General features: G+C 37.2%; 3 protein-coding genes and 1 long non-coding RNA gene across 11 annotated transcripts; 2 read left to right on the forward strand and 2 right to left on the reverse strand.

Moving 5' to 3' along the window:
* Positions 1–15,166: 15,166 nt before the first annotated feature.
* On the reverse strand, positions 15,167–33,157 carry CPSF2 (cleavage and polyadenylation specific factor 2). The gene is made up of 15 exons (XM_081938133.1): positions 33,018–33,157; positions 31,370–31,554; positions 30,089–30,248; positions 29,880–29,985; positions 28,949–29,078; positions 27,169–27,284; positions 26,180–26,367; positions 25,647–25,937; positions 24,876–24,976; positions 23,802–24,002; positions 23,132–23,284; positions 20,922–21,147; positions 19,077–19,379; positions 18,353–18,487; positions 15,167–18,256 (listed from the first exon to the last, which is right to left on the reverse strand). Exons 2-15 carry the CDS (start codon positions 31,516–31,518, stop codon positions 18,164–18,166), a joined length of 2,352 nt encoding a protein of 783 aa, XP_081794259.1. The 5' UTR covers positions 31,519–31,554; positions 33,018–33,157; the 3' UTR covers positions 15,167–18,163.
* Positions 33,158–38,650: 5,493 nt separating this feature from the next.
* ATXN3 (ataxin 3) lies at positions 38,651–58,563 on the forward strand. 7 transcript variants are annotated; one of them, XR_014174198.1, is made up of 12 exons: positions 38,651–38,803; positions 40,903–41,067; positions 42,017–42,061; positions 45,532–45,617; positions 46,704–46,770; positions 48,701–48,788; positions 49,013–49,145; positions 50,306–50,481; positions 52,556–52,679; positions 54,178–54,263; positions 56,147–56,308; positions 56,986–58,563. XR_014174198.1 is itself a non-coding variant. In XM_081939579.1 (11 exons), the coding sequence occupies exons 1-11, from the start codon at positions 38,780–38,782 to the stop codon at positions 56,239–56,241; spliced, it is 1,089 nt and encodes a 362-aa protein (XP_081795705.1). In that variant the 5' UTR covers positions 38,651–38,779; the 3' UTR covers positions 56,242–58,563. The 7 variants fall into 7 exon arrangements, 3 of the variants coding, with proteins under 3 accessions (XP_081795705.1, XP_081795707.1, XP_081795706.1); XR_014174199.1 differs by having other exon boundaries at positions 57,346–58,563; XR_014174200.1 differs by lacking the exon at positions 56,986–58,563 and adding an exon at positions 52,965–53,048 and having other exon boundaries at positions 56,147–56,199.
* LOC309385293 lies at positions 53,055–61,373 on the reverse strand. 2 transcript variants are annotated; one of them, XR_014174201.1, is made up of 4 exons: positions 61,321–61,373; positions 59,195–59,314; positions 59,029–59,058; positions 53,055–53,842 (listed from the first exon to the last, which is right to left on the reverse strand). It is a non-coding gene; the product is annotated as an uncharacterized lncRNA (long non-coding RNA). The 2 variants fall into 2 exon arrangements; XR_014174202.1 differs by lacking the exon at positions 61,321–61,373 and having other exon boundaries at positions 59,195–59,417.
* Positions 61,374–61,428: 55 nt separating this feature from the next.
* TRIP11 (thyroid hormone receptor interactor 11) lies at positions 61,429–106,532 on the forward strand. The gene is made up of 20 exons (XM_081939577.1): positions 61,429–61,857; positions 71,351–71,427; positions 71,577–71,687; positions 73,693–73,959; positions 76,024–76,092; positions 76,536–76,701; positions 78,583–78,903; positions 80,637–80,677; positions 83,337–83,525; positions 84,140–87,169; positions 88,143–88,283; positions 88,373–88,566; positions 88,784–88,947; positions 90,937–91,040; positions 92,358–92,457; positions 98,783–98,864; positions 100,656–100,770; positions 101,136–101,261; positions 103,000–103,132; positions 104,999–106,532. The coding sequence occupies exons 1-20, from the start codon at positions 61,716–61,718 to the stop codon at positions 105,205–105,207; spliced, it is 5,781 nt and encodes a 1,926-aa protein (XP_081795703.1). The 5' UTR covers positions 61,429–61,715; the 3' UTR covers positions 105,208–106,532.
* Positions 106,533–118,311: the final 11,779 nt, after the last annotated feature.

Raw genomic sequence — 118,311 nt, forward strand, 5'->3', positions numbered from 1 at the left:
ATCCCTCTGTTCATGCAGCCTAGAACTGTGTTGGCTTTTTTGGCAGCTGCTGCACACTGCTGGCTCATATTTAAATACCAGATTGGAAAATCCATCTTCTGGGGTAGGCCAGAATCCATGGCTTAGAAACTGAATATTAATTAATAAAAAATATTTCAGATTTTACACTCTTTGAAGTTAAAATTTCGGAATTGATCTATCAGGCACAGCTGCTATACAACACCCTTTGATTCAAACTCAGTGACATATATGATTCATGTATGTAAAAGAGAGTGTATCTCTGTGCACACGGAAAACATTTTTGCCATATTATGGGGTAACTCCACAAACCTTGCTGTGGCAAAATTAGATGTTCCAGCTGGGAAGTATTTATTGGGCAATGTTGTGCCTCAGCCCTCTTAATTCACATATTTATTTAATCAATTTTATATGGCTGCCCATATCATCAGGAGTGACTCTGAGTGTTGAACAACAATCAAATAAAATAACACAGTATTAAAAAAAACCATGATTTAAAAAAAATACAAAACAAAGTTTAAAAATGCTATTAAAATTAAAATCTATAAACCACAAGGCATGGAGAGAGGTATTTTATCGAATTAATCAACAAGCAACCCCTTTGGAAATAAATGGAAGTTTCCCAGCAACAGGGTTTAGACAGAAATTCTTGTGCTACATGGTGCCATACTGGTGCATTATAATTAAAAACCAAGCTGGCATTTTCTTCCAAACTTTAGCAAGATTAAAAAAATCTAGCTTTATCACTTAAGTAAGGCATTCGTCCACTCATTAAGGCATCTATGAGAAAGAGAATCAATCAACACAGAATCCCATTTTAATGTGCCAACTAATAAATTAAGAATAGGATATACTTCCCTACATTCTAAAATACAGTAACCTCAACATTGTTTTCTTCCAGACAGGAAACCTAATTAATGAAACTTTGTGATTCTACGTTCCTTGGCCATGCTTACAAATTGCCATTTACATACAGTTGCCATCCTCTAGCCATATTCCCAATAGTGATTTATAACATCTCCAGAGCATCACCCAGTATTAGGGAAGTGATATCAAATCTGTCTGGTTATTTTTATTTTGTGAAAACAACAGTTGGATAACTCTAGAAGACACTATAAATTACTAATGGGAAAATTACTTCTGATCATGAACATTTATTCCCAAATAAATCTTCCTCAAATTCAAACCTTGCTATGGAATGTTTTTTCCCAATAATTCTTCTGAATCATTCCAATCCCTTTGCCCATGAGGATAAAGAGTTTTCAGAAACTTCTTGCACACAGTTTTAGACCAAGCGTATCCCAAGCCAAGGTGGGCAATACGTCATCTTCCACTGTTGTTGTACTGTAACTTCCTTTATTTTTCGCCACTAACTAGGCATGCCAGGGTTTTCATTAGTGTTCAAAAACATCTAAAAAATCATCAATTGCTCATCTCTCATTTGGCCATATTTGGACATTTGTCCAGCTAATATATTCAGATGGTTTCTGAATGACATATCAGATGATCCTTGTTTAAATTTTTAATAGAATGTTTTGCCTCTCAAATTAAAAATTGGAATTGGCCACAGATTTATGTCATCTGCGGTCTGCATTGCAGTTAGAAATGTAGTGATTAAAAGATTTAGATCCTTAGTCCATTTTCTACTTCCTTCTTTCCATTATGTGAAGATCAACTCTATGGAGAATGCTGAAAAAGGTAGCAGAAAAGAGAAGAGGATGACCAACAGCCAGGAGAATGGATTTATTCCAGTGGCAATGTCTGGAACCATTGGAAGAGAAGACCTGAAAAAAAAACAGTTTAAGGATACATTGTCATGGAGAAAATCTATATAACTGCTAGGAGTTGAAAATGATTTGATGGTATATAATCAATATATAATCAATCAATCAATCCTTCAATGAGATTTTTCTCTGTGTGTGAAAACCTCCTGATTCTTTTTCCAGACTTACCACCCAAAACTACAGTTTATATATCTGGGAGATCATGTGACAGAATGCCAGGTGGTAGGATTTTAATAATCCTGACTTAGCATTATAAATAAACAGAACCAATAACAGTGGTCTCAGCTGCTGTTTTGAATTTATGCTTGATTAATAATTCTCATGCTGAAGTTCATCTGGCAGGCACAGTACTGGAGTATGCTGATTTAAAGGAACAGATGGATGTAAACGTCCAGTAGCATTTACAAGAATAGTAAGGATTGAAATGAAAACATCATACATATAATCTTGTGCAGAATGCACCCAAGAATGTGTACATGGGACTGTAGTTCATAAAAACCCAAAGGAAATTCCTTTGATATCTACTGAGCTCCTTGCCCCACCTGGATTTATGCTTCTGAGATTAATTTATGAAAAATTAGATGTGAAGCTAGCATGCCAGAAAGCAAAACATTCTTGATAAACCAGTGCTGACACCTGTCAGATACTGCATTCTTTTCTAAATATTGAAACCCCATGCCTAAGCTTCAATACTGCACCTGGATAGATTTATATAAAATTAGATTCACTTATCTGAGAAAATGGCACATGTTCAGGATGCGCATAGAGGCAGAAACTATTGAATACGGGGCATTGCCTTGATAAATTAATCTGGTATCTAGGTAGGGTGTAGTTGTAAATTTTGAATAGGTATGATGATAAGCCTCCAATGACTACATTCCAAAGGAAACCAAACTGCATAAATACCTTGGATACTCAGGACGTTTTGCTTAACAAAAGGCGTGTCTGGACCCATCTTCAAAATATGTGAATGTATATTCATATGCTTAGCAAATACTTTGAAACAGCCCAATTGAAATATAGTTCTGTCGCAAAGTCTGAAAATAGATTTGAATTGTGAGTTATTGCTCTGTGTTCAAAAAGCTTCTAACGTGACCCTATTTTTAGCTGTCAATTTATCAGTTATCGGATCTGATTAGAGAAGGAGAGGAAGACCAAGAAAATCATGGTTGGATGGAGCTGATGAGAGCTTCAAAAAGAGAGGGATGAGAAATTTAAAAAACAAATGGATTTGATGGAAGCCAAGATAGAGTAGAAAGATACAGTGGATTATATTGGAGAAAACTAGACATATTTCTTTTCTTTTTTCGTATCACCTTTTGATTATTTTGTTTACTATTTCTGTCACTTGGTCTGTGTTTTGGATAATATTGCTTAATGAAATGTGTCTCCTGAGATCTTAGATGCACAGTATTTTTCTTTAAATAATTCTCTGAAGCAAAATGCCTTTCTTTTATTTAAAAAAAATTGCAAATCTATTTTAGGTTAAAACAGGCTAAAATAGCGCCCGAACATCACCAAAACAGATTAGCGTAGAATACCATTCACATAACCCAATCACTAATTAATTTCTACATCACAGCATATAAAAATAGCTGCTTAGCACATCAAGACATAAACAAGAGGAAATGAGCTTTCTTTTTCAGATGGTTGAAATGGCTCATGCATTAATTCCTTGTTACACTTGTTAATTTAATTCCTTATTTCATATTAACAGCTCATGATTGACAGATAGTGTTTTTTAGTTAGCTGTCCATGCATCTCTTTCTCCAAATGCTAAAATATTCCTAAAATAGTCAAACATTTAACAATGCATGTTTTATTGCGATAGCATAATTCATTATACTTGATATCTATACATTATTTTCTGTCACCTTCTTTTACAATTCTGTCACTTCTGGAAGTCTGATAAGAACTGCATATTCAATTAAAGATGTTGACATTTTACATTTTCAGAGATCTTATAATCTTTAGATTTTTAAGTGACATGGCATCACTAGATGTTAGCTAAAGGAACATAAGTTGTGGTTTATCATATTCATAGTTATTCTTTCACTATTTCTTTGGAGACACACATGCATACATATAGGACCCTAGGTGCAGACAAGGCAGAGAGGCCTCAGAGAAAGCAAAATATGCGTGAAATGAACCAGTACCAACCGGTACAGGAACCCACCCCTGGTCACCACCCTCAAACTCCCAGACCAAAGTTGAGGAAGACGTATACTACCCATGGGGGTGATAAGAGAATTTTAAAATCTGTGTGTATGTGTATTTGATTCACTACACTCATTACAAAACCAGATGGTGTTTTTCCCCCAAATTAATTCAATATTTTTATCCTCCTACTATCTGTGTATCTCAGCGACTGTCCCCTTGGTTACTGAAAAATTGGGGGAAATGATTCCTTACCCCAATGTAACAGTGTCATGACTTTTGGAATCTCTCAAGGTATGTATGTCCTGGAGAATACACTAGCAATGCATATTCACATATTTTAAGATCCAAAATGTATCCATTTGGACCTTATAAATTGTTGTGAAAAGTGTCTATGGCAGGGGAGGGGACATAGGTGTGTACGTGGCCTTTGAATGCCATTCTTCGGAGCTTAGAGCTCTCTATTAAAGCTGGTAAGATCAGCAGCTCATTTTCTCACCAGTTTAAGTAGAAATCACACAGAAACGGAAGAATAAGTAATCAAACCTATCGTGGTTTCATAAACAAATGAATCCTCTCGCAACCTGATTAAAAAAAAAAAGGGGGGGGGAACCCATCCTTCTCCCCATCCTTTTATATATGACATGACTGCACATGTTTTATATCATTGCTCTGCCCATCACAGCCATCACTTCCCCAAAAATGTTAGGTGCAGCCCCATTCACAAAAAGTTGGCATACCTCCTACTATAAGGTACTTTTCCTATTATATTTGCAGTTCCAAGCATATATCCCATCTAAAAGGGCTGAATAATGCTTTTCTGTATAGTTCTTCCCCTTTCCTTTTAGGACTGATAGTTCAACTAGATCAAAACTTAAAATAATCTGCCAACCCTACTGCCATTGTGACAGCCAAGTGTGTAAGCCGAAATGAATTTTAGTGGCCAGAGAAGAAATGTACTTGCATTTCTTAAGACTCCACCTAGCTCTGAAGGTTGATTCTAGTTGGGAGTAGCTTGATGGAGGGGGAAATCATTTAATGATCCATTGCATCAAGTCCCCATATATATTTCACATATAGCTTTTTTTCCAAATCACATTTTGCTGTTTTTGACTTAAAGAAAAGTTACCTCTACCTTCACAGGTTTTGTGTGCTTTTAATAATACACAATCATTTCAAGGGTGCTATAAATGTGAGCTCCCATTCTCTTCTCAATATAGCCAAACAGTTTCTTGAAATTGAAGTCATGTGGAAGGTAACACAGTAGGATTCCTGTATATTATTATACTGGAGAGTGTAAGATTATATTTCTTAGATTTCTCTCTCTCTTTTTAAAGGTCTTTTAAAGCTTTTGAAGATGAAGGACCTTTGCATTTTGAAACATTACACAAAAAGCTTCCTAAAAAATAGAGTATGTGATCATTCATTAAGTTTTTCCTGTGATTTGGAAAGAAGCTGTAGATATTCATTCTTCTTGCTAGTATAGTAAATTAGGCCTATAGTGTTGAAAAAAGGGGGAAAGTTCTAAGTGCTGAACTCAGCTTTCAAGGTAAAATGTGAATCTTTGTTGTTTTGAGCATTTGATGAGGGGCAGAACATTCAGTTCCTCACAAACCTCCTTATAATTCAGATCTTCCCACAGTCAATTTGAAACAAAGAATAATTACCAGCTGGCTTTATCATGTTTAGTGCTTGGTGGAGAGTAAATTATGTAACTGTTCTTTTATTAATGTTTTATAGCAGCATAATATCAAGTACCATGCAACTTTTATTTCAAAAGTGTCTGAATTCTTTAATAGCAACCATGGAGTTTTCTAGTAATTAATATTCCGTCATTATGAGATGTTTTTAGGATCAATTATTTAATAATATCAACCACTGAACATTGATCACAGTTAAAAAAATGAATCAGAAATACAAGATGGCTGAAAGAGACATGATACAATTTCGAGAGTTCTAATTCAATTGTTTTGTTTCTCCCTCCTCCACAAAGTTATAGTCTGCCTCTGGCTTACTTGCAGAGCTAGCATAGGTATGCTATCAACCAAGACCATCACACCTCACCAAACACACAGCAACATGTCAGGAAACACTAAGGCCTCCTCAAATCTGGGAGCTAGCCATGGTCATTGTGAATTAATACATTTGCAAAAAGAAAAGTTAACCACACTTGGTCTAATTAGACTCGACTAGCACATTTGACTAATTTTAACTTAACTGCCATAAGAGCTATAAGGAATCTCTAGGAGGAATTAAGTTCAGGTAATTTTTTCCACTATCAATTTACAGAGGCTTCTAAAATATCCAACTGTTGTTGCATCAAAATAACATCAATAAGTACAGAAGCCTCCAGAGGAAGAAAAATAGCCCTACGGGCAACCCAGAAGTCAGAAAACAGGCTGTTTCCAGCTTCCAGAGGGCCTACAGGGGGGTAGGAGAGGCCGTTTTTGCCCTCCATGGGCTCCTAGAAAGCCTCTAGAGCCTGGGGAGGGTGAAAAACAGGTCCACCATGCCATTGCATGCCAAAAGCAGGCAGGAGGGTGGGGGGGTTGCACAAGCATGCACGGGGGACGGCACATGCATGCATGACACCCTCCCTCACCTTGTTTTTGGTACACAATGGCAAAAAGGTTAGCCATCATTGCTCTAAGTCAATAGTGAAGAAATGGTCACAACTGCCTGATATACGGCAATAAATGACAAAAAAAATAGTTTATGTATGTACATACATGTATTAACTGAGGATAATGATATGACTATTAAGTGTTGTACCCTACGATTCTTGATGAATGTATCTTGTCTTTTTGTGTACACTGAGAGCATATGCACCGAAGATGAATTCCTGGTGTGCCCAATCACTTGGCCAATAAAGAATTCTGTTCTGTTCTGTTCTGTTCTGTTCTGTTCTGTTCTGTTCTGTTCTATTCTATTCTATTCTATATGTATTAACTGAGTTATGAGTTATGTGTTAATTGTTCAGTGTATCCTGTGATAAAATGAAAATTGCTTACTTGAAGTAAGTATTTACATATAACACAGCACAGGATGCCCCGAAACATAATTACTATATATTTTGGTTTGGTAAACTATCTCATTATAGGTACCAAGAGATTCAACTGTAAGGTACCAATTCCTTAGGTGGTCTCATAAAAGCATTTATTTCTTATCTGAAAAGATCCTGAAAAGTCCATGTTTAATAGAAATATCTAGTAATTGCCAATTTGTTCAGTGATTCTAGTACACTTACTTCAAATAAGGGGTGCTCCAATATTGCAAAGAACTCAAGAGAAAGATCCAGAAATGAGACTAATTGGCGCCAGAGTGTCTTTATGATGCCTCCTGCTGCAACAAGTTAGACTTTCCTCTTAGGAAACTTTAGTTTTAATATTTCATTGTATATTTCTAGGGATACAAATAATATATTTACATTTCATTTGTACATATGCATGTCAAACAGCCCTATGATACCACGAAGGCCCTACTCATACTTAACTGAAATTCCCTTTCTTAGTTAGGAGTCACACATATTTATGATGCCCTTCTGGCCTCCAAATGGATATGGCAGACAAAGGTGGAAAGATCTACTACATTAACCATCCCTTGGGGTGGTAGTGGAAGTACAAGACCCAAACAGAATGGCAGAAAGCATGGGAGTCACTGTATGAAGCTGTGAAATGCTACTCTAATTACATCCAAGATTAAATTTACCTGACAAAATATTTTATTCATTTATCATATTTAAGAACACACTAACAGTCTTAAGCAGCCAAACAACTACTCTGTATGAACACTGTAGTCTCCTGGCTAATGTACCATCGTCATATGCTTAATAGTTATTAACTTTGACTTATTGTAATGTATTATATAGAGGGACGCAGTGACTCAGTGGCTAAGATGCTGAGCTTGTCGATCAGAAAGGTCGGCAGTTCAGTGGTTCGAATCCCTAGTGCCACGTAACGGAGTGAGCCCCCGTTACTTGTGGCAGCTTCTGCCAACCTAGCAGTTCGAAAGCATGTCAAAATGCAAGTAGAAAAATAGGGACCATTTATCATATTTAAGAACCACCAATCTCCCCCACAGAGGGAGTCTGGACAGTGTACATTAAAATATTAAAAGCATAAAGACAATATGTGGCACAGTGATGGTGCAGTGATTAGAATGCAGTATTGCAGTATTTCAGGCTAATTTTGCCACCTGCCAGTAGTTCGATTCTCACTGGCTCAAGGTTGACTCAACTTTCCATTCTTCTGAGATCGGTAAAATAAGGACCCAGATTGTTGGCGGCAATATGCTGACTCTGTAAACCTCTTAGAAAGGGCTGTAAAGCACTGCGAAATGGTATATAAGTCCAAGTGCTATTGCTATATAAAATTTTAAAAGAAAAAAATCAAAAGGCAAAGAATTAATTAAAACACGAGGAAGGGTTTTTAGGGCACTAACCCAGAGGAGCTGTCTACTCTTCTGTGAGCCCCAAGCAAAGCCACAGTCATGTTTTGATGCCCTTTTAATGCTATTTTGAATGGAAAACTGTTGTATGGATGAAAAGAGGTAAATAATAACTCTAGCGGACACGTGACCACACCAGTTCTATCCTCGGTGGCGCCATCTTGATTTTCTGTTCTGCACATGCACAGAACAATCTTCATTGAAAAAATGTAATTCTTATTCCTTTTTAAATGTTGTCCGCATGCACAGACCGTTTTAAGTGCAAATGTGCATGCATGCAGCCCACAAAATTTTTCAGGCACCGAACCATTAGTAATGGCAGCAGGAACCCACTCCTGTAAATACTGAATAGCAGTCTCATCTGTTTGCTCTTTGTATTTCCTTTCTAGAAAGCTATACCTGTCTCTGTAATCATGCTGCCTCATTTCAGCTTCATCTCTTTTCTACTTCTTAACTGCACAAAACAGAGAAGGCAGAATCAACTCCTAGCACTATTACAGCGCTACTAGATATTCAACAAGCAACATATCCAAAAAGCAAGCAGTGCCATAGATAAAAACAAACACATACAAAACATCCATTCCATTCTTGTGCTTATTTACTTGTGCTTCTCCCAAGTGATATATCTTCTAGTTCTATATATAGAAATATGTACCGTATTCATGCCATTTAAATGATATCAAGAGTGGAAGAATAAATGAATTAAGATAATAATTTGTTTACATTAACAGTGTTTATTTCTGTTCTTGTTATTAATTTATATTACAATTGTAATCATATTATAATTATAATTAATTCTTATTTTTTGTTGGGAAAATAATGACACTTTGTTTGGAAGTACAAATTCAACCAATTCTGGACCTGCCTGAATATGAGGCATCAGTGAACGGAAACACCCTGGATTGTGCTGTAGAATGCTGGTAGATATTTGGAATGCAGAGTTATGTGCACTTCTGGATAGCGTGCATAAACCAAACACACTAACAGTCTTAAGCAGCCAAACAACTACTCTGTATGAACACTGTAGTCTCCTGGCTAATGTACCATTGTCATATGCTTAATAGTTATTAACTTTGACTTATTGTAATGTATTATATAGAAGGACGCAGTGACTCAGTGGCTAAGATGCTGAGCTTGTTGATCAGAAAGGTCGGCAGTTCAGTGGTTCGAATCCCTAGTGCCACATAACGGAGTGAGCTCCTGTTACTTGTCCCATCTTCTGCCAACCGAGCAGTTCGAAAGCATGTCAAAATGCAAGTAGAAAAATAGGGACCACCTTTGGTGGGAAGGTAACAGTGTTCCATGCGCCTTCAGCGTTGAGCCATGCCAGCCATATGACCACGGAGATGTCTTCGGACAGCACTGGCTCTTCAGCTTTGAAACAGAGATGAGCACTGCCTCCTAGAGTCAGGAACAACTAGCTCATATATGCAAGGGGAACCTTTACCTTAATGTAATATATGTCTTTTACGTTATGTTGCAAACCACTTTTGACTGAAGCAGCAGAGGGACATTTACAAGAAATAAGGCAAAATGGCAGTGGTAAAATGAAGGAAACTGTTGTCCATGAGAAATATGGTATCATAATAATGTTGTTTTGCACTGAGCCCAGAGCAGGCAAGAGAACTTTATTCTTGGCTGGTCAGAAAGGCTAATCAGGATTGGACCAGGTTAGTACACAAGGAGGGCACAAGGAAACTGAAGATTATGGGCTAGCTTGGGAAGCAAAATGGAAGAAGCCAGAATGAACTGATTCCACACTGTTTTCTTAAAAACAATTCAAGGTAGTCAATAAAAGTCAAGATTAGCTTGCATGAGTGTTGCAAAATATTTTGCAATGTTGTAAGGTTACAGCTGGAAATTCCAGTAGATTCTGGTAGTCCAAGAAAAGCGCTAGGAAAAGACTGTGCATGTGTTGCCCAATGAAAAACAGCTGATGGGGTCTTTGACGCAATGTGATGTATCCCTGCTTCAGTGCTAGAAGTGTTTGTAGGATGGGGTGGGTTGGGGGATGTTTTGCAAATCAGCTTTAATTTGCCAAATCTTAAAGTTGTCAAGGTTGGATGGACACCCCTGATCTACACAAGTGAAGCATTGCAGAGTCTAGTCCTATTAGATATTTGGACTGCTGTTGATTGCTGTGATTCCTTAGTTCCAAAGAAAACTCAGACAAAGGTGCTCCACGAACACAGTTTGAGATGTAACAGGAAGCAATTAAGTCCTGAAGCTTCTCTATGAGGAGCATTAATGCTGCAACTTTATCTAGAGTAATTATGACATTAATTTTAAAAATGCTCTTTCTATGTGTCCGTCTGTCTGTCTGTCCATCCATCTATCCATCTAATCTGCCTCAACACAGTACAGAATCTACAATCAATGAAACATATAACATAAAAACAGGAAAGTTGATACTAGTGTGCATGTTAGACTGCAGTCTGACCCTATTTCTTCTGTATCATCACAAGTTGTTTTGTTTTTTAAACAGCTGATAGGGAGAAGAAATTGCTAACCAAGGTGAAGCTAATTATAAGCTGTTCTGGATGATGACTGTTTCATGCTTGCTTAATCATGCATTAGTATGATTAAAACAAAGATGAACATATGCCAAGAAATTTCACACTCCATATAAATTACCAGTCCAGTGGAGAAAATCACATTCTTTAACTTTTCCAACCAACTTTACATAATCATTATCGACTGTGACAAGGATACTAGCTAATCAGTTAAATAATTCACTAATTGCTGATTACACATTCTGAGGTTGCAGTCTGAGATAGGAAGAACCATTTTCAAACACAGATGTATTTTCTAGAGCTTCTTTACTTAGCTCATATCCTACTAAAAATTTCTGTAATTTCATAGCCTCATGTATTCATTGCCTTTTTGATCTGTGCCCCAGTACATCCTGAGATTCATTTAAAGCTGGTTACTCTACAAGAAAATCAGTGGCAAATGAACTCCAAAATGAAGTTTGATAACAGATGTTACAGTGCCTTCAGAAACCTAAATTAAACCTAGCCCTGTTCCCCCAAGTTGTTGGTAAGCAGGTAATTGCTGCCTAATGCTGCCCCTTTTTGTTGTATCCTTATCAGATATGTTTTGCCCAAAATTAACCAATCTTTAATTTTACCTCCTTGTAGTATGTTGTTAAATTGCTTGGCAATGCAGTGTAGATCAGTCAGATGTTTCAACCAAAACCATGCAGTTCATCTTCAACTGGTGATCAATTCTGGGTCTTCCTTGTCATTTTTTCCACATTTCTGCTGTTATTGCCAGTTCTCTTTTTTTCTTCGCCACCTTTTGTATTGTTATATTTCTATGCCCAGAACTGCAGTTTCTTCTTTGCAGATGTTAGCTGCTTCATTGACAAATTGTAGTAACATGTTTGACTGAACAGAAATTGCTTGTAGTGTGCAATTCACCTTTGTATTTGCTGATTTTCTTGGCTATAGCTGCCATTTGCTGCTTCATTATTTCCAGTACTTCCTTGATCTTCCTTGACTCTAGGACTAGGTGATTTTTTTAATCAAGTATTTTTGGTCTTGTTATTCAGCTTCTTTTCCTTCATCTGTTCTAGGTTTCTTGCTCTGAACTTAGCCTGCTGATCTTATTTTCCAACTTCTCTTCCATTCTGGGAATGCACTGTTTGGGTCGTCGTCCCCCCTCCCCAATTTGTTGATCTCGCATCCAAGATCTTCAGATGTAACTACAGCTGTGCTGCACATCAGTTGGTTGGTTTCTTGCAGCGAGCTAGTTATTTTTGCCATTACATTATTATCATGTTTTAAAATTTGTGCTTTTTTTTGTAACTAAGTTCAATGTTGATCATCTTATTCTATCATTTGTGTGCTGTTCTAAATGCTCGGTTATTCTTTGTTTCAAGTCCTCTTGTTTTTCAGCTAGAGGACTTGTTCTTTCTGAGAAGGTAAGAGAGGGTGCCTGGTTTGGGAATGAGAATGGTTCAATAGCTGTGCTGGCTTCCTCCAATGCGATTTCTCCTGGTTTGCCACTAGTCTGAGCTACTTCTGGGAAGGCTTTGAATTCTTTGCCTTGGGCAGCATGAAACAACGAACATTGAAACAATGTTCATTACCAACATTGCTGGGATTATAAAGGAAGAACCATCCCTTGAGGTGAATAAATTTCTGTTTTAAAAATATAAAATACCTGTAACTCTATACAAGCTGGTCAAAATAATTTTCATATTCAGGACTCTGCAATTTACCTCTAAAGTTGCAAAACAAGAGAATCTGACTCCACAAGATGGAACTCATTGGAAAATGTTTGCTTGATGCAGGAAGATTTGGTGAACTGGGAATCAAGATTGTAGAACTTACTTATGCATTGTTAATTTACCTGACCCACCATACTGACCTTGGCAGTTCTCATCCTTTCTATCAAACATCCTCTAAAACACAGCTGTTGGTTGCAAAGGGTGATGTACAAGAAATTATTAATTAGACAAGTTGAGAGAAGAGTGCATTGCCATTCCTTTTTTACAAAACTGTCTGAATGAATAAATGAAAGCTGCAAACCTACAAAATATTTGATGTGAGAACAAGCTCCAAGGATATTCAATGTGTTCAGTTCTCATAAATGATATTTCATAGTAGCTTGCAAAGCCAGATTATTTATTAGAGACTGTTGTCTCGTCACATGATATTGTTTCTAGTTTCAAGCTGCTAAGATTGTTTTAAATAAAGATAAAATACACAGGGGGAAAATGTGTCATGCATCTAAATACCAGGAGCAACATACCAAAAATTTAATTCTAAAGACTGGTTGGTACTGGCTACATTTGTCTTACTGAACTGTTTTTACTTTTAAACTGAAAAAGGAACTTATACAAATACCCTTAAAATCTTAGAAAAATCAATCTCCTAGGCCAGAGGTGTAAAACACATGTCATCAGAGCAGCGTCACATGATGTATCAGACTTTCCCCCCTTCCCTAAATCGGGCATGGGCGTGGCAAGTGCATGACACATCTGGCCTGCGGGCGGGGAGTTTAACAGTCCGATCCTAGGCCATTAACCCTGTTAAAACTACGTTTAATTTAAATTTGCATTCTCAGCCATCTCATTAAAGAAATATGGGATATCATGCGGAAGGGCTCCAATGGTGGTGAATTCTTCTTTTAGTGAAAGAGTTTTTCCTTTATCTCTTAAGGAGGCCTTAGTTTGTTTCCTCCTAAAGAAGTTGTGGATGGATCCCAAAGTATTGAACAATTTTCATCCAGTATCAAATCTCCCCTTTTTGAAGGAGGTTATTGAGAAAGGTGGTTGCACATCAGCTTTGGAAGACCTTGGGTGAAGCAGATTACCTGGACACTTTTCAGTCTCCTACATATATTTCTAACATGAAAATAAATTATAAAGGCAATAACACAAAGAAGCCTTTAATATGATATTGCTTCACAATAGAAATACAATTATTCAGATGTTCTTCTTTTAGAAGCCAGGCACTTAGGAAATAAAGAGGATTAAGAGACAGACAGGAGTGCTTTAAGAAAAATATCTCTTCAAGTATTCAGTAAGGATTAGTGTAGTCTTGTATTGTTATCCTTAAAAAGTGGGCATCATTATAATATATGGCCTCTATTGGGAATGTTATCTGGACAAGAGAACATAAGTATTTCAATGTATTATATCTGAAATCTGAATTGCCAGTACAGGGCAGTTGCTAAAGAGGTTAATGCTACATTAGGCTATATTAATATTAGTGTTTCAATTATAAGAAGCAATACTTCCACTTTCTTCTGTTAGTCAAACCATATCCCAGGATACATATTTTAAAGTCACTGAGAAATGAGAATTCATAATTATAAGGGTAAGAATGTAAAGGATCTGAACTAAATGGCAAAAAGCTAAATAAAAATTTGATGTTATAAAATTATAAATGGACTAAGCAGCCAGATAAATTTGAAATACTGAAACTTCTGGAATACGATTTTGGAAATAGTTATAAAAAACTTCTCATGGGAAATACATTTTTTTTGTGAGGGTTTTTTTTTTTAAACACAAAACAAAGATATGCAAATTTCAAGATTTGAAAAACTGGACACTAGAGGGGGCCAAAGATTTTAGATAGAGGAAAAATTTACAAGCTTGTAAAGTATTGCAAAACATAACAATGAGAAAATAGTACCCACAACAACAGTGCCAGGCATTTGAATCTTTATTATCAAAATCATCTGCAAAATTGAATGCTTTTCACATTCTGACATTAATTCTAAACTAGTCTTCTCAATAATAGCAGTGCTAAATGCAAAAGAAAGGTAACTGCAGGGATAACTTTATTTATTAAATTTATATGCCGCACATTTTACTTTGCAAAGCAACTCTGGTTAGGAAGAAGATAGGAAGAAGAAATCTTTGTACTCAAAATTTTGTGAGAAGCTGGAATAAAATATTTTGGTGGATTTTCAAGAATTAAGCTTAAACGATCTCTGATTTTCTGGAATTCAACTTTTCATCTCTTGCAAGTATAAGAGCTCTGTGCTATTTAAAATCTTCACAGTTCACAAAAAGCTGCAGTTAAACTTAGTTATATGAATTTAATCTTCTACACATTGCCCCAAGAAAAACTAGTTGATTATGTCAACAGAATATAAAAAAATCCTTTCTCCATAAAGTATCAGATTGATATGAACTAGAAAAATAGCTGTCATAGAACATCTTCCTACACTATACCTACTTAAGCTGATGGAACATCTCTATCCAAGTTTTTTTGTTCAAGCCAAACTAGGACAGTCTGCAATAATTTTTCTTTTTCTATAAGACAGATGGCACCCTGTACTTCCAGTATTCGGTATATTTTCTATTTAAATTAAGAGTTCTGATAAGTTCTAAATTTGAATATTATAAATCTAATCTGAAATAAGATAATTATATTCATTGCTTCTCTAGTTTCTCATCGCACAAATTTGTAGCATTATGAGGAAAGACCAGCATAATCAACCACAGGCCTAAAATAAAATGCCTTACACCAGACTTCCCCAAACCCGTGTCCATGAACCGGCACTGGCCAGCAGCATGCTAGAAACTGGGCCACGCATACAAGCAAAACCCCATCAGTGGGATGCAGGCAGTGTGCCAAACCATGCCCCTAATGGTCTGCAGAAAAATCTTTTTCCATGGAACCGGTCCCTGGTGCTCAAAAGGTTGGGGCCACTGCCTTACACTACATAGCCATTGTACAAGTGCCTATGAAGTAAAATGTACTGGTAGAGGTGAGGAGAATTTTACTAATTCTTTGGCTCTTTATAACTGTATGAGCAATAGCTTGAGTTTATAGAGATTGGTAACTTTTTCCAGACTGAGGAGACTTTCAGCTATTGAGCGGATTCCAAGGACAGTAGTCCAAAAAGTGATTGAAATTAAAAAGTAAATTGATTTACATTTTGATTTAATTAAAATTAAAATTTTGCTGGTAAGATGACTCTCATCTCACATATTTAACTTTCCACTTCTGTTGTTTAAAAAATTATAATTTGTGTAAATTTTGGAAAGAATCATTCTAAAACTTTTAGAGGTAAATATCGTACTGGAGTCTCAGGCTTATACTCTTTGTATAAGGGATATAGAAAGTATTTCATGTGCTCATATTCTCTCTATTATATGCATTAAGCTACTTCTAACATCAATGTTAAAATTACATGAAAAATCTGTGTACTGGAAATTGATTGCAGGATAACTTCCTTTCAGTCAAAATATTTCCTCCTTCTGCAACTGCAAAAGCAGCTGAAGCTAATAATATTTCTTAACCTGCAATAAGTAGCTGATTAAAACTAGGATCAGGAAATCTACTTAGTACTCGCAGAGATTAAAGCAGGAAACAAGCAACTTCACTCTAGCAAGCAGCACAGAATTCTGTTTTGAACTGGGAGAGATCAAGCACACCTTTACCAATACCAGAAGAGATGGTTTTAAGAACTATATTTTGTTTTACAATTATTCAAAGGAGCAACATTGTATCAGCTTATTCTTTGCTTTTATTCAAGTAACTGAAGGTGGGATTGCAGCATTATTACATGTTTTGCTGTCTTGAGTCACTTTTCAATTGTCAGAAAATCCTTGAAGTAAACTTCCAAAACTAATTGAAATTCAGTACTAAATGTAAAACCTGTTTGTCCTACCATGCATCATTTCCCAATCTAAATTTAACAACTTAACATATATTTAAAAACTTTTTTTACAACTGAAAATAAAGAAACATGTAGTATCTTTGGAGAACATATTTTATCAGTGAGTGCCTGTGAATGTATGTATGCTTCAATTTAGCTATCAGAAACTACGTTCCTATAATGTTCAGGATATATTAATTCAGCATTTAGTTTTATTCAGGATTTAATTCTAATTTTAAAGAACAAAGTATTTTAAGGGGTGCAATGGAAACAGTGAGAAAGACTGCAGGGGTTTCCAATACTACAATATACCGTAACTGAACTTGAATTATTTTCAGATGGATCCTGATAAAGATACTATACCAGATTTGATAGCAGAGTTAAATACTACCAAAAAGAGGGGAAATAAATTTAAAAGCCAAGCATATGCTATAAAGGTATATCTATTATGTTAATATAATGAAGCTATTATACTCTTGAAGCATTGTGAAATGCTATCTGATCAGAAACAAGAAATTTGACAAGCCTAATGTACAATGCTTGATAACATTATAAAAAGACTTTTCCATGAAATGTTTAAACACTCAGCATTTTTAAATATGGCATGAAATGTTTAAACACTCAGCATTTTTAAATATGGCAAGCTTATGTGAAAAATGGCTAAAATGATACAAATACCTTTGAAACATTGAATTCTATGACATGGGTTTCAAGAACTACAAGAAGACAAAACTACATTAGTTGTTCAGCTAAGTCCCATTCTAACATTAGCAAAGGGTTTCTCACAGACTTCCAAGCAAATATAAAAACCTTGCTGGATTTGTGATTATTCCCACATATTGGAATATGTTCTTCTGCTAATGGAAGCAGCTATCTATTAACATAGGTACCTTCTAAAATATGTCAGCAAGTACAGGTATATATTTTGAAAATATTTAATAGTTGTATTTTAAAGTCATTGTACTAGCTTTTTACTGTGGTAATAAGACCATTTTAGAAACCATTCATTATATAGGAATTTTGCTCTGTTGTCTTTTTTTCTGCTTCATTTATATTGTTCTAAATAGACAAATTATTAAGAAAAATTAGTTAAGGAGTAAAGCTTTAGAGGATGGTGAGAGAAGAATTATTCTGAAGAAACAGATTCATTCTCAATGAATATTCACTTTGCTTTTATCAAAACAAAAATGCACAATTTTCTACAAAAATCAAAGGGTGGACATAAACATTTAGTTGCAAATCAGAGACATTTTAAACATATAATTATTTTATATTTTTTAAACATAACCTTAACTTCCCACTGAAAATAATGGAAATCTTAATCATGCCAAATCCCATTGCTTTCAACAGACTAAATGCAAATTTGTCAAGATCAGATCTCAAAAAATTATGTAAAATGATCTATCTGCAAGTTGAAAAGCTACAACATGAAAAGTTGTATTATTATGAAAAATATAACCAGCAAAATATATGGGCTATTTATATAGAGTAAACTTTCTCGGACTGTATCAATACTGGTTCATCAACTAGAGAGGTTTAGTAATGGCTACTAATTATTCTTATGCATTCTGTAAAAGAATCTGATAAAAATAAAACAAGTCCATATATATATACACATGTATTTACATTTCTCCTTATACAATAGCATACTGTTCATATAAAAGGTCTCTAATTTTATAGAAATCTTCACAGAGACAACCTTCCAATCCAATACGTCCAGTTTCAGTCTGTAACAAAAATATATATAGTTATTTATTTTTTTGAAAGATTTCCTACAATTGATACATTAAATGTACACACATGTATGTTCCCTATATACTTACTCTGCGAACAGCGACCAAGTTATTACACACTAGAACTCCTCCCACAAATTCAGCTTGGACTCCTTCTCGTAATAGAACTTGCTTAAAATCAGACAATCTTGGCTCATTCATGAAGACCGACTGATGTCCAGGAACCTTTTGTCAAGAGGATACAAGCCAAAATAAAATTTCAATATATTTCAAATACCTAAAGCATACAGTAAAGTTATTCTATTTTTATATAACAAAATTCATACACATTTGTACATGGCCATGTTTCATAGGAAAAAAATGGCCTGCATGTTGTACATCATGTCAGAATTTATTTTATTAAAAGCCTCAATTCTGGTCAGGGATATATAGCATAAGCAATTTCAAAATCTTTAACAAACATACTCTTAGAAGTGGCATGGTATTTGCTGCCCTTCTTGTATTGAAATAACTCATTTCATTTGATTCAGACACATTTGAGGCTTAGTGATTTCTTTTTTTAAAAAAAAGCTCAGCTTTCATTTAGAAAAGAAAAAAAATCCTGGGAGAAAAATGCTACTTTTTAATATTTAATATGTACATGAAAGACAGTAGCTCTTCATTTTTATTACATGGAACTGCTTTTATTTTAACAGTAACAGATCTACAATTTTAAAGTAAAAACCTGGGTTCCTGTCATGAAATGTATTTCAATAATGTCTTTATATAGAAGACCATGTTCCTAATGCAGTAAAAGTTCACTTTTAAATCTTACCTCATTGGGTGGTAAGGGCTCCAAAGTAGGAATAATTTCACTCTCCTCACAGATTTCTTTGTCATCATCACCAAAGAGGCTTTTAATGGCCTTTTGCTGTGCCACAGCACTGGAATCTGAAGAGGGTGCATCTACTTGCATTTCAGTGTCCTCACCATCATCTCTCAATTCCCCTTCTTCCAAAATTACCCCTGTGTCTACTTTTGATACTCGCATATCCAGAACTCCGTCTATCCATGCAAGTTCTGCATCTTTAGCTTTACAAAACTGAAGGGAACTGACTAGGGAGTCTTTTAACCTAACCTAAAACAGAATTAAAAAAAACTGAAATAAACAAACAAGAAAGAATTTACATTCTAAGTAGCACTGCTTGCAATACATCAATAGCCAAAGAAGACAGTGTGAAAGACAATAAAATCACACCATCAAGACATTGTTTTTATTTTTAGTATTTATTGTTAAGGAGTGCATTGGTTTAGCAAATAACCATTCAGTTACTGGAGCCAGAGAGCCATTTATGTCCCGTAGTGGACCAAGCTTACTACTTACTGCACTAAGCAATGATTTGGCACATTATGTAATTTATTGAAAGTACACAATTGCCTGAGTCTTTATATTTCAGTAAGCCAGAAATCACTCTAGCAATCACAATTAATTCCTATAATACTCCAAGTTAAAATCTAAGGAATGATGCAATGACTCAGTGCAAGGTTAAACAATAGGAAGGCCTTGTAGGGAATTATCTTGTTGGATTTTCGAACAGGAAAGTACCAGCCTTGGGGAAAGAGCACACTTAACAAAAGCAATCAAAAAGGAAATATTGGCTAATTGTAAAATTAACCTTGCTAGGAGTGGACAAATGTTTATCATCTTATAAATCAACTTAAAAGTATTTATAAACCTTTCTTTTATAATAAAAATACATCCAAAATATATTCTGTAAATTATATTAGACCACTGAAGTACAAGATATAAATAACAGTTGCTAATAAGTACAGTAAAAATTCTATAATAGTAATATAGCTAACACAGTAATACAGTTCAATAACATAAATATATGCAGCAAAAATCATACCTTATTATCGGAATATAAAAGCTCTACCAACCCATCACAATCATTTTTAAGGAAACACCTAAAAAAACCAAGCCTTTCAAGGATCTTTTTAAAAGGAGCCAGTGAGGAGGTCTGACATTTCCTATCAGGTCAAAATATAGATATGGTACTATTGCCCACTCTGCCCCCCCCCCCCCCAAATATCTTCCTGTGCTTTGTCACACATTGCGGATGGCCATGTAACGAGGCTTCAAATGCAAATCTCAAAGTAGGGCGGACTGATAGAATGATTGGAGTCCCTCAAGAAATGAGCCCAAAGATCATTCAAAACTTAATACCAGAACTTTAAAATGCCCTAGAAATGCATTGTGAGGCAGCTCAACAGCATACAAATCCTTTGAAGTAGGTTCTTTGTAACATGTAGGAGGAGCATGTCCAAATCATTTTTTAATCATTAAAACAGTGGCATCTTGTTCCATGCTTATACATAGTATATAGTAGTTCTGGAAGGTGTTGCCAGGTGCCTCCACATGCATATCCACCAGGGCCACCTGGATACAGATGGGAGCAACTATGTGCCTCCATGCACATGGTAATAGTCAGGAGCAAGCTCCAAAGTAGACCTACAAGCCTGGAAAAAGATGTGGCTCCTTTAACAATTCCAAAAAGTGGTTTGTATATACTGTTGCATGTGCTAAAGTACATCTTGCAAGTGTTAGTCCTTTTATAAATACTTGGATATGGCTGAATTGTGCTAAGTATCCCTTGTCATACAAACATGCAAGTCTTACTTGATATATGTGAGTCTCACTGGTTGCATCTACGGTTTCGTGCAGTTTGGGCATGTAAACTTTAATGTCTTTCCCCCCAAAAGCTCTACAAGATTCAGTCAGATCTTGACTGGCCTCAGGAGGTCCATGGACGATAATCAATTGCCGTGGCTTCATCTGATTAATAATTTTTTTAATGGAGTCTCCATCAGAGCGGCCTTCATAATCTATGTATGTAACTCGAGCTCTAAAAATAAGGTAAAGGAGAAAAAAATAAGAGATGAAGAAAAACAAAATCTAATCTTTACAGGCTGAGCTGAATATAAACATGTCACGACTTAGCTATCATTTAAGCATACTAAACTGTAATCTTGCATTTTGTAACTATAATGTTTGCAAATGTTTTAATAATAATGCAACCTTTAACTATTAAACCAGATGGTGTTATTTAAGAACTTTGCAAAATGCTGAACTTTTACATTTAATAACAAAAGGCAGCAGTTCCATTTTTTAAAATGTGCATAATTCTGCATTGTTAATAATGTTTTTTGTGAAGTGAAAACTTGTATCATTAACTAATTAGAAATTTGAGGGTTGCAATCAAGATAAAGTGATGGAAGTGATCTACATATTTTAAAAAAATATGCTTAGGCCTGTGAAAATTAGTCATCAAGAAATAAAAGGTCAACTATTTTTATAGATCAACACTATCTTAAAAACAGTGTGGGAACAGAAAATAGGAGTTTTTTACTGCATAAAAAATTGAATTCTCCTGTATTCAATATTTTTATCAATTATTTAGTTATGAAGATCAGCAATTTAAGTACTGTGTATACTCATTAACTCTCACACAGAAGAGTTCAAGGTGAATGTGTCATAAAAGGGAATGGGATTCCTGATAGCTGCATACACAGATGCATCCATTAAGTTTCCTTGGCAACAGCACAGAAGCAACTTATCATTGCCACCTTCTGGAATTTTTGTTTTGTTTTTACCCAACCTATAGCCATAGAATTCCCTGTTACTTGCACTCCTTATGTGAACATGTGTCTGCAATGTTCTCATGTTAATATTGGTTAGTATTAAAGCAGACACATATTCTCTTGTACATTTTTATACACACTATAGGAGAAAATTATCAGCCAAACAAAATAGTAATTCTGTAGAAAGATTATTCTCAGTTGTTTGTCTCCCAACTGATGTCAATAGATTTAAAGTGTCTCATTACTATAATTTCTTCTTTGAAAGTTTTGCAATAGACTTTTATTAAACATCATCTGTACATCATTCTCCTTGGTTATAGAGACAAAAATATTGTTTTGGTGTGTTCTTACTATAAACCAGCATACTTTTTAGAACATTGACAAATTTATTCATTTGCATTTGGGGGCACAGATATTTTTAACATATTGTAAACTCTTTTTCTCTGCATACAATTTGGCCCATTCTCATATACTCTTTTAAAAGTTTAATATCATGTTCCACTGTATCTTTATCTTAGCTGAAGGGGGAAACAGGGTTGCAAAAGTTTAAAACCCTGTTTTTAACTCTGAATTTAACAATGCAGATCACCTTTTACAACCCTCATTTTGGCAGTTACTTTTATCCACTGAGATTGTTCCTGTGATATTTTAAATTTACTGTACTCAGCATTAATTTACTTGCAATTAAACAAACTTATAAATCAAATGAAATAAATGAATTTCTCCCCTACTATTTAATCACTCTAATGTAATACTCATTACAATTTATTTGATCAATGTACGTTAGTGTGTTTATTTTCCACTATTCTCCCCCAAGAAGCTTACTTCTAATGTTTTGTGTCCTGCTTTGTATCCTATACATTGTCAGCTAGAATTTTATTTTATATAATATCATACAGTTCATCTCACAGTATTTAGTTAGAAGAAAAAACTATTTTTAATCTGCTGAACAACTTTTTTTCTTCACAAATTGTGATTATGTAATGTCTCATTTAACAACTGCATCACTTAATAATTAATTTTCCAGTCTCTATTGTGATCATAACCTCAGGATAAGCTAGTTATTTTATAGAAAAATGAACAGTAAATGCAGAGTGAACATTTTCACAATATTAAAAACTCAGGATCATTTTGATATACCTACAAGAGATATGAGGCAGGCTCAAATAGGGTAAAAGAGATTGCAAGAGATTAATACACATCACACTTTTTGCTAATATCACCTACAACAAATCTACATGCACTCACTTTATTTCCATTGATTCCATCGCTGAAATGCATTTGGTAGGAACATCTGATAAATCTTGATCCATAGGTTCGTCTCCATTTGTAAGGCCAGATTCTAATTTGTTTTTTTCTTCTTCTGTTGCCTGAAGTTCTGGAACGAGGAAATCCTCAGGTCTAAATACAGGAGCATTATTAATTTTATATTCAGGAACATTGTCAAGAAAACCTGTGGCACTTTTGGAAATTAAAGTATTATATATACTCTTCATTTGCAACATGTAACAAGGATTAATAATATGTTGCTAGCATAAATCACTGAAAAGCTATTGATCCAAATGTGGGCATCGCAATACATCCAGAATTCTACCTGCGAAATGGCATTTCCCCTCAAAGCTGCTTGTTTCCTTTCCTCCAAATTTGCTTTAGATAGGTTTCCTGTCCTCTGGCAGCATAAAGAATTGTAAAAGAGCCAAATAACGTGTTCTATAAAAGGTGTTCATTATTTGGTGAATTATCAAGGTTCGATACATACATTTAAATATAGCATGTTTTTTTTTTCCAGAGAACTATTCATTTTATTTGAGATAAAAATGTATTTGGAAAATGTGCATTTTAAATGAAGACAGCAAGTCAGTATATACTAAAATGTAAGAATATTAGAATAATAGGAATTCCCTCATCTCTCGCTTACTTGATAATCTCTCCATATTCATCCCATTTAATTCTCTCTTCTGGAGCAGGAAACATAGGATAAGATTTTTTGGCTTGTTTGAAGAAGCTTCCTTTGCGATTTCCTTCACCTTTCATCATGAGATCATGTTTGGTCTTATGAACAGATGGTTGATCAATATCCTCTTCAGCATCACTCTCATCACTGGAATCTATATCTGCTCTAAAGCAGGAATCCAGAATAAGTATACATATGAAGCAAATCAACAAAATATGTATATTCTGATTAATTCATTGGCACCTCAATTCTTTGTTATAAAGGTAAAATGAACTTGCAAAATATATTCTACATAGCTATTGTAGCTAATGAAGCTAACAAACCACAAATTACTATGTTTCTGCTAAGGAGGTATTTACTTTTAAATTGCAGATCATAAACCATATTTAAAGGTAAATTTCATTAAAATCCAAAGTAAAGCCTCCTCTAAGCTGAGATCAGTTCCTGATGACTTTTCAAGTATCTGTCCAGTTTCCTTGGCAATGTTATAGAAATTACCTTCTTGCAGAATCCTTTTTTCAGGTTCCCAATCAAGATCACAAATATGGAATTCCTAAGTGGTTCCCTGTGAATTCTAACCAAGGCCAGTCTGGTTCAGCTGTCTAAACCATCCAAGACTGTCCATATGCTGCTCCCTTCTGGGGCAGTCAATAAAGCCATTTCAAATATGTTTCCAACTGGGCTATTTGCATTGTAATTCAAATTGCTTTACTAGTGTAATGAAACTGGAATACTGGGAGTTCTAGTCCCACCTTAGGCAAAAGGCCAGCTGTAAGATATCAGGACAATCATTCTATCTCAGCTCTAGGAAGGCAATTGCAAACTGCTTCTGAAAATCTTCCAAGAAAGTTGCAATGACTAATCAAGGCAGTTGCCAGGAGTTCACATTGACTTGAAATCAGAATCAAGAAAAATCAAGAAAATCTTAAATAATCCTGAAACTAAACTGGATGTGTTGGAGGATCCACTAAGAATGTACATTAATGAACAAGGGTCTATATTAATGTATAAGAGTCTTGAAGGAAGGTAGGTACTCACTCTTTTGATTGCTCTAACTTTTTTGCTGCCTCTTTTTTAATTTTTTCTTTTTCCAGGTATTCTTCAAGTTCTTTTCCTTCAAGTTTTACACGTTTCCTGAGCTAAAGAAAAAGTATACATTAGTAACTCTTATATTCACCTACCTTACATGTTCAGATTTTACAATGAATCCTTAAGTAATGATGGTGGTATGCAACGGCAATATTCAATAGTACATATTGGATAAGAGTTCAATCTGCAATAAAATATGCAATGACTTCTAAAATTATTTTGGTATTATTTTGCCTTGCGCAAAACAGACCACTTAACAACAATGGAAAATTCTTCAAGAAACTCAGGAATTTTTATAAGTATGTGTGACTATGTTTCTACATTTTAAATCTCAAGCAAATACACATGCGTTATATAGCCACAGTTAGCATGGAATGCTTATGCCTCTTCACAGCTAACTAATCAGCAATTCTATCATTTTTGTTTTCTTCAAAGCATGAGCATAATTTATATAATTCACAAAAAAACCCTGCACAAAAGTTTGCATTGCATATGCACTGCCCCAATGTGCATATTTTTGAAATTAATTTTCCACTAACAAAATTCAAAATACTGTAATGCATGCATGAATTTATGGGTGGCTATCTAGCAGTACTTTTATTGCTTTGCTCTGCTCTGCTTTGAGTCGAGGCAAACCATTGCACAAGATCATTGTGTTGCTATTCTTACACTAAGTTAAATATGCAATATTTTTTATTAAAAAGTACTGCATTTACTTACCTCTATGTCTATAACTTTTTCAGAAGCATTATCTATTAAAAACCGTGCTAGTGTTCCAGGAGTTGTTCTGTATGTCAAAATAATAGAGTTTTTGGGATCCTGACACCATTGTATAAAGAGATCTCTTGAAAATCCACAGTCTAGATCTGGCTGGCTAGCAAGAACAACTTTGGGACTAGGAACACGAGCCAAATCTGCAAGTCCATGACAAAGAGACAGATGACGAAACTGGAAAGGATTGTTTCTCTTATCTTCAAAGCACCTCATTAGCTTGTCACTCATCCATTCCACCTGTATATTGAGAGAGAAGTACAGGTCAGTTGCCTTTTTTAATACTAAGTGACAACAAATTTACACCAACATTTTAGACAGTGATTTGGAAGGACAATTGGGTTGTTTTGCAAAGCATGCTTTGTATGGCCCATACCTTATAATATCCATTATCTTATTAGATGTTATGTTACTTGATATATAAGTCTAAAATACCTGCTTTTCAACATGAGTTTTATTATAAATAACCTGCGAAAACAAACCTGAGATTTTGAGAACTCCACAACGTTGTAGCTGACATTGTTTAAAAGTGCCAAGGAATAAACTCCTAAACCAGCGTCTTTTGTCCTCCATATCTGATCAAGCAGTTGGGCAAGTTCCAAAACTCTCCCTGCAGTGTCCACAGCTATTAGGACATTTCCATCACCTCTCAATGTTTCCAAAATATTTGCTAAAGATAAAAAGACAACGAGTTACAATATTGAAACCCTTATATATACAGAACTTTCTTGTTAATAATCAGAGGAAAAACCAAACGGAATCCACACAGAAGTAGCAATTTGATGCCTTAACATAAATGACCCAGCTACAAAACCTTTTAAAATATTTTTTTTTAAAAATCATGCAGCAAGACAGTATCTAATTAAAAATCACTAACCATACAACACGTCAACTAAATGATAACTGAGGTTATCATTTAGTACTTTACATCAAGCTAAATTACTAAAAAGAACCTAACTCTTTTTATGGTTCTGGAGAAAGAATCTTAAGACTATTTCTTTTATAGATTTCCAAAGCTTTAAGACAGAAGGCTACATGATTCCATACTTAATATGAAGATTGTCAAAGAAAAGTCCTTAGCATATTTAAAATTTTATTTTAACGAATGCCAAGAATGGATTTTCATAGCTAAAGTAATATTCATGTCAGGAGAGGCACCTTTTCAAATAACAACATCCAAAAAAAACCCAAAATATATTCTGAGTATCCCTCAGAAACATAGTATTTCCATTAAATCAATTTATGAACTAAAATCTGTCATGTATCACTTAAAATATGCTGTACACAGCCCCCTTTCAAATTAAAACTGAAATCATTCCAATTTTCTAGGTCATTACCAATCTTATCCAAAAATCATCCTGTACATTTATAAACATTACATAAATGAGAGGATGAAATCCTTGTTAAGAACAAAAACCCATCCTGAATTCCATACTAAATTGTTATTTCATTTGTGTCACAAAATACATACTTAGCAGTTGCTCATCTCTTTGTTTCCGCCTTGGCTGTACATAAGTAGCATTGAATGAATCAGTGATGAGCAAAGAAGGTCTACTTAACATTTCCAAGGAACATCCATTTAAATGACTGAAAAAGAAGTTATATCAATTTCAGTGTATAATTACACAAATATGACAATTAAAACTTGCTGAAAATAAATGATTCTCTAATTTTCAAAAATGTCAGTTTTTACCAGAACACAATATAATTGCAATCATGAATTTAAATGTATTTATAAATGTAAATACATTTATATACAAATGTACATGGTGCTATAAAAATTACGGATATAAAAAAGTCAAAATTCTCTGCTGCAATTTAAAAATAAATAGTGGAAGGAAATGGAAATAAACAGGTAAGATGGATTGGTGCAAGGAAATACACTTACTAAAAAGTCACTAGAAGGCTATGCTTCTTGTCACATTAGTTTGGTTGGTGTATTATTTACCATATCCCGTGCTGCAAGTAAAAACTCATGCTATTCTATATGCTGCAAATATCTGAGCTCATGGGTAGTTCCTTAACAATAAGAATATAGTGTAAAAAACAAAGCAAAGAAGGAAAAGCCTATAGAAAAACCAATTTATTTGAAAACAATGTTTTAAAGTTCATTCTTTAAAAATAAACAAATGTTATAAAGAGATTTCAAAACATATCATAATTAAGAATAATTTAAATTTAGCTTTTTCCTCCATGTCAGATTTCAAATTAGTTACACTTTTGTAACATTTGTGAATTCTCAAAATAAAGGCATAATGACATCCTAAAGAAATGAATATAAAACAATGCAATAGTCTATAAATAAAATCTGATCTACCACTGTTGACATTATAGACAGTTCCAAAGATAAAATATAGAATCTACTTCTAATTAAAGCAGAGATAACACTTCTATAATTAGAACATGGATGACACTGTAACACATTTCTAAATTTATTGCCTTTTTTAAAAATTAAAATTAAACACTAGGAAACTTATTTTCCCTCTCCCAATTAGATAGCATATTTTAAAAGGAGAGTTAAAGAAACCATCTTTAATTACTTAGTAGAGCTGTGCGGTACTTGTTTCAGAAGGAAAAACCACATATAAGAAACTCGATAAACCACGTTTTTCATGGAATCATACTGCACGTAAGGGTTCGTCACACAGTGCTAGGAAAAGACTTAGGTGACTTATGAATTTGTTGACAGGAGAATCCTCATGTGAAGCATCTTTTCTCCTTTAGGTCAGAATTTATTTTGAAACTGACAACTGAACAATGGCATTGCAGAATGTAGGATATCTTTGATTGAGGAACATTATGCATTTCTTAATGCATTTTAAACATCGTCTAGTAATTTAAAAAAAAGGAATTTCTCCAGATTTCCTTACCCTCAAATTTAATTTCTGCATGTGCAAATCCTGGCACATATACAGGATTCTTAAGATTATGAAGTATGGAAGAATAAGTAAACAAGGTTCCTCTGTAGTACTGATTTCAACTAATTGATTTTTCCACTTGCAACTAAGACAAACCAGGTGTGCAAGTTCCAAAAGTATCAGAGGTGCAAACTAACATGGGAAGTTCTCCCCAAGCAATGCCAACTACTTTCACACTACTGCCAAGACAATTTTATTTGCATGTTCACTAAATCAGCAGAAATGATTTTAAAAGACTACTTTCACTCACAAAACCATCCAGTACCGAGTGTCTTTAGACATCAGAAATGTTAAGAAGCTGTAGTAGGAAAGTAGCAACATCTGTGTACATACATCTCCCTCTTGTGGTTGAAATCAACTGCATAAACAATTTCCTCTTCTCCATCTTTAACTATTTTCCATATCGTACCTCCTATCATGTGGCCTGCTGGTAATGGAGTGATAGACAAACCATGCCCTTTACCTAAAGAAAACAAATTTTTATTCACCCCGATTACATAATAGATAATTCAACACCCACCACATAACGTGGCTTCAATTCTTCCTACTAATACAATGTATTGAAGTATTTTTTCTATTTTTGCTAATGCAATGCATAATAACAGAGCCTACTTCTAAAGAAAAATGGGAAGGAAAACCTTTCATATTATGAAATATTATCAAAATAATGAACAGGCTCATGGAACAATCTGTCTCTGGATATTAAGACAAAAAAATAAAGTTCTCCAATAAAATGTTGCCATATGGGGTACTTCTGATCAGGATTCTAGCAATTCTTTATTCCTTACTCCCGTATGTTTTCTCTTACCCATTACTGATTCATCCCACTGACCAATGATTCTAAGACCTCACACAGCCTTATATCAAGAGTTGTTATAGCTACTCCCTCTCCCATCTTGTTATTACTTGATCTTCCATGCATTCATGCAACATTATGCTTTTGGACTCCACCCCTTGTGGCCTTTTCCCTTGATATTTTTTTTATATATAGATAAACATTTCAGGATTTTAGCATTTTTAGAATAAAGTAGTGATTAGGGCTATGTAGCCACAAATCAATATCACAACGTCTGGGATCAGAGACACAGAACTGATAAATTAAAATAATAATAATTAGAATGTTATGTACTTCAGTTAGCTTGACATCATGCAATTGTATAACCATTTGCTAAGTTTAAAACTGGAAGATTTAGATTTTATAAAAAAGAAACAGAAATCCCAAAACAACAGGACATAACAATGACTTTAAGAGTGTTTTTTTCACCTTTCAAATTGACAATCTGAGAAAATTTTAGTTGTTGTATTTTGTCAAAAGCTGCATCCACATCATCCAAAGTAAACAAGGTGAAGTCTTCAGTATTATGGCGTGACTAGTCAAAAGAAAAGGAAAGGAAAATATTCTCAGTTAAAATTAGCCACATTGGGGAAAAGTTTAAAATCATACCTCTCCAAAAACTGAGACATGAGCTTTACCTGATAGAGATCATACATGAACATCTGACCCATTTTGTATACAGGAATAGTTGCATAAATAGCACAGTTCAACCCCATCTTTCCTACTGCATACGGGAGAGCACCCAAGTGCAGAGGATCAGGATGTGAAAGAAGTACTGCATCAACCTGGTGAACATGTCTATAAAACAAGAACAAGGGGATAAAACGCTCCATTCCACTATTTAAAAAAACACATATTTCAATGGCAGTATAGTGTACATTATTTGAGAACTGATACTTTTAACCTAAAATAAAATTTGGGTCTAGATTTCTATTTTTAAGGAGAAATTTCCAATGAAAAAAGTTCTTCTCAGAAAATGCTCCCTTCAATAGATAGGAAAATGCTCATTTCAATAGAAAGATCTTGATAGTCTCTAATATCTTGCTCTCCCAATATGCTTTACAGAACAGTATATCAAAACAAAAGGGATTTTTTTAAAAAATGCAGTTGCTATAACAGGACATTCAACTGGACTAAAAGCATTCATAAATTGAAGAAATCGGCCATAATAGAAAAACACTTAGAGATCAAGCTTTTGCTTCCATGTTTCACTTAAAAGGCCTACTGCAAAAAAAAAAAAAAAAAAAAAACAAAACCAACCAACAACCAACAATCTTCTAGTAGTAGTTCTAGTGATGAAATTGAATTTGGAGAACAATGTTCAAACACTATCTTTTAATAAATTTTATTGATTCTGTCATCCAAGACTAAATATGATGCAAAGAAATGCAAAATCTACATGTATTACATTATTACAGTGTACATTCAAGAAACCAAAGTTAATGAAAATCTTACTCTGCAGATCTACTCTTATCAAATACAATTGTGCATGCAAAATCTCCACATTGGGAACTCTGATCAAATGGCATTGTTTCTGCATTTGAGAAGTACAATAAACTGTTCCATCATCACCACACTTTTCTTGCATTTGTAAGAAAATAAATGTAATTCCAACCTAAAAAGTAGCACAGACTATTCTTTGTAGTTTGATTCTGCAATTGTTGTCCCTGTCTTCATGAACATTTAAAATATGTTATTAAGTAAAGCAATTCAAAGGTCAATATAAAGTAGAACTCTTCTACCTATGCCTAGCAAGCAAATTTCATATATAGTAAGAAAAAAATTTATACAAATAATTTTGTACCAGAACTTTAATAATCTAAACAAAAGTGCTTTATGTTATATAAATATGCTATAACAAAAAAAGCATTGCAGTACATTTTTCAAGGGTTCAGCACTTTGAGTCAGATTCTACTTACTTCCTCAGAGAATCAATGATGTCCATAGAAAAATTTTCATCCCAGCCACAGTCCAACAAAAAGCGAAACTCATCTACCTGAAGTAAGTAGCAGAGAGCAGATTCTTCCTGAACCCCTGAGAGGGTTGTTAGCTTGATAATTGATGTCATTTTTCATTCCACAAATGTTCTCACCAAAAATAGTTACTATAAGGAATAAATTTTGTTTTAAAATCCTTTTTGTTACAGTTTTCATATACAGCCATGAAAATGTACATATACTTAATATTATATTATTTTAGCATGTTTCATAGATATGGTCAACACAAGCAAACTGAAAATTTCCCCAAATCAATGAATCAATCCATGATAATCAAGACTTCAATGTGATTGGTTTAAATTGTGAGGTTAGAGATAAAATCAAATGCTTTCTTTCTTAGAACAACTGTATCACTTTTCCTCAACATGACAAACAGGGTTACCAGAAGGGCAGGGTGCAAGGCGCACTCACCTCAGAAAAAAAAAAATTCAGCACTTACTGACAGGTATTACAATAACCTGGTTGTCACTTTAAAGTATGATTCAACATATGAACAAGGCTCAGATTTATCATGGTCTGCTCTGCTCTATTTTGATACAGCCTGAGAACTAGAAATTTTCAGTGTTTCAACATAACCCTACCTCGGGGGTATCAAACTTGCATTATGTGACGCCATCGTGCTGTATTGTGACTTTCCCCTTTGCTAAACTGGGTGTGGGCATGGCCAGCGCTTGACACATGCAGGCTGCAAGTTTGACAACCCTGCCCTACTTATGTGTGTTCCTCTACTCATATCATTTTGTTAAACATTTTTACTTAATTCTGACATTTATGGTAGCTATCTACATTTTTATTTCTTAATGGCTGCTAACCTTATTATATTTTTTTATTTCACCTTTATTTTTTTTAAGTATAATAACTCAAGGCAGCGAATATTCACAGTACTCCTTCCTCCTATTGCAACAACCTCCCAACAACCATCCTGCAAGGGAGTTGGGTTGAGTGTATGTGACTGGCCCCAAATCATCCATTATATTTTTGTACCAGAAGATAAAGTTCATCCAAAGCATGTAGCTGATACTTCGGAGCTATCTCTAATTTTACAAAATGACGTTGGCTTTTATCCATAGCAGTGGCATTAGAGAAGTCAGCCAAAGATATGCAAAATAACCAACCAAAAGTTAAAGATGAAATTATATTGAAGCCATTCCATCTCAAAGAGTAAAAAAGAAACTAACAAAGTCATTCATTGAAACCCGGGTGGCTCGAACAAAATTACATCAAACCGAGGTTGTACACAAAGCAGAAACTACTCCATTTACTTAGGACAGGTCCTCGTTTGACAGGTGCAGCCTTTTATTACACTCTTGTTCGTCTTTGGAGCCGAGGCCTAAATCTAAAGAGGGCTTCATGGAATCCTGCCTATCAGCCCGAAATTCTCGGTGTCTTAAGTTGCAGGGAAGTCTTCCTTTCACAAGCTCGAGTCCAGCTGTTGTATCCATCTCCTTAATTCTTCGTCGGAAGGAAAGCGGGGAGTCATGAGTCGCGTTCATTGAGGACTGAGCCGCACTAGGGGAAAGCCAAGTATCCCTTAAGCGGCTGCCCTCCGACACACTTACTTCGTTCTTACCTGTTTAGCACCCCCTAGTTACCTCCGGGCACCCGCATTTATTCGGGAAAGGGAAAGGAGAAAAGAAAAACCCGCACGTGCCCACACTCAACCACCCTGAGCCCTGCCTCCTGCCGCCGCCGCCACCATTTTGGAGTAAGAAACCGGCAAGCTCGTTGGAAGAGGAGGAGCCGCCGGGAGGAAACGGAAATCTGGATTGTATTATCTATGCAGTTAAGAGGGGGGGGGAAAACACCGTCTATGGTGTCGGGGTTTTTTCCCCCCCGTCAGTGGTATCGTGATACATACATATATCATTGGATTTCTAAATATGCTTTAAGGAAACACAACACAAAAGATATTGACTCCCAAGGGGATGCGTGAAATAAAATAGCGTTATCCGCCCTTCCTTTCCCGCTCGTCTTAATGGTTCCTCCCGGAGGTATCCGAAGCGGTAAACTGAGAGGTCGTCTAGGATTCAGTTGACCCTGGATGAGGCCTAGGTCGCCTGGACTGGTAAGATTAGGGTTGTGGTGAACGGAGAGGGAGCGTCAGAGAGGGATTGATGAGGGTGCGTCTGATGTCTTCAGGAGCCTGGAGGCGACACATCCAATAGTGGATGTGTCGTGTATCAAGCCATACACGTTGGAAGACCTGGGGCTTCTATCACATTAATTTTTCAACCACTAATTGAGACTGGTTGCACATGTAGCTTAGTATCACCTGAAAGGGTGGCCACCTATGCCCAAATAAGGGGTATTCCTGGGTTAATTGCTCAGGGTGTACAATCATATTCTGGGCAAAATACGTTGGGGAAGGGGACTTCTTTCTAGTACTGTATAACTTTCTCCCATGCGAAAGGATTTAGACATTTTTTTGGCATCTGGAGCAGGCTGGGAATTAAATATCCATTTCAGAAAGCTACAGCTCTGCAATAGAAAAGGAATTCCCATAATAAATCAGAAATATTGGCCTGTCCTGGCCAGTGTCACTTTCAAGCAAAGCATTGGGCTGCAGCCATCCTTTTTTTCTTTAACTTTAGAAGAATACACGTGGAACCTTTATTTCTTAGAAATAAAGCTGATTGATTCTATGTATATAGACACCCCCCCTCATATAACTACAGTTCTTCTGGATGATTTGCAGTTAAAACATAAACAATACCAACACACTGGGCAAAACTGACGGACAGTGGCCTTTTGGTTTTGTAGTTCCCAGATTTTTTAAAGTTTTTTTTTAATTGGATGAAGCAAGTTGTTAAGGGAAATGTTTGCAGTTCTGTTTGAAGGGCAGGTTGGTGATTCTTTTTAATGACACTTCAAAGTGTTGGTATTATTAGCAGTTGTTTTGGCCTTTTCATTAACCTATATTATACTATAGTAAATGACCCATTTACAAAATGGAATATAGTAAATAACATCAAAATACATATGTATTTTGTAATCCTATTTGGGATTACAAAGTTTTGGGATTTGTGCACAGGATTTGCACATTTCAATTACATTCATTTTTTTTACCAAGTGCAATTCCTTTGATTTGTTTCACTATTATAAGAAAGTCTTTAATGGGCAAGCCTGGCAAATGATGGATACATTTGATACAAACTTGGCTCCTTGTGTATTTGCATCATATGTAAGCGGAAAGATTCCATTGTGACATCCCCATTCATGTTTCATCATTTTACAAATGCCAGCATACTTCCATACAAAATTTAAGTTGCAATAAAAGATTTTCCACATAAAATGTTATGTTTCCTCTATAATTCCACATCAATCCAATAGGACTTGTTTCACAATAACAGTGAACTAACTTGCAGCCAAATAGGTCTCATCTTTCATTATAAGCGATGATAGTCATGTGGAAATATGCCGTTACTTGTAATCCTTTCTTTGTCCTTTTTCTTAGTAACTACCATGACTATTATCCACTTGGTGCGAGATCACTGGCCTCTTACATTGTGTCCCATAGGATTCTTGGTTGGATGGTACTTTGACAAGAAGCATGATGAGAAACTCGCACTATTTAGAAACAAGAGCAAATTATATCAAAGGTTAATTATTTTAATTGATTTCTTACAAGCACTTTATTCTTTCTGGATGATGAAATTGCTTCTGTATAGTTGAGGAAAGTATTGGTAAATATAGCTGTTACTGCATTTTCATTGATGTGTAAAAATTCACAATCATTAAATTATTCCTTTAAATAATTTATATTGTAATATGTTATAGGTAGTATTGCTACAAATATGATTTGAAGCTATACATAATGCCGAATATGGTTACTGTGTTCCTAGATATACTTGACAGATGTTTATCCTTACTGATTTATACCAAGGCAGATGAAAAAGTTCACAATGGAAGCAGCAGTTATATAATATTATCTGTGTGTGTGTATACGAACATATATAATAATATATAATTAAATTCCATAACTTCCTTTGCTTGTATTATCCTATTGATTTTAAGTTTATCTGTAAAGAAAGATTTGCCTGTGTTATTTTTCCAACTCTAGAATTTAAAATAAAGTATCATTGCCTCTTGCCCTATCTGCAAATGCTGCAGATTTCCTGAACTGTTTCAACTTTTATATCAGATTGTTTAGTGTTTTAAACAATCAGTTAGTAAACTGTTCCTCAGTTAGTAAAAATAATAGATGATTTAACTTGTACTCTCGGTTACACAGTTAAGAGAATCAGTTGCCCCAATTATATCAGGAATAGCATCTTAGACAACATTGAAGTTCATCTTTTGGTGGTTATCTGAATGCTATTCCTATTGCTTTACAATTTGGGGGAAATGTGAGCCAGCTGAAATCAAAGCACTGTACATTGAATGGAGGAAAACTTACTTTTCCTGTCCTCATTTTGTTCTGCGTATGTGCAGGTGTGGGTGGAAGGGGTGAAATAAGTTTTGCAGCTGGAAAATTCAAAACAATCATTTTTTCTGGATGTATACAACATGGGGAACTCAGACTAGAAACTGGGAGTTCTAATCCTGTTTTAGGCATGAAAGCTGGCTGGGTGAATTTGGGCCAATCTCTTTCTCTCAGCTCAACCCACCTCAAAGGGTGGTGGTTGTGTGGAAAATAGGAGGAAGAGGGTGTGTTAAGTATGTTTGCTACCTTACAAAAAATAATAAAAGTGGGATTAAAAAAATAAATACCAAACAGGGGAAACTCTTCACAAATATTTGCAAGAACAAGCTAATTATGCATATAATTGTTATATAGGGATTACCTATAAACTCTATCTTTGCTTTCCACTTTTAAAGCTAATTATTTAAACCTATTTTCAAATGTATAATGTACTAATCTGTCATAATTTATTTTTAAACTTGTAATATTTTTTTCTTTTTATAGGGAATTGAAACCTGGTGAAGATGCTACATGGAAATAATGTGTCAAATGAGAGTTGATCCCCCTACAGTTTAAATAAGTGATTGCTGCATAAAGAAAATAGAATCTAGTATTACCTTTGTTCATCGTATGAATACTAAAAAAGTATGTAGCCCCAACTATATAATGTAATTCAAACAATTTGATGATATAGTATAAAGAAAGTTGGTACAGTTTGTTCCTGAGAAACTGTTTGTCTTTCTGAACCTGAACCTTTCAGTCAACTTCAGAGGATATAGTTACATCCTATAAACTATAGGATTGTAGTTGGAGGGATCAAATACAATTATGTATATTTTTTGCATAAATTATTCTGGAATTTATTCCCTGACAATTGATCTTTTTGTGCATTTAAATAAAAGTACCTTGAAATAGATTTAAAACATGTATTATTATTTTTACAAAATATTGATACCACCTTTGAGGGGTTATATTTTATGGTGACTGTAATATTTAGTTCCTTAAAATATTTAGTTTCTGTTTCTTATATACCATATTAAATATGTGTTTATAGAAAACTGTAATGTGCTAAGCTTTGGCACGTTATAAATCCAACCAATTGTAATTACTGAAAAAGCCTCAGCTAAGTGTGTTTTGGATGTCAGGCAAACTAACATCTATTACTCCATTCATTATCACAGTTGATTTGGCTGGCTAGCAGTGGTGGGTTTCAAAATTTTTTAGAACCTCTTCTGTAGGTGTGGCCTGCTTTGTGGGAGTAGCTTGCCAGCCATGTGACCGGGTGGGAGTGGCCAACTTGTAAAATGTGGTGAAACTCACTTAACAACACTCTTGCTTAGCAACCAGAAACTCTGGCATTTGAAGCATGCAAGTCTTAAAGCTGTCAAGTTACAAGACCCTTGCACCCCTAACCCTTTAGAAAAAAACCCCCAGGGGTGTTCAAACTTGACAGCTTTAAGACTTGTGAATTTCAACTCCCAGAATTCATCCTCCAGTCATGTTGGCTCAGCAACTCTGGCATTGAAGTGTACAAGTCTTAAAGCTGTCAAGTTACAAGACCCTTGCACCCCTAACCCTTTAGAAAAAACCCCCAGGGGTGTTCAAACTTGACAGCTTTAAGACTTGTGGACTTCAACTCCCAGAATTCCTCCTCTCGCTCTTCATCTTGATGATGTGCAGACGGGCGGGGGGAGGGAGCTGGAACCGGTTCTAAATGGCACTGTAGATTTGTGGAACCTCTTCTGTAGAAGAGGTTAGAACTGGCAGGAACCCACCCCTGCTGGCTAGGCAGATGTCCTTTTCTTCCAAAAGTAGTCTGTTCGTTTTCCTCTAAGTTATAGGAGGGGTGTCAAACTGGCAGCCCGCGGATTAGATACGTCACACGCAGGCCACGCCCATCCCAGCTCTGCAAATGGGAAGATGCCTCAAAATGTCACATGATGGCAATGTGATGCAATGAGTTTTGACACCCATGCTCTAACCTGTTCTTTTAAAGTCTTCCAGAGGTGCACTCATCGTACTATAACTGAGCATCATCCCACAGAAAGATTATTTTGATTTTTAAATCTAAGGCTATGACATCTTAGTTGCCAAAGTTCTGGTGATCATTAAACAGAAAGAGAATAATATGAAACTACATTTGGCAGCCCATATTTGGTAGCCCTGCACATCAAAACGAAAAACCGACAATATAAAATCGCAGTGATAGCAAAGCATTGCCATCGATTGTTGATCATTCCAACAATCAACCAATGGAACAGCTTGCCTTCAAAAGTTATGGGTGTTTCATCACTGGATGAATCAAAAAGAGACCTGACAGCCACTTGCCAAAAATGACATTAGGGCAAGAGGGCTTCAAACTTAGCAACTTTAAGACTTGTGGACTTCAACTCCCAGAATTCTCTAGCCAGCTATGCTGGCTGGAGAATTCTGGGAGTTGAAGTCCACAAGTCTTAAAGTTGCCAAGTTTGGGGACCCCTGGTATAGAGTCTCCTGCTTGAGCAGCGGGTTGGACTAAGTGGCCTCCAAGGTCCCTTCTAACTCTGTTACATTCTGTTATTATTCCGACCCAAATGCAGTAGGCAAGTAAAGAGTTGCGTTCTTTTCCTATCGTTGCGCTTCCTATCCTCGTTTACTCTTGAAAATGCCCCGCTGGCGGTACGACGCCAGCCTGCCCGAGCGGGGTCCCTTCCTGCGCTGTCCGCCGTCAGGAAACGCCGGAGCAGGGCAGCAAGAGGCGCGCAGAGCGTTGCGACGGACTACTACGGGGCGTTTGTTGCGCTGATCGAGGCGGGTCAAGGGGAGCACGGCGGAAGGCAGAAGTAGCCTCGCGATTGGCTGCAGCGGGTCACGGAACAGAGCGTAGCTTGATTGGCTGGGTGGGATCATGTGGTGTGGAAGCCGATGGTGGCGGTGGGAGACACATAAACATGGAGGCCATCTTTCACGAGAGGGTGAGTGAGCCTCTTGCCTTCCCTTACGGAAGGTGGGTGTGAGGTTAAAAAGAGGGCGAAGCGAGGGGAAAGGAGAACTTTGCCGTTTCGGTTCCTTGGTCGTTCAAAAGCTACGAAAATCCCTTTTTAGTCTTTTATACTTTTATATTCAAACCGCCGAGGGGAAGAATAAGAATAAAGCCCAATTTCTTGAGATTCGGAGGTACTTAGAAAAGGCAAGGCGGGCGAAGAGTTTCCAATAGGGAAGAGAGGATTGTGGCTATTATACGATAAAGGTGTGAGCTTTGAAACATTGTTGCCTTTCCCGTCGCCTGCCTCGGGAGGCGAAGCAGTCACGTTTGTTGAAAACGGACGCCTTACTCTTTAAGATGATGCTTTTAAAGTATATTCCCGTAGCTGGGTGGTGCAAGGAAGCGTTTCCTCTCCCAGGCTTACTAGTGAACCGAGCATCATCGGCCCCTAACCATGCTGGCAGGATCAATGATCAAGAAAACAAGGAAGTGGGAGCTGAACATGGAGGACAAGAACACATGAATTGGTGTTACTAAACCCTAACATTTTATATGAGGTGCTGCATGTATATACCCTCCTTGTTTCCTTTCAGCTATTGGTGTGTATACATGCAGAATGATACAGTACATGATTTTGTTTCCTGCCTTACTTGATGGAACTGGTTGTTTTGAAACTCTTTGCGCCTCATGTCTGCCATTAATATGATCCCTTTTTCCTTGACATCAACATTATGTATAACCTGAATAATTGCTGCCAGGGGAAGAGAATACTTTGGGTTTCTTCTTAATCTTTCTTTTGTGCAGTATTGAAATCTCTAGATATACATTTTTTGGGGGAAGATAAGATGTTACATTTGATTGATTCTGAAGGCAATGATATATTGTCATTTTCTTATCAAACAGGTTTTCTTTGAGGTTTTGGAAAGAGGGCAGAGATTTAATAGCATTAAGTATCCAACTAATATAGCTATTAAGGAAGAACATTTTAAAGCACAAGACAAATTTGCTAATTGCTTCCCCCTCCCAAGAGTTACACGTCCCTAAAAACATCCCAGAGGGTTGGTGATTCTGGTGTGAAAAATTTTTTTAAGCTACCCTGGAATATATAGAAATGCTTTTATTAGGCATGTTTTGGTCAGAGAATAGAGAAAGAGCTGTATTAAGAAGGTAGTCCCATTTCTTCAATGGGCTACCAAATACCTTCAAGCAGGATGTGAATGTAATAGCACTTTGCCATCTATGTTGTTTAGCAACTGACACTGAGAGGTATTTAATGCTGGAGAAGTTTGGTCTAAGACTAACTCATATTGATTTAAACCAGTCAGGAAGACTATAATAATTTAAACATTGTCAATAATATTCTGTTGTTGATCATTATTTCTACTAAAGTTCTTCTGCTTTGTTACAACCTTAATCCCTATACTTAAGTCCTCATAGATGCAACTTTTATGTTTAGAAACAGATATGTTATAATTATAAATTCATACTTCTGATTTTCTTATGATTAAGTTTACATTAAAATTGTTATTTAGCACTAAACCAGATATATCACACAGCTGACTGGTGTGCATTATTTCTTTTGATAATAGGTAATAAAAATAGATTATAGTCAGTATTATGTAAGGCTTAATGTGATGGAACAATAAAAACGCTATATTGGAAAACTAAGGACTGTGATTTAGGAAACTTAAATGATAACCATTATGAATGTGTTTGTGCAATTGCATGCAGAACTAGTTGGACTTGTTTGGGTACATACTTATATATAAATACTGTATGTTCAAGTACATATGCATGCATAGGCATAATTTTAGCTGAATAGTTTAATGGAAACAATGAGCTTTATTTAAAACACTTCCATGTACAGTGTATTCATTTAATAGTTCAAATTGATATAAACATTAAAATATAGTGCAAAATATGTTAAAAATATAATCATGAGGGAGACTATCGCAATGTATCTGTTTTACTATCTCTGGTTAACACATAAGCAGGGTAACTTCAAGGATTATATTTACTCTAGTTTTTGAACAATAAACATGAAAAGATCATACAATATTGTATTTTTTTAAATTCTTCATACTTTAGCAAGAAGGTTCTCTGTGTGCCCAGCATTGTTTGAATAACTTACTGCAAGGGGAGTATTTCAGTCCTGTGGAACTGTCTTCTATTGCACAGCAGTTAGATGAAGAAGAGAGAATAAGAATGGCGGAGGGTGGAGTTTCTAGTGAAGAATATAGAACATTTTTACAGGTAACAGCTCTTCAGGTGGTTTTACATTTATTTGCCAGTTTTTGTTCTGCATATTTTCTTACTGAAAGGGCTTATATTGAAGCTGAATTTCAGAATGATGAAATGTAAAGTTATTTATTCTCCTTCCTAGAGTAGCATCTCCAGATATACAGGTAGTCCTTGACTTATGACCACAATGAAGCCAAAATTTCTGTTGCTAAGTGAAACATTTGTTAAGTAAGTTTTGTCCCATTTTATGACCTTTCTTGTCATAATTGTTAAGTGAATCATTGCAATTGTTAAGTTAGTAACACGGTTGTTGACTGAATCTGGCTTCCCCATTCACTTGGCTTGTCAGGTCGCAAAAATGGATCAAATGACTCCTGGCTATTGTAACCATCATAACATGTCAGTTGCCAAGTGTCTGAATTTTGGTCACATGACTATTGAGATGGTGCAATGGTCATAAGTATGAAAAACAATCATAAATCACTTTTTTCAGTGCCATTATCACTTTGAACAGTCACTAAATGAACTGGTGTAAATTGAGAACTACCTGTATTAGAATTACAGTCAATTTCTCAGTGACGCTTCTGTTTAACATTTCTAAAGCTTTTCTTTTTTTTAAAAAAAAAGAAAGAAACTGGAGAACTTCAGGTACAGAATTTATTTTGTCCCAAGCTACTTTTAAATTGATGGCCACAAATGAGTGTACAAAGATCAACATGAAAAAGGCTACTATACTAACCCCTAGGTTTTTGTATTTGTCTGGTGTTGTTTATCTGCTGTTTTTCATTGACATATCCCAGAACGTTACCTTTGTTCTCATGCCTTCAGAATGGTTCAATAAAAATATTTTTAGAGTGAATAAAGTTTAAGATTAACTGAATTTATTCTCTACATATAATTTTCCAAAAGCTCCTGTAGCACATAATGTAATCTTCTTTCCTTTGCATTCTTTGTTGAACAGCAACCTTCAGGAAACATGGATGATAGTGGTTTCTTCTCAATTCAAGTAAGCAGTTTCTAAGCAGTTGCTCTATAATTTGTGCAAACTTTTTTAGAATACAACATTTGAAAATGCTTATTGAAATTCCCTGGGCTCCTATTTAAGAGCTGTTTAGGAAACAGCTGTGCTCAGTGACTATATTTCTTAAAGTAAATGTTTGCCTCCCAAAATGTACAAGGAGCAAATCCATGGTTACTATGTTTCAAACCTACATTGTGATTGCAATTCTGTAAATAGCTTCTATGCTTTTACATCCCACTGATTTTCAGTAGAATATTAGCATTCTAATAATTTATATAATTTTTCTACATAGGTTAGGATGGGATGGAAACATTGGCAAAATTGATAATGTAATACATTATTTCACCCCCCCCCCCCCCTTAAGCTGACCTTTGGGATTTAAAAAAAGTTTGCATTAAGTTTTTTTCTGGACAAACAGATGAGCTTATTTATTTATAATGATGTAATTAATAAAACTCTTCCTTTGTATTGTACATCAAGGATGGTGGAAATGTACTTTTTATAAGGTATATGTGTAAAGTTTTCCAAATAAATCATTACAAAGTGAAAAGTTGGCATACATACACATATGGGAATGGGATATGGGAATCCACATGGGGATGACTTCAGGAGATGGAGAGAAAAGATGCAGCCTAGAGGATGATCAAATAAGAGAAGGCATAGCTTGCAACTGCATAATAGGCAGAGAGAGACTCAGAAAGGAACCTCACCAACTTCTCAAGCTGTAAAAGAGACAGCGGGAGATTGATATTGATTTTTTTATCCTACCTTTATGACTTTATAAATAAACTCAAAGCAACAAACATGCTTAATTCTCCTCCCTTCTCCTAGTTTCCTCATAACAACAACCTTATAAAGTGAGTTGAGCTGAGAGAGAATGATTGGCCTAAAATCACTCGGCCGGCTTTCAAGCCTATGGTGGCATCAGAACACAATCTTCTGGTTTCTAACATGGTGCCTTAATCACTACATCAAACTTGCTTCCTAGCTAAAACTCCCTCTGTGTGCAAATATGTGCTCACACATGCATGCAGAGTTTCTATTCAAAATTGATGTCAGCATTTCCAGATAAGACAGGAAACATGACCAGATGAGCTAATTCTACTTGATTGTGAGGTTACATTAACAGAATCTTGTAAGTTTAATAGTTCAAACCTTCCACTTTCTCTTTGGCAGTATCTCTTCCACTCCCATATCCAAGCTTATCTCCACATACTGTTACAACATCCCCCTGTAATTAATTACAGACTATCCTTAACATACAGTCACAATTGGGACAGTTGCTAAGCAAGGCAGTTATTAAGTGAGTCATGCCCAATTTTACCTTGTTAAAGAAATCACTGCAGTAGTTAAGTGACTCATTAAGCAAATCTGGCTTCCCCCATTGAGTTTGCTTGTCAGAAATTGACTGGGAAGGTTACATATGATGATCACACTGCAGCCATATATATATATATATATATGTATATGTATATGTATATGTATATATATATATGCCAGTTGCCAAGTGCCCAAATTTTGATCATGTGACATGAGGATACTACATCAGTTGTAAGTGTCAGCACTAGTTGTAAGACACTTTTTTCACTGCCATTATAACTTTGAATGGTCACTAAAGAAATAGTTATAATTTGAGGAATATCTGTATTTATCTTGTTATAGTAGGCTGCTTTGGGATAAATTGTTGTATGTAATAACTAGGCTAAGTAAATAATAACTAGGAACAAATACTTCAGAGCCATGTAAGTTATATAGTATATACGCTCTGCAAAGTACAGTAGTTTGTAACAACAAAGTAAACTTTATCCAAAGTTGACTATATTTGTATCAAGTTTGAAATCACTGAAGCTGGCAGACTTAATCTGCAATTTTTCATTATACTTGTCTATAGATTGCTTTTATTTTTTCCTCTTCTACAAAATGGGAAGCAGGGTGAATTTCTCTCTTTAATTTCCCAATAGTTGACAAACAAGTTTTATACTAATAATATATTTCAATCAAGAAATTTAAGAACAAATATATTCCTTTGTCCAAAATATGCAGAATATACTGAGTTTTTATAAGACTCGGTGATGTCCAAAAATATACTTCTCATGCAAATATTCACTCAACATGTCTATGGAGATTCTCAGTCATCTAGGTAATGGTTGTCCTAAAGGTGCTTTTTCAAAAGGCTGCTGGACTTTTTTTGTCTTTCCTTGAAAGCATTTCACTTCTCATCCAAGAAGCTTCTTCAGTTCTGAGTGAATGGTAGAGAATGGAAGGATTTATATTCTTTGCAGTTAGCACTTTCTTTAGGAGTTGTTGAGGCTACTTGGAGGTTTATCTGAGTCCTCATTATCACCTTAATAGTGCAAATGGATGTGGAACCTTCTTGGAATTGCTGATAGGACTATGTTGTAAACAGTAGATCATTGGTATCATGTGAGAATATTTATAGAAATAGAAATCCTTCCATTCTCCACCATTCAATCAAAACTTGAAGAAGCTTCTTGGATGAAAAGTGAAACATCTTCAAGAAAGAACAAAGAAAGTCTGGTTTCCTTTTGAAGAAACACCTTTGGGATAGTTACTCAACATTTAAATTATTTTACTGGCATTTTAAAGTGGTTGTGAACATCTTGCCCTTGAAAAAATGAATGTCTTTTATAATATAAAATAAAACTGTAGATTATAAATCTCATTACAGCAGTCTCATTCACAAAGAACTAAATTTCTGTAGTGATTTACAGCATTTGCATCACGTAATTTGGGTAAAGTCATAAATCATGCATTCTCACAAATGACACTTATCAGTATAATAATGTATTATGTGTTTAACAGATATTCCTGAATTAGGGACACTTCCTTCCTAAAATAGTCAGTTGAAATGGAATTTCACTATATAAAGAATTAGACCAGTAGGTTTTAAATATCTTACCAGCTACACATAATGACCTGACAGTCAGAATAAAATTGATGCTTCCAGAGCAAATACAACTCAGGTGTATAATGTGACTTTGGGGGGGGGGGGAATCAAATTGTTTTTTTTTTCTTCCTATCATTTCCCCTCCAAATGCAATTAGTTTTTTTGAAAGACCAAATTCGTTTTCAAATTGTATATTTGTTATCCTCCCTTAAATGTATTTTATATGTGGCCTGCTTAATGTAGATTCATGATGGTTAATTCTTAATTAACTTAGCCCAGTGTTTTTCTTTTAATGAAATATGGTTGTTCCCCCACTCTCACTTTAGTTGAAACAATAGAATGGGTCCAGATTTAATCAGAGCAAACAAATTAAACTCAATGTGACTTTAGTCCTGACTACTGAAGTTCCATTGATTTCAGTGGTCAGTTCTGAGTATGACTTTGTGAATTTAGTTAATATATTTGTCTTTATAGTTCTAAAATGGTTGCATTGCTTACATTTTATAACTGACTGATTTATCTCATGAAAAGTGCTGTTTTTTGACAGGTTATAAGCAATGCCTTGAAAGTTTGGGGTTTAGAACTAATCCTCTTCAACAGTCCAGAGTATCAGAGGCTCGGGATCGAACCTATGTAAGACTTTATTTTTTAGCTCCCTGCTTCCATTTAAAGAATAATAATAGTTATGCAAAGAAAAAAAAACACTTATCCTTTCCTTCAGAACTTCTTTTGAAAATTACTATTTCAAGTTCTGGTTTTATCCACTCAGCATTTTCTGTTTCATATTATTGAGGCCTTACATCAGTGATGGCGAACCTATGGCACGCGTGCCACAAGTGGCACGCAGAGCCATTTGTCAGGGCACGCAAGGCACTGCCCTGTCAGCTGGCCAGCGCGCATGCGCGTGCTGGCCAGCTGAGATCCCCTTTTTAAAAGCCATTTTTCGCCCTCCCCAGGCTCCAGAGGCTTTATAGGAGCCTGGGGAGGGCGAAAAGAGCCTCCCCTGCCCCCCGGAGGCCCTCCGGAGGCTTCAGGGACCGTCCGGAGGCTTTCCTGAAGCCTTCGGAGCGCTTAAAACGACCCTCAGAGCAACCCGGAAGTCCAGTTTACTCGGAGGGTGGTTTTAAGCGCTCCGAAGGCTTCAGGGAAGCCTCCGGACGGTCCCTGAAGCCTCCGGAGGGCCTCCGGGGGGGCGGGGGAGGCTCTTTTTGCCATCCCCAGGTTCCTATAAAGCCTCTGGAGCCTGGGGAGGGCGAAAAAAGCATGTAAAATGGGGGGTCCATGCGTTGTGCACGCATGCGCACTGGGGCGTGCGTGTTGCATTATGGGTGTGGCACGCCCACACACGTTCCCCCTGCGCTCCCACTTGTGGCACGCGAGCCAAAAAAGGTTCGCCATCGCTGCCTTACATGTTCATTTGTCCCCTGAGCCTTCATGACATCTCAGTATCTGTAGCATAATAGAATGCTGCTTTTGAATGGTATCTGCTTAATAACATCAACAGTATGTCTGTATTTATCAAGCATATATAATGATAAATATATCTCTAAAACAATATTATTAAATATTCTGAACAATCTGTGGATGAAAAGTTCACATAATCCAAATCGTAGCTTTAATACTACAGTATGATGTTTCTAAATGCAAAAATGATAACATTGATTAATATTTCTGTGCTCAAATATTTAATTCTCTGAATACTTTGTGTTTTATTTTCAGAAATGAAAGGTCTTTTATTTGTAACTATAAAGAGCACTGGTTTACAGTACGAAAATTAGGGAAACAGGTAAAGTTCTTTATTTTCCTTCTTTAAAATCAATGTCAAGTTTGCCATTGTAATTGGCTATAAGTTCAGTCAAAATTTAGTGCGTGTTTAATGACAAACACTGCATTCATATATAGATAGGTAGATGATAAAAAGACAGACGGATCTGACAGACAGACAGATAGATAAATAAATAGATACAATTGATGAAACATTTTGGTTCTATTCTATTCTATCCCAGAGCGGGTTTGTTCCTACTGTTCAGTATTTCCATTCTGAAGCTGGAACAGATTTAAAACGTTGTAGTTTAGTGATGGCTAACCTTTTTGTCGTTGCATGCCAAAAGCGTGCGTATGCACTTTTGCTATACAATGCGCATGCCCCTCCCGGTGAGCCTTGCGCATGTGTGCGTGACCCCACCCTGTGTGCGCCCCATGCATGCAATTCCCCATGCTGTGCATGTGCACATGACCCCCGTGTGCATCCCACCCCCTGAACATGCATGTGTGACCCCCCCCTGGCATGCACCCCCACACGCGCGTCTCCCGCATGCATGGCAAAGACCCGAAAACCAGCTGGCTGCTGGGAGGCGCACATGCATAGTGGAGCTGAGCTGGGGCGACGGCTCACGTGCGTAAAGAGGGCTCTGTGTGCCACCTGGGGCACGTGGGTCATAGGTTCGCCATCACGGTTGTGTATTAAACAACCTACAACCTTTTGGATCATCCTTTATCAATATTTTCTTATCTAAATATAAAACAACCATGGGTGGGCAGCAGTGGGAACAACAGTGGGAACGAGAGTGATTTCCAATTTCCTGCCAGCTTCCTCACTGACTTTGTGAGAAACTGGCAGGGAGCACTGGAAATCACAATCACATGGTTGCAGCTGACTGTGCTGCTGCTGCTGCTACAGCTGCATCTTAAGATATTTGAAATTTCGATTCCCTGGGAGTAATGGGTCCTGGGTTTTGTACACATTTTTTTCACTTAACATATTTCAGGAATCTTGATTCACAAATTGTTGCCCTATGATGCATCATTTTGCTAATTGAAAGTTACAAGAGACAAACAGGAAAGGTTTAGCAATATGTAGACTAGAGAGTAGCAGCCAGATTTTTTCCCCTTGATGTTTCTGATTCATCAGTTTTTCTAATTTAAAACCAGGCGTTTGCACTGCAATAGATGCTTTCACAGCAGAAATAGCAATATGTTAAGTTTCCTGCTAAGTATTGAAGGCATTCCTTTGATTACAGCCTTGTTTTTTCCCATATAACTAAATGCATCCATTAACTTGCATATACTATCTGAGAATGACTAGAAGAGACTAGGAGTTTTGTATCTGAGAAGCTGTTTGCAGGCCATCATATTTATACAAATAATATTATCCCATGGTATATCCATGTTATCCCGAAAATAAGACCAGGACTTATTTTCTTTTGGGCCCCAAAATAAACATTACGGCTTATTTTCGGAGGGTGTCTTATTTGCCCCCCCCCCTCCCATGAGGTACTGGTGCCATAGCAAGGCAGGTGTCGGGGATGGGTAGCCTGGCTGTGGGGGTCCTGAGGTAAGCCAGTCCGGAGTGTGTGAGGCAGCTCCACCCCCCTGCCTCACTTTGTGGCTGCGGCACAGCAAGCAACCAGCTAGAATGGTCAACTGGCCAGCTGTGCAGGGTCTCAAGTAGGGCTTAATTTGGGGTAGGGCTTATATTAGGTGCACATGCAAAAAACATGCTAGGGCTTATTTTAGGTATAGATCTTATTTTCAGGAAAACAGGGTAGTAAGTAATACAAAATAGTTCTTTTATTTATCTTTGGTTGCATATTCCGTATACTTACTTAATTTTTTTAAGTAAAACAATTTTTACTGGTAGTAAGTAGATGGTTTGCTATGTATTAAAATATATTATTAATAATCACACTGCATGTTAATTTTCTTTCTTTGAACAGTGGTTCAACTTGAACTCTCTCTTGACCGGTCCAGAACTAATATCTGATACTTACCTTGCACTTTTTCTGGCCCAGCTACAACAGGAAGGTAATCTTACTTTTCAGATGCTGACTGCTGTAATAGTGCTGTAATATTCATCTAAGGAAACACTGATCCTATGTTGTTTGACTGAATTATGCAGAATACATAACCAAATTGCCCCCTATTGATAAAGAACATTTTTCTATCCTTTAGAGCCTTGCCCACTAACTGTATTTTATATTAATTTTTAGATTATCTTCCTAATCTGTTCATATCCTTTTATCTTTCAGGTTATTCAATATTTGTTGTAAAAGGTGACTTACCTGATTGTGAAGCTGATCAATTACTGCAAATGATTCGGGTGCAGCAAATGCAAAGGCCAGAATTAATTGGCGAAGACACACTGCAATCAAGAGATCAAAGGTAAGGTAAATAAATGCTTGTATTTTAATGGATTCAGTGTAAGTATTTTTGAGGCCTGATTATGAACAAAGAAAATGGGAGCTAAAAAGTAGAAGGTAATATTATGTTTACACATGGAATAAACCAAAATATGTGTTTGCCTATAATAAAAATATTATCTATGTCTAATAGGAGATATACCAAATACAAAATAAGTTTTGCATAATTTCTGTATATTTTCTTAAGAATTGGGAATTTTTAAAAAGTAAGTCTTTAAAAAAAGGCTTGGACTACCTTCGTAGCTATCTGTGCAAATGCAGCTATTAGAAGAATTATTAAATATAGATAGTGTTAGTGGTGCTATATATAATTTCACTGACCTCATTAACAAACTGTGCATGGGTATAACAAGATCCAGAGACTTCTGGCTTCTATTTTTTGTGATTGTGGTAACATGGAGACGGCAACACATACAGTATGTATACCTGCCCTTTGTGTCTCGATCAGTGTACACTAGACTTCATGGCAGCAGCACGACAGAACACAATGTTGCTAGTTTCTGGGCAAGATCTGTTTAATTTGGAGATATATTAATCTTGTATTTAATATTTTAAATTTTATGTCATATGGTATGCTTTATTTTGTGATGCTTCTGACATGAACAAATTGCAGGAACTGGGTATGTTTAGTTTAAGAGAAAGAAGGACTAGGGGAGACATGATAGCAGTGTTCCAATATCTCAGGGGTTGCCACAAAGAAGAGGGAGTCAAACTATTCTCCAAGGCACCTGAGGGTAGAACAAGAAGCAATGGGTGGAAACTAATCAAGGAGAGAAGCAACTTAGAACTGAGGAGAAATTTCCTGACAGTTAGAACAATTAATCAGTGGAACAGCTTGCCTCCAGAAGTTGTGAATGCCCCAACACTGGAAGTCTTTAAGAAGATGTTGGATAGCCATTTGTCTGAAACGGTATAGGGTTTCCTGCCTAGGCAGGGGGTTGGACTAGAAGACCTCCAAGGTCCCTTCCAACTCTACTATTGTATTGTAAATTGATAGCCATCTTTTTTATGCTCACTGTATCTTTTAAAAACAAAATCCTTCTCTCTACCACTCATCTAGATATAGCGTAGCATTTGGCTTTGTAACAAGAATGGGTTTTTTTTCTGTTTTAACTTTTCCAGGGTGCAAAAACCAGACTTAGAACAAGCACTAGATATTAACCAATCCTTGGATAATACCAATATGTTAGATGAAGATGAAGAAAATTTCCAAAAAGCACTTGCACTCAGCAGACAGGAAATTGATATGGAGGATGAAGAAGCAGATCTCCGGAGGGCTATTCAACTTAGTATGCAAGGTAACAGATTATATTTTGATTTAAAAAATGAATTGATAGTTTGTATGCTTAATCTTATTCAAACATAATACAAGCAACAAAAACTACACTAAAGCTTTTTGTGTGTGTGCCTTTGAGTCAGTGTTGACTCCTGGTGACCTAGTACCAGCAGTTTTGTCTGCCAGACATTGGACATGTTTGCCATGACTTTCTTCCTATTCCTGAGAGACAGCGATTGGCCCAAAGTGAGCCAGTCACCCTTACACCAAATTTTCTGCTCACAGAAGCATTATATACCTTTAAAATGTCTTTAGAGATAAGATTTGCACACTTTAAAAATGAGAATTTATTTAGACTTAGCATAATCTCTAAATCAAAAGTATTTATTCCAAATCATTTTCAAACACTTGCACAACCGTAGTAAATAACAGTGTTTCATCTAGTGTGCTTTGGAGTACCGTATTTTTCAGAGTATAAGATTCACCGGAGTATAAGACACACCAAGGTTTTGAAGAGGCAAATTTTAAAAAAAAGTTTTTGCACTGTTTTTCGCAAAAAACGGGCCTATTTTTCTTCAAAACAAAAGGGTATGAATAGCCTTTAGGAGGCTTATAGAGTGCTCCTGGGGGGTGCCCCTCCAAAAAACGAGCATAAAAAGGTCTGTTTTTCATGAAAATGGGCCTGTTTTTTTCTTTTAAAAAAAGGGCATGGGTAGGCTTTAGGAGGCTTATAGAGTGCTCCTGGATGGCTGCGGGGGAGGGGGGGCAAAATTAAGCAAATAATGGCCCATTTTTCACTCATTTCTGCCCTCCCCCAGCCCCCAGGAGCACTCTGCAAGGCTCCTAAAGGCTCTACATGGCCATTTTGGTGAAGGGGCAGGGTTTCGGGAGGCAAAAAATGCTGTATTCAGTGTAAGATTTTCAGCCTCTTTTTTTGAGGGAAAAAGGTGTGTCATACTCTGAAAAATACGGTAATTTCAGTTTTTCAGACAAATTTATTCTCTGGAGCAGAATGGGATTCTTTCTGAAGGTATCAAATGCTAGGATTTATTCTCAAGTTTGAATGATTTAATACTAAGTTTGGTGAAGAAAGAAAATAGAGTATTTGCAAGAAATTATTTCTTTTATACTTTCAAACATATGGAAGTGTGAGGAAAGTTGAATGATAAGGAACAATTTACTGAGTTCTGCAGTTTGATGGCAGAAGGGTGGTTAAGTGTCAAAATTAGTTTCTTGCTTTTCCCATTCCATCAGAGTAAAAACAAAAAGAGTAATCTTACTTTTTCTCTTAATTCAGTAACCAAATTCTGAGGTCTAAGGTAGGAATAATAATTTCAAAATACTGTGTCTCACATTGATATTATTACAAGGTGACAGCATTTCAAGACTGTTTTAGGCAGTTATTAAAAGATTTAACTATCTCTTTCTTTCTATCTGCTTCATGGCAGGCTCAAATTCCTAGCCCTAACAAAGGTCTTCCTAAGGGCCTAAATGGAACTAGCAGCTAGATACAATACATTTAGAAGAGAGAACATATATGAACACATTGAGACTAGATCTGTAAGAGTTGGCTTTGTTGCTCACTCAAAGAAAATTGGTCTTATCTTTTGAATTAAAAAATGTGTTCCTGCAAATAAAGATTACTAAGGCAGGACTAGACCTCTTGGTCTCCTGGTTTTGAAAAGCAGTTCTATTAAAAGAACTGAGGTCACAGGTGAAAGTGTTCATTTTGAGCTTCCATTTATTCTACAGTCAGGATAAAAGCCAGGATCTTGTCCTGGTTTGTGGAATGTCCTCCCTGAGCAGGTCTAACTGGCACCAGCCTTTTTATTGCCAGCTGTGGAGGAAACCAATCTGGGGGTGTTTTTGGTTTGATTTGGTTTGTTCTATACTTTTAAAGTATAATTGGTGACAGTTGCTTTTGTTCCTTTTTTAAAACAAAAGATTGTTCCTTATTATTACTGTTTAATTTTTCTATTATATGATTACTATTATACAAATGTGTATTGTAGATTGCTTTTGTTATTTTATGCGGCACGTAGTAAATATCCTGGTTAACTTAACCTTCCCAATAAGTGGGTGTGTGTGACTTTTAGGAGAACATCGAAGTGGCTTCTCAGATTGTTGCACACAGAACATTCCACACTCATCTGCAACAGGCCAAACTGAATCTCTCCCATCAGAAGAATTGCGGCGTCGAAGACAGGCCTATTTTGAAAAGTAATGTAAACTGTGTAAAGCATAATTTGTGAGTGGCAAGCCCCAGAAGCCTTTGTTAAATTTATTACTTGATGTTTTTCAGGTATTTTGGATTACAATTCCTATCTTTTCTAATACCAACTATGCTGGGTAGAACATAGAATTGTAGTCCAAAGTACTAGGAGAGTGCTGAGGTGTCGTCCCCCCTCCCGAATTAACTCACACCAGTGTTTAACTGGTTCTTAAACTCCTGAACCACTCACTCAGTTTTGCAAATATCTTGATTCTTTTGGCTTGATATTATAGTACAAGACTGAGGCACCATGCTGGCTGCAGATAGCAGGATTCCGTTCTTGGGCAAATCACGCTACCTACGTAACTAATTCATTGGTCAGTTATATAGATGATTGTTCCAGTTTGAAATGCAAATGAATGTATGATGCTTTATCATGATGACTTAAGTATTTTTTTTTAATTTAGGGCAGTATAGATTATAATCTAGTAGCAAATTGATAATTGATCTCTAGTGCCATATTTATGTGTTCATTGATTAATTCTTGGCAAACTTCATGTAACAGCAGTGTTACTATTTTTAATTGAAAATACTATACTGCCTGCATCTTGATATCATTCTTTTTAGTGCTTCTTTTTAATAAGACCTTATTTCACAATTATATTACTGAATCCATCTCTTTTGGCTTGTTCTAGACTATAAATTAATTTGGATATAGTACCAAAATACATCTCCTTATTATGTAATAGTAAAATACATTCATTAGCAATTGGTACTCCTATAATTCTTATCTACTTTATGTACATGTATAATTATCATCTGTGATTATCATTTTTATTTTGAAGAAAGTTTCTATGTTGCATTAATTCAAAGAAAGGTAATAACTGAAAGTGCATCAACAGGCAGACTTACTTTCCTCTAATAATCATCACTATAATTATTGACCAGAAGCACATTCAACCATAGTAATGTGCCAAACTCCATATCCTGATCAGAAAACTTTCAGGTGCTCCTGGGAATATTTTTTTTTTGTTTCTTTTTTTCTCTGAGAATGCACTGGTTTAGCCTTTTCAAGGATGGCTTCTCATCTCCTGGCTTTGGAATTAGATGTAATTCCCAATAGTCTGATCCGAAAATATTTTTGTGTTGTATATTCGGAGAAAAATGGAATCTAGGAGAAAAGACCAAAATGTGGTGTTTTGTCAACAATTGTTAATAAGCTTATTGGCTAATTCTCTGGGATCAATATACTTTAAATATTACACCTACCTGATCAGTTTTTAGAATTGGATATTTTTAACATTCATACATACACATACATGTGTGTGTTAATGTGTGTAGTGCAAAAATTGAAATATATCGGTCCAGCTTCCTGCACTGTGAACTTTTCAAATATTACTTCATTATTTAATAGGAAAAATTAAATTGGATGAAGAAAGGCAAGGAATCATAAAGTTATAGGCTTTCCTACATATAATAATAATGCTGCATATTTCTTTGTTTTAGACAGCAGCAGCTGCAAAAGCAAGTTCAGATTCAACAATTCCATGGTGAAGCAGCTACAAATTCACATGCACTAGTTAATGACATAGGTATCGCTTTTATTTGCCAGATTTCAACACACTTTTCCAGTTATTCTTTCAAATGATTAGCCAAGGATATCTTTTACTTTGTTTAATACATTTTACCAAATATCTTATTAGCTTTCTGTATCATTGGTCAGCATATCCTTCTGGGAAATGCCATCTGACATTTAGACAACTTGTTTCAGAAAGCACTGATGCTCTGCCCTGTGGCAGTTCCATTGGGGGGTGGGGGATGTCTTCCAAAATACCATTTTGTGTTTTGTGATTATCTCGAGCCATCTACTTTTTAGAGGTTATGTAGAGAATAGCAATGAAGTACCATTGTGTGAATGATGCCCAGTTCTGTCCTTTTTCATCAAGTACAAGCATGGTAGTACTTGTTTGGAATTGATGCTTGAGTCTGGTAATAGATGAGGACTAATAAACTGGGAAAAGAATCTGTTCAGTTTACTCTAAATTGGATCACTCCTCGATTAGATTTGTAACTTGGGACTGCTCGTAGAATCAGTTCTAATTCTAATGGTCTCAATGGCACAGGGTAAAATTCACCCTTGATCGCGAACCTATTTGGATGCCATAGATACTTCTCTGCCATTAGCCATATGTTGAAAATCTGTGGCTAGGGTTCACAATGCTTTATATATGAGACTAACTTTAGAAAACTCCACTTTGTGCAGAATGCACATTGGAATTAGCCATCTTGAATATCATCATTGCAATGTTGTGTTAATTGCAGAGGTGGCTAGCATTTTTTCAGCATCACTTCTTATTCAACCTTAAAAGTGTAAAAGGCTTGGGGACAGATTACCAGAAGCAGCAAATACATTTTGTGTGAAGGATGTTTTCTGGTATTTATTCAAAGAATGACTAATGAAATAGAATAACTAACTAACTAGGCCAAGGGTGTCCAAACTTGGGAACTTTAAGACTTGTGGACTTCAACTCCCAGAATTCCCCAGCCAGCAGAGCAGAGCTGGCTGTGGAATTCTGGGAGTTGAAGTCCACAAGTCTTAAAGTTCCCAAGTTTGGACACCCCTGAACTAGGCCAATGAGCCATTGTGGTGTAGTGCTTAAAATGAACAAGGCAGGCTAGAAAGACTCACATTCAATTCCTCACTGATTGTAATATAGTTGGTTTCTTTTAGCCCAACAGGAAATGTAGACTGTAAATGTAATAGAATAAATATTTGCTGTTTTTTTTTCTTTTAGAATTTATGTCAGCTTTATTATTTTTTGTTTGGTTTAGTTTTGAACTTTTCTGAAAACCTGTGGTAGTTCTGCAGTAAATGTATAAGCTAAATGTTCAGACACATCTCAAAATATCTGAAAAAAAAAGATGGGCATCTGCTAACTTTGGTTCGAGGCTTCCTAATTTATTTATTTTTATTTTTAATATTAAGCCAAGGGCTTTCCTGTTCAGAGGAATCTGTAGTTGAATGCAATCTAGTCTTCTCTATCAATGTACCAAGGGAAGGATAAATAGAGGGGGGGGGGAGAAATGACCCCAGTCCTCTTTACCAAATTCCTAAACCTAGAGTGGAGAACTAGATTTACTTCCAAGTTAATCCAAGTTCCTACCTGACTTGAAAACCACATGGCATTGCAGAGGTTTAACTTACATCAGTCAGTCAGATCATCATCTGACTCATTAAAAACAAAAGACAAAGGTAAAGTGGATCTGACTGCCCATACTGCACAATTGGTAGCAGAAAGCAGGAAAGGGTTAATAGGTCTTTTGGTAATTCCTGGATAGGCCTGTCTGACAGCAAGAAGTTTCCCACTCCTGTCTTCAACTAGTAAGCTACGAGCATCAGAACTAGATCTTTTTCTGTCTTTTTAAATTTTTATTTTCTAGAACTAATATATCTTATTTTCTTGTTTCTTCTCAGGAGGTGATATCAGTGAAAATGATATGCTTCAAGCCGCTATGAATATGTCTTTGGAAACAGTTACAAACAGCTTGAATACAGAGGAAAAGAAATGACAAATACTTATATTTATTCTAATCTGAACGCTACATTCTGTATTAATTCTGTGTGGGTGGCATAAAGGTAGGGTTCATTTCATTGATGTACCAAAGCAAGATACAGTTGTGAGATTTCAGACTGAGGATCAGAATTAAAAAAAAACAATTTGGTTACTATACAATAAAATCTCATTAGTTTATGGTTATACTGTTGGCCTTCTGGGTAATTTCTATTCAGTCAGAACAGTGAGAAAAGGAGTATTAATATTCAATAAAATCTCATTCAATATTTTTCTGATCCATAGATGTTCAGGTTGAGTTTATGGTATCTGCAGATCTTTGTATGGGGAGCAGCTCTCTCAGTTGTGATAGCTTTTTCTTGCAGGATGTATTCTTAACAGGAAGATCGAGCATCACCTGATTATAAGAGTAAGGCTTGGATTTTTGCTAAATAAGATGATGTGAAATCTAAAAATTTGTAGTTTCACATGTATGCTCAAAGGCGTTCTAAGTATCATGTTTACAGTGCACTTCAAAGATTCCAGATTAAGAGACTGAATATAACACAAATCACCTTCACTTTTGTGAGATATTTGAATTACATGCATCAGCTTAATTCCAGAATTTAATCAGTTAACAACATTTGACTAAGAATAGCAAGAGATTTGCAGACCATCAAACTTATTTTGGAAGACTGTGCTAGAGTATTAAAATCATCATCATAAAATGGAACATCCTGCTTTTATTCTCCTGCTCCTCCAGATCTGCCTCCATGCATTCCAATCTTCCAAAGCTGATTTGATGGGCACACAGGAGGAACCCGCTCCAATAGCAGACTCAAGACTTCTTCCTTGTTTTGCTCTAAAAATGCCTTTAGTATTTTTTTTACTAAATGTTGGGCCAATACTGGCTATGATGCACTGATCTAGTATATATATTCAGCAAAGACCTAGAATCCAATTAACTGAAGTCAAGTGTTGGATATAGTTGATAAATGTTGTTATAATTCTTATTTCAGTTGGTATTAATATGTTATCTTCTGTTAGATATTTCTGTAAGTATTAATACTATCAAGATGGACATAAGTTACCTTGTACTGAATCAGCTTATTGGTCCACTTAGGTTAGAATTACCTACTCTGGCAGTGATTCTCCAGTCTCAAGCAAGAATCTGCTACCTGAATTGCTTTTAAAGGAGGATAATTAGAATTAAACCGGGACTTCCTACATGTGTATCACATGCTCTGCCATTGAGCTATATAGCCTTTCCAAGATTCCATATTAATTTTGAAGTGAGGAAGTTAAAAAAGATTTTGATGCCATGATTTCAGTGCCACGTTATTAATATGCATTAGTAACATCTGAAATGAACCCTGCACAGTTACTTAAGTGTTAAAAATGGATATACATAAATGAATGTGTATGAGTATGTATTTTATCAGATATTAATGAATGTCTTCTTGTAACAGATTTGCAGCTTTTCATGAATGGTCTTCATTCATGCACCTTACTGTTTATTCTGTTTCTGTTACCAAGGGAAACTGGGAAGCAAATTCTGTAAGCTAGTTTTATTCTGATAGTCAAATGTTACATAACAAATATTGCAGGATGACTGAATTTGGCATTTTGTATTAAAAATAGTTCTTTTTTGAAAAAATGCTTTAAGCACACATTCTGTTTACATATACATATTAAGGCTATAGTTTTGGATACAAATGATATTAAACCTATGGATACTTGCCAGATATACAAAAAATCTTGTGAAATTGATTAGGTTTTGCAAATTATTTTGAAATTATTATATTGCACCATGTTGATGTGTCATTCTTTGCTACTGAATGATTAGTAAATGTACACAGATTATGGTACTATAAAAATAATACAATATTAAAATTGATTTTGATAATATCTGTTTACAAAAATTATTTGAGAGAGTTAAATATGAAAGCCAAATGCCTCTTATTTTCATGTTTCATATGTTGTTGATTTCTGTGAAACTATTACAGAAGTACAAGCACTGCGATTTGGTCCAGGGATAAATACTATAAGAGTGTATCTAGCTTTGCCAATTCAGTAAACTGAAGGTAGCTATTTTAGATCTGCCTAATTTATTTATTAACAAAAAATTACCATATTAACTGCACGTTGTTTTGGGGAAAAAACAGCATTTATTACATAAAGCCACATGCATTCATTTTAATTGTGTTTAAGCTACTACTTGAAAAGAAATATATGAAAAGATGTATAGAAGTTATGAAATGAAATCATACTAGTCTGTAAAAACCATAGTTTTATTTTTTCTTATTTTTCCAATAAATTGTGTCCTTGTGGACAAGTTGAATCTGGATGAATTTAGATCCACTTCTTTCAAATGTGTATCTTCCTCAAAGCAAGTTATCTTTTCAATACATATACAATATAAATTATGAAGCAAAGTTTTAAAAAATATTTTTCCATTTAACATGTACACTTTAAAAAGGTGGTACCCTTCTTTAAGTGTCAATTTGTGGTAAAATGTTTCGTGGTTTACATAAAGTTAATGCAGTAGATTTTGGGAGAGATTTTTAGTAGTTTAAAATTTTCTCTACTTAGGCATTACATTAATGCACAGCCTTGAAAATTGTCCATTTGTAATGGTGAACATTCCTAAAACTGAAAACTTATAGAATCCACTTTTGGTGGAAGACCTGAAAAAAATCTGGATTTCCTTCATAGCCAAGGCCTTTTTAAATTAATATCCTCTAAGAGTTTTTTATTCCATTGGCATAACCAGATCAATGCTCTAGAATTTATTTATCATACTTACCGTATATGCCCCCATCTCGCAAACATGATCCTGAGCAATGTACAATAAAAAAAACAAAGTCACAATATTGAAAATTATTATTAAAACTAAAATATATATTTAATTTCATAATTAAAACATTTAATTGCTAGAAAAGATTCTTAGATGTTACAAGCAATGTAGCTACCTTATTAAATCACCACTTCCTTGAGATCCCAAGCCTATCGACAGCCAGGTTTTGGGGGACTTCTGCAAGGACATCAGAGATGGAGCCAATCTCACTCCCCGGGAGGGATGGCATAATATTCTATAGGGCAAAAATTGCTTGGTTCATTGTCCTCAGTCAGTAGGTGCTTGGGAAAATACATGCTGCAGATATAGTCCCAATCCTGTAATCTGTAGCTGTCCAGAGTTGCCTTATAAGATGGGCAGCATAAAAATTTAATAATAAAATTGTAAATATGTTGTGATACAACAATTACCTTTGTATAAATAAGAACAAGCTGTAATTTGAGGGCAAAGCAAAGCCCAGCTTATCTTCAGCTCTGTGATAACTAATGGCTCCTTTATGAACTTTTTGAAAATAATAGTGCATCACACAGGACAAAATAGATTCTCAATGTAAAATAAACAAGCAAACAAAGGAGTATGGCCACTGGGCCCAGGAATATGATGTACTATATTATGGCCTAAATTAGCTTATATACCGTAAATTAACCCTGTTGGCTTCAGAATGGGTTTTGAAATCTGGTTATCCCACTGGGCATTGGCCCAGGAAGAGCACAGCTCCATGGGGAGTGAAGTATAAATATGAGCCAGGGCACATATGATTACCAATTGCTTGGGTTTTTTTTTTTAAATTGGGACTGCTTTTTTTGTAAGCCACCTAGAGTTGAGAGAAGAATCATCTTCATCAGTTTTCTTACCATATTCCCTTGCATTATTATGCGTGTTCAGGTGCAAACATGAACTTTTAAAACCTTGGCTACATTATGCATTTTCATAATGGGAAAAAAAACACTGCAAATGGGGACTTTTAAGGAAGAAATGGCAAACTGAAGATAGAGCTGGCAACCATGGTAAAAGAACTAAAAAGTAGACTGTCTCTTCATAATTCCTCTTTGGACAGAGAAGACACCAGAAGTGCTCCGTACAGTACTACTTGTGAGGAGAACGTCAGACAGTAGTCTCTGATAGGTTTGGAGCTCTGGCAACGAGAGAATAGCCATCTCTCAAACCAAGTTAGGGCTTTCCAAATGACTCTGGGTTTACACGCTTACTTTTCTAATCACTTTTAGAAATTGGTTGTTAACTAAGCTATTAGGAACCTTTGGAGCAACCAGTTTTACAGCATCAGTCTTACCAAAAGATGTTTTAAATCCAAGTTTAAGGACTTAATTTTTTAAAAAGAAAGTGCTTTTGAAATTAACAGCAAAAGGCGATTAGCACTATGATTTTGGATTTGAAATAATATTTTTCAATTAATTATAAGACTCCTTCCTGTGGGAAAATTCTTTGGTTTTGAAGTACATCTTGAAAAGAAACGTGATATGATTTGAATATTGAAAAAAGATTACAATTAAAAAAACATTTAAATTTGACTTCCTAATAAAGAATGGAGCAAACTATTTTAACATTGGACATACTGAAGGATATTTTTGAACAATGGAGCCGGAAGTTAATATTAACAATGTCTGCCTCTATAAATAGACTGTTAATGTGATGGAAGAGGAACATATTTTATTGGACAAGACTGACACTACAAAGTTCAAGGCTACAAAAACGATACAGAAAAAGATACTATATTGGATATACAAATGAAATTGGCTGATGTCTTAATAATGATCAGGGATATACAAATAACAAACCAGTGGCCTGGATAACTTTCCAATACTTTAGCAACCATTCAAAATTACAGCCGCGCTGAAAAAAAGTGACTTACAACCGGTCTTTGCACGTATGATCGTCTAAAGATTTGGGAAACGGACTAAAAAGGAAGACGGCATCTATTGCGAAAGTATTTTTTTTTAATCGTACTGGAACTGAATAAAAAGTGGTCTTACTGTTCATAAACACTGATGAAATCACAAAGGAGGGGCAGCCACAAGTATTTCTGGATACCTTATAATCCTGTTAAATATTTCACATTTGTCTACGCGGGGAAAAGGTCTAAGATCAAAGAATAGGAATACAGTTGCATGTCGAGCTGGGGATTAGCCAAGGTAAAATGGATTTCCAAAAAGCGTCGTGCCTGCGCCGCTCAAAATTTTGGAAGGACTGGGGGGGTGTAAAGCCAGGTGAAACTAAAGCTACCTTTCCGGTCCTCCTTAGGCTGAGAGAGCGCAACCTTTCCGCCCTCCAGCGTCCCGTCGACCTTTGTTTCTTGAGACGCCAACAGGGCGCTCTACCCTGTGGTGCTCTATGATGAGCTGGAGGTGTCATGGCGGCCGTTGAGGTGGCAGCTCGATCTGGAGGCCTTACAGCTGATTGAACAACCTCGGTCGTGACGGCTGGCCGGTAGAAATCCTACGATAAGAGCTTTTTTACACCCCAAAAAGTCACCCGGCAGCTTGTTGCTCTGCTTGAAGCGGCTAAACCGAAGGGACGCACCCGACTTGGGTGGGGGAAAGCGGCGTCGGAGACCCCAGCTGATTGTTACTGCCGTGCTTTCTCTCTTTCCCCGAGGACTGTGTTGAGCCTGGACTGGGATGTCGTCGTGGCTGGGGGGACTCGGTGCGGGTTTCGGCCAGTCCCTGGTGGGACAGGTCGGAGGCAGTTTGTCGACACTGACCGGGCAAATCTCCAGCTTCACCAAGGATATGCTGTTAGAAGGGACAGAAGAGGTGGGAGGTAAGAAAAGGCGGCGATGGGGATGGGGTGGGTGGGTGGGTTAGGGTTAGGATCAAGTGGCAAAGACCCAGAAGGTTAGGATATGACAGGTTAGAGGTTTTCGGATTTGGCAATGGGGATTCTTGTCCTGCAGGTGGAGAATGGTGGCATATGTTTCCCTTATGTGGGAAAAACAAGGAAGAGATCTTGGACCAGGTACTTCTGAAAGACAGGAAGGCAGTTGTTTTGAATGTAGGATGTTTTCTTTTTTAATTCAGCCTCTGTCCCTTAAACAATAACAACTCTGAATGTTGCAAACAAGCAAGCAAAAGAATATTTCTCACCTGGTATACTACAAAGAACTTGGAACTGCAACTTTCATTATATACTTATTTTTCGGAGTATAAGACACACCAAGGTTTTGAAGAGGCATTTTTTAAAAAAAAGTAGGTAGGTAGGTAGAGAGGGAGAGAAAGAGAGAGAAATACAGTAGGTAGGTGAGAGAGAGAGAGAGAGAGAGAGAGAGAGAGAGAGAAATACAGTAGGTAGGGAGAGAGAGAGTGTAGGTAGAGGGATAGAGAGAGAAATAGAAAGAGAGAGAAATACAGTAGATAGGGAGAGAAAGAGTAGGTAGGTAGGTAGGTAGGTAGGTAGAGGGATAGAGAGAGAGAGAAAGAGAGAGAGAGAAATATAGTAGGTAGGTAGGGAGAGAGAGAGGGTAGGTAGGTAGGTAGATTTTTCCAGGTGTATTTATCCATGTGCTGGAGAAGGAAATCGCTGACAATCTGCAGCACTTAAGACTTTGTTTCTGCTGGCACAGCACTTGATCAATGTAATTCTCATCAATCAGTTAAAGAGCTTTCCAAAAGGAAAAAAAAAGTTTTTGCACTCTGCAAACCTCCCCAAAACGGGCCTGCTTATTTTCCCAAAAAATAAGGCATGAATAGCCTTGCTGGGACTTGCAGAGTGCTCGGGGGTGTGTGAAAACGAGCAAAACAATTGCATGCATAGCCTTATGGAGGCTTAGAAAGTGCTGCCAGGGGCTGGGGAGACAAAAAAGGCACATTGTTTGCTCATTTCTGCCCTCCCCAGCCCCCAGGAGCTCTCTGAAAGCCTCCATAAAGATATGCACTGCCATTTTGGTGAAGGAGGCGGGGCTTTGGTAGACAAAAAATGCTGTATTTGATGTATAAGACGCATTCAGACTTTCAGCCTCTTTTTGAGGAAAAAAGGTTCATCTTATACACTGAAAAATACGTATTTAAAATATTTATATACTGTAGCCACTTGACTTATATCAAACTTTGGGTGTCTCTCGGTCAACAATGAAAGCAACCTAATATATATATAAATTAAAACTATCCCAGAACTTTAAGGAAGGCTGGGAGGGTAAAGACTGCCACGGAAAATATTTACTTCCTAGAGCCATAAGATGGCAATATTTAAGGGAAGGGACTAGGAACAGGACTTCCCTAGTCCCTAGACCCTATCTAGTCTAGTAGGGAGTGGCAGTCTTGCAGATTACCTGACCTCGTGCCATATAAGCTTTTAAAGGTAATAAGCAGCATCTTGACTTGCATCCAGAAGGAAACTGGGAGTCATTGCAGCTCACACAACAGAGGTCTCATATGGGTAAACCTAGGGGCACTGATAACTTCATGCACCACCATTTTCTGGACCAGATGTAGCTTCTGGGAAGTCTTCAAGTGCAGCCACATATACAGCATGTTGAAGTAATCCATATGGAAAGTGGTCAAGGTTTTACAGTCCACCTTACACACCAGATGAATCTGAACATAGACAACCTCCCCCCCCCCCATAGCAAGCTATATAACAACTGATGGGATAAAAGAGAGAGAAAGTGCCAAAGTCCAAAACCTGTATTATAAGTATTATTATGGTATTACATTCATATAAGACAATAATTCCTGTACAGATTAGTGTTTTCTTCCATATGGATTACTTTCTTTTAAGAAAAGCTGCTAATTAATATACACAGTATACAGGTTATAGAATAGATTCTATTCTCCATTTTAGGATCCAAAGAAAAGGCCATAGGTATACAAGGTAGTAAACTGTCGCAAAGTAATTTCTTGAAACTAAAAAAATAATAGGTTCTTTCTGTACCTCATTATTTGTATAGTACTCATTCTTTTCTTGCATGGAAGTGGCCTTCCCAACAATTATGTATTAATAAAGTCACCTCTAAGATATCATAATTTGATGTAGAAGTTCTTTATTTTATTCTGAAGAAATAAAGTTGGTTGGGAGGGCTTATATAGCCTTCTGTCTTATCTGCTTTGGGCTTGTTTTGATAGTTGTCCCTGTAGGGAAATGTTGTTTTTTCTATAGTCTGAGTGTTACAAATATGATGCCAAACAAGAAAAACAGTCTGGATGAATCTGTACGCCAAAGAGGCAGACCAGATGATTGGCATTATAGTTCCAGATTTGAAATTAATCTGGCAGATTGGTTAGAAAGGACCTCAGTAGCTAAATTGAAGATTAATTGATGGATTATGTGGTCTTAAGTTTGTTTCCTCTCTTTGCAAACATATAGATAGACTTTCTTCAGGATGCTCTTGTCTTTAGTCTGGCCTTTTAAAGTTTCTCAGTGATGTATTCAATAATACAATACAATAGCTATTTTACAATTGCTATTGTAATCAGCTCCATCCTTCTTATTGCTAGTTATTGCTAGTTACTCTCTTAGCCTCTTTCTTTCTTCTTTTCCCAATGTTATGGATTTATCTGGGGATGTGGGTCTTTGCATAATGCATCCAAATTCTTACAGCTTGAACCTGGTCATTTACACCTTGACTAAGAATTCTGATTTATTCCCTGATCCATTTGTTTGTTTTCATTGCTATTTATTGTTTTTCCAACCCCAAAATTTAGTGTTCTTTCTATTCTGCTTCTTCAAAGGTCAATCTTTCACATCTATGGAATGTCACAAGGAAAGCCAATGTTTATATGATTCTAATCTTTATAGATAATGACATGTTATAGCATCTGATTATCTTTTACAAAGTTTATTTGGAAAATATAATCAGATGCTGTATATTTCATTTATACCTGCTAAGTTCTAGCTTGTAGTGTTTTGTTTTTACTGATGGTTCCTTTACTGTAGAGAGCTGATCCTAAAACAGAAAATATCCACTATTTCTGTGTCTTCATTGTCAGTTCTAAGGCTGTTTACTGAACCTATTGACATGGTCTTTTTAATTAACTACAGTCCTAGTTTTTCACTATTTTATTACTAGATCTTGCAAATAATTTGAATGATGATGATGATGATGATGATGATGATGATGATGATGATGATAATAATAATAATAATAATAATAATAATAATAATAATAATAATAATAATAATAATAATGGAGAACTGAGAACTGAAACAATGGAGAACTGAGTTGGCAGTAGGGAATGAGAACTATGGAATGGTTAATATCAAGCGAGGAATTTTCCAGGGTGATTCACTTTCACCTCTTCTCTTCATCATCGCGATGATCCCACTATCAGTAATCTTAAAAAAAATGAAATTAGGCTACCAAACAGCCAAAGAAGCTGAAAAAAATTCACATTGATTATATATGGATGATTTGAAACTCTATGGAAAGTCAGAAATAGAAATCCAATCACTGACAAACACAGTCCGAGTATTCAGCACCGATATTTCAATGCAGTTTGGCATGGAAAAATGTGCCACTGTATCCATAAAAAGGGGCAAAATCACTACATGTGAGGGAATTGAAATGCCCAATGGCCAACTAATTAAATGCAACGAAAATGAAGCCTACAAATACTTAGGCATTTTGCAGTTGGATAACATCAAACATGGACAAGTAAAAAATATTGTCAGGAGAGAGTACACCAACAGAGTTAGGAAAATTTTGAAATCTAAATTAAATGGTGGAAATACAATCAAGGCCATAAATACCTGGGCAATACCTGTTATAAGATACACAGCTGGTATAGTTAACTGGACACAAGCTGATTTGGACATTTTGGACCGAAAAACCAGGAAACTAATGACAATGCACTACAGTTTACATCCACGTGGTGACACTGATAGACTATACCTGCCCCAAAATCAGGTGGCAGAGGATTATTACAAGTGAAGCAAATAGTTGAAGAAGAAAAACATGCACTAGCTGATTATTTAAAAGAAAGTCAAGAACATCTATTAATCACAGTAAAGAACAAAAATCTACTGAAGGCCCAACAGACGAAACAAGAATACAGAAAAGATGTGATAAAATCAAGAATGGAGAGTTGGCAGAACAAAGCCTTACATGGTCAATTTCTGGAAAAAATAAAAGATAAAGTGGACAGTAAAAAAACTTGGTTATGGTTAACAACAGGTACATTAAAGAAAGAAACAGAGTCACTAATCCTGGCTGCGCAAGAACAAGCTATCCGAACAAATGCCATTAAGGCCAAAATTGAAAAATCCTCTGATGATGCCAAATGCAGACTCTGCAAAGAAGTTGTTGAAACTGTTGACCACATACTCAGCTGCTGTAAAAAAAATCGCGCAGACTGACTATAAAATGCGGCACAATTCAGTAGCACAAATGATCCACTGGAATTTGTGCAAAAATTATAATATTAAAACAACAACAAACTGGTGGGAACATAAGCCTGAAAAAGTCACCGAAAATCAGATGGTCAAGATCCTGTGGGATTTTCGTATACAAACAGACAAAATACTAGTGCATAACACACCAGACATCACACTGGTTGAGAAAAAGAAGGTTACAATCATAGACATCGCAATACCAGGTGATGGCAGGGTTGAGGAGAAGGAACATGAAAAAGTCGTGAAATACCAGGACTTAAAAATTGAAATCCAACGATTATGGCACAAACCAGCAGTGGTAATTCCAGTGGTAATCGGCACACTGGGTGCTATTCCAAAAGCACTGGAATTACATTTAAAACAGTTAAAACTTGACAAAATCACCATCAGTCAAATGCAAAAAGCTGCACTGCTTGGATCTGTACGTATATTACGAAAATACGTTACGACGTCCTAGGCCCCTGGGTGGGGCCCGACTAGTAATCAATGCCAAATCCGGCGAATCAACTGGCCGCTGTGATACAATCGTATAATAATAATGGAGAGTTGGCAGAACAAAGCATTACATGGTCAATTTCTGGAAAAAATAAAAGATAAAGTGGACAGTGAAAAAACTTGGTTATGGTTAACAACAGGTACATTAAAGAAAGAAACAGAGTCACTAATCGTGGCTGCGCAAGAACAAGCTATCCGAACAAATGCCATTGAGGCCAAAATCGAAAAATCCTCTGATGATGCCAAATGCAGACTCTGCAAAGAAGTTGATGAAACTGTTGACCACATACTCAGCTGCTGTAAACAAATCGCGCAGACTGATTATAAATTGCGGCACAATTCAGTAGCACAAATGATCCACTGGAATTTGTGCAAAAATTATAATATTAAAACAACAACAAACTGGTGGGAACATAAGCCTGAAAAAGTCACCGAAAATCAGATGGTCAAGATCCTATGGGATTTTCGTATACAAACAGACAAAATACTAGCGCATAACATACCAGACATCACACTGATTGAGAAAAATAAGGTTACAATCATAGACATCGCAATACCAGGTGATAGCAGGGTCGAGGAGAAGGAACATGAAAAAGTCGTGAAATACCAGGACTTAAAAATTGAAATTCAACGATTATGGCACAAACCAGCAGTGGTAATTCTAGTGGTAATCGGCACATTGGGTGCTATTCCAAAAGCACTGGAATTACATTTAAAACAGTTAAAACTTGACAAAATCACCATCAGTCAAATGCAAAAGGCCGCACTGCTTGGATCTGCACGTATATTACGAAAATACGTTACAACGTCCTAGGCCCCTGGGTGGGGCCCGACTAGTAATCAATACCAAATCCGGCGAAACAACTGGCCGCTGTGATACAATCGTATAATAATAATAATTATTATTATTACAACACCTAATAAAACACCTGGGCAATACCAGTTATAAGATACACAGCTGGTGTAGTTTACTGGACACAAGCTGATTTGGACATTTTGGACCGAAAAACCAGGAAACTAATGACAATGCACTACAGTTTACATCCACTTGGTGATATTGATAGACTATACCTACCCCGAAAATTAGGTGGCAGAGGATTATTACAAGTGAAGCAAATAGTTGAAGAAGAAAAACATGCACTGGCTGATTATTTAAAAGAAAGTCAAGAACATCTATTAATCGAAGTAAAGAACAAAAATCTATTGAAGGCCCAACAGACGAAACAAGAATACAGAAAAGATGTGATAAAATTAAGAATGGAGAGTTGGCAGAACAAAGCATTGCATGGCCAATTTCTGGAAAACATAAAAGATAAAGTGGACAGTGAAAAAACTTGGTTATGGTTAACAGCGTACATTAAAGAAAGAAACAGAGTCACTAATCCTGGCTGCGCAAGAACAAGCTATCCGAACAAATGCCATTAAGGCCAAAATCGAAAAATCCTCTGATGATGCCAAATGTAGACTTTGCAAAGAGGCTGATGAAACTGTTGACCACATACTCAGCTGCTGTAAAAAAATGGCGCAGACTGACTATAAAATGCGGCACAATTCAGTGGCACAAATGATCCACTGGAATTTGTGCAAAAATTATAATATTAAAACAGCAACAAACTGGTGGGAACATAAGCCTGGAAAAGTTGTCGAGGGTCAGATGGTCAAGATCTTGTGGGATTTTCGCATACAAACGGATAAAATACTGGTGCATAATACACCAGACATCACACTGGTTGAGAAAAATAAGGTTACAACAATACCAGGTGATAGGAGGGTCGCCGAGAAGGAATATGAAAAAATCTCGAAATACCAGGACTTAAAAATCGAAATTCAACAATTATGGCACAAACCAGCAGTGGTCATTCTAGTGGTAATCGGCACACTGGGTGCTATTCCAAAAGCACTGGAATTACATTTGAAACAGTTAAAACTTGACAAAATCACCATCAGTCAAATGCAAAAGGCCGCACTGCTTGGATCCGCACACATATTACGAAAATACGTTACAACGTCCTAGGCCCCTTGGTGGGGCCCGACTAGTAATTAATGCCAAATCCGGCGAAACAACTGGCCGCTGTGATACAATTCTGTTGATGCAATAATAATAATAATAATATCATCATCATCATCAACAACAACAACAAAAAAATTGTATGCCACCCAACTCTCAATGACTGGGTGGCTGTGCAATTATCTAAATTACGTTAACCCCATGGGGAAGATTATTCATGTTTCTTTCTTCAGTTTTAAAACTATGCTCATCGTTTCCAATTCATCTCCCTTCAATATACAGTATACAAGTATTCCTTGCCATATGACCAATATTGGGGCCAGAACATTTGTTGTTAAGGAAGGCGGTCATTAAATCAGGTTCCACACGAGTACCAGCTTCCCTATGATGTAGCTGTCAAAATTTTTCTCCACATTTATGTACCCTTTTCCCCAAAATACTTGAAAAAACCAATAAAACTTTTTTTTAATAAAAAATCAGGTTCCACACGATTACATCTGATTTTATAAACATTTGTGCCATGGTCACTAAGCAAGAGATCACATGACTGTGTCTTACAACCTCCTGGCAGTTTCCCTGTTGACTTTTCTTGTCCAAAACCAGCTGGGAAGGTTGCAAATGATGATCATGTGACCCTGGGACACTGCAAACATCATAAATACCTGCTGGTTGTTAAGCATCCAAATGATGTTCAGGTGACCACAGCAATGTTGTGATGGTCCTAAGTACAAGGATTGGTCATAAATTGCTTTTTTTAATGCTGTTGTAACTTTGAATAATCACTAAATGAATGGTCGTAAGACAAGGACTACCTGTATTTAGAATATAGCTTGAATAAATAAGGAGAGAGTATGCAGTCTTTCTTATTACTTGACCACACTAGAGCCAGTCTGTTTTGCCATGTTCTGTTTGGCTTGTGGCTATCTGTCCTGCACATAGATTTGGCATGAGGACAGTATAATATTCTGGGATTTCCTTTTTCTTAAGGACATTCTGAGAGCTGACGCAACTCAAAGGTTTTGTGTAGTAAGTAAAGCATATTTTGACTACTTTTGAGGATTTTTGGCTTTCTCATTTATACAGCATGCCTCTGCAATAATGTATCTTCTTTCTCAGTTTTTTCTAAAGACAGTTTGAATGTCTAATATTTCCCTTTACCTAGAGGACTCAAATCTACATTGGACGAACCTAAGTATTATATTTCTCTAGCATGAGAAATTAGGATATTATGCAATTGTTTGTACAGTTTGTTAGATTTCAGTTCTTTGCTATTGTATGCAACCTGGTCTCTTCCAATTTTTGGCCACTGTGGCTTTGCCAACTGAAAGTCCAATTGAAATTAGCCTTATAAACAGTATCCAGAAGCACCTGGAATTGTGAAGCTGCTAAATTCTCAGTTGCTTTTGTGAAATGGGATGCTTGAAATTGACTTATAATTGCTCAATCTTCTGATGCAAGGAGATGTTTCTCCAAGAGTAGACTTATAACTGCTTTTTTAAAGCAGGATGGAATATACCTCACCTCATCTAAAGGAGATATATACAGTAGATAATCTTCCTTAATTTTGGGTTGAGTCTTGCCTAACTGATTTAGTCATTCAATCATACAGTTAGAAGGGGTCATTTAGGCTATTGCGTCTAACATCTGTTCAATGCAGGAATACCAGATGGATTGCAGTCTAGCCTTCTGTTGAACAAAAAGAGCAAAATGAAGAGGAATTTATGAAAGAGGAGCCTGGCACTTTGTTGGGTATTTGGTTCCACTGTCACACTGTTCTTACTGTTGGGCAGTTTTTTTGTTTTTTTGTTTTCTTTTTTGTTTTGGTGATATCTAGTAAAGCTTCTGTGTTGGAACTTTGGAATGAGAAAGAGCAATTCTTGACCTTATGTATGACATCATTGGGATTTGAACAGTGCTATTGTATCCCCCCCATTTGGATATATTTTTCTAGATTAAACTTGCTCATCTCTTTTAATGTCTTTTCATAGGACTTAGTTTCTAGTCCCCTAATCATTCTTATTGATTGGTCTGAACCTATCATAAATTTTTCTGTTCAAAAAGTGCAGGACTCAAGGGTGGAAATCTATTTAAAGAAAGATACAGTTGAATAACTATTTATTGTGAGTTCCACAATTCTATTTGTTTTGGTGCATTTGCATTTTTGGAGCCACATCTCACTGTTGGCTTAATGTTGAAATGTAAAGGCAGATCTGTTCAATGTTATCTGCAAAAGATATTAAAAGTCATTTAAAGTGAGGCACTTTCATCTCCCTAGAATTAAACAGAAATCCCATGTTTGGTACTTGTGGTGATGTAATGAGTGTGTGTACGTGTGTGTGTGTGTGTGTGTGTGTAGGTGAGAGGGGGGGGGGGAGAGAGAATGAATATATAATATCTTCCTCTTCTGTCCCTTCCTGCTCTTTTCAGGTGCTGCAGTTGATTTTCCTGTATCTGACAATAGTCTGAGAGATGTAGAAAGCCTTCATTCCACACTGCGATCAGAGGTAAGATGCTATTTCTGAAAAACAAATAAAAGCAAATAGAAAAAAAATACATATTTGTTCTTGTGTTTGGGAGTCAGACCTAGTATGTACTCTGGGTTAAATTAGTTTTAGGCTCTTGTTTATTAATGTTTCAATGCATTTTTCTCTAGAACGACAGGTTGAAAAAGTTTTGTAATGACCTTGAAGAAAAGAACGAAGTAGCAGAGCTTCAGATAAAGCAAAAATCTATAGATTACCGCAATCAGCTACAGCAGAAAGAGGTAAATGATGGCTCAAACTAGTTGAACAACATTTAATTTTGTGACTTTATATACAATAGGATGGCAACCTATTTTGTAAAGACAGGCGTGCAACATGGCTGTTTCTTGTAAAGGTGTGTTATGTGGCATCAAACCTTTCTACAAGTCATACTTTACCTTGAATTGTTAAGAATCGGCATAACAAGATATTCTTTATATTGTCTTTATATTGTTCTACTCAGTGACGTACGGTGAGGTTTATGGCTGGTGAGGCTGGTGACGTCATTAGGAAGGCGGGGAATTCTTAACAAGGTGCCGGCCACAACACGGTTTCCAGGGTCCTTTCGCGAGCGAGCTGGCAGGGAAACGGTAGCCGACGGTCTGAAAAGTCTGTCGCACTTTCTGCTTTCGCGAGCAACTTCCCGTAAACCTGCCATTGCTCAGTGCGAGGAAGGGAGCCGCTCGCTCATGCGCATTCGCCCTGGAACATGAGCTCTGGCGTCAGAACCCGACAGAAGGCGTGGAGTGGGACCACATGTGCAGGAGGGAGGCTGAGGCTAGAGGAGCCTCCTGCACCTCCCTCTGTCCTGCACACGTGGTCCCATTCTCTGCCTTCCTGAGTCAACATGAAGGGGACCGCGGCTCGCACAGTCCCATTCCCCGAGGCTCCTCAGCGCCTTTTCCCTTTCCCCCCCTTTTTTTTTTCATGATGAGAGCGGTGAGGCTCTTCCTTCCCTGACCGCACGTCCCTGGTTCTACTTATGTTTAAGGAAGCTTATGGTTCATTGGTAATAGAATTTTTTTTGAAACAGGAATTTTCATACTGTTCTTTATGAAGTCCTGAATTAGTTCAGGGAGATTGTTAAAATTTCTCTAGAGTATTGAACCCTAGTAATATGGTATATAGATATGTAAAAACCAGTACAGCATAGACTATGTTTCAACAACTGATATGCGGTATTCCGGGAGGCAGATCCAACCGTGAATCAATTGCTTGTGCTAAATCAGGCTGTGCAGAAACTGACGAGGCTGTTTGCTGTTTGATACAAGGAGGCAAATTACTGGGAGGCAGAGGCAGATTTTTTTCCTCCTTGTTTCCTCCCCAAAACTAGGTGCATCTTATAGTACGAAAAATATGGTAATTGATTTCATGGAGGCATTATTGTAGGATTCTGATGAAAAAATAATCACATAAGTGGTACTATTCAGCAGCCTTGATGATATTATTCATATAAGATTGCTGTATGGTTGTTGGAACTGCGTATGTCTAGTCTGATGAAAAAGGACTAGGGATGACATGATAACCAATTCCGTTGTATACATGAAGTACAATGACAATAAAGACTTTGAACTATGATAGCAGTCTTCCAATATCTCAGGGGCTGCTGCAAAGAAGAGGGAGTCTATTCTTCAAAGCACCTGAGAGTAGGACAAGAAGTAGTGGCTGGAAACTAATCAAGGAGAGAAGCAACTTAGAACTAAGGAGAAATTTCCTGACAGTTAGAACAATTAATCAGTGGAATAACTTGCCTCCAGAAGTTGTGAATGCTCCAATACTGGAAGTTTTTAAGATGTTGGATAACCATTTGTCTGAAGTGGTTTCCTGCGTAAGCAGGGGGTTGGACTAGAAAACCTCCAAGGTCCCTTCCAACTCTATTATTCTAGTCTATTATGAACAAGATAAGTAAAAGTGGCTTGATTAGTTTTCAGATGGGAGATAACCAAATCCGATCCTGGGAAGCCAGAAATAAAAGTCTCAAGAGTGTAGTGTATAACCACTACGTTGTTGACAAAAACTGACAAGGACATGCTCATGTAATTGAAAGAAGTTGGTCTTAATTTAAGGGATTCCTACAATGAAACAAGAGAAAATGGTACAATTAATGAAATATTTTAATGCAATAAGGATAATTTTAGTATCTGTTAGCTAAATTAAACAATATTTAAAAGAGAAATTAAAATTAAAAGTCACAGTTAATGTTGGATTGAACATTTTCTTTACTGAAATGTACATGTCTTGATCTAGGTGGAAATCAGCCATCTTAAAGCCAGGCAGAATGCTTTACAGGAGCAACTACAGAAAATGCAGTCAGCTGCTCAGTCATCACAGTTAAAACCAGTTGTTTCTCCATCAGCTTCTTTTGTTCCTGTTGTTAGACATCATTCTTCTGATTTTCATAGAGATGATATGGATTTTGGAGATGTGATCTGGTCTCAACAAGAAATAAACAGACTGTCCAGTGAAATTTCTAGGCTCGAATCTGAAGTTGAGCATTGGAAGCAGATTGCACAGGTGTGTCTCTTCTCAGATTAACATAATATAGATTACATATATCAGGGGTGTCAAACTCAAGGCCTGGGGGCCGGATCCAGCCCACAATGAAGCCGGATTCAGCCTGCATGCCATCATGGAAACTATAAGGTCTGACCCGTGTCTCTTCGGCCCGGCCCACTCAATCCCTGCATGCGCGCACAGGGTCAGTTCTCCATCGCCAGTAGTCTATGGGACTATGGTAAAAAAAAATAGTTCAGACCTTCCAACATCACGAGATCATTTTTTTTCTGTGAGAAGTTGGAAGATCTGAACTATTTTTTTTACTGTAGTCCCACAGGCTACTTTAGTTGCCGGAGCTGGAAAGCAGGTTAGTGAAGAGGTGTGGAATGGTGGTTGAGGGTTTGATATGGGTGGCCTGGCTGCAGGGCCCTCAGGTAAGCCAGGATGGGGCAGCTCCACACCCCCTGCCTTGCTTCATCCTCCCCCCCCCCCCCACTGCCTTTCTTCATTCTTCGTCACTTCTCCTTGCTTGCCGCCATAACCTAGCAGGAGACTAAGCAATGCACTGGTGCAGTGGCCACAAAGCGAGGTGATGGGGAGTTGAGGACTAAGTTAGGCAGGGGGCGTGGAGCTAACCTGCACTAGCTTACTTGAGTGCCCCGCCAGACAGGCACTGAAGCGCTGCAACTACCGTTGCAGGGAGACAGAGGGAGGAGGGGGGCTCTTCAAACTGTGTGGGTGAGAGAGAGAGAGACTGCGATCCCTGATTCAGCTGGGGCACTCATGCTGCTAGCAGTGGCAGGGGCAGCAGGAGTCACCTGAGCAGCCATGATCCCCCCCTCCCCAACCAGCCAGCCCCGCCTGACCTGCTCCCTGGGTCTTGCCATTCTTCTCCTCTTCCTCCCCACTCAAGTAGTGGCAGGCTCTGCGGGACAGCAGGGCCTCTCATTTCTCTCCCGGAGTGATGAACTCCGGCTTCAGTTGGGGCATTCAAGCTGCTGGTGGCGGTGGCAGCCACTTAAGCAGTCATGATTCTCCACTCCCCAACCAGGCAGCTCCACCTGACCTGCTCCGTGCCTTTTTCCTTTAAATGGCAGTATGACTTAGTAAGAGAGGTATTATTAATTATCTCATTTCTAAATTCAATATTAATGGAACTTGCCTGAGTTCCACAGGCAATTTCCTGTGACAGTGTTCTTTTTAACATTTGATTCAGAGTCCACGATTCTGCAGGTTTGTATTGTAATTGTATATCATTACAATTTGTGGCAATGAATAAAAAATATACAGGTAGTCCTCAACTTGCAACAGTTAATTTAATGACCGTTCAAAGTTACAACAGTACTGAAAAAAATGGCATGACCATTTTTCACTTATGATTATTGCAGCATCCCAGTGGTCATATGATTTACATTCATATGCTTGACAACCAACTCACATTTACTTAACAACTGTATTACTAATTTAAGAACTGCAGTGATTCATTTAACAAATGTGGTGAAAAAAGTCGTAACACGGGGCAAAACTCACTGAACAAATTTCTTACTTAGCAGCATAAATTTTGGGCTCAATTGTGGTCGTAAGCTGAGGATTACCTGTACCAACATTGATAACTATGTTGCAGCTCCCCCCCCCCCAGCATCAGGATTTCTGAATAATTAGCTGTGTATATTTCTGTAAAAGTTTCATCTTTCAGCATAAACATGAATCATAAGTTTATATTGGGAATGCATTGCTTCAGTATGTTTAATGGGGCAGTGTGGGAAGAAAAGGCAAATTGTAAACTGCTGCACATAGAGTTGAGCTTTAGCTTATGAAGCTCCTAAATTATTGACTGATTTGAAGCTAACAGATGTAATTTGTATAACATAAGACACATGTTTAATCCTTGCGGTGGGTTCTGGTGTTCACTTCACTAGGCCACACTCATCATATAGCTTGAAACTTTTGATTTATTATACACCGTTCAAGAATAATTTTCTTAAGATCCTGCCTTGTTGCTGCTGCACACCATTTTTTAAATTTGTTAAGCCTAAACTACTTTCAGCATTTTAAATCTTTTTTCTCCATCATCGCATTTAGTTTTCTAAGCCTCAAGGAGAAAACAGTACAGATCAAAATGAAATCTGCAAGCTGCAAAATATTATCAAGGTAAAAAACAACAACACCCACCTCTTTTCCTAAGTGAGATCACTCATAATTGCTATGGATAATCCTCTAATGCAGGGACATTTATGAATGCTTTTTGAAGTTATTTTGAATAAAATATTTGAATATGACTATGAATATAAATATACATCTTGAAATATTTAGAAATAATGCTTTCTTATGAAGGAAAGCAACGATTTGCATTGTATCTCTTGAGTGTTCCTTAATAAAACAACAAGGTACAACATCAGAATCACTCATGGACATTTTTTTTCTGAAAGTTTAATTTTTTCCTTTATAAGTGAGTCAGTCTTCAGATATTTTGCATTGTTAATGAATTAAGTATCCCAGAATGAACTTTAAACTTTAAATTTAAAATTTAAAACCATAATGAACTTTAAACTTTCAAGTCATGACATTTATTTTTCATTAATTACACATTTTAGGAACTGAAACACAAGTTGAGCCAAGAAATAGACGAGCACCAGCATGAGCTTTCAGTATTGCAAGATGCACACCATCAGAAATTAACCGACATAAGCCGACGTCATAGAGAAGAACTAAGTGAATATGAGGAACGAATAGAAGAATTGGAGGATCAATTACAGAAAGGTTTTGTTTGTTCTTAAGAATTCCAAAAGGATTTTTAAAAAGTTATTATCATATTAAGCATGTAAAAAGAGTACCTGATTTCAAGTATAATTTTATTCCAAGCAGTAGTTTGTATAATTTGAAAATTCTAGACTGCTGAGCACCCAAAATGAATAATATCTTCATAGGTATAACCCTTCTAACTAACCAGTACAGTTCTCGTAAGAAAAACTGGAACTATAACATTTGTGAAACAGGAAACATTCGTTATAATCAGTGAAATGATATGGCCAGTTAAAATCCTTGGAAATATAAATATGCCTAGTCCTGAAGCTGGAAATGCTGTACTTCCAATGCTAGAAATATTTTTGTAGTTGGGATTATTTCAGAGATTTGATGCTACCATACAAACATCTTACAGAAAACAAAGATTTTGTCAGGATGATGAAATATCTATTATAATGTTATGATACATGCTTTGCCTGTTAAGTACCAAAGTGCAACATTGTGACACAAATACTAAAAAAATTAGTAAAAGAGAGCTTTATAAATGTGGGAATGAATGGACACCATGGCCACATTGATGGTTGAGGTTCTCAGGCTTATGGTCTTGTATAAATATGATAAATATATGAATGAATAAACAAACCAACAAACAAATCTATCTTTCTTGAGCATGAAGTTGGAAATAGTTTAGGAATTCATGGCTACTATTGCAATTAAGGGTCTGACTTGAGCCATTGAGTGTGTGAAGTACATTGAGGTGGTGGAAGTAGAGCAGGATCTCAGAGTAATAGTGGCATATGTGGATGTAGGAAACATTGATTCTCCTGTTAGCCTTGGAATTTCATCCACTGGGATTCAGATAATCCCAAAACTGTTGGCCTTTTGTAGAGTTGTGAAAGCATGCTTTTTCTCTTATATATTGGACAGGATGGGTGGTAATTGAGCCTGTTTTCCTGTAGAGTGATTACCTCTCTCATCCATCCTTAACTATTTTTATGATCGTTGTTGATATTTTGCTTTTCTATTACTTTTCATTTTTTGTTTCATTTTGTCTATTTTTTGTGTATATAGCTCACCTAGAGTCATAACTATGAGTTGGGCAACCTTACAAATTTCATTCATAAATAAGATTTTTACATAAAGTGAAACATTGATAAAATTAATGGATGATCCTTCAGTTAACTTCTTTAAAACTTAGGGTATAGTTGTTTGGCATTAATGGCATTAATGATGTTGGTACTTCCTAGTTCTTCATATTCATGTGTTCTCCGTTTTATACTATTAAAGATATCCAAAATATCTATGGTTTTCTGTGTAGTTTCTCTACAGTGCAAAAGAGGAAAAGTAATGAAGATATGCATGCGGGACATATTATGTCTGTTTCAAGTATTTAGCAATATTTGCAAATCCAAAAGAAAGGCCTTGCAATGCATCTCTCTTCATGTTATAAACACAGAATGCCTGCTGTGTTTGTAATGACTACTATCCATTGTAACTACTAATGGAAAAGTATCCATTAAATCAGTAGGTCATGAGAAATAAAGCTTAATTTAAAACTATGAGAATATAGACAATCCAGACATTTTTGTAGTGCAATAAGCAAGCAAGTACATTGCTTCCTTATCATTGGCAGTGAAAATTCTAATTTAACCAAACCCTGGCTGTGAGTTTCTATAAATAAACTTTGACAGTACCAGTAGAAATGCTGCAAAAAAGCTTTGCAAAATACTTGTTTTTAATTTTCATGCAGAAGAAATTAAGAAATATTTAATTTTACAAAATATTTTAATTAATGTTTTAACTTTGTTATTTTTATTTATGTACCCAATATAATAATTATAGCATTATTATGCAGTGCTTCTGGGTTCTAATATAAATTTATGTTTCCTTGCTTAGTTGGTGGAAATACTGAAGCGTCTTCTGAAATAGATCTACAAAATGGATCAAAACCACCAAACCTGAGTGACTTACAAAATAAAGTGGAATGTTTAAGTCAACAATTGTCTTCAGCAGAAGAGGAGAAAGATATTCTCTTGAAAGAACTTGAATTTGTAAAAAAAGAGAAAAATCAAGTAAGAGAAGAATACGAAAGTCTAAAATCTGAATGCCAAATATCTATTCCTGAAAAACAAGCCAGTGTAAAAGTAGAGGAAGTCCCTAGTTTTGTAGAAGAACCGTTGAAGGCTGAAGTGGAACGATTGCAACAAGCACTACTTGGTATGAAACCACTGCAAATTCACCATATGATATATTGTATGTTAGCATCTGAACACAGTTCCATGAAACAAAGATTGGAGATTTATGCACAAAGTGCTTCTTCATTTAGCAGTGTTCTATTCTGGTACTTTCCTTTCGTGGTTTCCTCTGCATCTTTCAGCATTAGAAGCTGCTGCTCAAAGAAGAAAGCTGAACAGTGGTCGATTCCTATACTGCTCTTTGATTCCTAGCCCAAGTATTGTATGTGAGGAAAATATTCATACCTAAAAAGAGATGATCAAGCCTTTCTAGAAAAAGAAGTTTAAGGGGGAACAAACCCCAAACCCATTGGCCTATTTGTATTACTGTACTTTATTATATTGAAAAACAGTTCTTTTGGCTGTCTTTCTTCCTACCCCAAATTGTTTTGAAATGATACAAAAGATGATAATAAATTGACTTGTCATATTTAATTGTTGCTGTACTTTTATCAGTATATTTCAAGAAACCATCACTTGACTCCACCTATCTGGACAATTTTTCATCTAGTTTCTCACCTCCCCTTTTTAGGGAAGGTGGTAGAAAGGTGGTCACATTGCAGCTCCAGAGGATCCTGGATGAAATGGATTATCTAGAACCCTTCCAGTTGGGTTTCGGGCCTGTTTGATTAGTTTGGGACAGAAATAATATTGGTTGCATTATACATGATTTCTAGCAAGAGTGGGATATGGGTAGTGCCTCCATCTGGATCTCTTTGATCTTTGGGCGGCTTTTAGTATCATTGACCATAGTATCCTTTTGGGTCAGCTGCAGCATTTGGGGTTGAGGGATGCAGTTTTCTGCTGATTCAGCTCCTTCTTCCAAGCTGGTCCCAGTCAGGGTTGATAGGGAGTAAGAGGTCTAGCCCATGGATTGTCCTTTGTGGGGTGCTGCAGGATTGCACTTGCTCCGCTTCTTTTTAGTATCTACATGAAACCACTGGGTGAGATAATCGGACACCGTGGGACAAGATATCTTCAAATGATGCTGAAGTTGCCCTCATGGTGCTGGAATTTGTAGGGGTCTAGATGGGGACAATGGGCTTCAGCTGAATCCTGGTAAGAGAGAGTGACTGCAGAGTTTCTTGGGATCTGGGAGTTCATCATCTATAGTTCTAGATAAAGTTGCACAACTTGGAGTCGTCCTGGAATTACAACTCTTGCTTGCACCCTTTCTTGGATCGTGAGAACATGCACTCAGTCATTCATGCCTTAATCACCTTCCCTTTTGGACAATTGCAAGGAGCTATCCATGAAGAGTGTTTGGAAGGTATAGTTTGTGTAGAATCTGCCACTGGCCATTTTTAGCTGCTCCTAGAGTGGTACACATAACCTCCACGTTATGAAGTATGTCTATATTTGAGGTCTACCTGGGTTGAAGTCTGCTCCCATATTTTTGGCTTTCTGGAAAAGAGATAAAACCTAGCTCTGCCTGTTATCCAGGGACCTTAATGGGAGTGCTCCAAGTTGGAAGTTGTTAGTGGATTAACTGAGAAGATGCTACTGCCTTATTGATCTTCCTTTTTTTCCCTGCTTCTCTTTGTAGTTAATCTTTATAATATCTGTTATATTTATAATTTTAATTGTAACCTGCCCAGAGTCACTTTTCAGAGTGAGATGAGCGGCATATAAACTTAATAAATAAAATCTGAAGAAATATTTTATTAACAACTTGAATTCTCTGTTTCAATGAACTTTCTGCTTACATTTTTACAGATGCAGAAAGTGAAATAACAAAACTGAAAACATTAAATCAGGTAACTATGTAAAAGGTAATATAAAAATAATAAAAAATAATGTTCCTGAAATTGTATTATTATTGTATAGGAGTAAATATTTGCTATATGAGATTAAGCTTTTGAAATCAAGAAACCTGGTTCTATTTTGATTATAGTAAAGACAGTTGTTCTCAGAAAATAAGACCGAGTCTTATTTTCTTTTAGACTTGAAGCTTATTTTCGAGGCGGTCTTACTTTTTTTGAGGTGCAGCAGGCTGGACTTGGTGAGCTATAAGCGGCCCAACAAGCAGAAGCACTGCGCCCAGAAAGAGAAGGGCAAAAGTGGTATTTGCGCTGCCACAAGGAACCAGCGGGCTGCAGCCAGACAGTTTCCCCCCTGCGCCGCCACTCATGCTGGCCACACCTATCCCCCCAAACTTATTTTCGGGGTAGAGGTAATATTAGGCCCACCCCCCAAAAATTAGGGTTGGGCTTATTATTGGGGTTGGTTGTGTTTTTGGAGAAACACGGTACTACGTATTTTTTAAATTGGCACTACTATTGTTCTTATGAATAATTATTTGTATTCATATAAATGCAAGCTTTAGTTATCTATATTTTTGGTCTGTAGTTCTTGCTTTACCCCTTTTATCACACTATAAGTTCTACTTCCATGCAAACATGTTGCTAATTATGTTTAATTAATTTAATTGTTTTAATGGGTTTTATGTTCCAATTGTTAGTTTTATTGTACACTGCCTAATGTCACCTTATGTGAGATGAGTGGCCATATACATTTGATAAATGAAAATAAGCACTATATGTTTATTTTGTTGTTTGCCAATAATTATAACATTTCTGCATCAAATGGACTATAGTGCAATATAGCATGCAAAAACTATGCTGTAAGTATAATTAGATTTTTGTTACATTTTAAGATGTTAGGAAAGCTAGTGTTCTTATATAAATAAAAAATTGTTAGAGCAACAGTTGTGAACCAGTAACCTTCCAAAACTGATAACTAATATAACTATATAACTAATCACTTCAGTCTGAATTAAACAAAATCATATTGATAGACTAAAATAAGATAAAAAGAATATTATTAATGTAAAATTACAGAATACAGGAATTAAAAAACATCAGACCCTATCAAATTACAAATACTTTTACAATGAATTATGTAAATGCTATGAGATGTTAGATCACTATAAAAGGACATAAATAATACTAAAATTTATAAAGCACTACAAGAACAAAGCTTTTTTAGGATTTCTTAAGTTAAGACAATTATAGTTCAACCAATTATGACAAAAATCAAAAGTAAATATTAAATGTAGCTCAGTTCTATATCAGAGCTACAGTATGAGTAAACATAAACAACTCCAAGTAATGTGCCTTACTTTGGTTTCTGTAACTCAATATGTTTCCTCTTCCCTCCCCCTTTTCCCCCTTAAGTATACACATATCATTTAAGAAGTCATTGGCTTACATTTTCCACAAAGGTATACTCTTTTATTTTCAATCTAGCATCAGGCAAATATTTGAACTTAAGTCATTTTGGAATAAGGCAAGTAATTCAGAGGATCAGTTATTGAACACACAAAAGTCCTTTTTTAATAGTAATTTTATTAAAAATTGCAACTAACAAAACAAAAAAGAAAAAATGAAGGTGCAAAAGAAAAAAAGAAAAAAGAAAAATAGAAAAGAAAGAAAAATAATATAATAAAATGGAAGAGAAAACAAATATAAAGAGAACAAATATAAAGAATTTTAGCAAGTTACCACCTTTTCTTAAAATTCAACAAATGATATTTTCTTCCCATATTCCATCATTCCATAAATTACCATTCCATTAAAAAATACTTAAAAACCTCATCATTTCAGTCTCGATCAACAAAAGTCATTAAGGGTTACAAAAACAACAATATAGCTATTTTAACCAAATAAACCAACTTTATATTCCTTCCATTTACTTTTAGCAATCTGAATCTTTAGTCTTTTCATATAATGGTCTAAAATTTGAAATCTTTTCATTTTTCTCTTTGTCTTTTCTAACACAATTCTTCAAACTTTAACATCCCTCTTTTGTAAATCCAGTATAGGAAAATTAATCTGATCACTCTCTTGGTTTGTTATTTGAATATCCTTTTTAATTATTAAGGCATCAACCAGTTTCTTTTTTGTGTCCAGTGTAGCATCTTTTTTCATATCATTCTTGTATCTTTAAACCTTCTTTCAGATCAGTCTCAGGCTTTTTCAATAGAACTTTTTCCTCTTCTGTAACATCTTTTAAACTCATCATATCTCTACACCCTTAGAATTCATTTCTGGATCTATTGTTCAAAAATAACTTTAAATATGTCCAACATTAAAGGTCTATTGTTCAAAAATATCCTTCAGGATATCGAATGTTCTTCTCCTTTAATTATAATATTTTGTTCCTTTTACTTCCCTCTAGTATCTAACCTTCAAAGTCCCTTCCTACCATGTTTTTCCAACAGAAAGGATTCTTATAATTAAGAATCCAAAAGCTTCTTTCATATTTACCTGTCCCTGAGTCCATTTGAAACTTTCTAAAATTAAAAATGTAATCACTCCTTTGCTGTTTATTTCAGAAAAAAAAAGTCTTTAAACAATTATGTTCAAATTGACTTTATCCTATTAAATTTAAGATCTTTTTTGTGTCTAAATTAAGGGAGAAGTTAACCAAGAAATGGGAAGTTTACAACCTGTTAGTACTATGAAAGGACAGAACTTGGAAAATCAGCTACAACACATGCTAAAGAAACAACAACAAAGTGAATTGAATGAAAGCAGTGCTGAAAAAGAAACTCTAATAGCGGAATTGGAAGAACTGGACAAGCAGAACCAAGAAGCTACCCAGGTGAGAAATGTAAGGGAGGGGCAAGAATACTGTGTAATTTACAAAAGATGTGCTTTTGTGTTTAAATATTTGTGCAACAAAACTATAAGAGTTTCTAGGCTTTCCTGGTCAACTTTTTTTTTAATATTTCAAAACCCCTCTTCAGACCTCTTAAGTAGTATAATTTACTTTTTCCTGGAAAGAGAGGAATTAGCATTTTTGAAAAAAAAAGAAAAGATGAAAAGATACATTGGAAAGGGGGAAAGCAAAAAGATAACTCCAGTAATTTTTGACTGTGACTTTGTCTCCTCCCCCATATAACCCCTAACAGATTTTCTTGAAATAATACTCCCTCCCCTTGCTCTGATTGAACAAGTTGAACAAATGCCAGTATCATGAATTGGGAATTAATGAAACCCTGAATGTCAGTCTTCTGTAAAAGAGGAGGCAATTTTTCCTAGTTAAAGAAAATGGTAAAATGAAGTGTTGCTAGAGAGTTTATTTCTTTGTGGAATGATATTGGTACTTTACAGTAACATAAATACAATGCTTTGAAAACATTGTGAAATAAGAGTATTTTGACTTAAAGCTTTACTTGTATGTCATAAATAAAAAATATTTTTATTTTATTTTAGCACATGATTATGTTAAAGGAACAACTAGCCAAACAAAATGCAGAAGCCACTGAAGTTATCAGGCAGCTAAAACGGGATGTAAAATCTGGGGAAAAAACAATTTCTATGTTGGAGGCACAGAAAATGGAAATGAGCAAAGAGGTGCAAAACCAGAAAGAAGCATTGAATCAATGCTCACTTGACCTTAATGATTTGCACATGGCTAACCAACACCAGGAAAATAAAATAAAAGAGTTAACAGAGCAACTTAAAATATCCCAACATTATAGCTCCAAAAATGAACAGGAAATTATAGAATTAAAGAAAAATCTAACTGAAAGAGAAGAAGAATGTTCTCTTCTCAAAAGTGAATTAACCAAGATATGTCAAAAATGTGATAGTTATCAAGATCATTCAGTCACTGAAAGAGGAGAAGAAATATCAGACCTGAAGCAGCAAATTTCTAAAAATAAACTAATAAATACAGATTTGGAGAAATCCATCATGAATCTTCAAACAGAAAAGGGAAGACTTCATTTAGCATGTGAGGAACTTAAACAGCAGTTGCAAATAGCTAATAGTGAGAAGAGTAAAATTGATTTTGAAAAAGGTACTCTGCTGGAAGCTTTGAAACTTGAGAAGGGACAGTTAGAAAGAGAATTAAACCAGACTGAAAAACGATTGTTGGAGCAGGCTCATAAATATGAACAGACCATTGAAGAGTTATCAAATGCACGTAACATGGATACCACTGCATTACAATATGAACATGAACGGTTAGTAAAACTTTCTCAAGACAAAGACTTTGAGATAGCAAATCTCAAAAGGAACATTGAACAGATGGAAATAGATCATGAAGAAACTAAAGAGATGTTAACCACTAGCTTAGATGGGCAAAAACAACTGACAGAGCTCATAAAAGAGAAAGAAGTATTTGTTGAAAAATTTAAAGTCAGAGTTTTTGAGTTAGAGCAGCAACATGAAGATTATATTGAGAACATGAAAAGAATTGAAGGACTGAAGCAGAATTTAGAGGAAAGGGAGAAAAGTCTTTCAGCTATGAAAGAAGAGACCAGTCATTTGAAAGAAGAGAATGAGCGATTAAAAGAACAACAAAGTAGGTCCCCTCCTTTGGCTGAGCGCAAAACCTTGGATATCATCACAGAACTTGAAGCAGAAATAACACAAGTAACTATACTTAAAAATAATCTGGAAGAAGAGGTGAAATTAAACAAAAAGACATTTGAGGATCAGAACTTGAAAATGGCTCAACTGCAGCAATCCCTACAAGAATACAAAAAGGAAACAGAGGAATCCAAATTTCAGCATGAACAAATGAACATAGTACATAGGCAGGTATGCATGGAGAAGGATGAAGAAATCCAAAGCCTGCAGAGAACAGTAGAACAAATGAAGACACAACTAAACAACCAAAGAAAGGGAATTCAGCAAGACCCTCCTGATCTTTTTCAGGAATCTAAAGTTCAGGCACTCAATGGTGAAAATGGGAATGAGAAGCATGACCTATCTAAGGTTGAAATTGAAAGGCTGATAAAAGGCATTAAGGAGAGAGAAAGGGAAATCAAGCTTCTGAATGAAAAGAACGTTTCGCTAAGTAGACAGATTGACCAGTTATCTAACGATGAAGTTGGCAAACTTACCCAGATCATTCAAGAGAAAAACTTAGAAATACAAGCACTGCATGCAACGGTTTCCTCCCCAGCTTACAAGCAAGATGTTCTTTTCCTTCAACAGCAATTACAGGCCTATGCCATGGAAAGGGAACAAGTGCTAGCAGTTCTTAGTGAAAAAACTAGAGAAAACAGTCAGTTAAAAACAGACTATCATAAATTAGTGGATATTGTTGCAGCTAAGGAATCAGCCATCAAAAAGTTACTAGAAGAAAACCAAAAACTATCCAGCGAATTTGAAAGTAGCAGTCATGATATGTCTCGAGAAACTATAAAGAACTTATCCCGTATCATCCGAGAGAAAGATATTGAGATTGATGCTTTAAGTCAGAAATGCCAAACTTTATTAACTGTCCTGCAGTCTTCCAATATAAACTCAGGCAGTGAGTTACAAGGAATTAATAGTAATCAGTTTGAGGAACTTTTGCACGAACGTGACACACTAAAACAGCAAGTAAAGAAAATGGAAGAGTGGAAGAAACAAGTAATGACTACTGTTCAAAATATGCAGCATGAGTCTGGTCATCTCCAAGAAGAACTACAAAAACTTCAGGTACAAATTTCAGTTGATAGTGAAAACAATTCCCACCTACAGCTAGAGTACAATGGCTTAATACAGGGCTATGAACAAAATGAGAAAAAGTTAAAAACCTTTACTCAAGAATTAGCCCAAGTTCAGCAGAGCATAGGAAACCTTAATAATACCCGGGATATAATTCTTGGAAAGCTTGACATGGTAACACCACCACCTTTGGTAACTTCTACTGTTGAGGGGAAATCATTCGAAGTTCCCAGTAATACTTCTTCTCAGATGTTTGACAGTGAGTGTAAATCAGTAAACGAGGGGCTAGAATTCATGAAGAAAACATTGCAGGAAAAGGATTCGCTTATCCAGACTTTACAAGAAAATAATCAGAGACTGTCTGATTCTATGGCTGTATCATCAGAGGTCGAAAGAAAGTGTCAACAGGAATTTGGCTTGGAAATAAAGCAGTTAAAGGAAAAATCTGACATTTTACAGATGTCCCTCAAAGAAAAAGATCTGCTGATAAAATCAAAAGGTGACCAGTTGCTTTCTCTGAGAGAAAATCTTGGTAATAAGGAGAGTGAAAATGAGCTGCTGAAGCAAAGCGTCACTAACCTGAAAGAGAGAACGCTGATTTTAGAAATGGATGTTTGTAAACTGAAGGAAGAAAATGACAGAATAGCAGCAAAAAGCCAGGAAAAAGACACAGAATTCCGAGCACTACAAGAGACCAACATGCAGTTTTCAATCATGTTAAGGGAGAAGGAATTTGAACATAATTCCATGAAGGAGAAAGCGCTTACGTTTGAAAAGATGTTGAAAGAAAGAGAACAGGTATGCGATGAGTTTGAATTCTTCTGCATCAAAGTTATATGATAGGAAATGTGACTGCCATTATGTCACGTTACTTCAACTCTGATGTAGGATTCCCATTTCCTATGCTGAATTCGGAAAGTGAATTCAGAGCATAGGTAAGGGAAATGGGGCCTGGGAATGGCCACCTGACTTGAATTATTTTCTGGTTGGCCATAGGAGAAACAAAATGGCAAATTTAGATGGGCCTTAATTGGATGTGATGGACATGCAACATATAAATTTAATAGTCAACTTATGACCACAATTAAGCCCAACATTTATATTGTTAAGTGAGAAATTTGTTAAGTGAATTTTGCCCCATTTTATGACTTTTCTTGCCACATTTGTTAAGTGAATCATTGAAGTTGTTACATTAGTAACATGGTTGTTAAGTGAATTTGGCTTCCCCATTGTCTTTTCTTGTCATAAAGTTGCAAAAAGTGACCACGTGACCCAGGGGCACTGCAGCCTTCTCATGAATAATATGAACTAGCTTTTAAGCCTCCAATTGCAAATCATGTGACCATGGGGGTGTTGTAACGGTCAGAAGTGTGAAAAATGGTCATAAGTAACTTTTTTCAGTGCCGTTGTAACTTCAAATGGTCACTAAACAAACTCTTGTAAATCAAGGACTATCTCTATATTATTTATTATTATCATCATGATCATCAACTCCTCACAGGGCTGTGCTTATATTCTTAAGGTCTTTTAATTAATTTACATGTATGGGAAGTTGGCATAATGCAAAACTTCAGTCTGTCAAATCAATTTTACTTAAAAGAATGTTTTGGGAATCCACGTGAGCTGCATAGGCAACAGCAGAAAATAAAATTGGTGGGTGGCCACATTTTTTTTGAACTCTTGTCTTCTGCCTGTTCAAACAAACAAAATCTGCTTATCTTGACGTGATATCCCAGAGCTTTAATCCGCTTGTTATTTTTATTTGTGAAAGGGAAAGACAGGAGAACTAAACCAGCTGCTAAATGAAGCCAAGTCAATGCATGAAAAAGCTGTTGCCTTTCAACAAGAGCGAGACCAAGTCATGTTGGCTCTCAAACAGAAACAAATGGAGACTAGCGCGCTACAGAATGAGGTAAATAAAGGGTGCAAGAAAGTAGGGAGTGATTCATAGATGACAGTAACATAAGGAACTGAAAGAATATTGCTTCAATCCACATGCAGGTGCAGTATTTACGTGAGAAGGAGCAGCGACTAAATCAAGAGCTAGACAGGTTACGCAATCATCTTTTGGAAAGGGAAGATACCTCCACACGTGAAGCTTTAGCCTCTGAGGATCGGGAATCAAAGCTAAAAAAGAAAGTCTGCGATTTGGAGGAAAAGCTTCAGTCTTCATCAACCGTAGTGGAAAATGTCAGGTAATAGTTTGTCTCCTCAGTAACTGCTGTTTGCATGGATACATATTCAAAAAACGGATGCAGGACATGTTACTTGGCCCAGTCATAATGGACTCTGGGCAGAGTATAATAAAGGCTCCTCCCCAAACATTTTAACTACGCATGCGTGTAATAAAAGATAATACCAATTGGAAATAAAACATTAGTATTTCTAATACTATTTATATTTTATTTGAAGCCATCAGGCAAGCATGCAGGTGGAATCTCTGCAAGAACAATTGAACCTTGTTACCGCACAAAGAGATGAGACTATGCTTCAGCTAACACTTTCCCAAGACCAAGTTAAACAGTATGCCATATCCCTCACAAACCTGCAGATGGTGCTAGAGCAATTTCAACGGGGTAAGTTGAAGTATACATGGCCATGATTGTCTTTCCTTGTAATCTAAAAATGTAACACTATTTTATTACTGGTTTTTTTTTTCTGTAGTGGGGCATTTTAAAATGGAAGTTCCATCCCATTCACTCTAGGGGCAGGGCTAGAAAAGTTTCCTTCCTGTAGCAGCAGATGTCTATGTTCTCTAATTCCAACACTTCCTTTTTTGTGGCGATTAGACACATTGTGAACTCTGCCGAACCTCCACCTGGAAAGTTCACCTTCGTTACACATTTTGCTTGTTTGTTTTTTCCATTTGCTGTATTCTGGGCTTCCTTTAGAATAACCTCAGGTCAATGACTAACAAAGTAAAGGCAGAAATACACTGTCCAGGAATTCCTTAAAAGTTTTACGGCATCATGTTCCCTTATCTCCCTCTTCTTATTCCTTCAGAACAATGCAATCAAACCAAAACTCCCAAGTCAAACATTGCAGATTACTTTGACTCTTTCTGATTTGGCAACCATTTAAGTCAAATAAATTAAAAATCACGTGCCTCTTATCAGTACTGGAATGTTTTATGGCTTGGGCACCAGAGGAAATGAAAACCAAAGGCACCAGTTTTTCACCACCACCTCCTGGATCTTTGCCATCAAAATGGCAATACAATTAATCTTCAGCTTATTACCATAATTGAGCCCAGAATTATGGACTTAAGTCATGCCAGTTGTTAAGCAAGGCATTGTGTGTACCACGATGACCAATTTTGCTATCTTCTTTGCAGCAGGCATTAAATGAACTGCTGTGGTTATTAAGTGGTTAAATGGTTGTTAAGTGAATCCATTGTCTGCATGGACTTTTTTTGCCAGAAAAAGGAAGTAAATGCTGGCAAAAATGTGGCCAGGTTTTCCTGTAAATGAGGACTAGTTGCCCAAAAGGCGATCACATGACCTCAGGGAACTTCAGAACTGGATTGTAAGTAGCCATGGGGAGGTCCATCATAACTTTGAATGGTCACTAAGCTACCAGTTGTAAGTCTAGGACTACCTGTAGTCCCTTGTGAAGCATCAATGACTTTCTCTTCTCCAAAGAAGTGAAAGCAATAGGTTCCTAATATCAGAGGAGGTCCAACCCTGTGTCCACACACTCTTGGCAGAAACTGGAAAAGCAGAATGTCCAGTCTTGGGACCTGTAGCCAGAGGAGCAAGTAAAGAGGAAGTAAGGGGAAAAATATCATACCAATCCCTCCTGTGTGTCCTTTACCTTTTTGGATCTTTCTCATGACTCCTGCTGTAGAGGGTGAAGATTGTAGGAAAGAAAAAAGTCACTTGGTAGGGGCAAGGACACCTAATCACCACCCACACACACACACATACACTTCATTCCATTCAGAGAAGTCTGTGAGAACTTAGGCCTGAAAACACCAATCTTATTTTTCCACAAGGTCCCTCTTGGACATGCTAGCTGCAAAGTTCTTCCTTGGTTTAGGAAGGCTAAAATCAGTTCATACATGCCGACAGTGAAAACATTTAAGGATGCTAGGATTATCTGTTTGATTTAATCATATCCCTGACTGGCAAGATGGTTGCATTGCTGACAAGATGGCACAGCTAGCTTGGCTCTCCTTGACATTTTTGACACTCTGGTAACATTTGTAGGATTGTTATCTGGTATTTGTGCCATTCCTTATATAGCTCTATGTTTAACTCTTGGCCAAAAGATCTTTTGCTAGGAATGTACTTCAGAAAATACTCCAGCAGAAAAGCCAGCTGCCTCCTCAGAGACTGATATCACACACACACACACACACACACACACACACACACACACACACACACAGCTATGATATGCCCCATTTCAGAATTCCCTGGCTTCACTCTGAAAAAAGGACCTTCATGGTAAGCCCTGTGTACCGTTTTGGTGACACTAAATCTGTTGAACAAGCTATTCTCTCAATATCTGATTTTAATAATGAATGTGTTTTAAAGAGCTAAATAAGCATATTTTAACTTTAGAAGAGAAAGCCATGTATTCAGCTGAGCTACAAAAAGCCCAAAAGCAGACTGCAGAATGGAAGAAGAAAGCAGAGCAGTTACAAGACAAAGTGGTTTTGTTGCAAGTAAGTTGAGATGATTCTCTAGCTCAGCTTGTTTATTCAAACTGACTCAGCAAAGAAAAAGAATCATAAATTTTTTAAGGAACAGTAACAGTTGTTGTACAATGCTGTTTAAAATGAGTGAACTCTTTTTAATTTTGAATATTTCTGCACAAATACAACATAAAACATGATCTGTTCTCTACACGTCCTAACACTATGTAAAGACAACCCAGTTAAACAAACAAAACAAAAGTGTTATACTTGTTCATTTATTTATGGAGGAAAATGATCTAAGTTTACATATTTATGTGTGGCAAAAGTATGATTTTTCTTTCAGTAACTGGTGTGGCCCACTTGGGCAGCAATAACTGCAACTAAATGTTTCCAACAGCTGTTGATCAGTCTAGCACAAGGGTGTCAAACTTGCGGCATCACGTTGGCATCACATGACATATCATGACTTTTCCCCTTCGCTAAACTGGGGGTGCGCATGGCCAGCGCGTGACACATCCGACCCATGGGCCGCGAGTTTGACACCCCTGATCTAGCACATCAGTTTGAAGGAATTTGAATCCCTTTCTCCTTAAAGAGCAATTTAACTCGGGGATGTTGGTGGAGTTCCTTGCATAAACTGTCTGCCTTGAGTCCTTCCCTAACATTTCTATAGGATTAAAGTTAGGACTTTAACTTGGCCATTCTAAAATATTAACTTTTTTTCTGCTTTAGCCAATCTTGAATCATACAGCTTGCTTGTTTTGAGTTGTTGCCTTGCTGCATGAGCCACTTTCTCTTGAGCTTCAGTTTTCAGACAGATACTCTTGACATTTTTCCTGTAGAATTTGCTGGTACAATTCAGAATTCATAGTTTTATTAATAGTGGCAAGGTGTCCTGGTCCTGAGGCAGCAAATTAGGCCCAAAATATTATATGCTAACCACCATGCTTCACAGATGAACATAATAACTTTATTATGCTGGAAAGTGGTGTTGCCTTTTGTTAACATAATAGTTTCCGTTCAAGCCAAAAAGTTCTATTTTAATCCATGTATTTATTCAGAAATATTGAAAATTCAGAAGGGCTCATAAACTTTTAAGCGCCACTGTAGGAAGCAAGATGCTAGATGACAGATTTAGAAAGAAAGAGTAAACAGTGTATGAAATAATTTGTGAGAAGGATGGAAATGTCTCACTGCTTTCTTGCACTCACTGCCTATAACAAGTTATTTTAATAAAATTAATACATGTGTTTATGTGTGATCCATAAGAGTGAAATATAAGATATTTTTTGTTTGCTCTGATGACCATGTAAACTTACTTTAACAATCCATCTCATCATACAGGAAAGGTTGGATGAAGCAAATGAAGCTCTAGGTTCTGCATCAAGATTAACAGAGCAACTAGATCTGAAAGAAGAACAAATTGAAGAATTTAAAAGACAAGGTAACAAGATTATTTTTTAAAAAATTGTAAACAAAGTGCTAGTATGTAAACTATCTTCTATTTTACTAAGGTTAAATGTCAGTATAAAGCTGTGACTGAATCTTCCTCTTTAAAAGTCATTTTACTTTCTACAATTAATGAAAAAGAAAATAAGTAGCTCCTTTGTATTTGTACAAATATTTCTTCCTTCATTAGTATTGTAGTGGATTCACTGATCACAACCACAGTATGCCCCATGTTGTTCTTACTCCAGTGAGGCAATTCTAGAACCAGAATAAGACATACTGTAACAGTTTAATTTAACAGATCAACAGAGTTGGAAAGAACCTTGGAGGTCTTCTAATAGAAACCCCTGCTCAAGCAGGAATGAGCTAAGTGTTTCCGTGTTACGCTGCCTTTGAGAATGTATAAGAATGCGTGCTTCAATGATGAAGGTTGTTCAGAACATGCAATACTAGCCTTTGACTAGTTTTCTGAACATGGCTGCCAATAAACTTCTCCTTGAATCCCGAGATGTCTAAGTCCTGTCATTTTCTGCTACATTGGAGAATAGGTTGACCTCCTCTTTTCTGTAGCAGCCCCTTAGATATTGGAATACTGTTATTATATCACCCCTGGTCTTTCTTTTCATTATACTAGACATACCCAATTTCTGCAACAATTCTTCATATGTTTTAGTCTCCATTTCCCAAATCATCTTTGTTGCTCTTTTCTGTACTCTTTCTAGAGTCTCAACATCTTTTTTTATATCGTGGCGATTAACTGGATGCAATATTCCACGTGTAGTCTTACCAGGGCATTATAAAGTGGTATTAACACTTCTCATGATCTTGATTCTATCCTTATGTTAATGTAGACTGAGGCTATGTTAGCCTTTTTGATAGTTGCAGCACACTGCTGGCTCATATTTAAGTGGTTACTATTATTATTGATATAATAATAGTAATAATAGATAATAATACTATTTTTGAGCCAAGTACGACCTATTCTACGCATTTGGTTTTTCTTGTCTAAATGTAAAATCTTACTTTTCTCACCACTGAATTTCACTTAGTTAGATAGGGTCCAGTGTTCAAGTCTGTCAAGAATCTTTCTGTATCTTGAGGACGTACAATTGAATTATTTCCGTATACTTTGATGAATACATTAATAGAAAATAAAAAGATCCTTTTTGATTGCTAACTTTTCCCTGAACACCATTAGAAAATTACACATATTTTCTGGACATTGTTTATTTTTATTAGAAAACTTCCAAAACAACAAGTAAGGTAAAATAGTTTCCTTAATTATGTACTGCACATAAATTCTATTGATCATTAAAATTAAGAATTTTGTCTTTGTAAGAAAATGGGAATTGGAAACTTGCTTTGTGAGGAATATAATCTGATCAAACTCCAACAATTTCTCATAAATAATATTTCATCAAAAAGTAAATCCTCTGTTTTCAACTTTTTTTATCTTCTCCAAATACAAATATTTAATTTCTTCATTGGGCAGATGAGAGCCAAGAATATTGCTACAGGTAAGGTGTGTGTTAATTTGGTTTGAGATTCATTGTACTTGTGCCATAGTGCCGTTTAATCCCTGCTCCCATTACATTCCTCTGTCAGGAAATACATTCCAGATACGTAAAAAGTATACATACCTTTTTCAGAAGTTGAAAAGACCCTATTAATATTGTTCCTGCTACATGAAGTGCTTTCATTAATTTAAAGTTGGGTCAGCAGCCTGTTACCTTCCATGTGTTTCTGAATTCTATTTTCCAGCATCTGTCATAATTGGCCATGTTGGTTAAACAACTGGATTTGAAGCTGAGAGAAATGTGGTAGGGCCAAAGGTAGTACACAGCTGCTAAAATGTAATGACAATTACAAGTATCATATTGATACAATGAAATATGTATCAATATCTCCTTTCACAAGAAGAAACGTGTACTAGGTAGCTTTTCTATTCAGAAAATACAAACTTCTAGACTAAAAAACAACCATTTCAAGCACGCACTTGGCTGTACAAATATAGTGAATCCACTTGTGCATATTTGCCTTCAACTTTGCCTCCTTATTTTTGGACTAAATATACTGAAGTGTTGATAAATGCTGTCATAATATATTTTATTTACATCTTGGCCAGACGGTAGAAAGATTTGCCAAGAGAAACATTTCCTCCCCCAAAAAATGAAGCTAATTCTGCTTATCTTAGTATTGCAAATATATATGTAAGAATAGCAGTGCAGACAAACTTATTTTGCATAACTCAGATGGAGATTGTTTCTTAATAGTGCAATTTACATGTACTCATATGGACTTGTATTTTAATAAAATGTAGCTGAAATTCTCTTTATGGCAATATTTTTTATAAAATAAATATGCCTTTAAAGCTCTCCTCTCATGGCAATCATTTGTTATTCTGCTGATTTCCTGAATGACGATTCTGGCAATCCAAAATGAGAATATTTACAGGAGAAAGAACAGCATGCAAAAAGCCAGATTGTATTTTCATCATTACTTAATAATGCTCTCAAAAACATTAACTGTTTTGTTTATTGTCCTTTAAAGAAAGCAGTTACCTCTACTAAGAAAAGTGAATAAAATCAAAGTGCTTTACAATAATCAGAATCAGTTCAAAGCGTATAAACCGTATCTGGGTTATACTGAGCAAGATACTATTTCACCTTACTCTCATGTAATGGACAGCTGCTTTGATCATTAGATGTGAGAATAGTATTTGTGGTCTGTAAAGCAGTTGGGGATGTGGAGCAATTTGGGATTTGGCCACATGAGATCAGCAGCCACTGCACAAGAAACTGTGATGTTTATTGCTTAATTGCATAAACATTGCCCTAAATTCCAGCTGTGTGCTTTCAGTTTGTACTTTAATGGGATATTAGCACGTAAAGCACATAGTACATCCTGCAGCCAAGTTTCACTGTGCTTCATACCCATTGTTTTACCTTTGAATTGCCCTCTTGTAATTGGCATGCACAGCATATTTTAAGTTATGGGATATTCTTTGCCATATCAAATCTTATTCTGAGATTTGTAGATCAGCATGTCAATATTTTCAGCAAATAAAGTGGCTGAAATTTCGTTCTCAAAAGCAAGATCACAGAACAGATATATGGCCCGGCAAGTTGGACAGGAGGGAACGTTCTGTAGTAGAACGAATCAAGCCAGTTGGAGATGAACAGCTCACTGATATGGATGTGATGAGGTCCCCCTTTCATACACCTTATATTGCCTTTTGTTGGCATAAGAAGGAACGTTTAAAGCACTTTTGGCCTGTCTCAACAGTAGTATTACATTGAAATGGACATTATGATGTTACGTTTCCTGCAAATGGTCAGTGAAGCAACTTCGTGCAGCAGCAAGCAGAACCTGTGCCTGAACTCAGAGTTTGGCAGCTGTCAATGCAGTTGAGCTATTCTATTCTGTAAGGAAGTTATTGGCTTTAAGTCCAAGGAAAAGGGCAAGTGCTCCTTTTGAATAAACAAATATTCAGGGCACAGGACAAAGTTTATCCCACAGAGATATGCCATAACTTTGCACTCTATAGGAAGAGGAAATTTGCAAAAATACTTCAGTAAATTACTGTGTAATAGACAAAGGAAGAACAATACTCCATCTAGCCTGTTTGTTGATAGTTTCAGAGCTATTAAAATGTACCAGAGAACCCATGCCCTAATGGGCATTGTTTCAGAGATATTACCTTATCTCAACAGCTTCAATCAGCAATGACAGGCAAAAACCAGTGGGAACAGAAACTGGTAGTTCCTGCCAACTTCTCCATTGAGTTTCCTTGTGGGAATCTGGAAGGGATGATCAGAAATCTTCCCTGTTCCTTTCCCTAAGCCTAACACTAACAGTTGTCAGCAGGCAGGTAAGTGGCTGCTCCTGGACGGCCACATGAGATCAGCAGCCACTGCACAAGAAACTGTGCAGTGAGGGAGCAAGGGATTGGGTGATTGGCTGGGAAACTCTCAAGGAACGTTGAAATGAAAGTTCCAATCTCAGTTGGTCACCAGGACCAAAGTTTTATTCTTCCAAGTTTTTGGGTTCATGCTGGAACCCATCCTCAGGAAACTTTTCTCTCTCTCCAGAATATGTGCACAGGACAGTTCTATTTGCACATATTCTGGAGAGAGAGAATTTCCCTGATGATCAGCTCAAGCACGAGCTCAGAGCTTAGAAGAATAAATATTTGGTCCCGCTGACCAAATCATATTGGATCCTGGAACATTATCCCGGGACACGTATATGTACCGTCATTCACTGAAAATGAAGATCACATGATCGCAGCAACAGCCAATAGCACTGAAGCATTTACAATTTCCCCAAATTTCATTCCTTTGGGAATTGTGGGTCCCAGATTTTGGACATATTCTGTAACCCCTTTAAGGTAACTTGGTTCAGAAATTATTACCCTATGACACACCGTTTCTCCCTGTTAAAGGTCATGACAATGATTGGAGGTTAATATCTATCAAATCTTACCTTTAACTAGTCTACTTTTTTTATTTTCTCAAGTAATGGAGACTTTATTCAAAGACTATTATTTGCACAAGAAAACATATAATGTCGTGTTGAATAGTGGCCAAAAACATTCCTAGACAAGGTTTTCTTGGCGTGAACTGCTGAAGGATTTTTAAATTGATTATTTTGGCACCAGATATTACAATTGTGGAAAAACAAAAGACATACTAGATTTAGGTTTTTGAATTTCCATAAATGGTTAACAAATTGAAAGACAATATTTTAAGCGTCTGGGTCAACAGAAGTTTTGAAATTTAGTCCTGTCTAAATCAATTTTGTCATTGATAAAGTATTATATCAATTTCTGAATTTCGTCCTGTGTTAGAATAAATTGAGGTAGGCAGATACTTATTGATTAGATTAATTCACCTTGTAAGCACAGGGCACATATAGAATTGTATTATCTAAAATTTACAGGAGTCAACTACAAATCTAAGTATTTTATTACTCTTTGTTGTTGTTAGTCGTGAAGTCATGCCCGATCCATCGCGACCCTATGGACAATGTTCCTCTAGGCCTTTCTGTCCTTTACCATTCCCCGGAGTCCATTTAAGGTCACACAAACTTCTTCAGTGATTCCATCCAGGCACCTCATTCTCTATTGTCTCCTTCTTTTGCCCTCAATCTTTCCAAGCATTAGGCTCTTCTCCAGTGAGTCCTTCCTTCTCATTAGGTGGCCAAAGTATTTGAGTTTCATCTTCAGGATCTGGCCTTCTAAAGAGCAGTCAGAGTTGATCTCCTCTAGGACCGACCGGTTTGACTGCCTTGCAGTCCAAGGGACTTGCAGGAGCCTCCTCCAACACTATAGTTCAAAGGCCTCAGTTCTTTGGCGCTCAGTCTTCCTTATGGTCCAACTTTCACAGCCATACATTGCAACTGGGAAAACCATAGCCTTGACTATACGCACTTTTGTTGGCAGGTTGATTACTATTCTAGAGATGCATTGTTTATACTGCTGCACTAGAGGTATTGTCAACTAGACTTGTTTGGAACTCAGTTGGGACTCGACAGCTCCTTCATCTCTTTGATCATGTGTCACTTGACTTTTAGCAATAGCATGGATAGATTTTTCCCCATGACAGCCTGTCCTTAACCTGGTGTTCCAATGACACACTCTTGCCACTATTTTAATACATTGTTTATGAAATGCAGTATGTCACCCTTGACCACATTAGCTTTATAGTTATGGGTTTTAGGGTGGTCTTTTTTTAATGACTTTGTTAGAACTGTGAACTTTTTATTCTATGATTTATGAGATTTTTAAAAAATCTCGCTCTTGCTTCATGCAGTTTTATTTAATGCTGCCAACATTTGAGAATCTATCTTCTCAAATAACAATTCTCCACTAGATAGGGAATGGGTTATATCTAGTTGTGACATTGGGTAACATCTGGAAGAGATTGGACGTGCACATGAAATGGGAAAAAGACAATTTCAACATCACTAATGTATTTAATCAGAATCACATTTTTTATGGAGGGAACTTAATTTTCTCAATTTTAATTCATTTAACCAAAGCTGAATGGTTTTCATAATTTCACACCTTTAATGTATACCCTGCTGTTTGACAGAATCTGACAGATTCTAGACAGTGAAAAAACACAGCACAAAAACAAATCTAAGATAATAAAATGATTAATAGAAATTGTAAAATGTGCTTGTATATGGTAGCTTTTACTTATTCCTATTAGTGCATATCTCATTGTTAGAAATCTTTTTCCTGCTGAAGACTCAACTAATGCATCTCTTTTTCTTTATGTCTTCCTTAATACAATAAACGTAACTTTTTTCTCTAGGTGCACTCAAACAAGAAATGTTGGATGATGCGCAAAATAAATTAATGAACCTCATAAATAGCACTGAAGGAAAAGTAGATAAGTGAGTATTTGCTTTTCCACATTGTATTTTACTTGTAGATGCAAATTCTTTAGTTTGAGAGCCAGTACGAGTTCATAAAAATAAAACCGAACTAATTTTTAAATGGTCTTTATTTATTTTTATTTATTTATTTATTTTATTAAATTTGTTAGCCGCTCCCTCTCCACAAAGGGACTCGGGGTGGCGTACAATAAATAAAAACACATAAAATTACACATTGTACGGAGGAGGTATAAAACACAATACAATCATTATAATAACATATAAATATTAAAATAAGTTAAATTAAAACCCCAATGGAAATTACAAGTTTAAAAATTGCCAGGAGGAATAAAATGGAGCTATGGTTGAGCCAGGCCTGCTAGTTGAAAAAGGTGGGTCTTGAGTTTTGAACGGAAGGAGCGGAGGTCGGTGGTAATCCTAATATCCGGGGGGGAGGTCATTCCAGAGGGCTGGGGCCATCACAGAGAAGGCCCTACTCCTGGGCGCCGCCCTCTAGCACTGCTTAGTGGACGGCACCCGGAGGAGTCCCTCTCTGTGAGAGCGAATTGGTCGTAGGGATGTATGGGGCAGGATGCTTTAAATATTATACACTATTAAATACATTATTCAATATGTCCAATTAATTAAAGTGCTCTTAATGGGAGTGATGACAATAATTTAAACAGGAAGAGAGAGGACATTTTTCTTCAATGTAATATTTTATTAACAGGGAATAATTTAAGAAAACTAATTTAAATAGTTTAATTAGTTGAAGAAATAAAGCACTGCAACTTTAATCAATACAGAAGATTTAAAAATTAGCTGTATTTTATTTCTGCAGTCTTGTGCTGGTGCTCAGAATAGAACTTTTGTGATTTCCGGCTTATCAATGGCATATGCTAATCCTGTCATGATCTTTTAAGGATCATTCTTTTGGAAAGTTATTTAGCATTAAAAATATTAGTTTAATTTTTTGTAATCTGGACCAGATTATTTGGACATACTGTATGTTACTTTCTTCCGTAATGACTACTTTTACATAAACTTGATTAATTGACAAAAATCAATCAGCAAAATAATTAGGTGTCATTACTGGTACTCATGATTACATGTTATTTTGCCAATACCATAGTGCTGATGTCTGTATTAAGATGGTTGAGAAGGCACAGGGCACACATAATCACTTCTAGGGTATTGTGTTCCTACCTAATTTTCATATCAAATGTGATGTTTGTTACAAGTAAATATATGCAAAGCTCTGCATGGAAGTTCTTCATATTTTTCATGATAGCCGTTAATTTTAGTGCAAGTGGGATAAACTTGCATTTTTCTTCAAATATTTTCCCTCAGGCTAATACATTATCAGTGGCACAGAAAAGATGAATTAGGGTTAGTGTATAATCTTATGACATGAAACAGGCTTTTCTATCACAAAGTCAATTGTGATAGAGCAATTTCCTCTTGAAATAACGTGCATCAAATAGGCGACAGTATACAAGAATAGTATATGCACTGCTTCCGTTCTGTGCTTGACACAGAATAGGAGAACACATAATCTTCATCCTTCATTCCCTATCAGGGTCAAAATTGCTTTCAAATATATCCATGTTCTAATCTCTTATTTAGAAATCCTTTCCATTCCTCTTCTCTCGCCTCCTCTTAAAACTGCCTCCACATTATAACTGATATTCCTTTTTATTTAAAAATAGCATTAGGAGAGATACACAATCATGGCAAAATACATATTGTATGCGTTCCCCATCTTCTTTTCTCAGATTTAAACCATTTGTTTTATTTTCATTTTAATAGAGTCTTGATGAGAAATCTTTTTATTGGGCATTTCCATACTCCAAAGAATAAGCGTCATGAGGTACTAAAGCTAATGGGAAGTATCCTAGGAATAAAAAAGGATGAACTGGAGCAGGTAATTTTTTTTATCTCTCTTGTGTTTTGTGTATTTAAATATCAACAATGAATTGTTATTCGTATTTAAATGCTGGGCTAAACCTGATGAATCTAGTGCCACACATTGAATTAATTATTAGTGAGAAGAAAAAAAGTCCTTTGAGACAAATGTTCTTCCACTTTCTAGCTATAGATCCTGATAAACATGGGAGAACAATAGTATTCCATATGGAAGAGTAGATTTTGCAATCTGAAGCAATGTAGTATTTCCATTCTTTAAGCATAAATTGTTTTTTCTTGTCAATAATGAAAAAGAAAAGTCTAATACTCTACTTGAAAAATAGCCAATTTGTATTTTTCCTTTTGATTTAAATTGCTTTTTAGTTACTGACTGAAGATCACAAAGGTGTTACACAATGGGTGACTGGTTGGTTTGGCGGAAGAGCTGCTGAATCTAAAAGTGTCCCCAACACACCTCTCAGACCAAGCCAACAATCGATTTTCAACAGGGTAAGTATGTTAAGTAATTCCTCTATAGAAAATGTAGAACATTTTATGCTGTAAAAGCTGATGTTTGAGCCATTGCTCTTAGACTTTAAGGGTTGAAGCTCTACTTTTATATTTTTATTTTACATTTACATTGTTGATAAATTTTTGTTATATACAATTCATCCAGGATTTTGCTCCAGAACTTTCTTCTTAATGTCTGTTGATTTTTATTTTTTTAAAAACACAAGGTGACAAAGATATTGTAATTAATGAGAATCCCAGCTGGTTCTGATTTTCTGTTCATAGGCTCTATAATCATGGTGACCTAAATTGAAATATTATTTCCATAATAATATCCTTTTAGAGGGGGTAACATTTATAGGTTAACTGAAAATCTGGCAACAGAATCAAGTATTGAATAGAGAGGGAATATCATAAACTCAGGTTACTTTCCTTTCAAGTAAATATACTGGTAGACAATTTGATAAATTAAGAATATTCTTTTGGGCATTGGCCTTCATATGATCCAGGAACTTGATTGATTCCTAGGAATCAGCTACTAAGTTGTCAAAATTTTAATGAAGGTGTCAAATTCTTAAGCAACTCATCTTGAATTGATAAGTATCAATTCAATCAATATGCTGATGATACCCAAGTTTTCATCTTTACCCCAAACCACCCAAACAATGCCCTCGACGTGATGTCCCGATGCCTGGAGGCTGTGTGGATCTGGATGGGGAGGAACAGGCTCAAGCTCAATCCCTCCAAGACTGAGTGGCTGTGGTTTCCATCATCCTGATTTGTGCATCTTGTTCCATCTTTGATGATAGGGGGAGAAATTTTAGCCCCCTCAGAGAGGGCCCGCAATCTGGGAGTCCTCCTGGATACGCGGCTTAGTTTAGAACAACACCTGACAGCCGTGACCAGGGGGGCCTTTTACCAGGTTCGTCTGGTACGTCAGTTGCGCCCCTTCCTGGATCGGGATGCTCTGTGCACAGTCACTCATGCCCTCATCCTTTCTCGCCTGGACTACTGCAACGCTCTCTACATGGGGCTACCCTTGAAGAGCACCCGGAGGCTTCAGCTGGTCCAGAATGTGGCTGCGCGGGTTATCATGGGGGTACCTAGGTGCTCCCATGTTACCCCCCTTTTAGGCGGCCGTAATTGGTTGCCGGTTGTTTTCCGGGTGTGATTCAAGGTAGTAATTATAACCTTTAAAGTGCTCTATGGCTTAGGTCCATGGTACCTGCGAGACCACCTACTGCCACCAGTAGCCTCCCACCGTCCAGTGCGATCCCACAGAGTTGGCCTCCTCAGGGTGCCGTCGGCCAGACAGTGTCGGCTAGTGACCCCCAGGGGGAGACCCTTCTCTGTGGGAGCGCCTTCCCTCTGGAATAAGCTGCCCCCAGAGCTTCGCATAATCCCCGACCTCCGGTCCTTCCGACGCGCCCTAAAAAGTTGGCTTTTCCAGCAAGCCAGCCTAACCTGAACAGAATAAAATAAATGATTAATTTAATTGTTAATTTTAATCTAATTTTTAAAATGTTATTGTTAATATTAATTCGGTTTGGTTTTGGATACTTTATTTAATTTCCTTTTTAACTTTTGTAATATGTGGTTTTTTTATGTTGTAAAAAGTCCTGAGTCCTTTGGGAGAAGGGCAGCATATAAATCCAATAAACAAACAAACAAACAAGTGAAACGCATCATGTCTTGTACTGAACTGTTTGCAGTACTTTAATTGGGATCATCTTTTCAGTCTTTCTCAGAACTGTTTGTGAAGTTCCTTGAAACAGAATCATGCCCAACTCTCCCCCCACCAAAACTTTCTCTTGATAACATGAAGCCTTTAGGAATGACAGGAAGTACTAGTCCGTCCAGCAATGTGGCAGGTAATGTCTCCCATTTTCATAAATGTTATATTACATTGAATTTTATAATATTATATTGGATTTTTAAGGCTGTATTTGTTTAAATGGTTGCAGAGCATAAGGTGAAAGGTGAGTAGATTTAGACATGCTAATATGACAATTTTTAATACTCTATTACCTGCACTTAGTGTGATATGAGCTCATAGAAATTATAAATAAATTCATTATAAATGAATTTTCTGATTTTTATTATTATTACAGGGTCATGAAATGATCTGCATTTCAAAGGCAGCAAAATAATACACAGGGTATTGAATATAGTTTTTAATGTGACATTAAAAGCTTGGCCCTGTAAAAAGAACATTGCTTGTTGCAGAGTTGCTAAAGTTTAGCACTTGTGAATGTTGGCTTTAAATTACTGTAGTAAACTTGAAAGATTTCCAGTCTGAAACCTTATCTTGAAAGTTTGTATTTTCAGTCATTTATGTTTTATATTCCTTTTGTTCTCTTGTTGCTGTTAGTATAATAGTGAAAGAGCCCTATTTTGCTTGGCGATCACCCAGTTTTCTTGTCTGGCTAAATCTTTGGAAAGACAAGTTCTATTCCAGGAATTGGATTGTTGCCTTATAGAACCAGACATATACCCTCTCTATCCCTTAATTGTTTGGAAATTGGATTGCTTTTTATATTAACAGTAGATTGTCAGCCACAAATACATTTCTCATATCAATTTCTATGAATGAAAGATTTGTGACTGGTATTTGTGAATTCTGTTTGTTTTAAAGAAAACAAAGTTTATGTTCGGATTCTTTAGAGAAAGCAAAGCTAAAGGCCTCAGTGGCAAACCTTCATACAAATGTACGAAGCTCTGAAGAAGCTTCTTGAGTGAGAAGCAAAATGACTTCAAAGAAAAGCCAAAAAGTCTAGTTGCCTCTTCAAAAAGCACAGCTGGGACAATAAATAAGTTGTTTCACATTTTAGACTTGAAAGCTGACTTGGTTTTATTGGTAGGGCATTTGGACCAGAAAATGGACAGGGAGAATGCAATACAAAAAACCCACCTCCGATTGTCTTGGATCTCTTAATGGCATTGTGTAATAAATAACTTCGACATGAAAATATTCCGATTCCAGAAACATAAATGACTAGTTTCAAAAAGACTAGACAAACGAGGATTCAGACAGAAGTCCAAAATTAAATTGTTGGCCAATGTAAGTCTTGTATTAACTATCAGTATCATTATACAATCAATTTTTTTATCAATTTCATAGTAATAGAATCACCAGAAGCATTTAACATTAACTTTACATTTTTCATCAGGTTTCAGCATTACAAAATTACAATTCAATTTCATAGTTAAATTTTATATGATTATATTTTTTAAATGATACTTTTTTTGTTAATTCACTTTTCATTATTCATTATTTTCTGTACATTTAGTTATATACTTCAAATAGCTGTAAAATAAAAGGTTTTTTTTACTTTATTATGATTTGCCTGTATATGTATATGAAATGTATATTGGTTTTGTCCCTCATATTTTTGGTGCTAGGAAAATCTTTAAAGGTGTTTCTTCTTTCTCCCAGGCTTTAAATTAATTTACTGTAAAATTTATAATTTACGTGTTGTCATTGTGGAGGTATTTCTTTATTTTTTGCATACCATTCTCAATATTCAAATGGAAATGTGAGATATAAACTAAATAAATAATAATAATGTGTTATTAATGTCCGCCTATTAAATCTTTAGAAAGGATTAAATTGGTCTTGTGGTGGATAAAAGAACAGAATATGGAGTTGTAAATTGAAAACAAAGCAGTTGTGAAGAATGTCTTGTGTGTTGTTGAATAATTAATTGTATTACTGTGTTTTGTATTAAATGCAACAGGCTCAACCAGTCGAAGACAAGATATAAATCCATTCCTTGCGCCTCGATCAGCAGCAGTCCCATTCATCTCTCCAGCTAATCTTGGAACTAGCGGATCTGGGCATCTGCTTATGAAACCTATTTCAGATGCCTTGCCCACCTTCACCCCAATGCCAGTAGCACCTGATGCTAGTGCAGGTGCAGTTTTAAAAGACCTATTAAAGCAATAGACTTGGATGGATTGAAGAGGAAAGCACTTTAAATATACTATACTGTATTGATCACAAAGAGGCCTTTTGTAAAAGTTGTTAATTTTCAATAACTTTAAAAGTAAACCATTGTACAGGTAAAAACAAAAAAGTATTGGCTATCTAAATCTTTTATTCATAATTCTTCAACTATGCAACACCAGTTTCTACATACTGCTGTCAGTCTAATCACAATTTTTCCCCCTTTCCCTTTCCTCAATAGGCATCTGCTGTTTGTGTTATTTTAATGTGTCTTTATGTACGTATAAATCCAGTTCGATGGTGATAGAAATAGATGGTTTGGAAGACTCATCTGGTTTAGTAAAATACCACTGTAGCTATTCCCTCTCACACCTTAGAGGGCGTGGAATGTTCAGGCAGGAACTATCTTCTGCTCCATGTGACATCCCAATTCAGTCAGATTCTGATCTAATCTGGAGCAGAATTCTGTTAAATGAGGAATTGCACATTATCCGATTACAGAATCAATCTGGAATATTTTTGTGATCGGAATTGGATTAAAAGAAATTATAAAGGAATATGAATCAACTGATCAAGTGTATTTGGGGAGCATAAAATATTAAAAACAAGATAGTGTCATCTCTGGATGGCTAAGTAATATGAGATAGAACATATACATTAGGAGGTGTTAGTTTTGTCTTCATTCTCTCTCTGTCTCTCTCTTTCCGTCTTTGTCTCTGTTTCTCTGCCCCCCCTCAAACTCACACACACACACACACACACACACACACACACCATTCTTGAACTCTGATATAATTGGTTGTAAAAACAAATGCTTTCTTAAAGTTCTGCAAGAACTATAAATGCCATTATTTTTTTGTGCAAAATGCTTTTGAATTCTTATTTATGAGTTGCCCTTTCCAAATGAACATTAAGAGCATTAAGGAGATTGTGGACATTTTTCCGTTTTCTGCTGACCATATTTAGTTGTTGACCACTATTTAGAAACCTGATATGTAAATTCCTGGTGTAAGAATGTTTAACATAAAGTACTGTAATGACTTACAATGTATATTTAAGAGATAATCATTTATATTCATAAGTTTCAGTGAGAATTTAAGTATGAATATATGTATAAAGCTGCAATGAGGGATGATGCTTAATCCAAATATGTAAATAAGCCCAAATAAGAACAAATAGATTTCTGCAAAACTATCTGTACAGATTTGTTCTTTTCCTTTTGGAGAAATTATTTGAGACCCACCACATTTTTACAAAATGTCTTTTTCCCATAAAACTATGACATTATTCTTATGATTAGGATTAAATGAAAAATTTGCATCAAATCCAGTTAGTTATTCTTGTTGTCAAATGGCTTATACCAGCTGAAGAGGGGTATCCCTCCCCTTCCCCAAAACCCCTTATGTTTCAAAATATATAATGGTGGAGTAAATGGGATTGGTGGGTGGTAGAACAAGGGGAAGGAAGTAGAAAACAATGTTATGTTGAATGAACAAAAGTTCTTTAATAAAACCTTGGATTTGGGGTAGGTGGTTTTTTTTAATTTAGAGCCTTGTTTTCTGCCATGCTTATTTTCTTCTCTGTTGTTTGAATTGATATTTAAATATAAAGTGAATCATGAAATGTAGTTAGATGCATCTAAATGCTTTAGTTTAGATGCTCCCAAATGCACGGGAAAGCCTTTTGCTTCTATTTAGAATTCCACATCCTTACAAATTTGCCAGTCTTGCAAAAGTGACCATTAATAATTTTCGTTTTTTTAAACTTTCATTTTCAGAATTTTTCATTGGTTCTAGTTTTTTATACATTGGAAGGGGATGTTTTATTTCAAACAGAAAGTCAAGAATGGATTGTGGCTTAGGAACTTTATACCAATTTCTGAAAAGTTAATTCTCAATATTAATTCATAAGCAATTTTTACTATCGCTACCTTTTTCCAATATATTTCCAATATATTTTATATATCTATATTCTTTTGCATACATTTTATATCAAAGTTTTTAGCATAATGCCCAGATTGTTTATTGCTTATGAATGTAACAGATGGTACCTAAGAACAAGTAGAAGCTGCATTTATATACTAGTTCTTTTATTAAGAATTCTATACATTTCATATTTACGTATTCCAAATACATAAATATGGCTACGTTCAAGTTGTTGGCATTCCTATTTAATATTTAAATAAAACTCATATGCCTTAGCATTGTCAAGAGGGAGATGAAACCTTCTCTACAATAGTCCAAAAATTAATTTGCAGAATTTCTAAGATAACAAATGATTTATGAGATTGAAATATTTATTTTTTTGCATACAATTTAGTGCATGCAGTCCTTTATTACACATAGTCCAACCTGTTGTCCAATAGCTTATAAAAAATTATTTAGAAGCATTAAATGAAAATACTAAAATAATATCATGGTTATATTAAAGATAAATTTTCATGTCCTTTCCTGAAATAATGCTTTTTATCATAACACAGGACTTGGTATCATTAGATCAGATCTTTGCAATCCTAGTTCTAGTATTTTCATTTTCCTTTGAAGACCTTCTATATATGCAAACTTATGTCTGATTGTGGCTTAACACTGCTACAAAATAATGTTCATTCTAATTGAAAATGAAACAGATGGATGACTTCTGGATTCATATCTGTGAGTATTAAAATACCTATACATACATAAATATTGGGATTTAAATTTAGGTGCACCTCCATAGGGAATGTATGGGTGGTAATACATAAATATATCTCATGAGTGGCACTTTATAATTATTGTAATACATGCAGATATACACATGATTACATAAAGGATGTGCTTTCAAGTGGTTTCAGTGAATTTTGTTTTTTGTTAACAATAACATTAAAAACAGTTTAGGAACTTAATCTAAAGGGCAGACAGATGATTTTAGGAAAGGCTATAGTGTACTGTTGTGGCCCAGCAGGAGCCGTTGGAGTTGCCACCAGACTCCGACAGCGAGGTGTCCTCTGAGTCGGCTCAAGAGGAGGTGGGGGACCCTGGACAGGGTTCCGACGCTGAGCAGGGCGCAGAGAGGCTGGTTGGCCACAGGGGGCGCTTGAGGCATGGAGCAGTGGTGAAAGCCAAAGGAAGGGGGCTCCTGATGTCATGCCTTGGAGCAGTGGGGAGGAGTCACAGGACAGTGAATCAGACATCAGCAGTGAGCTATTAGATGCTCGTTACCGACGTGCTACCCGTAAGGAGCAATTGAGCAATTACAGGAGGTAATGGCTCTCAGCTGCTGATCATTAGACTCCTCTCCAGACTATAAAAGGACTGCTTGTGGACACACCCTTTGCGGGAATCAACTGATCATTGGAGTTGGAGAAGCTCAGATCTGTGTCGTACTTTGGCAGGCTGGATTGCTGCTAAAGGGTTTACCTGGATTGCTGTCAATCTGTTCCCTGGACCTTGGCAGGCAGGAGTGCTGCTAAGGTGATTATCTGGAGCTTGGTAGCTGGATTGCTGCCAAGGGGTGTCGCTGTAGCTGGATTGCTGCCCAGAGTGCTATCTTGACCTTGGCAGGCTGGATTGCTGCCAAGGTGGAACCTGTATGTCAATAAACATCTTTGAAGAGACTTTGTGTCGGAGTGTCTTGGTATACAAGAGGAGGGGGTCAGAACAGTGTACTATAGTATATTTGAAATTTGACAATGATAAATTGTTTTTAATTAATGATTAATTTACAGACATTTGTTTATAAAGTCACTTCTTGCAGTTACCGTAAATTACAAATGTTTTAAATAAAACTGTTTAAAAATAATAATGTTTTAAATTTAAAAAATAGGGCAAATTTTCCTTTTCATTATGCCTAACTATCTTAACTATAAGTTTTACTTACTTTATATTAGTTGGATAGTTTGTCACTCGATCGGTTTTCCTTATACTCTATCCTTCATACAGAACAAATATCCTTGTTTGAAAGTGTCCTGAGTGATGCAACTGGAAGGGCTGGGATGGGTCCAAAATGCTAAACTTATAAAAATATGAAATTGCTTGAAAGCAAAATAACTAAGATTCACATTGGAGGAGGTTTGAGGTTAATATGTCTGAATAACAGAATAAAATAATGATTTGCTCACGTGCTTTCAACGTTCTTATACAGTACCATCAAAAATATCTTGTTGAGTTCTCTATTATTTAGTGTTAATTTGTTATTGTTGTTTGGCTGCTACATATTAAATTAATTGCACTTATCTACATTTAAAGAAAGATGCCATGTTTTGGCTAGGTAAATGTCATTTTATAACTTTTCAAAATCAATGTTATGAATACAGCATAAAACATTGGTATTAAATGGTACTCAGTCCAGTGGTGGGTTGCCAATTTTCTTGCTACCAGCTCAGACATGCTCCCGCGCTCACTTGTGCTCAACGCTCCCGCCACCTCTACTACTAGTTTGCCTGATCTGGGCTGAACTGGCAACAACCCACCTCTGACTCAGTCCCTTGGAGTATTCCTAGTTATTTCTATTCATACATAACAAAGAGACAATATTGGGAATAAAGATGTGACAACTGAAGAATAGCCTCTTGGCAATGTCCCTATTATTGTAATCCACATGCTTAAATAACCATGAATCTTCAAATAATTGGTACATTCATTCAATATGCTATCCATGATTTACAAATTATTCTGGCTGGATTAATGCCTTACACTAAGCCACAAACAAAGCAGTTTGGTTTTGTATATTGTGTGAACCTAGTCAAACTCAAAAGTGGGGCGATGAAGAAGAAATTAGTTATCCACCAAGGATAGAAAATCTCCACATTTCCTTCCAATGTTATGATTCTATAGTAATGATCAGAAAATCAGGAGAGCTTGGAATTATAGTCACTTTTCCTTCAGGTAATAAACACTGGTCTGCACTTATTCCAAGAATCAAGACAAACTTACTGTGATTTATTTATTTATTTATTTATTGAATTGTTGAATTATATTGCTGCCTATTCACCCATGGCAATTTAAGGCGGCTTACAGAATATATTGCAATAATATATTATAGAATTTATACTTACAGAAATTAAAATGTGCATGTGGCTTATAAGCGTGCTTTAAAAGGTGAGATCATTTGAATGTGTTACAAAACAGTTGCACTAAGCAGCTGAGATCCAACTAGTGTCATTTAATTGTTTACTTTATTGTTTGGAATTATTTGTATGACAATGTTAATATTACCTAACATTGCCTATTTATATTTGGCATCTTCCTTGTTTTTGTTACTTTACTGAAAGATTATCAATATAAAAAGAAACTGAAGATGACCTCTGTGGCAATTAGAACTCTAGCAGTAAAAGAACAAAGGATAAAAATATATCTATAAATATAATCCATATAGAGTAGAGAAGAGTATAGAAATGGGGTAAGCATTTGACTGCTTTTTCAGGTAAAATGAACATTTAAAAAATTCAAAACAAAGAATTTCTCAAAATTCATTTTAAGATAGAATTATAGTAAAATTCAATTAATGAATCAATTTATGTCTTTAATTATAGTACCTTAATACTGACTTGATTTTCTCCATCAATAGTTAGTGGTTGTTAATCCACAATTTATTGGCATCGGTCAGAAGAAAATATTAATTTAAGTTTGATGCCAGCGGTAAGATGTTCTTTGCTATAGAAATAACAACCAAAGTATTCATTTCATCATATTTCTCATAGAATTTAGTTGAAGTGTGTAATTATTTAAAATTTCTCCTATTGATTATTGTTAATAGTCCATAAATGCTTTTAAATGGTTGTTTCAGAATTTTCATGAACATTAAACATGTGTTTTGTAAGTAATTTCAGATTTACCTCTCATAAAAAGCGAGTAGCCCACAAATGTTAACAAAATGAAATTAAAACCACAAAACCTGGCTTCAAACTTCAAATATTTTGACTCGAGGTGGATGTAATTCTTCATTTCAAAGTTCTTTCAAAATGTTTCTTTTAGATAGACATCACAACTCCCAGTGTAAAAATAAATCATCATGGCATCATAATACTTTGCCCAAAGCAGTACATATTATGGAATGTAAAAGATGAGATTTTATATAATTCATAAAATGTCAGTTGGTCTTACCTGAACTGCATGTCTCGAAGATGGCGTGGGAGTAGTCACACATGGGTATTAACACAGCCCTTTTGCCCTGGAGACTGAGGTAAATATTGAGGCCACACCTCCGTTCCTCCTCTGACCTCCCCAGATTAACCGATGGTTCGTAGCAGAGCACCTGGAAGGAAGGAACAGAAAAAAACACACACACATCCTGCCTGGCCCTGCCTGACCACTGAACTACTCAGGCCCCTGGCGCGGGGCGCCCTAAAAAGGGGGGGGAAGTGACTACTCCCACGCCATCTTCGAGATATGCAGTTCAGGTAAGACCAACTGACAGTCTCCGAAGTGAGGCGTGGGGGGAGTCACACATGGGACATACCAAAGCTAGATGTCCTTGGGAGGGAATCGATGGGCCTGAGCCCCCCGAGAGTCCAGGACTCCCTGAAGAACCCTCCTCCCAAAGGCCGCCTCCGTGGAGGCGTACACGTCTAGCCGGTAATGCCTGATGAAAGGCGATGGAGAAGACCAGGCGGCAGCCCTGCAGATCTCCTCTATGGGAGCCTGAGTGGCCCAAGCCGCTGAGGTGGCCGCACTCCTGGTGGAGTGCGCTGTGATACCCCCCTGGGGCTTGGAGACCTCATGCCTCATACGCTTTGGAAATAGCCACTCTGATCCACCTGCTAATGGTTGCTGGGGAAACCTTGTCTCCCTAGGTGGAATTCTGAAAGAAGACAAAGAGGGCTTCTGAACGCCTAAAGGGCACCGTGCGCTTCAGGTAGATGCGCAGGGCTCTTCTCACGTCCAGTCGGTACCAAGATCTTTCTCTATCCCTGGAAGGCTGCGGGCAGAAATCTGGCAGAATTTTCTCTAGTCCCCTGTGGAAAGGGGAGTTGATCTTGGGCATGAACGCGGGGTCCAGTCTGAGGATGACCCGGTTCTCCAGGAAGGAGCAGAGGTCCTCCCTGCTGGACAGAGCATTAAGCTCGGATACTCTCCTGGCTGATGTGATGGCAACCAAGAAAACGACCTTAAGGGTCAGGAATTGGAGGGAAACCTCCCTCAAGGGTTCGAAAGGTGCCTCCATCAGTGACTGGAGGACTGTGGGTAGATCCCAGGTAGGGAATCAATGGACCACAGGGGGTTTCAGATTCGCCGCTCCCTTAAGGAAAAGCCTTAGGACCGGATGTTGTGACAAAGGCGGGGAGTCCACACACACCCAGGACCGTGGAGAGGGCAGAAACTTGCCTCCTGAGGGTGCTGGGGGCCAGACCTTTTTCCAGTCCCTCCTGTAGGAAGTCCAGAACCTGGGGCACGGAAGACGAAGCTGGGACAATGTCTCTTGTTTGGCACCAATCCGTGAAAGCGGCCCAGGAGGCGTTGTAAATGCGAGTGGTGGACTGCCTCCTGGACGCTTCGATGGTCTTAATGACCTCCGCGGAGAAGTGGGCCCCTCTCAGTTGTTCCCGCTCAATCGCCAGATGGTCAGATGGAGCCACTCCGGGTCCGGATGCTCCAGCGACCCCTGGTGCAGGGACACCTTCCCTAGCGGAATCTTCCAGTGGGGAGCTGATGACAGCTCCACCAGGTCTGATAGCCAGGGACGGCATGGCCAAAAAGGAGCCACTAGAACCATCTCTGCTCTTTGTGACACTAACTTCCTCAGAACCCCGGGAATGAGGGGAAAGGGAGGGAAGGCATAGAGGAGCCCGGTCGGCCATCTGCAACGAAGAGCATCCGTGTCCATGGTGCCTCTGGACAGGAACCTCGACACGAAGGTTGATAGCTGGGCGTTCGCTGGTGTTGCGAAGAGATCCACCATCGGGCGTCCGAACCTCTCGCAGATCTGTAGGAAGATGTCGGAATGGAGTCGCCACTCTCCGTTGTCGACTGTCTCCCTGCTGAGCCAGTCCGCCTGCTGGTTCTCTGTCCTGGAGATGTGTTCCGCTCTGATGGACTGGAGGTTCCTCTCTGCCCAGTTCCCCAACCGGAGGGCCTTGTCGCACAGGGCTTGGAGTGGGTGCCTCCCTGTCTGTTCACGTGGGCCTTGGCTGCCACGTTGTCCATCAGGACCAGGACATGATGGTCGTTCACCGTAGTCTTGAAGTGGTGAAGAGCCAGATGGATGGCCCTGAGCTCCAACCAGTTGATGTTGTTGCGCAGGTCTGTTGGAGTCCAGCGGCCCTGGGCTATCTGGGCCTCCAGGTGTGCTCCCCAGCCGAACAGGCTCGTATCTGTTGTGAGTACCTTCCTTGCTGGTTCTCTGAAGAGTGACCCCTTGTCTAGGGCTGGGGTCAACCACCAACAAAGCGAGGACCTGGGGAGACACTCGGACCTTGAAACTGACGTCGCTTGTCCTGGCTTTCTGGTGTGGGAGCAAAAACTACTGGAGCTCCCTGGCGTGGAGACAAGCCCAAGGCACGATTTCTATGTAAGAAATAAATTTCCCAAGGAGCCTGGAAAGAAGAACTACAGGGACAGAACGTAATTTGCATATCTCCTGGACCAGCTGAACGATGCTGTCCCTACATTCCTGGGAAAGGAAAACCTCTCCAGACACCGAATCTATGATGGACCCTAGGTGCTGGAGTCTGGTAGATGGGGCTAGATGGCTCTTCTCAAGATTGATCGAGAACCCCAGGGACCTTAGCGTGTCGATGGTGAGCCCCAGGTCCTGCCTAGCAGTATCTGGGGACCTGGCCAAGACTAGGATGTCATCTAGGTAACAATGGAGTCGGACTGGGAAGGAACGAAGGTGGCCCGCAGCCACGGCCAGCACCTTGGTGAAGGTCCTGGGAGCTGAGGCCAGCCCGAAGGGGAGGGCTCAATACTGGAAGTGGCTACCCTCATGGGCGAATCTGAGGAATCTCCGATGTTCTGGGGCGATTCTGATATGCAGCTAGGCTTCCGTGAGGTCTATGGAGGCCAGATAATTGCCCTGTCTGATGCCCTCTAGAATAGACTTCAGCGAGGCCATCTTGAACCTACGGTAGACCACTCTGGAATTGAGCAGTTTAAGGTCCAAAATGGCCCTCCACCCCCCTGAACTCTTGGGGACCAAGAACAGGTTTGAATAGAATCCAGAACCCTTCTCCCCCTCTGGTATCCGCTCTATAGCCCTGATGTCTAACAGGTATTTGATGGCCTTGGCCTTAAGGGCCCATTTGGCCGGATCTGTGGAGGAGGCGAAGGTGCGGAATCTATTCGGGGGCTGCAAGCGAAACTCCAGCTGGAGTCCGAGCTTAACCGTCTGGAGGACCCACTCGTCTGATGTGGCACGATTCCAGGCATCCGCAAATAAGGAGAGGTGACTGCCTATGGGATGATCCATGGTCGGATCACTTGAACCTGTGGAAAGGATGGCCAACCCCTCCTCGAAAGGGCCACTTACTCTGCTGCTGGCCTCTGAATCTGTCCCTTGGGAACTGTCTGTCCCCCTGCCTGTGAAACCTGGGAACCTCTGATTCTGGGGGCCCATGTCAGGCGGGCGGTAAGATGCTCTCCTGGGGTACGGGGCCGGTCAGTGATCTGACCTTCTGGTCGTGGCCGGAAAGACCTTCCGCTTATTCTTGTCCTCCACCAGGATTGGATCCAGCGAAGAACCGAACAGCTTGTCCCCAGTGTAGTCAGCTCCTGCCAGGTGCCACTTAGCTTGAGACTCTGCCTGCCAGTGACGCAGCCATAACAGGTGCCTGGACGCTACAGAGGACAACAAGGCTCATGAGGCATACTTAACTGCATCCATCGTGGCATCTGCCGAGACCTGGGTGGCTGCCAGCACCTTGGAGATGTCCTGTAGTAGGCGTACATCGGTGGCCGGGGTCCTGTCTCTTAGCTGTCCCAGCCATAGGACTGTTGACCTGTTAAAAAAGGAAGCAGTTGCGGTTGCGGCTGCCCTGATAGCCCAGGTTATGGCCTGAAAGGACTTACGCATAACCATCTCTGCCTTCTTGTCTTCTGCCTTGAGGCAGTTGGCTATGTCTCCAGTCACCACTGCAGACGCTGAGGCCAAGCTGGCGACCGGAGTGTCCACTGAAGGTACCTGCAGAGCTTGGGCAAAGGTAGAATTGAGATTATAAAATTTACGTTCATTGCCCCCCGGATTGGGAAAAGACCCTGGCTTAATCCACTGGGACTTAAACACCTCTAGGAACATCTCTGGAGTGGGGATCTCCTCCTTCGCCACGTGGGGCCTGTGGAAGGGCCCCTTCTTGTTCCCCCCGCTAGTGCTGGGGATGGCAGACATAATACTGGGCTCTGGAGGGGTATCCAGGTCTGCTGTGGCCCTGGCCTTGCTCAGTAAGGAGCTAAACAAGGAGGGGGGGGAAAGCCCGGTGATGTTGGGGGTCTTAGGGGCCTGGGCATCCTCATCCTCAGAAAACCCCACCTCTTTCAATTCCCCTTCCTCCAGATCTGAAGCCTTACTGGCAGTGGAGGGGGAGGGTGACCTGGGTTCTCTGGTGGTGGTGGACCTAGGGCGATCCTGACGACTCCTGGCCTGGTCCTGGGAAGATCTACTCCTGGAACCCTGTGACTGGTGTTTCATCACAGAAGCAATCCTTTGGGCTATGGCCCTAGCTAGCACCTCCTGGAAACTCTCAGGAAGCTCTGGAAGGGAGGGCTGCAGCTCTGGGGGTTGCAGAGACTCCCTTGGCTCAGGGGATTACGGTGCCAGCCGGTGTCTGGCAGAGCTGGGGGCCTTGCACCCAAAGGGGTCTCCCCTAGCCTCCGATGGAAGGGCAGGCGATAGGGGGGGGCAATAGGGAGCTGTGCCCTCTGTCTGAGCCCCTTGGAAACCAGGGGATGCCTCCCTGGTCTCTTCCAGAACAGGAAGCCTGTGGGGGGAGTGAGATCTGGAAGGGGAGGGGCTGATGGTGTCCCTGAACCTTCTAGCAGAAGCTCTGGTAATCCGAACCTCTTTCCCAGAGGTTCCCTTCCTATGGGGCCTGTGAGTGCCTTTCTTGGTGGGGGACCTCCCTCTGGTGACTGTGGGAGCCCCCTGGAGGTCCCCTCACCTGGATCCGAATCCCCTGGGGATCTAGGCCTGGCACCCCCGCTCCTCGCCGCCTCCGCCATAGTACTCATGGTTACTGTACCACCTCCTCTCTCCCTGCCGGCCTCTTCTCTCTGTGTGGCTTGATCTCCAAGCCCCATGCTGTTCCCAGGATTGGCAACTTGATTGCCGGCTCACCGCTGATTCTGGGCCCTCCCCGGATTGCCAGCAGAGTTGAGGCCCCCTCTTGTAGCCTCTTCCGGCTACAGCGGTGTCCTCTGAGTGCTCTCAGCCTCTGTAGAAGGGTCACGCGCTCTCCCACGTCCAAGATGGCGGGGAATCCAAAATGGCCACAGATCTGCTACCCGATCTCCGAGGCTCGGGAACGTTGGAGGAAGGCCCTGGCTGGTTCCTCGATCGCTGGCACCCTTGCGGAGGTCTCCTGGAGGTCCTGCAGACGTCCCCGTGGATCTCGTGGCGCAACGGCTACTTTCTCCTTTACACTGCCGTCCGGCCGCTAGGGAGTTGCGCTGGTACGCGGCGAGGGTTGCCTGCCAGCAGCACTGGGCACGGCTGGACAGAGGAGCACATCCAAGGTAAAACCAAAAAAGGAAAAAACCTAAAGGCCTAGATAGAAAACCTAGAAAACTAGAAAAAACCTAGGAAAGAAAAACCTAGAAGTCTACAAAGTGAGGGAGAGTCAGGCTACTTCTGGGCCAGAGACTGAGGTTAATCTGGGGAGGTCAGAGGAGGAACGGAGGTGTGGCCTCAAGATTTACCTCAGTCTCCAGGGCAAAAGGGCTGTGTTAATACCCATGTGTGACTCCTCCCACGCCTCACTTCGGAGACCACACATTTTTGAAGAGTGGTATTCAAAAGAGGGTACAGGTACCCCTGTGTTTCTCTGCAAATACTAGAGTACAATTATACATAGCCTAGGACTCTGCTGTGCTTCAGTCCAAACATCATTCAGTCCAACACTTATTTTCCAAGTTACTGGTGTTTACCATAATAAATTCATCAATTAGCCTAAAATGGTTTCAGCTGTTGTTGTTGGAAGTAGTTTACTAAAGGCAAGATCTTGAATGGAATTTTTATAATCATATATAACTAAACACCTCAGAATTACCAATGTCTACTATATTAATGTTTTCATCTACTTGCAGTGCAAATTGTCTCTAAAATTGGAACCTTGCAAAACACACAGCAGGTTTAGTGACTTAAATAGAAATGTTTCAGTCACACTCTTATGTACACCTTATCATAGTTTACATCGATTTAGTATGCAATTTGTGGCATCCTAGATGTTGGTTACCTCAGAACTATGGTCACTGATGATACAATGATAATGGGAATACAATATTTGCTTAACTCTGCTTTTGTGCAGTGTGTGCACAGTCAATATTATACTTTTTCCATATATCTCCCTCTGTGCCATCTAGTACCCAGCCAACAGACTTTCATACCGTATGTTGCAAATATGTTGGGATCTTTCTGGAAGGGAGGAACGAGTTTTGGCTTAGAAGAAGATAAATCATGTGATGTAGGGCTATCATATCAGGTTTACAAAAATCCAGGGAACCTCAAAGTGGCAGCAAAGAGACTCAGAACACCACCACCACCACCACCACCACCATATAGTGGACAGATTTTAGCCATACATATATGGTAGCATATATCTGTAGTGGACAGATTTTAGCAATACATATGTGATGTTAATCCTGCAAGGAAATGTTCACATGACTCCATTTTGGCAAAGTGAAGTCTTCATCTCAGACTTTTAGAGTATAAAATTTCTTCAAACATTTTAATTTGTTGCATATTTTGAGTAACATACAATACAATAGTTATTTCTGACCCTTGAAGAGGCAATTGACCAGAGGTGGTATTCAGCCGGTTCGGACCGGTTTGCCGAACTGATAGTGGAAATCACAGGTGAGTCCGCCCACCCGCCCCGGCTCTATGTCGTCCTATTTAGGCATGTTTTTTGAGGCCGGACACATGCGCGGAAGGCTCATCCATGAGCAATGTGCATGCGCGGAAGAGGTGCGTGCAGCC

The sequence above is a fragment of the Natrix helvetica genome (assembly GCF_964273705.1).
Source record: "Natrix helvetica genome assembly, chromosome: 1".
NCBI classification, from domain to species: domain Eukaryota; kingdom Metazoa; phylum Chordata; class Lepidosauria; order Squamata; family Natricidae; genus Natrix; species Natrix helvetica.

What these genes read in the sequence shown, in the direction of transcription:
- ATXN3 (XM_081939579.1), top strand. Translation starts at nt 38,780, where the DNA reads ATGGAGGCCATCTTTCACGAGAGG. An exon ending in AATATAGAACATTTTTACAG is followed by an intron (nt 41,068 to 42,016) that starts GTAACAGCTCTT and finishes TTTGTTGAACAG; the next exon opens with CAACCTTCAGGAAACATGGA. An exon ending in TACGAAAATTAGGGAAACAG is followed by an intron (nt 46,771 to 48,700) that starts GTAAAGTTCTTT and finishes TTCTTTGAACAG; the next exon opens with TGGTTCAACTTGAACTCTCT.
- CPSF2 (XM_081938133.1), bottom strand. Translation starts at nt 31,518, where the DNA reads ATGACATCAATTATCAAGCTAACAACCCTCTCAGGGGTTCAGGAAGAA. An exon ending in AAGAGATGAGCAACTGCTAA is followed by an intron (nt 26,368 to 27,168) that starts GTATGTATTTTG and finishes TTTTATCTTTAG; the next exon opens with CAAATATTTTGGAAACATTG. An exon ending in TGGAGTTCTCAAAATCTCAG is followed by an intron (nt 25,938 to 26,179) that starts GTTTGTTTTCGC and finishes CTCAATATACAG; the next exon opens with GTGGAATGGATGAGTGACAA.
- TRIP11 (XM_081939577.1), top strand. Translation starts at nt 61,716, where the DNA reads ATGTCGTCGTGGCTGGGGGGACTCGGTGCGGGTTTCGGCCAGTCCCTG. An exon ending in AGAACCAAGAAGCTACCCAG is followed by an intron (nt 83,526 to 84,139) that starts GTGAGAAATGTA and finishes ATTTTATTTTAG; the next exon opens with CACATGATTATGTTAAAGGA. An exon ending in ACCGTAGTGGAAAATGTCAG is followed by an intron (nt 88,567 to 88,783) that starts GTAATAGTTTGT and finishes TTTTATTTGAAG; the next exon opens with CCATCAGGCAAGCATGCAGG.